We start from the raw sequence: 144,179 nt of genomic DNA, 5'->3' as shown, positions 1-144,179 counted from the left end.
CCCACTCCAGTCAGTGCAACAGTAGGGAAAGCGTTGGATAGCGTAGGGGTAAGAATTACTATTTCCAATCCAATGAGTGCAACAGTAGGGAAAGCGTTGGATAGCGGGAGGGTAAAATTACTATATAACAGATGGAATCTCATCTTAGTGATCTCTTTTAAAAGTTCCCTATTTGTCAGTAAATCCAAATCTTATAAATCTTCCTTAGCAGCAATTTCTTTAGACACGGAAAAAGTGTTTGATAGAGTTAATTGGTCTTTTATTTCTGTCTTTCTCTCCTGGTTTGGGTTTGGTTCTAAATGTATTCATCTTATTTCATTACTCTAGTCTTCTCCCAAATCTTCTAATTTAGTTAACGGTCTGATGTTTCCTTTTGTTCCTCTTCGCAGAGGTGTACAACAAGGTTGTCCTCTTCCTCCCCTATTATTTATTTCCGCCTTAGAACCCTTTTTAATAAAGATTCATTCTAATACACAAATTACTGTTTTTTCTTATGGAAGCTCTCAACTGAAACTTGCAGCTTATGCTGATGATATGCTGTTATTTATTTCACATCCACAGTCATCTTTACCAGCGTTTCTATTAGATGTAGAAAGTTTTCCATCGGTCTCTGGTTAAATGTAGATAAATGTGAAATTCTTCCATTAAATAATTTATGTTTCTATGCTGATTTTAAAGTATTTTCTTTTCATTGGAGTCCAGATAAAATTAAATCTCTTGGTCTATGGTTTTCAGACACTGTTAAGAATTCTATCACTCGGAATTTTAACTCCTTATCTACAATTTTACCAGAACTTACATCTCGCTAGAACCCCTTATTTTTATCCTGGTGGGGTTGTCTTGATATTATCAAGATGATGCTTAATCCTAATATATTATTTTATATATCAATTATACCTGGTAATATTCCCCAAACTTACTACAAAAAGATTTACTCAATGTTATCAACATTTTTATGGAATAGAAACAAATCTAGGGTGTCTCTTTGTAAACTTAAAAGACCTTAACCTTGGGGAGGAGTTAATTTTAGAGACTTCAGTAAATATCATCTAGCATTCTGTCTTAAAAATTCTGCCTTTTTATTACAAGATACTGATGATGTACCTATACCTTCATGGGCAGATGTGGAGAAATCTTGTTTGAGTCCCTTTTCCCTGTTGGAATGTTTGTCTTTCACGTCCTGGCCTAAATTCTTATCTTTTCCAATTTTCAAAAATACGTGCAAGATACTTTCCCCTATTCTTATTTCTTATAAATCACCTAAAGATCAATTTTTAGCTTCTTCTATTTGATATAATGTTTCGATTAAAATTAATAACAGAGGTAATTTTTCGAAAGATTGGTATTCTAAGGGTTTGAAGTGAGTTTCTCATTTATATCATGATGGCTCCTGCCTTCCCTTTTCTGAAGCGCATTCAATTTTTTTCTCTCCATTCTCGTGCAAAGATAAACGTAGATTACTTGTCTCAGCAATACAAGTGGCTCTTCTGAATAGGTATCTTCATTTTCCCATTCTCCTATTTGCAAGCTATTAGATATGTTGCCATCTGCATCTCAAATATATAAACATATAACTCTAATCCCGGTAGACAGAGATAAAACAGAAGTGGAACATCTTTGAGAAATAGGTCTACAAACCACTTTTTCCACATCTCTTTGGAAAAAGATTTGGTACAAAATAAGAAAGGCTTCTAGAGCGGCTAACACAACCCAACTTTTTTTATTTTATTTACTGTACACTAATAATTAGACCTGTTAAGCTCCATAAATTAGATTTCATAAAACCTCACGATTGTTGGTCCTGTTCTGAACCATTGGCAGATCTTAAACATATGTTATTTGAATGCTCTCTTGTATATGACATTTGGTTGACAGTTTGGAAACAGATAAACTCTATTTTTAATTCACATTCCCTTTCAATTTTATTAATCTTTTTCTGGGCCACTTCTCTGATTATTGGTCATCTCAATCCAAGGATGTTTATATAATTTATTTACTTCTTGTGGTAGCTTTTCAACAAATTATCAAATCTTGGAAGGATACTTCTCAAGTGTCTTTTCGAGCATGGTGGTACGGTGTATATTATCACTATAGACTTGATAGGGCATACATATACCCTGTTTCATTAGCTATTTGAAGAGACCTTTTATGGCTCCCTGTCACCTCCTTGTTGGATAAATCTGCACATAACGCATACATTCATAATTCTCGGATTGAAGAAGTGCAACCTCCATGATTTGTTCTGGTTAATTAAATTCATCTATTTTTTATGTTTTAATTTCTGAATGTATGTTGGTAATTCCAGTGTAGATATGTAGCTGTTATCCTTTATTTTTTCCTGCTAGTGTTATGTTATGTTATTTTTTCAAGTTTAAGGATAATTTGCTTTATGATTATGCTGTTTATTTATGTATTATAATTGCAAATTCTTTCAATAAACTTTCACTTTAAACTCAAAATGTTGCATATTTGGTAGCCCATACAGGAATATGAGATATCCTGAATGAGGAGAGTAGCCAAAGATGAATAATGCTACTATTAGTAAGTGAATGTCCTGTGTCCAATAAGTAAACACTCTCAGAACTTATTTTTAGTTTCAAGGATAGGTGAAACCATTCCTGAGAGAGTTTGTAAGGTCTTGCATAGTTCTTGCCTTTTTTTAGGATCTAAATCCTCATTAATATACTGAAGGATGTGGGTATTTCCTTCTTACATTCACCCAATGATACGATACAGGAACTTCCTAGGCAGCCGGCAATGCCCACATGGCTTGCTGCTAGCGTCCACCTCCTATGTGACCCCTACCCATCGCACTCGTGCACGCTCTCGTTGATTGGAGTCTGAATGCCAAAGGTGTTAGCGGTGTCCGGGCAAGGAGGTCAGCATCTCAGCAGATTTTGCCTACTTAAGGGTGCGGCCTGACCCCCTGTTTGTGGACAAACGAAGTGAGGGAGTGAAGGCAAGCAAGCGGCTTGTCCTGTGAAGTTCAGTTCCTGTGCTTGTATGTGTGCCTAATCCAGATGGGCGTAGTAGCGAATTAGCGAAACGGTGGTGAATCAGCTGGCCAAAACCTTTAAAGGCCCTCAGGTAAGAGGGTATTGGCCATGAGGAGTCATGGTGGAGGGCCTATTCCAAGGGGATTAGAGGGGTGCGTGAACTGCACTGTATTGGCTAGCGTATAATATGAGGCAACTACATTCCAACTGACAACTACAAACTATAGCACTCCCATAGCCCAGAAATCAAAACACAGGGAAGCACAGGGCCGCTTGGCCGCTAAAGCACAAAGGAATGCAGGCTAGAAAGATTGCCTGGAGATGTCAGAAAAGATGCAAGAAAGGCACTTGCCTCCTAGTGCATGACTAGTCAGGACCAATTAGACCGGCCAGTGCAATCTGAGTAATGCAACACTAAATTCTTCCCCTGAAACTTCACCTTCTGTAATCCAGCTCAACAGTGAGCAGAGAGATGGCCTGAACAAAGTATGCTTAGAAGCAGCCAGACAAGTATAGATTGGGAGCAAGGCCATGTCACTGTTCACAGTCCAAAGGGCAGAGAATACCCGGCTTTTCATAAATCGGTAAACAGCAGCTGGCACGAGGAAAGAAACTCAATGTGCAGTATAAGAAAGGGGGACAACCCAAAAGGGCAAATGGGACTAGGGGGTCAGCCCCGCAATGGGGGACTCAGCCAACCAAACATTAATTAATCTAAGGACAGATGTAATTTTGCTGATCAAGTGATTTGGGGTGTAGAAAATCCAGCAGATAGCGGAGGTCGTGGAGGCTCTTTGCCTATGGGTACGATTATCTCTACTCAGAGCGCAAATGGCAGAAATGTAGGCAACAACTGGGCTTCTACATAGCAGCCCAAAGTACTAAAAAAGTTGTTTGAGACAAAATTGTTAGAAATAAGTGAACATTAGCAGCAACAGACCCATGCGATTGAAATATTAAATCAAAGGTTGATAAAGATCGAGCAAAGTTTTGGACAAATGCCGCAGAGACTCCAAGAGGCTGAGAGAAGAATTTCAGACCTGGAGGAACAGAGTGGTGTCACTGAATAAAGATATCCTGATTGAGCAAAAAAAATGTCACCACGTTGAGAATAAACTATAGTGAGACTCATGCAAGACGCTCAAAGTTGTGATTTATTGGTATACTGGAGGGCAGTGAGCCCCAGGACCCGCTCCATAGTGTGTCTCAGTTAATGGAATCACTGATTAGAAATAAAGTTCTACCTGAAGCCCCGGCTGATCTTACTATCATGAGGCGCATAGGGTGCCAGCACATCAGCCTGCGGGCATGGAATACTCACGCACAATGTTGGTTGATTACTCAGACTACACACTTAAAGAGCAGATTTCGACCTCAGCAGTTCAAAGAAAGTAATCTGCCTTGGAGGACAACAGTCATATGAGGGTGAACTCAGATTGCTCTGTCACCACTGCTCGATGGCGAAAACCTTTCCAAGGACTGGCATGAGAATTTACACTCCTGGGGTTGCAAGCCTCGTTAGTCCAGCTATCTAAGTTAAAGGTTCCGGCCGATGGCCAAATTCATGTCTTCATGGTGGTTGAGGAGACACAGTCTCTTCGCTCAAGGATTTTGAAATCTTAAAAATTCGAGTAGTTGTATTTAGTATCTAGTATCCAGGAGACACTGGTCAAAGGAATGATAGGGAAGTGAAAATAGAGATGGTAGTTATTATTATCTTGTTTTTTTCATTGGAGGGGGGGCTTTTTTCTCTTTTGAGTTCTCTTTATTTTCACAGGGTCACCTGAGGGATGTCAGGTGTAGCAACTGGGTGCCCAGTGAGGGTGGGGTACTCTTGGAGGAGAGGTGGGTCATTCACGGGTCCAAGGGAGAGGTGGGAGTTGGATGGTAGGTTGGGTTGGGTGTGCTGAGAAAATAAACGGGACACAGGTGTGTGGGTTCTTCTTAAATCCAATTCTGAATAGCGACCAAGAAGCATAGAGAATTCTGTGTCAGTGTATCCGTGAATGTATGTTGGTTTGTGTGTGTTTATTCATTACTGCATGTTTTTTGCTATGCATCTGCACATCAGCATGAGTAAACAGTGTCCATGCATTATTGTATGTGTGTGTCAGTGTGTATGCAGGTCCCTGTGTGTCAGCTTGTTGTCTCTTCATTTGGTAGAGAAGTGTGGCTCAATGGTTAGAGCGGCAGACCCTGATGCAGAGGTCTAGCCCGGGACCAGGGTTCAATTCCCTGCCTCGGCGGGTCTTGGGCTCAAAAATTCCACGGACCTGACAATTCTCACCTCGGTGCCTGTTCCAATCATGGAGTCCCACTCTGCAACTCTGGGCAATAGCTTGCTTAATCTCCACAACGACCCCCACAGCGGCTAAGGATGCCTGGCCTCCACCTTGCGGGTGCCCAGGAGTGGACGCCTCACAGGGAAAACCAGGATGGGTTCCACAGCGGTATTCGTACAAGAGCCTAGAGACCCTTGCGGGTGAATAGTGCGCTATACAAGTATCAATTTACATTTTACATTTGCATGCACATTACAAGGAACAGAACTAATGACTTTCTCAATGCTTGTTTCCAAAGCGTATCATAATACAGTCTTTCCATTTCGCAGAAGAACATACACCTTTTCCTGCAGGAAAGTAACTCATTTTCCTAATCTTTCATAAAACCTCCAAGCATTTAACGAGAACATTCTAAACTGATAGTCTTATTGGAGTAAAATGATTTATAGTTTTTAGGGAAACTACATTTTCAGATTATTCCAGGTCATTGTGGGGTGAGTGGAAAGGAAATAGCTATTATGAAAGTATGATAGCACTTTGTATATAAATTACTAATAAATCCATTTTTGGTAGAAAGATTCACACCCGTGAGCAATCTTGATAGCGTTGATTATTACTGCCCATTGAGAAACGTTGAGCGAAAATGTATTTTTATTAGTAGAAACATCATAGCTTCCTGTACAGTGAGTGAATTCACAGATTGATATATGAATACCATCAGCTGAGAAGTGAATTGAATTGGATTCGAACCATGACATTGTGCCTTTATAAGTTCTAAGGAAACAGCAATGGAAATGAGGGCATCATTAAATGGAGGCATTATTTTCACACAATTCCCGGTTATTATCACAATGAGTAGGAAAATGAAATAATAAGAAGATTTAAAAACTGCACTGTCCTGAATAAATCAAGTACCTGTAAATAGGTCTGTTGCCAGTTGTTAGAAAAAAATGTATTAGCATTTTTCAACACACTATACATAGGAGCATATTTACAAGCCCCTATCGCCGCCACAATTTCACTTTTTCAGAGGTTGTGGTGGCAATAGGGGCTTTGCCTTATTTACAAGGCATTGTTAAGTCTGCTGCCTTGTAAGTAAGGCCCTAAATTGATAATGTTGAAAGATGGCTGACGATCTTCATTTGCTGTGCATAATTGACAAGACTGTCTGTGATATTCAAAAAGTAGCAATTTAAATTGCATAGCAGTTTAGATTGTACAGTGAGTCGTGTGTACATTTGTAAAATTACATATCTTCAGCCATTTTTAGATCATAGATGTAACCTGGTGTATTAAAGGAGGATCGTCAGGGGCAGCATGGCAGGTTCTTCAGATACTCATAGATACTAAAACAGCCCTGTGGAAAAAGAAAAGAGTAGTGCAGGGAGCATATTCTGGGTGACTGAGTCCTCGTAAATATTTAAAGCAGCCTATCAGTGCAAAAGAAGAGTTTTGGGAGCAGTAAAGCGGGGTTAACAGGTGATCATCGATGCTGAGTGGCCAAGCAGAGACAGTGAGGAGCAGAGGTGATGGCATTATGGGCCATCGGGCACACTTTACTGCTAGACAACAACCTATTGAGCTTGTAACTATAGAATACATCATGTTGGTACATAATACATATTCCAAGTGTACATGTCTGCATAGTGTATTTTATTGTAGATGAGAAGATGAACTGACTGTCCTTGGCGTACAATACCATGCTGAGTCTGTGCTGTTGGACAATGGCGGCGAGGGGAGCCATGTGGATGTTGAAGAGTGTTGGGCTGAGCAATGATCCGTGGGACACTTCTCATGTGAATATTTGCGGGTTCAGAGAGGTAGGGTGGAAGTCTATTCGCTTGGCTTCTCCTGGTGATGAATGATGGTAAACAGTCAAGGGTGGTTCCTTGCATTCCTTCGCCATATAGTCTGCCCACTAGTGTGTGTTGGGAGATGGTGTGGAATGCTGCTGACAGGTCTGATAGAATAATGGCTGCATCGTGGCCTTGTCCGAGGCAGGTGTTGATGTCTGTGGCAGCAAGTAGGGCTGTCTCGAGGCTGTGGTTGCTTAGAAATCCAGACAGACATGTCCAAGATGGAGTTGTTTGCGGCTTATCTGGAGGTCTTGTGAATTCATGGTGACGTTGGATATGTCTTCTATTTTGATGGCATACGCAACTATTATGTTGTGGCAGAATCTCCTATCAGTGCTAGCGATGCATTGGTGGTATTTTGACATGATGTCCTTGTATGTCTATGAGTTAACATGTGCCTTGCAGTTTATCATGAATTTCACCAGGGTTCTGCAGGTGTGTCTGGAATACTTGAGTTTGCTGCTGTGCTGTATTTCGGAGTTGTGTGGCATGGTGAGTTTGTCTGCGCATTTGGACAACCATGTGTGTGATTACCTGGAAGCACGTTTGGCATCTGCTGCAGTGTTGGGGGAGTTGCAGTTGAGGGTTGATTACATCTGCTCATCAGTGACTCAGCTCCAGTACCTTTGCATTGAGTGATGTGTGGGTGTGTCCGGCTTGGTTATGTTGCAAAGGAAGTGTATGCAGTGATGGATAGTCCATGTGTGCTGTGGGGTGTGGCTGAAGAGTACGCTTTTTACTTCTGCAAAGAATGTATCGAGGGTGTATCCTGCCTTGTGGGTCGGTGTGGATAAGAGTTGTGTCAGTCACATTTATTTTTGACCTCTTCATCCAGAGGGTAGTGGAGTTGGTGTCTTTGGGGTCGTTGAGGTGGAAGTCCAGGTCTGCGATGAGGTAGTCCATGGAGGTGATGATGTTGGGTGAAAAGAGGTAGTTGATGGTGTTGGCAAAGCAGTCCATGTGTCCGGGGGGTCTTTTGGCAAGTGTGCCACTGAGTGAGCAGACGGGGCTGGGCTGGACCTGGAAATGCATGTCTTCTGTAGCGGAAAATGTGTTGCTGGAGGTGGAGAGGCAGAGGACTTTTACATGCACAATGGTAAGGACTCCTGCCGGGTGTTGGGGGCAGTCCTCCCTCTGGATCTTGTCTCCATCTTAGATTTTGAGGGTAATGTCAATGGCAGAGGAGTTGGTGGTCCAGCTGTCGATAAATAAGGCAATGTTGGGTAATAGTGTGTCCCGGAGGTACGATATGTACACAGAGTGTCTGTGCAGGGAGTGCATTTTGATGAGGATGCATCTCAGTACGTTGGCGTTGTTGACGGCCCTGACGGAGGTGAAAGTATTGAGGCAGCGGAGGCAAGATAACTGGCAGTGGGTGGTTTACATTGTGGCTTGTTGCCAGTTGTACTTCCTTCTGGGGTTGAGCACAACAATGGCAGATGAGTCATAGAAGGTGACGTGATGAGATCTAGAGTCCCTGGCTCCCGTTGTGTCTGGGTCAATGACGGACACAGATGTGCTTCAATTTTGTGTGCCTCCATTGCACCAATGGTGCTAATGTGCAGCTGCTGCAATTACATAGGGTACGGGGTATGGGCGAGCAGCTGGGAGGCAATGTAATTTGCATTGATGCTGGACAATTGTCTGAAACTGAACATGGCGAAGGTATTTTACCTAAATAGCGCAAATCACACGCACAAAAATAGGAACACTGCAAACACAGCATGCACATATACTAATGGACACATCTCCCCATTTCATGTTAAAGGTGATCAAGGATATGCACTATCTCCATGGCTGAGGACATCCCTCAGAGCCACAAATGCCTAGGCACAGAGATATTACAATATCGCTCTTGGACGCACTAGGTCCATTGTGGAGAGAACATTTGGTGTACTCAAGTCACGGTTTAGGTGCCTCAACATCTCTGGCGGCAGACTGCTGTACAGTCCTAAACTCGTCTGCAAGCTTGCGCAAGGGGAGGGGAGAAGCCAGTGGAGGCCAGACTTGGGTGGGAACTACCCCGGGTGAAGCCCGTCAGGGGGAGGAACCCCGAGGCACACAGGAAGTACTGTCGGAGCCGGTGTGGGAAGAACCGTAGGAGCGCTCAAACACAGCGCGATATTTGCTGGCTGGAATTCAGCCAGGAATCAGTGCTGAGGTGGGCAGTCTCCATTTAACTTTTGTGAATAGTAAGGGGGCAAGGTCATTAGGAGAAAACCGTGACTGAGATTTTGGGCCCAGGCTGCGGGTAGTAGCTGCGAACCTTGACAGATTGTAATCCCCTCATAGCTTAATGCCCCGATTTCTATTCTGTATAAATTAGACACTTTCCCCGTTTGTGAAGAGACTTTCTCGGAGGGCGGAGGAGAGATTCTTGTGCTATTAGTCAAGGGGACTCTCGAGAGTGAACAAACAAAAGCACACAGGAGGTCCTGGTACACATTCATATGGAGAAGAGAGAATGTATTGCAGACGCATGTACTTAATTCGAGGTTAATGAAATTCATGTTGGGAACTAGACAGGTCAGGTGACTGCAGCAGGAATTCAAAAGGCTCACTGTGATAAATGTGTAATTTGCCTATTCCATTTCTAGATTTGGTTGCTGAGAGATATTTATGAATACAACCGAATCACCCACGGAGCTATAAGTTGAACCCGGAACTTCATAAGTGAAATAGAAAATGAACCGTGAGGGGTAAAGTACATACTAAATTCCTCATAGGGAAGTGTTGTCTTTATTGCTTACCTCATCTATTTTTGGGAACAAAAAGCTAACAGGTGAAATGACAGGGTGAATACTGAAAGTCTTTCAACTTATGGAAAAAGTAGTAATTTATGTAAAGTAAAGTCTTAAGAATGTCAGAAATTGAATGTGGAGACATTTTACTGTTCTGTATGTAATTCCTGCTAAGAGTCCTGAAAATACCAAATAGAGTTTTATAAAGTAAGCCGTATTTTTTTGAAATCGGTGTGCCGTCCTTATTTCCAGTGGTGGAAACCTGGGTTACTGTGAGTGAGTTTTGTAAGCACAACACATTTGCCTTGGAGATTAGCTGTCCCCGCTCTGTGCCAGGCTACCCTATGTAGACTGGTAACCCCAGGTCTAACATAATTGGTGATCAGTGGTAGGATAGGAGCTTGTGCTTACATCCACTTAGTAGTAACGCAGTGCGTACCACAGGCATACACCTGGAGTTTTCTCCAAGCGGACTTCCTGATTAAAGTTTAGTTTTTCCAAATTCTTTCCTGTTGGTGGGTGGAAGTAATCCTTACTTTACGCCCATCCTTGTCTCCTTCTAAGTGGCTATCCAAGACCCTGGTGGCAAAATGGAATTTGATCTCGAGGAGTTGGAGACCTATACTGCGGCCCAACTCAGGGATTTTTGCCAAAGGAAGGGGCTGTTTTACAAGCGAGGTGCGAAAAAGAATGAACTTCAAACTAGCTTGAGGGCATGGGTGGAAGCTCCTTTAGAGGGGAAAATTGAGGAGAAAGAGGCGGACCGGGACACTGTCATCGGGGTAGATACATTGTACCAACCTGAGGGGGAGAACCTACTGACAGGTCCCAGAACACTCTCAAGGGAGTGTAGCAGTTTCTCTGTGAGGAGCTTAACTGAAGCTGAACTAATGGACCGGAGAGAAGAAAGGCAGTTAAAGTGGGAGTTGGCCAGATTGGAGAAGGAGAGGGAGGAAAGTAGGCTGGCTCACAAATTGAGTCTCAGAGAGTTAGACCTCAAGGCCCTGCAAATAGGGACTCCCAGTACTCCTAATGGTGGCAGCGAATTCAAAGACCTGACCAGGGAACCCAGACCCTATCTACCCAAGGACATAGTCGCCAGCTACAGCACAGGGGATGACATTGCAAAGTGGCTGGCTGCCTATGAGGTCTCCTTAAGAGCCCATGGGATATTGGAAAAACACTGGGGGGGTGGCTTGTATAAATACATGCCTCCTGCAGGAAGGGATACCCTTTTGGCCCCAGAGCAGGAAGAGCAGACCCACTACCCCACCATGAAAGTGGCGCTGATAAAAAAGTTTGGGCTGACTCCAGAAAAGTACCGACAGAAGTTTAGGAGCAGCTGCAAACTAGGCACACAGAATTGGGTGGATTTCCTAGACTATGCAAAGAAGGCCCTAGACGGTTGGGTGCAAGGCAGCGAAGTGGGGGACTACGAGGGTTTGTATAATCTTATCCTCAAGGAGCACCTATTCGAGAAATGTTTTCCCAAGCTGCGACAACACCTGGTGGACAGCAAGCTGACCAGCCCCCGGAAGCTTGCTGAGGAGGCGGACATCTGGGCTAGTACCCGGGCGTCCTCAAAGGGGACTGGAGGGGATTCCCAAAGGACCGGACAAGGCGCCCCCCAGAAGAAAGAGGGGGGAGATAAGAAAGGGGAGTTCTCTAAAGGGCCCCAAAACAGTTTCCAGGGAAAGGGAACAGGACACAGTCCCAAGGGTAACCCGCCAAGGAACCCTCATCCTGGCCAAAGTCAGCAGTCAAGGGTTGTCCACTGCTATGAGTGTGGTGGGGTTGGGCACTATAAGGGGGATGTTAAGTGCCCAAAGAGACCACCCCCTCCCACTGGAGGAAAAGCCCCGGGAGTAGCTAGTGTAGTGCTCGGGGAGGAGAGGCCCTTAAATAAGGGGGGCAGTGGGCGGGTGTCACCTTAGTGTCCCTGGGAGATCGGGAAATGGTTCCTAAGATCCAGGTTCCCCCAAATACTACCAAGTATGGGCAGTGGGTCACCATCAATGGCCAAAGAGGGGAAGCTCTGAGAGACACAGGAGCCAGTATGACTATGGTAAGGAGTCATCTGGTGTCTCCAGAGCAGGTGATTCCACATGTACTCCACCCCGCCGCGATGGCTGACGGCAGAATGGGTCACTACCCGGTGGCTGAGGTTCCGTTTGAGTGGGAAGGGGTTCCAGGTCTACTTCGAGTTGCCGTAAACCCTGCTGTGCCAGTTGATTGTCTGTTGGGGAATGATATGGAGCACAATGCTTGGAAGGAGGTAGAATACCAGACTCATACTGAGATGCAGGGTACACCTGACTGGGCCTGTGCCAGCACAAGGTCCGCGACTACCCAGAGGGGGAGTTCACTTACGCTGGAGCCTGGAACAAAGGCACAGCCAGCTGCCAGAAAGGGAACGAACCGGGGACAGGAGAAGCCTGCCTCGACATCCAAGCCTCGTGAGATGGATAGGCCACCTGCGGTAATGGACCTGGAGTTCACGGAGGGGGATGTTGTCTCACTGGAGAACCTACCAATTACTGCCGAATGGCATGTGGAGGGAGGGCCTACCAGGGAGGAGTTTTGTAAGGGCCAGAAGGAGTGCCTTACCCTTGAGGGACTAAGGCGACAGGCCGAAGCACAGGCAGCAGGTAACGTTACGGGGAACTACTACATTTACTGGGAGGATGGACTCCTCTACAGTGAACCCAAGGCACCAGTGCACGGTTCGTCACGGGCCTTGGTTCTCCCACAACGTTACCGAGCCTTTCTTTTAGGACTGGCTCATGAGATACCCTTGGCAGGACACATGGGCCAGGACAAGACCTTTGCCCGGCTTGTCCCCCACTTTTATTGGCCTCAGATGAAGGTGGCGTCCGACACTTACTGTAGGACATGTGTGTCTTGCCAAGCCAGTGGGAAAACAGGGGTGAAGCTGAAAGCTCCCCTGGAGCCACTTCCTGTCATTAGCACCCCCTTTGAAAGGGTAGGCATCGATATTGTGGGGCCATTGGATCCACCAACTTCAGCTGGTCACAGGTTTATCCTGATTCTGGTGGATCACTCCACATGGTACCCAGAGGCAATTCCTCTGAGAACCATCACTGCACCTGCAATGGCTAGGGCCCTGATGGGGATCTTTACCCGAGAGGGTTTCCCCAAGGAAGTTGTGTCCAACAGGGGGACCAACTTCATGTCAGCGTACATGCGGGCTATGTGGAAGGAGTGTGGGGTTACCTACCGGTTTACCACTCCTTACCACCCACAGACCAGTGGTCTAGTGGAAAGGGTCAACAAAACCTTGAAAGGTATGATAAAAAGTCTGCCTGAGAGACTGCGGAGGAAATGGGACGTCCTCTTACCCTGCCTGTTGTTTTCCTACAGGGAAGTGCCACAGAAGGGAATGGGCTTCAGCCCCTTCAAACTTCTGTATGGGCACCCTGTGCGCGGACCTCTCAGCCTGGTGAAAGACCTATGGGAAAAGACTCCCAGGAAGCTTCCCCAGGATGTGGTGAGCTATAAGCTGGCCTTCCGGAGCCAAATGGCTAAGTTGTGGAAGCAAGCTTCTGACAACTTGCAAGCCAGCCAAGCAGTGATAAAGGAGTGGTATGACCACAATGCTCACCCTGTGGAATTGGAGTCTGATCAGAACGTGTGGGTGATGGAACCTGTAGAGCTCAGTGCCCTTCAGGATCGCTGGACAGGCCCCTTTGAGGTGATTGAGAAGAAGGGTAAGGCCACTTACCTAGTGGATCTTGAATTTGAATTTGAATTTAAAATACTTATAAAGCGCTACATACACCATGCGGTTTCTTGGCGCTGTGGAGGCTAAAAATGCAGGGGAGAGGCAGTAGATGCTGGTAAAAAAGGAAAGTAAAAGGACAAATTACAATGGGAAGGCCTGATTGAATAAAAAAGTTTTAAGGTCTTTACGGAAAAGAGGGTAGTGCTTGGCGAGCCATAGGTGGTCGGGGAGGAAGTTCCAAAAGGAGGGTGCCAGGAATGAAAAGTTGGCGCCTCCCCACTTTTTGCGCTTGTAGCGGGGTACTTGCAGAAGTGATTGAGATGATGAACGGAGCTCTCTAGCGGGGATATACTCCTTTATCATGGAGGCAATGAATGCGGGAGCTGAGCCCTGGCGCGATTGGAAGACCATACAGCCTGTTTTAAAGAGGGATCGCTCCCTGACAGGCAGCCAGTGGAGCGCCTTCAATAAAGGAGTTGAGTGGTGAGAGCGGGAAAGGCCGTACACTAATCGGGCCGCCTGGTTTTGGACCAGTTGGAGCTTCCGTAGGATGTACGCCGGAATGCCGTTGTACAGGGCTTTGGCGTAATCCAGCCGGGAGATCACCATGGTGGACATGATCAGTTTAAGTGCCAGGGGAGAAAAGAAACGAGAATAGTGCGAAGAGTGAGAAAGCAAGAAGAAACAACAGAGCTAATTTTTGAGTGGAGGGTAAGATGATTGTTAATTTTGATGCCTAAGGTCTTGACTGAGGGAGAGGCGGTGGGAGGGGAACCAAAAGAAGAGGGCCAAAATAAAGAGTTCCAGGGGCTGGAAGAACCACCCGTGAGATCCAACTCAGTTTTATCCGGGTTCAAATTCAGATGGTTGTGGTTCATCCAATCCCTAATAAAAATCATAGTAGTCTGAAAGTTGGAAATAGAATGGGAAGAAGAGGATAGGTTGAAGATGAGCTGGAGGTCATCCGCATAGTTATATACGGTGACCTCCAGCTGCTGGAGCGCGAAGATTAGGGGATAGATATAAAGATTGAACAAAAGAGGAGAGAGAGAAGAACCCTGGGGATCTTAAGACCCCCCGCTAGCCCCATCGGGTGCTCCATGCCAATCGCCTCAAACCACACCATGAGAGGCCCGAGCTCATCTTGATGATGGTGACTAATGGAGCAGAGGAAGAGGAAAGCGAGCCTCTCCCAGATCTTTTTTCGTCTCAGGAAAAGGATGGGTCGGTGGAGGGAGTGATTCTCTCACCATCCCTGACTCCAGAACAGCAAAGGGACTGCCGCCAGGTTCTGGAGCAATATTCCACGCTGTTCTTCCTTGTCCCGGGAAGGACCCACCTGTGCACCCACGATGTGGACATAGGAGACAGCCCACCTGTGTAGTCTAAGATCTATCGTCTAGTCAGACAAGGTGAAGGCCAGCATCCAAAGTGAAGTCACTAAGATGCTGGAGCTAGGAGTAGTTAAACCTTCAAGTAGCCCCTGGTCCAGTCCGGTGGTTCTGGTACCAAAAGCTGCCCCGCCGGAAACCACTCCAGAACTAAGGTTCTGTGTGGATTACCGGGGACTGAATTCAGTGACCAAAACTGATGCACATCCAATCCCTAGGGCAGATGAACTCATTGACCGGCTGGGAGCTGCCCAATACTTGAGTACCTTTGATCTCACTTCAGAGTACTGGCAGATCTCTCTTACAAATGGAGCTAAGGAAAGGTCAGCCTTCTCCACACCTGAGGGCCACTACCAGTTCTGTGTAATGCCCTTTGGGCTCAAGGAAGCTCCTGCCACCTTTCAGCGGCTGGTGAACGAGGTCCTCTCCGGGATGGAGGCCTTCTCCGCTGCTTAGCTGGATGACACTGCCATCTTCAGCAGTAGCTGGGAGGACCATTTGTGTCATCTACAAGCTGTTCTCCAGGCCCTGAAACAGGCTGGCTTGACAATCAAGGCCAGCAAATGTCAGATCGGGCATGGGTCGGTGGTGTACCTAGGCCACTTGGTGGGCAGGGGAACGGTGCAACCCCTCCAGGTGAAGATTGAGGCTATCATGGCCTGGGAGCCCCCCAAGACCCAAACAGAGGTCCGAGCTTTTCTGGGCCTCACAGGTTACTACAGTCGCTTTGTGAAGGGGTATGGCACCATTGTGGCACCCCTAACTGAACTTACATCCAAGAAGCAACCCCGACGGGTAGTCTGTGCGGAGGCTTGTCAGCGAGCCTTTGACACCTTGAAACAAGCAATGTGTGCTGCTCCAGTCCTCAGGGCCCCTTATTTCTCCAAGGAATTCATTGTCCAAACAGACGCATCAGAACATGGTATTGGGGCAATGTTATTGCAACTCAATGAAGAGGGTCTGGATCAACCTGTTGTCTTCCTGTCCAGGAGACTGCTTTCCCGGGAACAGAGGTGGAGTGCAGTTGAGCGGGAAGCATTTGCGGTGGTATGGGCTCGGAAGAAGCTGTGGCCATACCTGTTCGGCTCGCACTTCCTGGTGCAGACTGACTACCGACCCCTTCGTTGTCTGATGCAAATGAAGGGAGAAAATCCCAAGCTGTTGAGATGGTCCATCTCCCTACAGGGAGTAGACTTCCGGGTGGAACATCAGCCTGGAGTGAACCACGCCAATGTAGACGGTCTCTCTAGGTATTTCCGCCTTAGTGATGAGAACTCCCAAGGAGTTGGGTAGCTCTCCCCACTTTCAGCTGGGGGAACGCTTGTTAGACCTGTCGGCCCTTTGGGTGGTCCCTCCTTTTATTTATTTATGTTTGTCCCTTTTTGCCTCCTAACACTTTCCATTTTTTCCTTTTTCATGTCCACTGGGATTTTTTAATGTTGTCCCGGGGGCTAGGTGCCGCTGGGTCCCTATGATTTTCTGAGGCCTTGGCGCCCTTATTGGAAGTGCCTTTTTGACTAAATGTGAAAACTCACAAAATGGTGGCTTATAACTGCCATGATTTTTACCTCAGGGTCTAGGGCCATAGGGAGCTAAGGGGAGGTTCTAGAACCTTCTGGCTTGTTCTGGACACAGGGGACTAGGAGTATATAAGGCCAACACCTGGGAGGCCATTTTGTCATTTTGGGGCCAGTTGGAGTTTAGGCTGTGGCAGTAGGGGGTCAGCGCAGAGTGGGAAGCTTGACCGCCTTTTGCGGCTGCTCTTCCTGTTTCCTGACGTTACCCCACATCCACCGATCTAGCCCAATCAGGGTACCAGCCTTTAGCCCTGGTATCACTCAGGGTGTGTGAGCCCCCAGAAGTGATCGCGACATCACTGGACTGAACTTCCTTGACCCCCCCTCTTCCTCCCTCACAACAAGTAAAACGGAACATAGCCGCTGTGTGACTTCGGGGCAAGAACTACTTTGCCTGCGGCCGCATTCTGCCTGAGGTGGCCCTACCAACCCCAAGAACCTACCAGAGTGGTGGGTGGTTCGGCGACTCTTCAGGGCTTTGCTGCAGTGGCGGACCTCCACACGACAGGTGATAGAGGTGAGGTGTGTCGCGCGAATTTGGCGGAGCATCCAAGCAGTGTAACAGTGCCGGTGAGGGGAGGTGGAAGCTGCTGAAGGAGGCCGCCGGGAAGAAAGGTGGGAATGACGTCCCCGCCCCCTAAGCATTCGCGGCAGCGTAAGGGGAGGGGAGAAGCCATTGGAGGCCGGACTTGGGCAGGAACTACCCCGGGTGAAGCCCGTCAGAGGGAGGAACCCCGAGGCACCCAGGAAGTACTGTCAGAGCCGGTGTGGGAAGAACCGTAGGAGCGCTCAAGCACAGCGCGATATTTGCTGACAGGAATTCAGCCAGGAATCAGCGCTGAGGTGGGCCGTCTCCATTTAACTTTTGTGAATAGTAAGGGAGCATGGTCATTAAGAGAAAACTGTGACTGAGATTTTGGGCCCAAGCTGCGGGTAGAAGCTGCGAACAGTGACAGATTGTAATCCCCTCACAGCTTAATGCCCCCATTTGTATTCTGTCTAAGTTAGACACTTTCCCCATTTGTGAAGAGACTTTCTCGGAGGGCAGAGGGGAGATTCTTGTGCTATTAATCAAGGGGACTCTCGAGTGTAGACAAACAAAAGCACACAGGAGGTCCTGGTACACGTTCACATGGATAAGAGAGAATGTATTGCAGACGCATGTACTTAATTGGAGGTTAGAGAAGCTCATATTGGGAACTAGACAGGTCAGGCGACTGCAGCAGGAATTTAAAAGGCTAACCATGATAAATGTGTAATTTGCCTTTTCCATTTTTAGATTTGGTTGCTCAGAGATATTTATATATACAACCGAATCACCTACGGAGCTATAAGTTGAACCATGAACTTCAAAAGTGAAATAGCCAATGAACCGTGAGGGGTAAAGTACATACTAAATTCCTCATAGGGAAGTGTTGTCTTTATTGCTTACCTCATCTATTTTTGGGAACAAAAAGCTAAAAGGTGAAATGACAGGGTGAATACTGAAAGTCTTTCAACTTGTGGAAAAAGTATTTATTTATGTAAAGTAAAGTCTTAAGAATGTCGAAAATTGAATGTGGAGACATTTTACTCTTCTGTATGTAATTCCTGCTAAGAGTCCAGAAAATACCAAACAGAGTTTTATAAAGTAAGCCGTATTTTTCTAAACCGATGTGGCGTTCTTATTTTCAGTGGTGGAACGGTGGGTTACTGTGAGTGAGTTTTGTAAGCACAACACATTTGCCTTAGAGATTAGTTGTCCCGCTCTGTGCCAGGCTAACCTATGTAGACTGGTAACCCCAGGTCTAACAAAGATTATCATGACATGTTGTATTCTGCACAACATATGTGTCCACACAAATGCACCATGGCTAGAAGTACCAGATCAACTGGACAATCCATTTGCCTTGGAGATTAGTTGTCCCCGCTCTGTGCCAGGCTACCCTATGTAGACTGGTAACCCCAGGTCTAACAAAGATCATCATGACATGTTGTATTCTGCACAACATATGTGTCCACACAAATGCACCATGGCTAGAAGTACCAGATCAACTGGACAATCCGGAGGATGACAAAGTAGAAGAGGCTGATGCTACACCCCCCCCCCCCCAGCTATGGCTGCAGGAATAGCACAAAGGGACAGAATCATCCACAATATTTTCACTTGATCACATTAAAGTATGTCAATGCTTTCTTTGTTTAGACTGTACAAAATGCACATGAACATAGTTCTTCAAATAAAACATCACTACACAAAAACCTTGTGTGCATGTCCATACTTTGCATGAGTACATACATCTGACAAGTGAAAGTTTAGCAATGTTTGTTTATTATTATCCCATATTACTCATCACGGGCTCCGACTTGGGAATCTTCAGGCACTCCTGATTTTTTATTTTTTTTATTTTAAAGAGTTTTATGTAGCGCTGGCAAGACCCGAAGGTATCAGATCGCTTTACGTATGGCTCCACATAGTTCCCAAATTACATCAGTTACAAATTACAAAAACATACCATTAAAAACATTTAAAGAACATAGAGGGTAATTAAAATGGAGTGAAGAAGGGAAAGGGGGTAGGGAAAGGGGGTAAGGTGTAGATACGACAGAGAGATGAAGGGAAAGTCTGCCCCAGGTCCGGCTGGTTAGTTGACGGCCACGGGGGAATCCACAGCCCATCTCCTCTTCAGCTATCAGGTAGCTTCACCCGGCATCAGTCAGATAGATAGGTCTCAATGGAAAAACATTTGAAGAGCGAAGACGATGAGAGGAAATGAGCGTAGAGAGGGAATGGGTTAGGGTGAAGGGGTAGGAGGGGGATACGACAGAGAGACAAAGGACGGTCTGTCCAAGGTCCGGCTAGGTAGGTGACGGCCAAGGGGGAATCCATAGACCATCTCCTCTTCAGCTGACAGATAGCTCCACCGGGCGTCAGTCAGATAACAAGGTCTCCACAGTCAAGGGAAAGATCAAAAAGTAAATGCCCTGGAGGGAGAGCAGGATGAGGGGCCGGTGAGGGCTGTAATCAAGATCAGGTAGATGGCGAGATCAATTAGCCATGAGTGGTAGGGCGTCATGTGGAGATCAGGAGAATGCCTGAGAGACCAACTTAGTCAGCCTCTGAGAATGGGGGGCATATATTACTGGGCAGATCTCAAAAAGGAATACAGTTTAGTAAGCTGGGAAGTGCTTAACAACCTTACAAGGGGGAGTTTAACTAGGTTTAAATATTAGCAGCTTTGCTCCTGTTGGGCTACACAAAACTGGCCCCAGGAGGAGGACAACCCAAAACTGGACCAAGTGACAAGAACAGATAACTCAGAGAAAGGAATATCTTTTTGGTATTCGGCCCTTCTGGAAGCAAAGGACAGAACAGAATCTGAAATTACAAACTTATGGGGTAGAGAATACAGGGATGAAGACATCGAGAAACTCTGATTTGACTCCTTCGGTATGTTGCAGATAGTATTAAAACTTGCATCGCTTAAGAGGAATCATTTTACACTGTCTAAAGAGTCTACTGGTCTCCCTAGAAGTTATCAAAGGTTACAAGTAAGACGTACACCTATCCAAGGTGCAAGTATACTACAGCAGATAGCATGCATCTGTTTATGGAGTGCCCAATAAATAAATCTTATGAATGGTTACTGTTGAATGCACCTAGTTCTAAGCTAATATTTTATGTGATAGTATTGGCGAGTCTGGAGGTATGCAGGCTCTGGAAATCAGAAAATCCCCCAACCTTTGGTGAATGTTTAAAGAACATTATTTACACAAGTGAATCAGAAATAGCTTGCGACCCAAGAAGTAGAGATAACATCTGATCTGCACTGGTGGATTGGAGGGAGAAGACAAGCGCAGAGACACCCATCTGGGTATTTGCGCGCTTTAAAAATTGCATTAAAAAAATAAAAAATTAAGTGAGTCCAATGATTAAGCCAAACATGCTGTTGGTCCTTGCCTCTCCAGTATTTATCTGAGGGCCCCCACAAGTGAACAGGAGATGGAAGTGTAAACAGTATTCTTCTTTGTGGGGAATCTTTGCTCTCTCTATCTTCCAGAGGGCCTTCACATTTTGGTATAGAGAGGCAAGAGGAGCACAAACAAGACTGATGGCAGAATGATGACACCAAAAGAAATTACGTTTAGGGTGGCATTGGGGTCAGAGATGAAATTTAGGGTGTGTTTTGGTGTCAGAGATTAAATTTAGGGTGTGTTTTGGGGTCCAAGATGAAATTTAGGGTGTGTTTTGGGGTCAGAGATAACATTAAAGGTGTGTTGTGGGGTCCACGATGAAATGTAGGGTGTGTTTTGTGGTCAGAGCTGAAATGACAGCAAATACAGTTCATCTGAGGTAAAAATTGCCGTTAGCGTCCAGATTTTTGCAGCATTAATGTTAACGCAACAATTTTTCCATTCTAGCAATAGCAAAATATAGCTAAATATATGAAAAAACACAAAATAGTACCATAAAGTTAATTTTGCATGCAGAAAGTAATCGCAAACTCAAAAAACGGGCCGCAAACACACAGGAAGTGATGTCAGCATACATCCTGTTGCCTGGAGGAGTACTGTGCACTTTCACTTTCACTTTTGAGCACACCTCTTGTGATTGTGGAGAGCGTTGGAGGTGTTTGGTGCTCTGTGCTGCTGAATTTGGTTTTGAGAGTGTGTTTGTGTCCTGTGAAGTGTCCCTAGTGTCCCTGTGTAGTTGTCCTTACTTGTGTTTTGTGTCTAGTACAATATTTTGTTGGGTGTTTGTCAAAGGGGTATTTTAAATTAGTAATCCTTGTTGTGATATATATTGGGGTTTTTATTTATTAGGAGTGGGTTTACTTGCTGGGAGAGGGTGGGTGTGGGTAGGGAGGGCAAGATGTTGGAGGGGGCATTGGGGAGCTTCCTCTGGCAGGTGAAGCACTACCTGCCATTGATGATAGAAAGTGGGGGTGGATCCTGCAGGGCTATGCAGTACGTGTGCGGAAGGTGAGGTGGGAGAATGTGAGGATCCAGATGCTGCGGGTCTGCGGTGTGGACCGGACTGTCCGACAGTAGATAAATCGGTGGCAGGACTGTGTCGGCCGTGAGAGTGGCATGTTGGACCACCTTAGAGTCCTCATTGGCCAACAAGATGGTGATACAACATCAAAACAGTTTAATGAACACTTGTGTTACTAATTTGAAGTGCTGTCCGTAACACAATGGGGAATATGTACTTGTATTTTGTGGAGTGAAGCCTTCTACATCATGCCTTCAGGCCTGACTTTCCCAATGCAGAGACGCAACGCTGCACCATGTGCACAAGCATATGGTGCAGGCTTGTGTTCCCTCCAACACTGGTGCAAAAACAGTTGCAGTGTTGTGCCAACCCAGGCACTCTTGCACCATAGTGCAAGTGTGTCTGCGTGCAGGGAAATATTGTTCATGTACATGCAGTGTGATCTTACATGACATAAAGAATCCAATGCATTATGATCATTCCATGTGTGCTGCACAAGGCAGCACACATGTAAAGATTATAAACATTGAGGATTAATGCTTTCCTCTGAATTTTGCTGAGATAGGAACAATATTCACCAACATCCCATGTTGGCGCAGACTACTATGTATGTTGCCCTTGTACCTCTGGGTAGAGTACCATTGTAGGAGATATACAAGTTTTAATATTTAGCATATGCATTCTTAAGATTGACATACTCCATCAATAGTTTTGACACACTCTTGTGCATTCTATATCAATGTTATTGTCAAAAGATCATGTAGGACATAGTTATGTTTGGGCCTTGGGAATGTGTCACACAAGTCTCATGTGCAAAATGTGTGAATGTGCAAGCATAATTGTCTTGTTTGCCCTCACTCTGCATCATCATGTCTTGTTGGAATAACAGGCAAAGTCTACACTACCATGTATGCCACATGAACTGCAAAAGTACAGTTACAAAGCATTAGCCTTGAAGGTGATCAATTGGATGATGACTAGGACACATGTGTGAATTAATTTTTTTGTTACCAACACACATATTTTTTTTATGTCTCACAGCTAGAAGACTACTCATAACACAGGGGGATATCGACGCCTTCATGGTCCAACATGCCACTGGTGAGTACACCCATTAAATGTTGTCAATGTGAGATGTGATGAATGTCAGGATCAAATCATGTCCTCAGTAGCAGTCAGTGTGTATGGGCATCACATGTACCTTGACTCCATTGTAATGGGATTTGGTGGAAGTATGAAGGGTGTACAAATTAGTAACTGAAGTTGGAGGAATGCATATGTCTTCATGATGTATGTTTGCTCATCCCCAGTCATTGATACCCATGCAAGGCATAACAATAGGTTTTGTCTATACAGCACATGCATGCTGATTCCTGAGTATACAGACAGGAGAGGGGACATGTGAGTGGTGTTGGTTATGAGTATGACCAGACATGTAATGCGTGTACATCCTTGGTGGAGATGACTGTGCAAGTGTGCCAGATTATGCACAAGTAGGTAGTGTTTTCCTGGCTGTGCGTTGTCAGATACAGCTTAGCACAGTACAATTGTATGTATGCTGCATAACAGCTTTGAAAGTTTTCCATGGAGTAGATGAAAACCAAGTCTTCCAATGGAACGTTCACCCACCAACTTGCAAAGATGGGCCTATGTGTGTAATTGGCATATTTTGTTACTGCAATGGTGTTGTAAAGCAGTCTTTCTGTACTCATTCCCCTCATTTGACTCATGGTCGAATGTACTAGCCTCTCTTGCAGAACCTGTGATGTTACCCCACATGCATTTTCAAGGCATGCTACAAATCCACATGTTTTAGCACACAATACCTTTTACACCGCCAGGTTTTACAATGCAAATTTTTACAATACATTCACCATCAAATCTCAATGACTTTTCCGACTACAGGGGGGCCTACTTTTGGGAATATCTTATACAAGTTAGCTGTATACAGTCATTTGTTTTGAAATTTCAGCAGGGTCAAAGATGTTGATTAAACCACGTTGGTCCCGATCACTACCACTTTGTCACCAATTGTGAGGCAGTGCTGGCAAGAGGGGTTGCACCTCATGTACAAGTCAGTGTTCATATGCCAAATGTTGTTTTGCTATGTGTGATGCTTGAGGCAGCACCAGTGAAAGTGACAGTGGAACTTCTCCTGGATTAGTCATGTGCATGGAGGGACACCTTCCTACACATGAACAATCATGATATGCACACAGACACCCATGCACTCTGGTGCAAGGATGCCTGCCTTGGTGCATAGTAGTCAAACTTAGCATAATACCAAGATGAAAGGCAAGGTTGCTCCATATTCTTCATATTACGGAGCAGCCATGCGTTTCTAAAGTGGCGGAGAGTGTTGTTGAGCCAAGGAGGCTAACGGCAGTCTACACCACTTCCTAGTACATATCCCCAGTTGTTCATGTACAGGAAGGCACACCTTCATGTACATCTACGAAACTTGGCTTTGTGCATATTGCATGTGTGCTACTTAAGGCAGCACACATTGAAGAATCTACTACGTTGAGAAAGGCATTGGCTATCATCCTTTTGACTAATTTTGACATGGATTGTCAAGGTTTTACACCTGTTGCTGCCTGATATGTAGGCCACCCCTGTACGTAAGGGGCAGCGTCAAATACAATGTGTGTTGCGCTGGAACGATCCAGAAAACACCCACTGGATGTATCTTTCACACTAACGATAGTGTGAAAGGGTGCATGATGTACAAGGAAGCGTTAAGCCACGTTATGTGTCTTAATGCTGCCTTTTATATAATGTGCAGCGCCTTTCTCCACAATGATATCACTGAAAGTGATGTTATGGTGGCGATAGTGGCTTGTACAAATACCCCTGACAGTGTCATGTGGGTGTGATAATACCAGTCACATGTCATGCACTGTCATGTCAGTGTTGCCAGCATGTTGTAACTGTGTTCAATGTAGAGAATTTACCTAGTCTCCTTGACTCACATTTGTTCATTGCTCTTATTTGACAGACAACATGTCGCCAGAGGAGGCCCATGCACTCTGGGTCAGAAAGGACTTGTATGTCCACATCTGCAAGGTGGCAAAGGGATGCCAAAACATGTCAAGGAGATATCAGGAAGACAGAGCAGGTAGGTGGAAATCGGTAACCAATGTAGGCCAAGGACACAGCCAGAGTGTAACACCGGCCAGACCGGGCACTTCTGGTGACAGGCATGGGTCCCAACATGGGCAGGCATCTGCACATCCCCCTGGGAGTACACCGAGCAAAGCTGCAACCTCAATCTCTGCAACCCATTCTGGTGCCCCCTCACAGACCCAAGGACAACCTATACCTGCAGCAGGAGGACATGATCATGTGGTCCCTTTTACTATGCAGGACCCCTGTGCTATAATGGACATCAATGTTGGGTTGGCACGTCTAGAACGTGAGATGGCTGAGCAGACCACTCACAAGCAGGACTTAAAGGCTGCCCTGGGTCGCCCATATTGAACTGAGCAATGGAGACCCAACCCCTTTCCTATGGTTCCCCCATGTAATTTATACTTAGTAGTTATTGATAGAAAGGTATTTTAATTGTTAGGTGGTGTAGTAATACGTAGCGTTAGTTATTACCATATTAGTATATTTGCTATCTTATAGTATTTATGCAAAAAAATACAAAAAATACAAAAAAATATATATTTGTGTATGATATATATGTAGTTTATGTTTAGATTAGGTGCATTTGTCCTGTGTTCTTCTGATGTGGATTAAGGGCGGGAGAAGGGTTGATGTCTCAGATATGTTGTTGCGTATTTATTATTAGTAGAGTTAGATAGTTAAGATTATTATTCACTTTGTCATAGTTAGCTTAGATTAGGTTAGTTGTAGTAGTGCTTAGTGTCAGTTTAGGGTACTTTATTTAGATAAATAATAATACATTCATACTGTTTTGGAATTCTATTATCATTTATGTCTGAAGTGGTTTGGCGGTGTGTTCGTTTTTACCTTGTTTCCCACTTATTCAATCTCAGGGCAATCATTTGAAGGTGTATAAGTGGTCATGACATGGCACTTAGCTGGACGATTAGAGTCACGATCCATTAGATTTGAGCAAAGAGAACTTGCATGCAAGTTGGAGTCATGGTCTAGGCTAGGGACACTTTTTTGTACAGTTGAACATCTCATGTGTGACTCACAGATTTGGGATGCACATTGATGCGCATTTGCAACACAATCTTGGAACATGGACTTTGACAAACATTGACATTGCAACTCTTGTCCATCATGATGATGGATGTCTGCACTGTGTTCCAAAGATTACATCCATACCCTTCTTATCCTAAGAGCCTGGCGCTGAGTCTACTTAACATGCACATACACAGGCACACTTGCTGCGTAGTGCAAGTGTGTCATCATTATAGACGTTAGTTGTTCCCGTGGCTGGTGTCTCACCCTACTGCCCATGCACAATGTTGTAAATTTTCTGGTCAAATGAGGGAAATGTAGCATTGGACCCTGTAGAGCAAGTGTTATACCCACTTTTCCCAGCTGTAACTATTGTCGTTGCCTTATAGTGTTGTCACACTTGAAATGGTGATGCAGCATCTGACTATATGCTAATTGCTGTGCACTACACATCCTGGACACATTGCCCTCTCCTTTCACAGTCAGCACAGCATGAAAAGGTTCCTTGTTTCTAAGGCATTGTTAAGCCACGGTTAGAGTCTGACAGTGGACTTGCACTTAAGGCTAAGTCCCTATTTCAAACGCAGCTTCACTGAAACAGATTTGTGATCCCAATAGCAGGTGGTCGATATGTGCCATAAGGAAACGTCATCTATGTGCATGTGATATGCTCTATCTTGGAATGTGACATGCAATAACCCCCTTACAACAAGCTTTGTCAACCCCGTAGAGTGTGAGTATATCTGCCAAATGAAACTTGTTATCAATGCTAAATGGAGACACTACTTGTGGCATGCAACAGACTTGGACCTATTTCCACACAAATACCTATTGCCATTTTGTACAGAGGGCAATGTTGGGATATTGCTAGTAGGTCATATCCGATCAATGAGGACGCGGCTACATCTCTCATGCCAGTCACCTCTCCACCTATCTGTGACAGTTTAACATGAAGATTGACCATGTGTCACTCAGTGTTCATTGGTATGGATTCACTGCTCAAACATTATTGGCGACTTCTATACCAGAATGGTCATGATGAACACACATCTGTGTAAAAGTAAGGTTTTACTAAGCATTTGCAACAGTACTTGGTCAGACAATCCCCACATTTCATAGAAGCCCACTGGAGGGCCTGACAGAGTCCTTTGCGTGGAACATGTCCAGAGGAAGAGGCAGAGTTCAGTCATCAGGCTGACTGCTGTGTCTTTCGGTACAACACAAATTATGGCAGTCCATATTGAGTTACAAGGTGAGTGTCACAGTGTGTAGCAGAGGACATTGGAAGATGATGTTCCGTGGCATGATGCTAAACACGGAGTCAAGGCGAAACTGACCATTTGCCATTGATGAATACTACCGCATTCTTCTGAGCAATATTGTTGATTCATCAACATCTTCATCCTCTGATGTGTGATGTGCCTCCGGTGTGCGTGGTGGTAGATTGTCAGTGTCAATATGCGGCACTGACACATCTGGGGGGAGAGATGTTAAACAGCATTCATCTGTGCCAAACATGGATGCAGCACTAGTGTGACAAGCAGCTGCAGGGCATGGAAAATTCCAGCAATGTGTCTGTGGTGTTGAACCATGGCTGTCATTAGCGTGGCTTGCACCCACTCCATGTTCTCCATGCTCATTTGCATGTGATTCAACTCCTTGCTAAAATCGCTGGGGCCACTCAGACAGGATAGTTGTTCTTGTCTCTGAGTCAGTACTACAGCAATGTCAGCCATGGAATCCTGGAGAGTGGACTGTGGTTGTCTGTGATGGTCTGCAGGTGGTCCCGAATGTGCCTGAGACACCCACGTAACCCATCTAATTTTGCCGCCAGGCTATCAAACCCCAACCTCACCTGACCAGCCATCTCCTGCTGGACCTTTACCGCACAACATTGAAATGCCAGAAGTGGGTCCTCAAGGTCCTGGGAGACAGCTGTGGTGGTCGGTGCTTGCAGCTGGGTTGTTTGTGCTGGGGCTGGAGTTTCCACAACACTGCTGGATGGCCCTGCTTCCAGATATGGGGTGCCGACTGAGTCGAGCATATGTTGGAGTGTGTCCTGGTTGATTGTTGCTAGGTCTTCCTCTTCATCATTGGAGAGTAGGACAGGAGGTGATGTTTCTCCCACTGCAACATAAAGGGGAGATGCATTTGTATGTGTGTTTATAGTCTGATGATGCATTGTATTGATGTACAAGCAGTTAGCATGAAAATGTACATTCATAGGTGCTTATGTACAAGGCCCTAATGCCACAACAACGTCACCTATGTTGACGGTGTGGTGGCACTTGGGTCTGCGTCTTATGTGCAAGGCAGCGTTAGGCCACTTAACATGTCTTGACTTTGCCTTATACATAAGGCCACCTTCACGTTATGCTTAGCGTGAAAGGGATGGGCAGTGGGTTCTGCGGTCGCCATTCCACTGTAACACCAATTAATTTTTACGCTGGCCCCTATGTACAAGGGTGGAGTGCATGTGAGGTTGGGCAAAAATGAAGACCAGGTATGAGCTGCTCTTAGGATGGCAAACCAAGGAGACATGTGTCATTTTGAATAGATTTAGCATTTTCCCATGGTTGTTGGTCAATACAGGGCACATGTACATACAAATAGCTTGGGGTCTTGCGATTTCTCTTGTGGGCATTGCGTCATGCATGTTTTTCAATGCATGCATTGCTCACTGCCCTCCTCTTGGCTTAACCGATGTGAGACTGGTGCAGCGTGACTTTGTATTGTTGCCAGCTGAACAAACAGTTAGAACACCCATTACCCTCAACGTTGACACCAGATGTAGTGTGTAAAAGGCCCTGGATTTCAGAGCTGTGTATTCAGAAATACTAATTTCTGCTGCTCAGGCACTATAAGCCCGCCACCACATCACATCAATGTGTGATTGGCAGGGTGATGTGTGTTTGTGAATATTGCATGCAGATGCGGATATGGATGATACATGCTGCACTATTTTGGGATTTTTGCTGACAGTGTTTGTGTGCATATGATAACATTCCTGATGGTATATTTGTTCACTGACACTGTTGACTTGCCCAAAGTACTTGTTTACATGCACATCAATGTGTGATGGTTAAGTCACACCAGGACTAATGTATGGTACAGTTTTAGGTATGGCACCAGTGTGCACTTGTGAGTATAGGAGTACTTTTTTAGCTAAGTGGTGATGATTCCATTTATCTATTGAAGATTTTTGATTGCTAATTTGCTATTCTGGCTTGGTGTCATGCTTGACCTATCATTCTTCTTTACAGGGACTCTTTTACTTCTGTGAGTATGTTACTCTGACAAGACACGTGGTACAACACTATGGTGACGCATTCCTGATGTGCCTAGTCCATGCACTGTACTGTTGAAGGCATATCCCCCCTGCTTATGGTAGGACATGACATTTTGACTAAACTTTGCTGAATGTGTGCATTGTGGGATATGCACCTTTTACACAGTAGGCTGCATGATCAATATGTTGTGAACATGCATGTTCATGGTATGCAAGCTCACTCCATGTGTTCTCTCTTGGTGTACACAGGGCTGCATCTAATGAACAGTTAAGTGGACACATTGCCTGGAGATGTGGCAGACTGTCAAAATGTCCCCCTTTGCCTCAACACCACGCACATACAATTGTCTGCACAGTGCTGCATCTCTTCGACGACTACATGCAGATGCACTGTGAATGCGACAGATGATGTGCACAAGTGAGCATGCCCCCACCGATGTCAGGACACATGCACCATTGTGCAAGGGTGTCTGAGTTGATTTTCAGATTGTCAATGTTCAGGAAGGTATCCCTTCATGCACAATGACAAGCTGAAAATCAACTCAGACACCCTTGCACAATGGTGCATGTGTGTTGACATCGATGTGGGCATGCTTACTTGTGCACATCATCTGTCGATTTCACAGTGCATCGGGACATTTTTGACAGCCTGCCACAATTCCGGGCTATGTACCACTTAGCTCTTTCCTGTTGCCTTTTTATTTTGGTCTGATATGGAACTTTGACTATGTTTAGAATTAATTTTCTGTGCATGTACCCAAGTGTATGACCCTACCAATATGTGTCTTGCAATATACTGTTGACTAGGGTGTTATGTGTCTCTACACCCAGGGACAAGAGTATATGTGACACGATCTGCAGTCATTGTGGATGTGCACTGGTAGATATTTAATTGTGCATGAGTGACATTGGGTCCATACAGCCCCGTCCCCCCTGTTCCTAGTTTTTACTCACCATGTTGCTGATGTTGCTGGTTGTGTTCAGCAGTGTCCTGTCCCTGGACTCCGACCACGGACTCCTCACAGATGACTGCAGACACCTGTTCCTCCAAGGCATCCAGCTCCTCCTGTGGTGCTGGACTCCCACCTCCGGTCTGTAGTGCTGTATTGTGATTAGCCCCACTTTCTCCTTGGTCTTGCACCGGGCATCATGCCAGCGCTTCTTGCAGTCATTCACTGGCCTCCTCACCTGTCCGACAGCATTCACCTTGGCTGCGATAGATTGCCATATTGCATTCTTTGTCCCCAATGACACGGTGGAGCTGACGAACAGCTGTTGTTGTTTATCGGTCACCTTCACAATCAAGACCTGTTTTTTCTGCTGGCTGAACCTGGTTTTCCTCTTCCCATTGCCCTTCCCTTGGCTCTCAGACTGGTCCTACTGATTGTTTGGGGGGTTGTTGTCTCTTGCAGTACTGGGCCTGGCATCATCCATGTTCTTGTATTTTTATTTTTCAGTTGGTGTATTTTGCGGGCGTTTTCTGGTCGCTTTTCAAGCCTAAGGTGAGAAAAGTGGCATCACGCTATTTTGTGTGCAGTTTCTGGCTGCTGACTGGCCTGCCGGCTCTTTTTTCACATTAGGGGCAAGATTTTTATCACTGTGACGCTGCTTTTAACATTGACATTTCCTGCTTTGTTCTGAAACTATCGCCACGTAGCGTTGTCTTGTACATACATTGCTAATGTGGCAATAGTTTCCGGGGGTGTGAGGCGGAAAAAATGTTGCCACTACCTAACGTTAGCAATGTTTTACGCCGGTTCTTGTACATATGCCCCTCATTTTTTTAGACCCCTGGCAATAAGGACTCAGTCAATAACCCAACGCGAATCAGAAAAACAGCTGTACTATAAACATTCCACACTCAACTGAGCAATATTTGAGCAAGATGTGTTTCTAGTAACAATATCATATGACAATATAAGGACAATTAGTGGACCTACAAAACCCCCTTAATTAGGAAATAACACACTCAAGAACACGAGAACACGAGGATAAATTAAAAAAAAATTGTTTAATATCAGAATCCTAGTGTGGGGCACACAGTATGAATTGTAATCACAATGAATACAAATTAAATGGCAGCAGCAATGTTTCCCAAAAGCATTATTAATGGATAACACTCCAACATGATTGCTATTATTGATCTTTAGCAATCCAACCTCATTCCGCTACTTTTAAGTGCTGATCTATTTCTAGCATAGCAGAAAATAAAACCTATTTTGAGTTTCAGAGAAGGATCACAGCCACATTCTTATTGGAACCATTGAGTTCTATGTTTGTTAAAATGGCAAGGTCTGATATTCTGCTCACATGAGACCAGCTGCACTGAAAAGACAGTAAGCGAAGTCCAAGGCCTCCCAAGTGACCTTCCATTGGGACCAAAGGTATGAATCTGTAGGACCTGTCCCAGTGTTGCTTGGTGTAAAGATTCCAGTCTCCCTTTCACTCTCTATGCCCGGCTTGTATTTATTATTAGAAACCCTGAGCTATAATAATTAACAGAAAGTGGCCTGATGCCTTTTCATTATTTTCATTCGACAAGAATGAGATTCTTACCAAGTTTCAAGCAGGCTTTAGACGTAAGATAAGTACGATAGATCAGGTTTTTTAGGTTTTGTTGCATTTGTTGGAAATATGTCTCTTTGTTAAAAGGACATATTTATGTAGCGTTTGTTGATCTTAGGGCAGCTTTTGATTTAGTTTTGCGGGATCGTTTATGGGATTGTTTATTTGCAATGGGTTTACCCACATGTATACTCCAGCAGTTAGTAAGATTACATGATAATAATTTGGCTAGAGTGCGCTGGGGCCCAAAAGTGGAATTAACAGAACCCATACCTATTAGACGCGGGGTTCGTCAAGGATGTGTGTTGGCCCCTACACTTTTTTCTTTATTTGTCAACGACATCCCAGAAATCGTAGATAGGTGTGGTAATGACTCACCAAAACTAAACGGTGTGAGTGTCCCATCGCTGTTATTTGCGGATGACACTATCCTGATCTCGCAAACGCCGATGGGTCTTCAAACCCTATTGAATACTTTCAAAACATATTGTGATTCTCAAGGTCTAGAAATAAATGCGAAAAAAACCAAATGTATGTCTATAAATCCACATAAAACCTTTAAGGGACAATTTTACCTAAATAACCAAATGCTTGATCTGGTCACAAATTGTTCATATTTGGGTGTTACCCTAGATTCAAAAACCTCATGGAGTACACAAATTGAAAAGAGCAAAACCATATATAATCAGAGCTCCCTACCAATTCTAAAGCGCCATGAGGCCAGTTTAAGTAAATCCATATCACAAGCACTAGAAGTTTACAAATTTAAGGCACAGTCTTGTGCTTTGTATGGAGCAGAAATCTGGGGCATAAAAGCAGGTAACATCTTTATGAAATGCGAAAACAACTTTTTTAGAAGGTTATTGAAGATGCCCAGACGTACACCCCCTTGTACCCTTGTTTTTGGATTTCAACATGAAAAGAATCTATCATATCGCATTACTTAGGCCACTGTTGTTTTGGGTCAGAATCTGGAGTACACCTGAACTCACAGATTACAGACAAGGTATAATAGAAGTTAGGAGTCTGGATGATTATAATATAATCTCATGGCTTAATCATGTTAATCATTGGTTGCATTGTATAGGCTTTGCTCATTATTGGGATGACCCAGCAAGCTTGACGCAAAGTTGTAAGACTGAGGTTAAGAATCGATTTTGGTTTTATATAATATATCATTACCAAAATAATCATCCTTGTGGGTCTATTACTCGCAGTTTTCTCGATTTTAAGAATGTTCCATTGTTTGAGGAATTTTTAAATGAGATACAACCAGCCCTAGCAAAAAGCTTGTACCTAAAATTTAGATATGGTATATTAAACACAAAAGTAGTACTAGCTAAATGGGATAAGATTCAAGGTCATTCAAAAAGTACAACTTGCACATGTTGTGATTAAATTTAAAAGAAGACGATATCCACATATTGTTCTTTTGTACTGCCTATGAACATGCTAGGAAAAAATGGATCAAACCTCTGTGTAAAGCCCTAGGCATTCGCGCATATCAGGAAGCATATAGGATTGTTAAGACTGACACTAGACGCCTTATAGTGTTTTGTCTTAGCAGATTCCTTTTGAATGTTGGGTATGCACGCAAAATTATGGCATTAAATCTTTAAATAATAAACACGTGCATATCGGATACAGGCTAGGTTGTTTTTAGATGTGTTAGAGATGTGAACTGTTAATATATTTGATTTCACTATTATGCCTTTTTATCGGGGATGTTTCTTAATTTTTATTTGTTTGGAATGTTTAGTTTCTGCTTCCAATTGATTGTGTAATTGCTAAGTACAATGCAAGCTTTATTGTCTGAAATGTACAGTTATTTAGCTTTAAATTGATTCGGTAATTACCATGTATACTGTGTTGTGTTAAAATGTATCTTTTATGGCTAAAAATAGCCGAAATAAAGATTAAATGAAATTATTTTCATTCGATTAGATCGTGTTCCTTTGAGCTTTAACAATAAAGAGGATGTGCAGCTATCATCCTTCTAGAAACTCTTAAAAATACAAAAAAAGTGAATGTAAAATAGAGTATTCCGCGTTTAGATGAAATTGTGAAAATATATTCAGGTAAGCTTGATTACCAAATTGCAAACACATAATACGATAACTTAAATGTGCATCATATTAATCACACACATTCAGCATTCTACTAATCCTATGCTTTCACTTTTGCTTGATTGACGGGCTAATGTAAATCAAGCAGGGGAAAAGGCACAATATGCATTATAAAAAGTAACCACAGCAGGCACAACAGCAAAAACAACTTCTTCCACAACAGATAGACCACAGCAGTAGCATTAACTTCTACTCTAGCGTGGACAACATCTGCTACACTGACAGCAAGGTAGGGGCAATTTCAGTTTGGACTTAACATTGATGTGCAGTTTGGATTATATGGCATAGTAAAGACAGAACAAATGTAGGGTATAGCCTTTATACTTAGAGCATCTCACAGAGAAAAACAAATAAGCCATGGCAAAAGTAATAGTCTGGCTTTAATGTGAAAACCTGCTATATATGCAATTCTAATATCTGTGCCCTGTATTTTCGTGAGTGATGGTGTTTATTCATAATAATTATGTTGTTGCCATTGTTCATTTAATATACTGTGAACATGCGTCTCCTTAAATGAGTATTTCCGACTGGGCTTGAGCGCTGGGAGGCAAAAATAAATGAATGCAATGAAACATTTAAACTTTTTTTGCAACAACATATATCGCAGCGTCTGCATCAGTACGAGAATAAAGTTGTTTTTCATATCTAGGAACTACCGTGAGTTCTTCAATGACAAAGCCTGTTACAGTTAGCAATTTCTTCATCAACTCTTCATCAACGCATAGACTTAGAACTTTGAAACTTCCTATCATGAAAAATGTGCAGTTGAGCCACGCAATCATTAACACATGTCCTCCACTTTTCAACAATGTGGAGAGATTTTCCAATGCATTCAGGTAGGCTTCTTTATCAGGACATACACCTTCTAAACAATGAACCAGGAACAGACAGTTCACAGGAGGCAGGACTTTAGGCGATAACGGGTCCTTTGCAGTGACATCACACTTCACACTTTGAGTAATTTTTCTTCTTAACTCATCTTCCTTTTCAATACCTTGTTCCCTAAAAACATAAAAATACATTCATCGATGAATAATATTATTTAGGAAACTGAATTCATGTAGACGAATTGCATTAGTGGTCAGAAAGGTCTTAATAATATTGTGTAATTAACATATTAAGGCACATTGGGAAAATAAGTTAATCTCCACTTAGCCGTTTTTGTACAATTTCACCAGATTGTGGATGTAGAGGGAGACCTTCCCTGAGTTCTCTATCACTGCATGGAAAAAATTCCCCAGAAAAACTGAGCTGCCACAATGGTAACTATCTGCATAATTATGCACGTAATTCAGAGCAAATAATCTGAGAATATCCATTATAGTAACCATAAACAATAAACAATATTATATCCTTTCAACGCACAAAAATAGATGTTTAACCAAAACAGCAATAACAAAAATAAAACTCATATTCCCTAAGTGTTAACGTAATACCAAAGTTAAATAGAAAAGAAAATTATCAATCAATCCATGTTCCGATTACTAGTGTATTTTATTACTAATTACGATCTTTCGAGTTCATAAAGAAAAAAAATATTCGGAGAGCATCAGGATGCTTTCCGTAATTCGAATCATTAATGAAGTCTTATGTTAATTAGCTCTCATTGTATCATACTATATTTAGTAAGAAGAAAATTCTCCTAGATCAGGGGAAAGAGCATTCGTAGTACCAGACCTTCATTTAGAGAACATAATCAAGTTAACATAAATACCACAAAGGGTAAATTAATAAACTGCATGCACTTTAGTGAGTAGGGCTCTGTAATTACAATTTTCAGTGCAGTGGGGGAAGCAGCAGAAAAACCTCCATAATCCACGCATGATGATGTACTAATTAGGTGTAAACACAATGCACACATTGTTGATAGCATGATGCGTCTGCTATGTCTGTTGCATGTGTGAAAATGCTGTGCATACAAAATACGTGTGTGACAACCACAAAGGAACTCTTTGGGATCAGCAAAAAGTTTGTGAAAGTGAACTCCTTGTTAAGCCTCACCTGGGATCGAGTAGCATTTTTAGGAATTCCCAGGTTTACTTGTGTAAGTATATTTGGGAACGTGCCAAAATACCATCTGTGGGATAACCCATGCTCCACCCATGGAGCGTTTTCCCAAGGCAGAGACTTGTGCTGCATTACGTTACTCCATATTTACTATGCCATACAGAGCTATGCATGGTGGCTCTGCGTGAATGAATGAATGTATGAAAGAATATAAGTCTTATAAAGCGCAAACTAAGCCCAGGGGCATCAAGGCGCTGCTGACAGAGATCAGAGTATCTGATTTCACTATGGTTCAGGGCTAAAAGATTAGGGCAGATGAAAGATTGGGACAGATGAAAAGCCAGGGGCTAGATGTATCAAGCCGACTGCAATTCGCAAAGGCAGGAATTCGCAGAATTCCGGCGTTTGCGAATTGCAAACGGTCTTTTTGCATGTTTTGGCATGTTACAAAAAATCCGCAAAATAAGGAATCGCAAACATTTGCGAGTCCTTATTTTGCTTAAGCATTTAAGGAATCGCAATTTTGCGATTCCTTACATGCTATGTATGTAGCATTTTGGAATTGCGAATTTAGGTTAAGAAATCACAAATTACCACCAACTTGTAGTTAATGGTAATTTGCAAATTCTTTTAAAAATGCACAATTTGGCATTTGTGAAGGTGGCATGTGACGCACATTCATGCCCATAGGGCATGTATGAGCGCCATATGGACAAACATGTACATTTCAGGGGTGCAGCAGGGTGTCCTTAAGAAACCCCTGCACCCTTGAATTTATTCTCATTTTGCAATTCGCAAATTGCGATTTGCAAATTGAGAATTATTTCACAATCATTCCTATGGGCCTCCTGGCCCATAGGAATAAATGGGAAATTATTCCTTAATTGTGAAATCGCAAATTGCGAATTCGCAAATAAGGAGGATTAAGAAATCGCTAAAAAATAGCGATTTTCTACATACATCCCATTTTGCGGCTTCTAAATAGCGATTCCTTAAAAATCGCTATTTAGAAATCGCAAAAGGGTATGTTGATACATCTACCCCTAGGTCTTCAAGGATTCACGAAATGAAGAATGGGTTTCCAGAGTGGAAATTGAGGGAGGAAGCAAATTCCACAAATCAGCCCCTATCAATGAAAATGCCCCCACCTGACTTTCCTAACCCTAGGAACTATTACCCGATTCTTGTCAGAAAGGTATCTTTGGAACATTTTATTGATGCCTTCGGACCCCCTATTGTGGACAGCTTGTGAACCAAGCACAGGGCTTTGAACAAAATTTTCCTCCCCAGGGGGAGCCAATGAAGGGTTCTGATGGTGGCTGAAACTGAATGAAATTTAGGGAGACTCATCACCAGCCTAGCAGCGGCATTCTGCATCCTTTGAATCCTATGTAGGAGTCCCTTGTTGATCCCTAAATAAAGAGTGTTGCAGTATTCCAACCTTGAAACCACAAGGGCCACCACTGCCTGTTTCCGAGCTGGAAGGGAAAGAAAATGTAAGATCTTCCTGAGAGTCCGTATCATCCCAAAACAGGCAGAGACAGTTCTATTATTTGGGAACTCAATGAAAGAGAGGGGTCCACTGTGATACCTAGGTTCTTGGCGCTACGACAGGTGGAAGGGCAAGATCCAAGAGAGACAGGCCTCCAGGCATCTGACCAGATGTCCCTCGGGTCTCCCAAGATTAAACCTCGGTTTTAACCCCCTTGGAGTCTAAGGTAATTCTCAACCATCCATGCAGCCACCGCCGGCATACAGTTTTTGAAAATTACTGCAGAGGCTGAGACACTCTCTTTGATGGATATCGAAATCTGAGTGTCATCAGAGTAGGAAAGGACTTCTAGGCAAAAAGACCTTACCACAGCGGTGAGCAGGGCTACATAGATGTTAAAGAGTGTAGGACTCAATGATGATCCCTGGGGGACTCCACAAAACAGTCGTTTTGGGGCAGAAAGAAATTGCCCCATCTTGACTATTTGTGAACGATCCGTAAGGAAAGATGAAAGCAAATTGAGTGCCGAGTCCTCAATCCCAATTTCCCGCAGCCTGCCAGCCAGTCTACATGGAGAAATCATATTGAAGGCTGCCGTCAGGTCCAGGAGGAGTAAAATTTTGCGTTGCAACGGCATGCAATGTATTAGCATGCAATGTAAAGTCACATATTCCACTTTACTGATCTTCCTGGACCTGACCATGGTTTCAGGAGTGAACACAGTACGAAGACAGCATTAACCGTTGTCTTTAAAAGCATTCAACAATACTCCTGAAACCATGTTGTGAGCCACAATGCAATTGGAAATCCTCCAAGCAGAAACTGAGATGGCGGTTAAGATGTTTTTCCAGGATCTTAGCTGGAACGGGCAACAGGGAAAGGGCCGATAGTTTTTTACCTCTGTTGGGTCAAGAGAAGCCTTCTTTAACAGAGGTTTTAGCACCACAGTTTTCAATGCGGTGGGAAAATGGCCTGAAGAGATGGCGTTATTGAGAGTAGCGGGCAGGGGAGGTGCAATAGCCTCCCTTCCTAGTTTCAAAATCTTAGGACAGGGTTCGAGAGGACAACCAGATCTGATCCAACTTAACAACAGCTCAGTATTCTCTTGAAGGATAGGGGGAAAGAAGCACAAATGGCAGTCCACCAGTGCTGTTACCATAGGATCAGGAGGTGGATTAGTTTTAACTCCCGCCAAGTTTAACTTCTCCAAGGAGGAGTAAATGTTCTTGATTTTGGCCTAGACGAAGCCTGCCATCTTGTCACAATGTTCCTGTGAGACATCAGTATTAGCACTGGTCGAGGGGGCTACGAGGGAATTGAGCATCGTAAAAAGTTCCCTAGAGGATCTAATAGATTCTGTCATAGTTGAATAATAGGAGACCTTTTCCTCGCTAATAGCTTGCTTATATTCCCTCAGCCTGAGTTTATGCGGATCCTTTTCTGGTATAGAGGGTTCCATCCGCCACTTTCTTTCCTGATGTTGACAGAGGTGCCTGAGCTTTCTCAGTCTATCAGAAAACCATGGGGCACAGAGGCGTTTTCTTGCATCATAGTGCTTCTTAAAAGGGGAAAGAAAATCCACGGCTGTTGTTAACCAGTTAGTAAACTCATCATAGACGATATTGATATCGGCGTAGGGGGAGCAGCAGTAATTGCTGAGTTTGTCAAGAAGAGCCTCCTTTATAATCTGTCTGAGGTTTCTCTTCAATTGGCGTGGCATTGTAAATCTCACTTAACGGCTTCCACGAGGTAATGCGATTCAAGCCCTTCGTAAATCTGAGCCCCAATATGAAGAGCTGAGTGCAGATCAAAGTGCATGTCTATTAGAAATAGGGTCTCTATTTTGCAGAGGTGTGCTTCTGTTCAAGTAGGGATCACAATCCTAGTCAGGGAAAGCCAGATACACAACCTTAATTAACCTGTGTTCACCCTTTGGTAGCTTGGCACAGAGCAGTCAGGTTCAACCTAAGAGACAATGTGTAAAGTATTTGTGGAACTCCATTATTACAGTGACACATTGAAAACACCACAAAAAAGACTCAACACTAGTTTAGAAAAAATACAGTATATTTATATGAGTAAAGAAAGACCACAATGACAATACTCCAACAAATTGAACCAGAGATATGAATTTGTACAGATAAACTGCAATATAGTGCTTAGAAGCAAATAGCACCTACTTGCTTTCATTTGGAAAAGTTCAGGCAAATTGCAATGGAGGGCAGGTTGGAAACAAGACCCATTCAGGACCCACTGAAAAAGTACCTTGGATGGAGCAAGCATCCGAGTTGAAGACTTGACATATCGGTTATGATTCACACAGTTGGGCTGATGCATCAATGTTGAGCCTCGCAGTTGGGTCACTCGTCATCGTCCAACCCTTTACATTTCAGGCACTGCATCCTCAGTGAGCCTTGCAGTCGTGTCCTGTGTCGTTGTCAATGCCTTCACTAAGCATGCGCTGCGTCGTCATTGAACTTCGCTGTTGAGTCCCACATCATCATAAAGATGTCCTAAAAGTGTGGCTCTGCTGCGGTAATGAAGGGCAATGCATAAGTTCTGATCAGTGCAAAGTTGTCAATGCATCAAATCGTGTAGCAAAACAATTGCAGAATCCACTTTCAAGGCCCAGTAATGGATTAACACCTCTCGGTAGGGTAGGACTCAGAGTTGGCAGGGTGCATCAACTGAAGCAGGGTGGAAGAAAGTCTATTATGGCACATAGACTTCAAAACAGAAGGCAAGCCTGCAAGACCTTGGAGAACTTGGGTTCAAGGATGTGGAAAACAGGTCCAGTCCTGCTCGCTCTCAGGCAAGAAGAAGCAGGCACCAGGCCAACACAACAAGGAAAGTAGCAAAGTGACAGTCCCTTTTATAACACAGCAATAAGCAGGCAGCAGGCCAACACAGCAACACAGTTAGCAGAATGGCAGTCCCTCCTACAACACAGCAGCTCTTCTTCTTGTCAGCATGTCCTTGTTCCAGTCAGCGTTCTGATTTGGTGGTGTCTGGGGTCCAGTACCTCTACCCAGTTGTGCATTTGAGTGGGGGAGACTTCAAAGAGAACACAAGGGACTTGCCTTTCCTGGCCTGGCTCCAGACTCACTACTATGGGGTATGCAGCTCTTTGTATGGGAATGAGCACAACCCTATTCAGGTGAAAGTGTCAGCTCCCAATATAGCACATGAATTCCCATTAGCCTGGTGATGATCCATCGGGGTGTGAATGTCACAGCCCATCCCCCTTTGTTTGTGACTTTCTAAAGGGAATGCACACACTTTCACCCAACCCAGACATGTATTCAGAGACAGGCAGTGGCACAGAATGGTTAAAGTAGGAAAATACCAACTTTCTAAATGTTTGTAACCCGAAGGAGTTAGGTCCATCAGGGTATGGGTTAGGCTGGACCCTTTTTAAACAAAAAAACACAAAATATGCCTACACCACCCTTACTTCTATACGATGCTACTTATAAAGGCCAAACAATCACTTTTATAGTTTGACCAGGTATTTATTTTATACCATTCATTTTTTCTTTTTCTTTCAAAACTATTTTTTTCTTTACATGACAAAAAAGGAATAACTGTACATTTATAAACTTACACTACTATACATTGCAACCTATGAACATTAATAGAACAATACACATATTGTCTTTCATTTATTGTAATCAAATGTATATGAACTTATTATGTATTGTCTTTCATTGAGAATTTTTCTTTGGGATGTGTGATGTTGTAAATCAATTGTAGTGTATATGTGTAAGTGATTGTTTGGCCTTTATAAGTAGCATCGTATAGAAGTAAGGGTGGTGTAGGCATATTTTGTGGTTTTATATAACTTTCTAAAATTGGCATTTTCAGACTTACAATTTAAAACCTGACTTCACCATAGTTGTGATTTTAAATTGTGAATCCAGAGACACCTAACTCCAAATTTCTATCTTTTCCCAAATGGAAATTACACCTTAAAGTGTAACAAGGTAATCACAATGATAACCTATGGAAGTGATAGGCCTTGTAATATTGAACATTTTAATTGAGTTTTTCAATACCAGGACATGTAAAACGAATAAGTTCTTTTTTTTTTTGTTCTGAGGGGATACATCTTTTTCACGTTGTCATTAAATGCATGGTAAGCTCATAACGTCTAAGTTATAAATGCAGATATAGTAGAACATTGCTTCACCTTTCAGCCATTCAGTTGCATTCACTGCACTTTCAACGTGCAGTGAATGTCATAACTTCGTCGCCTAGCAGCATATCTCTGCGGGACTCAAGCTATTTAGTACTCATTCATACTAGATATAGTCGTCTTCCATTCAATAGATCAGGGAACCGAACATCCAACTCTCCTTCCCCCTAACAGATTTACATCCATCCCTCCGCAACCCTTCCCCCTACCCTCCTCCCTCCCCTCAGACATGCTGCTTCTCCAATGGCATGTGTGCCGCTCATAATGTATTCCGCACACTCCATTGAGACCTGTGTCAGTGGTCTAATCTCCATCCGGGAGAATGCGCCCAATCAGGAGATCCCACCTCCCGCCTACTTAGTCATCACACTGTCCGCAGCTGAGGTCCCGTACAACCTAAAGGGCATGCAAGTTCAGGAGGATCAGTCCTCTTCATCAATCTGGTCCTTAAGTAGATCTGTCGGTGCTACCCAGGCTCTGGCTGTGTCCCATAACTTGTCATTGTCAGTTCTTTGAGCTAGTTGGAGTTGGAGGGTCCCCTCGTAGTCCGCCCACTTAAGAGATTCTCTGAGCCAGCACCCTGCATTAAGGCCTGTGGCCGCTTTCCAATGACTGGTGATTTCGCGCTTGGCTAGAACCAGACCCAAATCCAAAAACCTGCTGGTAGTGTTGTTGCGGACAGTGTGGGGGAACCAGTGTAGCAGACACACAGCTGGAGTACTTTGTAGGTCCCTCTCTGTTACCTCAGTCAATTTGGTCATTATCCCTCCCCAGTACCCCCGGAGTATAGGGCAATCCCAGAACATATGCATGTACCCTGCATCCTCCAGTCTGCATCATGGACAGGCAGCATGGGAGTCGAAGAACTCATTAAGTTTGGAAGGAGTGAGGTACGCCCGATGGAACACATAAAATTGGATGAGTTGAAATCAGGCGTTTCGGGAACATTTCCATGCTTTTTCCATTAGCATTTCCCAAGGTTTAGGCTCGATGGGAGTTCCAAGGTCCACCTCCCATTTGGCGCGCAATGTCTCCACTGGGGTCCTCAAGCCCTGTGTCAAGCTGCGGTAGAGGCACGTGACCGCCTTGACCCTTCCCGCAGAGGTGACCACGTATTGGCAAGGGGGTAAAACCCGTGGCTCCTCTAGTCCTCCCTTCCAATGTTTGCGCATCGCAGCCGTCACGGCCACGTGTAGGAGAAAGTCCTTTGCAGGTAGCTCATGTCTGTCCACTAGTTCTTGAAATGGAGTGCATCATCTTCGTACAGATCCCCAAGGGTGGAGATCCCAAATTCCTCCCACTCATGCAGCCGCTGCCAATTCCCCCCATGCGGAAGTTTCATGCAGAGCCATATCGGAATCTCAGGCGAATACGCCGAGCCACCCTTATGGCGTCGTAGGACCCTATTCCAGCAGAGCCTCAGGACCCAGAGCTCCCTGGGGACCTTCCCTTCCCGCAACGGGAGGCACAGTAGAATCCGCACCAGGTGGTGCATCTCGGCGACCCTGCCTCTCTGAGCCATTTCCAGGCCCAACCTCCCCGCCAATCTTTGCGTAAACCATTGAAATTGGGCTGCATGGTAGTAGGCCTCGAAATCAGGCGCTGCAAGGCCACCCTCCTGTCTTGGGCGCATCAGGGTAGGTAGTGCCACTCTGCGCTTCCCTGAACCCCACAAGAAGCCTGAGATCATGGAGCTGAGTTGGGCGAAGTACCTCCCTGGTATCCAAAGTGGCAGAGTCACAAAGTAATAGAGCAACAGGGGGAGGGTTATCATTTTTAGTAGTGCCACTGGCCCCGCGAGTGACAAGGGTAATGACCCCCAGAAGTCCAGGTTATTCTTGGTGTTTCTCAGGGCCCGGCCTATATTACCTTCAAATAAATTGGCTGCACCATGGTAAATCCGCAGCCCCAAGTGCGGTAAACAGATACCTTTCCATCTCCCATCCAGCCCCTCAGGGGGAGCACCACGGTCACCCCGCATTGGAAACAGACAGGTCTTGGCCCAGTTAACCCTGAGCCCCGCCACCCTTCCCAATCTCTCCAGCAGTTGCTGAGCTCCACGGAGCGCGCCAATGTTATCGGCGAGGAACATCAGTAAGTCGTCGGCGTATAGGGCAATATGGTGCATTCGATCCAGCACCTCTAGGCCCCTGTAGTGTTCCCCCCTAAGTGCACACACCGTTAGGGGCTCCATTGCTACGGCAAACAGGAGGGGAGATAGTGGGCAGCCCTGCCTCGTTTCCCTACCCAACGCACACACTGCCGAAATCACCCCCCGTCCGGACTCTGGCCGTCGAATTGGAGTATAGGATCTGCATCCATGCCAAGAACCCCTCACCCAGGCTGAAGGCACTTAAAACCCGAAACAAGTATGGGCACTCTAGGCTATCAAAGGCCTTTTCAATGTCAATGGATAGCACACATGCCTCTTCACCTCCGGCCTCCGGCACCTGCAGTAGTTGACACAGCCTCCTAATATTCACCGCCGTGTTCCGGGTGGGGATGAAACAGATTGGTCCTCATGTACCAGGGTCATCATGTGCACCATCAGGCAATGTGCCAATATGCCACTCAGTACCTTATAATCAATGTTTAACATCGCGAGGGGGCGATACGCTGTACGATCCCACTCCAGTTTCCCCGGTTTAAGGAGCAGGACAATCACCGCCTCGCTCATCCAGATGGGCAAATAACCAACCTGTTTTGATCAATTGTAGAGAGACACCAGCTGTGGGGCCAATATAAGCGACATAAAACTCCGACGGGAACCCATCAGTGCCTGGGGTTTTGTTCTTAGCCATGCATTTAAGTGCACTCCGGACTTCGCCCACTTCCACCGGGCGGCCCGCTTTAATCTGCGGTAATTCTATATCTAGGAAATCCCTGTCCTCCAGGTCCCTGGGGTCTAGCACGTGGAGTAGTAATCTAGGAATTGCATGTTGATTGCCTGCTGCCCAAAGTGGGATGTCCCCCCTCGTCTCGTAGCTCAAGGATCGGTGTGCCCCTACGGGCCGGATTCGCTAACCAGACCAAGAGCGCTCCTGACTTATCGCGTTCTGCATGCGCTCGCACCATGTAGGCCTTATAATCAAAACATCTCAGCCTCTCCCCTTCTGTGGCCAGCTCCTCCTTTGCCCTTAGTAGTTCCTCCTGGACATCTACCCACCCCGGTCTTTCTCGTTCCGAAGCCATTGTTCCGCCCCTGTACCTCACTCAATAGAGTTCTGCGAACACCCAACGCCTCTCCAATGCACCGCCCGCAGATCACCGCTTTAAATGCATCCCATTCAAGATGCCGACTGGAGGAGGTGCCGCATTGTGCTGGAAGTACTCCCCTATGGATGTGCCTATGGTGGTCCGTAAGACCTGGTCTTCCAGGGCCTCCGGCCTAAGACGCCAATTACGATTCGCCTTTGTAACCCAAACTCAATTCAAGGCCACCAGTAGGGGGTTGTGATCAGAGGTTGTTCTGGCTAGGTATTCACTCGTCGTAACCTGCATATGAACATGCGGGAGCACAAGACCAGGTCCAATCTGACATGCAGCTCATGAACAGCAGAAACGTAAGAGTAGTTAAGTTCCCTGGGATGGTGGGCCCTCAAGGTATCTGTAAGCCCCCAACTCTGCTGCCAATCCCGCCAACCTTCTGCTATTCTACAAGTAGGGGCATCAGGGAGTGGTGGGTGGGAACGGTCCAGGTCCACATCTGTTACACAGTTAAAATCCCCCCCATTAACACAGGACCCGTGAGCACCCCCGCCACCTTCTGTGAAAGTTGTGCAAGAAAGGTGGGTTGTTCTATATTGGAGGCGTATATGCTTCCCAGCCTAATGTCCCATCCATCTAGTCGCCCTGTGACCACTGTAAATCTACCCTCGGAATGAACCACCTGCCTCAAACATTGAAACGGTAATCCTGCTCTTATCCAAACCAGTGTTCCCCTGTCATATGCCGAGTAAAAACCTGACCTCTCCAGTGACGTTGTAGTGCCGTTCCCTCTACCTTCGTCAAGTGTGTTTCCTGAAGGAGAGCGATCTGCACTCCCCTCCGTACCAAGTATGCGTGTATTTTGTGTCGCCTGCACATGGTATGCATTCCTCGTACATTCCAGGTAGTGACTTTAAGGCCTATGGAGGTACCCATGGATCTGTTGTGTGTACGCATTTACTGCACCCCCCGCCAGAAACATGCCCGACCCTCCCCCAGCCCCCCCAACACATAAACTGCCCCCAACTCTCACTCCCCAGGACAGGCACACAAGAACAGGTTCCCATCCAAACCTAACTGCTCAAAAGCATAACTGCAACGTTTAATGCCCCCAGAGCCCCCCCCCGGCCACCCTCCCCTTGGAGAAAAACCTGTATAGCCAGCTAAGACCCAGGCATACTTGAGATCACCATCAGTCGCGCTGCCCCATCTCCAATCGGCCCCCAAGAGCAGGTCGCGTAACAGGCCCTACATCATGTATCACCCATAACTGCTGCAGGCCCATCACCCAAACATTCTGTCCGCTGTCTTTGGGGTGACATTTGGTAATTCCATATCGGAGAGGCCCTGGGAGCTGCCGGAGCCCGGGTTCCCTGTTCCACTCTTCTCTGCTTTAGTGACAACACTCAATGGGCTGGCCGCTCCCTGACTGATGACCACCACAGCCCCGATCGCCTTGTCCCGTTCATGTCTCTGAGCCACCGGGGAAGCAGGTCTTCCCTTTGGCGAGGCAGACTCATGTCGTTCTCGAGGTGAAGTTGGCCGCAAGAAGCCCCCCGTCGCACCACCCTGACCCTCCAACCAGTTCCATGCTGTCTGCGGGGTAAGGAAAAAGTGGGTCTTCGCATCTGCCGTCACCCGCAGACGTGCTGGCAAGAGCATGGCGTATGGGATGCTGAGCTGTCGTAGCCTCTTCTTGACGGCCAAAAAGGAGGACCGTTGCACTTCCCTGGTTTAATCCGGAAATATCATCACCCGGCCATTTCCTATTTGCAGGTTCTGTTGTTCTCGAGCCCTTTGTAGGATGAAGTCCCAGTCGCGATAGTGCAATAGCCTAGCCACTATCGGTCGGGGGCGGGCGGGCCGGGACCCTGTGTGCTCGCTCCAGCGCATAGAATGGGGAAAAAGCATCTGGGGTGACCTCTGCCCGCAGCCAGTTCTCCAGAAGTTGAACCGCATCTGGGCCCTCCTCACGCTCCGGCACACCCATGATGCCGAGGTTATGATGCCGTGAGCGGCCTTCACTGTCCTCCGTTCAGACCTCCAGCGCCTTGACTCTGTGCGTCATTGCACTCAAGGAGCATCATAGGGTGGTCACCTCATCAGGAATACTTTTCATGTTGGTCTCCTGTGTCGCCACTCTCTCCTTGAGCTTACTGTGGTCGTCCTTCAATAGTGTGAGGTCCGTTCCAATGACGTCCATCCTTTTCTCCAATGCTTCGCGCGACGCCATGATGGCCTGCATTATTTTGCCCAGGGTAGGATCTCCAGGCGGTCTCAGCCCCCGTCTCTCCGTATCCCCACCTCCGTCCTCCATGTGGCGTGACGGCTCATCCAGGTGCAGCACCTCAAAGCCCTTTTTTCTGGAGACGCGACCCATTGTTGTGGGGATATGTTTTCAGTAGCAGCAGCTCTGGGGGAGCCCGTGTCTGCACCTCACAGCAGCAAGGCACCACCACTAACCTGTCCTGGGTGCCCTTCTGAGTCTGTTTAGGCTCGATGCCGCACAGGGGCCCTCTCAGCGCCAAGCCGCCTGATCCGTAACAGGCAATGCCAAGGCGGTGCCACCCGCTATCCATCCGACCATTCACACCTCGCCCACACCTGTCACAAGTTTGACACCAGCGTTGGGCCCCTTGGCACCTCACAGTAGGTCAATGTCTCCACAGGACCCAGGGGTGTACAGGCACGTTGTCAAGAGCTTTCAGCCAGGTGAGTCGTCACTGGTCATCCACCAGGGACCCCATGGGGGAACTTCCCCAGCACCTGTGGGCCTTGTCGTCAGTCGCCTCAACGAAAGGCCCGGGGCACAATCCAGACCACTACTTCAGGGGAGCCCTCTGTCCGAACTGGGTCAGGCCTCAGTCTAGCAGCTGTGCGTGGAGCCGGTCGCCAGGTGCACTGTGTGCCCCGATTCCCCCACAGGATTTCAGGCCGCTCTGCAGTTCACCTCGAGTCTCCCTGGGTCTGGGCCGATGCAGGGGCCTCTGCTGCCTTCAGTGGGAAACTTGTAGGGCCCTCAGTAGACGAATTTGCGCCGATCACCAAATGGCGCCCGTCCTATCCCGGGCGCCGCCATCTTAGAGCCAGGCAGCCAGGGCAAAACAGATGCAGTTGTATGGCCCCCGCCCGCCGGTATGCCATGCCTCCTCACTGCAGCCACAAACAGGAGCAGCAGTCTCTCCTCCAGTCTCAGTGGCAGAGACCCAGCTCCTCCGATGCAGCCTCCAGACTTGATAGTCCACCTTACTGCCTGGCGTCAGTCTCGCCGATCACGGACATCATCTTGCCGCCTGAAGTTACAACGAGCAGGGAGGGAGGTATGTGACCCTGTTTTTCGGCCCCTTCTCGCCTCCGCCGCACTCGGCAGTAGCGCTCAAAAGGGGCACCGGACCTTCATGTACGGATTGTGGCGCCCGTCACAGGATTGTTGACCAGGATCGTTATTTGTGGAGGAGAGCCGCGGAGGAGCTCCGGAGCTCGCCTCTATCTACATCAGCGCCTAAGCCACGCCCCCTAAAACAAATAGGTTTATGTCCTATTTGTTAAATACACTGCACCCTTACCTCAAGCCTACCTTAGTGGTGACTTACATGTAAAAAAAAGGGTCTAGCAAATAGGTGAACTTGCCAGGTCGAAATGGAAGTTTAAATCTGCACACACAGTCTCTGCAGTGACCGACCTGAGACTTGTTTAGAGTACATAGCATATACACTTTAGCATTGGCTAGCAGTGGTAGAGTGCCCATAGACCTTAAGCCATCAAAAATGAATTCAGCAACCAGGGGACAAGAAAGGCAAACGTTTGGGGATGACCCTGCAGAAAGAGTCATTTCCAACAGTGTCCAATTAGCTGCTCCAAGCATATAGAAGACAACCTATAACCTTTCACTTTCCCCAGTCATGAGGATTATTCAGAGCCATCCCACTGAATTGCAGAAGATGGAAAGGTCAATAATATTAAGAATGTTGCCAAACAACCATATTGTTAGAGCATGTAAGCCCACATTATCAGACCAATCCGAGTTGAATCTGAAGTACTGCCCCAGATGCCTCCAGAAGACATACTCTGTCAAGAAGGGCACAGTTTCAGTTAATCCCAAACTTCCTTCCTTTATGTAAGCAAACAACATCCTTGTCAGCAGAAACCTATGACCTGCTCACAGCCATATGTCGGGAAGTCAATCAGAACCAAAAAGAGATTCAAGGCAATGGAAGGAGTTACAATGTGCAGTGCAGGAAGCCGTGGCATCAGCGATTCAGGATTACAGCAAACCTCTCATATTGTGGTTCTATGTTCACCACATACAGTGAGACTATCTGTGACACCACTTTAACCCTCTTTATATAAGAATTTATCTCCATTTATGCTTGTGTGGTTAGAGAGGTCGAAGGCGTAGCAGGTTAATTAATCCACTTTGTACAAGGAACATGGTAATGTGGTCTCTTGGACTTATGGAAGGAGGAAGGAGAGAGGTCATGCTGCTAGGGTTTGTAAGAAATTGGGTTTCTGGTTGGCATAGTTCTTCACCCTGTCCCAGCAGGAACCACAATCTCAGTCAGGGTAAATCAGATATACCCCATAAATTAACCTGTTCTCACCTTCTGATAGCTTGGCTCAGAGAAGTCGGGCTTAATTTAAGAGGCATTGTGTAAAGTATTTGTGCAACACTTCAAATGGCGACGCAATGGAAATACCACACCAATGAAGAAAATATCTTATATTTTTATGAACAAAACAAAAACAAAATTATTTAATGGATAATCAATTATGTAAATTGTTCAATTAAGCTATTTTTTAAGTTATATTACATGTGCGGGTTGGTCGGTTTGTAGGTGCAAAGGGTGGGAAGTTTATTAATTAAAATTAATTTTAATAGATGTTTAATTATGGTTAATTACTTAATTGATAAATCGTTTTGTACATTGTGTAGTTAGTATATTGTTTAAGATATATTTGAGGTGGGGTTGTTAGGTTTGTTGGGGTAAAGGGTGGGAGGTCAATTCTATGTAATTAATTAATTATTGGTTATTTATTATGAACTGTTTAATTGAGAACTAATTATGTATATTGTCTAATTATTATAATGTTTAGGATATATATTTAGGTGCGGGTTGTTGGGTTTTTAGGGGGACATGGTGGGAAGGTAATTAAGAAATAATGTATTGATGATTTATTATTAATGCATTATTAATTATGTACATTTTGAAATTATCATATTTGCTAAGTTATGTTTTAGGTGTGTGTTGCTTAGTATGTAGAGGAATAGGGCGGGATGATATTTAAGTATTGATACATTTAAAATTATTTATTACAAATTGTTTTATTTATGACCTAATATGTTAATAGTGTTACACTTTTTTATTTTAATTACATTTTAATTGTCTGCTATGTTTGTGGGAATATAGGGCCTGATTACTATGCCAGTTGGACCGAATCTCCGACCCCCGTCTTCGTCGGCCCTTTTGAAACACTGAAGCATAGAGATGTAAGTATGCACTACTAAAAGTTTTTTTTTAGGGATACACATAGCAGCAGTGCACAGTACGAGCATATATAACATATATACAGTAAATAAATGTAGTTGCAAGCATGTGGCAAGTGCTTGCAAGAGCATGTATTACAGTCAAAATACTAAAAGAGCTGCACATCCCTTTTTTTAGGTAAATAAGTTACAGTGATACAATCATCAATGAAAATATAACCATTAAAAAACGAAAAACGAAAACTGGGCAGAGGTTGGCAGAGTAGTACTTCTCATATATCTTCTAGCAACAGGGACTGATGTGGTTTTAGGGCTATGTTCATCCCAACTCCTTCTCTGATGGATCTTTAGTGTATTTGGTAGGATAGTTCTGAGGCATTGCCCCAATGTATCTCCTGCAGTGTGTAGCTGGGTGGCATCCTAAGCCGTAGGGGTGACCTGCTCACCATCAAAGTGCAACCACAGATCTCCTCCCCAGCAATAACCAACCAGGCTCCCTTGCCGCCCAAAGACCCCAAAAAAGTCCTTTGTCAATTCATATTATCCAGTCTGTTGTGGGATCCGCCACCACCCCTGTCTGTGTACCAGGGGTTCCAGTGTGTAGGAGGGTGTTGGCCCCTTCAGTCGTCTTCCCGAGAGTCAGCAGCTTCTCCAGTAAAAATCCCAATGTCTCGTGTTCGTAGTCGGCATTCTCCTAAATTTGGACATAAAATTGTTTACATTTAGAATTTAATTTTTAAGGGGTATTTAATAAAGTATATGTTATTTGTTTGAATTGAACTAAACTCTCTCTACTGTTGCACAGGTGAGTGAGATTAGTTAATGTCATCCCTTTTGTGTCCAATGCTTTCCCTGTTGATGCACAGACTGAAGTAGGAATAGTACATTTTACCTCTCCTGAGTCCAATGCTTTCCCTACTGTTGCATCATCGGGGATGGGAATACTTAATGTTACACTTCCTGAAATTAACGCTTTTCCTACTGTTGCACAGACTGGATTAGGAATAGTAAATTATACCCCTGCTGAATCCAACGCTTTCCCTACTGTTGCATGGACTGGAGTGGAAATAGTAAATTTGATCGGTCCTGAGTCCAATACTTTTCCTACTGTTGCACAGACTGGCGTGGGAATAGTACGTTTTACTCCTCCTGAATCCAACACTTTCCCTACTGTAACTTGTTCTTGAGTGGGAATCGTAAATTTGACCTCTCCTGAATTTAACACTTTTCCAACTGTTGCGCACACTGGCGTGGGAATAATAAATGTCACCCCTCCAGAGTCCAGCGCCTTCCCTATTGTTGCACAGACTGAAGTGGGAATAGAAAATTTGCCCCCTCCGAAATCCAACACATTCCCTACTGATGCACAGACTGGAGCAGGAATAGTAAATGTTACCTGTCCTGAGTCCAGTGCTTTCCCTACTGTTGCACACACCGGAGTGGGAATAGTACATTTTACTCCTCCTGAGTCCCGCGCTTTCCCTACTGTTGCATAGATTGGAGTGGGAATAGTATTTATAATTCCTAGAGTTTAATGGTTTAATACATGTTATGTATATATTACTATTATGTGCTTGCATATTTAATTTTATAATTTATATATACATATATAAATATATGTAATTTTAAAGATATTTCAGTAAAATATATTTTTGTATATTGTTAACTTTTTATGTATAATGACATTGGGAATGTTTTAGATTTTTTTATTGAGATTAATATTTGCTATCATAGTTTTACATTTTATGTTTATAATTTTTAAATAAGCATACACACATATTTGTGTGTGTGTTTCTTTAAATAAGTAGATATTTATGTGCATTTGTAAATATTATTTAAACATATCTAATTTACATTATTTTCATTTATGTTAAAATATTAAAAATGTATTATTTTTAAATATATGGGTCTATGTGTAAAATCCCTGGAAGGGATTAATGAATTACAGAAATTCATGAATTATAGTAAAATAGATTTGAAATTTACTGATGCCTATTATGTACCAGCAAAGAATTTAAACGTATTTGCTTTCTTTAATGGCATGTTCCAAAATGGCTCCTCCTTTTACTTTATGTGTTATGTTTTGAGTCCATTATCCATGTCCATTTGAATTGCAACGGAAGATTTAGGATTGTAACAGATATAATGATTCTGAACCTACGGCACTATGTACACAGCTGGAAAAAGGCGCAAAGCCGAAACGCGTCCTGTGTTTATGCATGGTGTTGGTAAAATAAAGTAACCGAGTAACAACCTCGATTGAGTGCGGTCCCTTCATTTCTTTGTGGAAGGGGAAGTCTTGAGCTGGATAAGTTACGTTGGGCTACCGCCGCGTCTTCAGGTCGCACCCACTCCGGAGTGCTCCACAGCGACCTGTGTTGGAATTTGAACCTTGAACTTTTGTTGCGTCTGAGCACCGCTGCCCTGCATCAACGCTGATAAATACGTGGGCAACACCAATGGGTGAGTCGCAAGACACACAAATTTGTTGTCTCGTGGTATTTTTTAATATGAACATTGAGATTGTTGAATAACGCCAATAAATTGTAGCGGGAGTGCTTTTGTGGTTGAAGATAATATTAGTTGCACCAAGTGGCGAGTTCATTGACGCAAGATGTTTTCTGATGCATCCCGAAATGAGGCAGCGGCAGATGTGTTTAAATGCACCCCAATGCAGCGTACGGAGCGGGAACGCGATAATGGCGTACAAGGCTCTTTACGTGTACAATTCAACAGACTGGAGTGGCTTTTCGAGCATGAAATCCGCAAGTGGTGGGAAGCCACCTCATTGCAGAATTATATCGAGGTCAAGCGCATACCACGTGGATTGAGAATCTACACGCTTCCATCTTACGAAAACCCGGACCCGGCTCTACTTGAGGAATGGTCAGAGTACACTACAGAAGTCTCGTCGGCATGCTCAAGATATTGATAACATTTGCATGGAGCGACCGAGAAAAGTGCCTCAAGGAGATTGAAGAATTGGAAGCTCTGATTGCACAAAACCAGGATACTAAAACAAAGGATGAATTACGTGAAAGTATGAAGCAACGCCTTATTGGCTACCAGGAGAAAATTAAATTACGAAAACACACAAAATTCAACAGGGATGCTAGAGATTACGAGCAGGGAAGAATCCTAACTTTTGCTCGTAGGTTTGATGGGCCACGAAGGGCACTGAAGAGTGCAGATTCCCAAAATGTGGAACCAAGAGATACGTCAGAGTCTGCCGTAAGTACAGATGCGGAATTATCAGGCGAGGAGGACGCCAGCAATACAGCTGCTTTTTCCGCAAGAAGCCATTTTTTCGAGGTATTCACGACAACGCGGAGGGTCTGGAAAACCGGGACCCAGAGGGACGCTCTCGCTAATTTATTGAACACTGAAGGAGGAAACTGACCCGGGGCTGCCCTCTTCAACTTGCCTTGCGGTTCCTTGCTGCATATACTTATCGCCGCACCCGCTTCGCGGCTCTAGGCGGGGCTGACCTGAGACAACACCTGTGGACCGAGCACGAGTCGGGGAGCCAGAAGCAGCTTCAGGGGTGGTGCGAGACAGGGACTCACTTGCCCAGGAGTCCCTGCATAGCCTTGGTCATCTCGGCCACGCCCTCTGGTAGCCACGCCCCGCTTGCGATGCTCTCCTATATCAACGGCCAGTGTAACGCTCAGCGGGACGCGAGCGGGATGCCAGAAGAAGCCCGGACAAAGGGCAGACAGTCTGATACTGACCGTGACTGGGCTGGGCCAGGAACCTTGTCTGTCGTTGTTGTGGCCCATCTGTGGTACCCTCATAGTAAGACTTACTTATTTTTATGGTACTTTTGTGCTATCGTTCTATTAGCAATCGCTATTCATTGTTTGCCCTAGGGTTACCAGTGCAAGCTTGCTACCATCTCACTGTGTGTAACATGTCCAAGCAAAAGTCTTCTTCTGTTTCTAATACTATGGACAATTACCTAGTGCAGGTAGTGAGTAAAATCAACAGCAGGAGAAGGATATCACTGGGCTTGAGTTCTCCAATTACCCCCACACACAGCTCTCTGCCAGAACCCACCCTGGTAGAAGTCCCGATACAGGTGCATAGCACAGCATATTGTGTTTCCCCCTGATGACAATTCTGACCAAAACATACCCACTGTTGTTAATCTAGACAATGATTCCTTAGACCAGTCAAACATGATAGAAGATAATTCCCCCACCCCTGTATCCGTGCCTGTAACTAGAGCAGTCAGAGCATGTAGAAAGTGCCAGAGCAAACGTGGTGGGTTACGCTCTAGTAGGAAAAGGACTGCCTCTCCAACCAAAAATATGGCTACAAAAGAGGCAATTGAGGAGTATGGTGAGAAGGAGATATTGGAGGATGATCAAATTAAAAAACTAGTGAGTATGATTGATTCCAAGATCAAATGCATTACTAAACCGTTGGTAGCCAAAATCGACCAGCTAACAGCAGAGGTAAATAGGCTAGGGGGACTCATAAACAAGACTGTGGAGGAGGTGGGTAACACACCAATTCTAGTTTCAAACAGAGTTGAACCAACTGTGAATGTCCCTGGATTTGGGCCAGGGGGTAGGGATAAAGTGGTATCAAATCCTCCCCCTATCCAGCACCCAGTACTTAACGATGTGCAGGTAACAGTCAATGAAGACCTCCCATTATAATCCACTGGGACGGGTATAGAGAAAGGCCCAGTCCAACTCATTGTAAAGGCCTCCCCCCTTGTCCTGGTTTTGGCCAATGTGCCTCCCTTAAAGCCGGGTCAAGTGGAATCTACATCTTCCCTGATCAGTAAAGCATTCCACTGGTTATCTAATAACATGATGATATCCCCATGGGGTAAACAGCAGCTAGCTGGGGAAATTACTAAGGCAAGAAGGGTGGACTGGATAGGAAATAGTGTGAAAAAATTTAAAGGAGATTGTGTAGTTCTGCATTTTCTAAGTCCAGAAGTACTCCCTGACGTCTGGAGAAATTTATTTCCCCCACAACGCAGGAGCACTGACATCATCCCGCTAACTCTAAATTTTTTCTATTGTAGAGGTAGTACAGGGAATGCAAGCATATTAAAGACAAAGTGGAACCTGGTGTCAAATAAGTGGGGCAGGGGTCCCCAACCCTGCGAATGGGGAATTAGTCTTGAAAATAGATTTGCGGCACTGTCAGACTTGAATAAATACGCTTGACTTGAGAGGACGGACAGTGTAGTGTTCAATGAACCAGCTGAGCTAAAAAGAACATATATTCTCATAGACGAGGGGATTGGTCTTACAAATGTTATTTCCTTGACCACAGGGAAAAGGGTAGACGATCCAATTATTTTAGTAAATAGAAAGGAGAATAAATTCTCCGAGCTACAGTCTGCCTCCACCATGACAGTACCACATTCTGCTCCTGGTCCAGTAGCACCTTCATCCGAACTATTAGGTTATCATTGTACTAAAATAGAATCAAAACCAGGGTTGGAGGATGAAACCCAAGGTATATTAACAACTCAGGCCCCCTTATGTTTAGCAGCAGATGAAGTAGATGAGGCAGGGTTGTCTTTTCTTTTACTCGAATATTGCTGGAATTACTAATAAGTTGTCATCACCAGAATGGTGTAACTTTATAGATCAATTTGCCAGTCTACTGTTCCAGGAAACATGGTCAGTGACCCCAGTACATCATCTAGGGTTTCTTAACTTTCAAATCCCAGCTACAAAAAATCCAAAGGGTCGCCCATCAGGGGGCCTGATAATTTGGGTCCGCCAAACATTATGCTGTAGAATCCAGCAAAGGAGTTCTCCCCTAGATGACATTTTGTCAGTCAACCTTACATGGGCTAACGGACAGGGGGTGGTTATTTTCAACATCTATGCCAGGGGAGTAGCGGGAGGTCAAACAGCAGAGGTAATCGCCGCCCTTGACCTTGAGCTCGAGGCACTCCCAACACAGCTGTCTTTTATAGTGGGGGGTGATGTTAACACCACATTTGAACCGCTTGGCCAAGAAGACCAAATCCTAGCAGAAGAGGAGGATAGCAAGTGGGGTATCCCCCAGCTAGAATTACCCGTAGTCAGAAGATGGACAGCGGTGGCCATCCAACTGAAGGCCTTATGTCTAGCAAGAGGACTCAGAGCAGCTAATGGACGCAACCCTTCAGATCGCCAGGGGAACAAAACATTTGACAATGGTAGGTTCTCTCGCCGAATAGACTACTTCCTAGTGGATATTAGAGAATGGCACAGGCTGACTGATATGGCTGTAAAAATAGGATGTAGAGTGACCACAACCTTCTCTGTATGGTCTTTAAAGCAAATATGGGGTTAATAGAATCAATCATGGGGGTGGCAAAGTCACCTTAGATATTGTAGCCTCGAATAACCTGCGCCACATAAAATGGGGTAGATTAATTGAGAACACAGAGAGGTTGGAGGAGCTTAAAAAATTGGTGGTCGAAGAAGTGGGTAAGATAAATTCATATGCTACAAATCAAAATTTTCCTGAAATTATGCTTGAGTCTCATACAAACTTTTTTACCAAGCTCCAGGAGTTTTTTAAGAAGCCCACAAAATCAGATACTGTTCATAAAAAATTACCCAGAATGGGATGGTACGATAAGTCCTGTAGAGTAGCCCGCCAGAATCTCAGTACCGAACTTAGAAATAACAACATCCTAGGTGTGAGAAAGGCGAGGAATATATATAGGAAGGCACAAAAAAGGCCAGGAAACAGTGGGATGAGGCCCACTGGCGTGATCTTAAATCTGCCTGTGATGCAAAGGATCACAGCCAATTTTGAGCCTTGGTCAAGTGGGATAGAGGGGGGGTGGCACAACCCCCGCAAAATAATGTTGCCAAAAACCAGTGGGTAGACTTCTTCAAACCACAATACGCTTGTGATCCAGCGGAAGGAGAGAGTATACGACCTCCTACAGTTTTTTATCAATGTCAGTTATTTACTAAAAAAGATGTTAGCATAGCGCTAGACTGCGTGATAGGGGGCCGAGCCCCAGGAATGGATGCCATACCTGCTGATGTGTTCTTAAGCAATCGATTATCTCGGTGTCAGTTCTTTGAGTGGCTAGCTCATTCTGTGGCCAGGGGGGCACCAATACCGACCTCATGGAAGGGTGCAGAAATAATTCCAGTTTTTAAAAAGGGAAACAAATCATTGACTAGTAATTCAGACCTATCAGTCTCAAAGACTCTGCCCAAAAGTTAATAGGTCGACTAGTGCAAAACAAACTGCAAACCTGGATAGAAGAAAAAGATATTTTATCCCCTTATCAAGCTGGTTTCCGTCCCTGTACAAGTTATGTTGATCAGGTCTTTTTTTTCATAGCTCTATACTGGAGGAACGTGTTGCTAACTAATGGTACTCTTTACGCTGTTTTCGTAGATTTAAAATCAGCTTTTGATTTAGTTCCTCGTTCTAAACTTTGGAGGGTGCTTACCGAAGCTGGGTCGGCCCCGGAACTGTTGACGCTTCTTGTCCGCTTACATGAGAACAATTATGCTAGAATCAGGTGGGGGGAACAGGGTGGGGTGACAGACACATTCCCTGTCAAACGTGGGGTCCGGCAGGGGTGTGTCCTGGCACCCACACTGTTTTCTATTTACATCAATGGCATTGTAGACCATCTAAGCCGTTCTCCCACCGATGCTCCTGTTCTAGCAGGGCCAGTCCTCATGTTTGCGGACGACACGCTCATAGTTTCTCGAACACCGAGTGGGCTCCAGAAGGCAGTTAACTCTTTTGGTGAGTTCTGTCAAGAACGTGGACTTGAGATAACACCTCCAAAACTAAGTTCATGTGCTTAAACCAGCGAAACACTTTTAAGGCTTCAATTAATTTTAATGGTATTCCCCTCGAACAGGTTGAGGCTTTCATGTATCTAGGAATATCCCTTCAGTGTAATATGAGTTGGAAAAACCACATCGATATGGCTGTCTTAAAATTCCACCAGCTGGTGGGTGTAGTGGCCCTTAAACATAAAGCCTCATTGACTAAGCCAATCAGCCCTGCTTTAGAAATCTATAACATGAAGGTGATCAGTGCCTCTTTATACGGTTCGGAACTTTGGGGATTCTCCAATTTGACACAACTAAAACTGGTGGAAAACAGGTTTTTACGCCACCTGGTTGGGGTTCTCCAAAGTACTCCAACCATTCCACTGGCATATGACCTTGGCAAGAAAAACATTGAGGACTTGACACGGCTGCGACCCTTACTATACTGGAGACGCATCATGACCACCCCTGAACTTGTGCATTATGCCACTGCCCTAAAGGATATCATCAGGGCAGATCGCTTCCATTCGATCCCGTGGTTAAAGGAAATAAGAGGGTTGCTTATCAAGCTGGAATTAGACCACCTATGGAACTCTCCCATTGTTGAAAGCTTCCCATCAAAGGTAACATTGAAAAAAATGTATTGGGATATGTTATGGTCGTCCGCTAATAGTATTGGATCCAACACAAATTAAACAGGACGTTTTTTGGATATCAAACCCTTACCATCTTGTGAGCCATACTGGGACATTATTGAAAGGCCGTTTGACAGAAAATTGTATTTTCAATTCAGAATCGGGGCCCTTCCTCTAAAGGCGTATACCCGCAAATGGTCAGCTATCCAGGACGACAAATGTCCCCATCGTAAAGACTCGATTGAGAATATTGCTCATATACTATTTGTATGTCCCCTTCATGTAAGCCCATGACGGAAGTGGATAAAACCTGTGTGTTTAAACTTAGGCACACGTAGGTGTATAGAGGCGCTAACAATGCTGGAATCGGATTGCACACCCTGCTTGGCGATTGCCGTTGCAACATTTTTAGGTTGGGCATGGACTATACTCACCCGCACTTTACAACAGTTAGACACTGCTCGATGAATTAACTGACACCGTTTATTGTAGTCCAGCTTTTCAAAATTCATGTTTTATTGAACTATTTTTAATTATCATGTATAAATTGTTTTTATAATGTAACATGACAGCACTGTGGTTTAATGAGTTTTTTAAAAAAATAATGAATTTAATATTGTAGTATTTATTGTGTAGTGTAGGATGTATAATTGCTTTTATGACTTGCTGTTGAATAAAGCTTTGAAATTCGTAACAATATCATATGACATTATAAGGACAATTAGTGAAACTACAAAACCCCCTTAATTAAGAAGTAACACACTCAAGAAGAATAAAACAAGGAGAATACATTAAAAACAGTGTTTAATATCAGAATCCTAGTGTGGGGCACACAGTATGAATTGTAATGACAATGAATACAAATTAAATGGCAGCAGCAATGTTTCCAAAAAGCATTATTAATGGATAACACCCCAACATGATTGCTATTATTGATCTTTAGCAATCCAACCTCATTCCGCTACTTTTAAGTGCTGATCTATTTCTAGCATAGCAGAAAATAAAACCTATTTTGAGTTTCAGAGAAGGATCACAGCCACATTCTTATTGGAACCATTGAGTTCTATGTTTGTTAAAATGGCAAGGTCTGTTATTCTTCTCTCATGAGACCAGCTGCACTGAAAAGACAGTAAGCGAAGTCCAAGGCCTCCCAAGTGACCTTCCATTGGGACCAAAGGTATGAATCTGTAGGACCTGTCCCAGTGTTGCTTGGGGTAAAGATTCCAGTCTCCCTTTCACTCTCTATGCCCGGCTTGAATACCCTAATCTCATTGTTATTAGAAACCCTGAGCTATAATAATTAACAGAGAGTGGCTTGATGCGCTTTTCATTATTTTCATTCTATTAGAAGATGTGCAGCTATCATCCTTCTAGAAACTATTTTTAAAAAAAAGTGAATGTAAAATAGAGTATTCAGCGTTTAGATGAAATTGTGAAAATATATTCAGGTAAGCTTGATTACAACATTGCAAACTCGTAATACGATAACAGAAATGTGCATCATATTAATCACACACATTCAGCATTTTACTAATCCTATGCTTTCACTTTTGATTGATTGACGTGCACATGTAAATCAAGCAGGGGAATACCCAGAACAGAAAAGGCACAATATGCATTACAAAAAGTAACCACAAAAGGCACAACAACAAAAACAACAACTTCCACAACAGGTAGACCACAGCAGTAGCAATTACTTCAACTCTAGCAGGGACAACATCTGCTACAACTGACAGCAAGGTAGGGACAATTTCAGTTTGGACTTAACATTGATGTGCCGTTTGGATTATATGGCATAGTAAAGACAGAACAAATGTATGGTATAGCCTTTATACTTAGAGCATCTCACAGAGAAAAACAAATAAGCAATGGAAAAACATTGGTCTGACTTTAATGTGAAAACCTGCTATATATGCAATTCTAATATCTGTGCCCTGTATTTTTGTGAGTGATGGTGTTTATTCATCATAATTATGTTGCTGCCATTGTTCATTTAATATACTGTGAACACGTGTCTCCTTAAATGAGTATTTGCGACTGGGCTTGAGCGCTGGGAGGCAAAAATAAATGCATGCAATGAAAATCTTAAACTTTTTTTGCAACAACATATATCGCACCTTCTGCATCAGTACGAGAATAAAGGTGCTTTTCATATCTAGGAACTACTGTGAGTTCTTCAATGGCAAAGCCTGTTTCAGTTAGCAATTTCTTCATCAACTCTTCATCAACACATAGACTTGGAACTTTGTAAGATCCTATCATGAAAAATGTGCAGTTGAGCCACGCAATCATTAACAAATTCCCTCCACTTTTCAACAATGTGCAGAGATTTTCCAATGCACTTCGGTAGGCTTCTTTGTCAGGACATACACCTTCTAAACAATGAACCAGGAACAGACAGTCCACAGGAGGCAGGACTTTAGGCGATAACGGGTCCTTTGCAGTGACATCACACTTCACACTTTTAATGATTTTTCTTCTTAATTCATCTTCCTTTTCAATACCTTGTTCCCTAAAAACAAAATAATACATTAATCGATTAATAATATTATTTAAGTAACTGAATTCATGTAGACTAATTGCATTAATGGTCTGAAAAGACTGAATAATATTGTGTAATTAACATATTCAGGCACATTGGGAAAATAAGTTAATCTCCGCTTAGCCGTTTTTGCACAATTTTAGCGGATTGTGGCTGTAGAGGGAGACCTTCCCTGGGTTCTCTATCACTGCATGGAATAAAAATGCCCCAGAAACACTGAGCTGCCACAATGCAGTGGCGTAGCTAGGGCAGTGCGGGGGGCGGTCTGCCCCAGGTAGCTCAATTATGGGGGCGGACGCGCGGCACTGGTGGCCTGTTGCCGCCTTTATTATTTATTTAGGGACACTGTGTCCCCAAATTAATTAAAAATGCCGCGCGCAGCCCAGTTTGAAAGTGTGCGCTGCGCGCACCTGACCTGCTGCTGTTATAACTGCGGCAGTCACAGTGCTTCAAAAATTTCGGCCCGACGTCCCGGTCCTGCTTTTGAATTTGCTGAGAAGCTCAGCACTTGACTGTTGGGCCCGCTGGTCGCCCAAGCCTCCAGGGCCGCCAATCAATCTTGTAGTGCGCGAGCGCTACCAATGACGGCCCTGGGGGCGACATTAAATGATTTATTATTTTCGCCAGCCCTGCCCTTGTGGAGTGGTGAGAACGACGTAGCAGTGACGCATCAAGCGCTTCACCGCTACGCGCTCTCACGCTCATTTTGGCCTGGGGGCAGTCAGTGCTGTGCTGCTCTCTAGGTGATTTACTGGATCTCTGGCTGCTGATTAAATTCAAATCAACCACCCCTGGCCGCCTGGTATAGGGACCTTGGAGCGAGTCACCTGTGAGGTAAGAGGAATGCTTTCAGAGGGCAGAGGGGACATTTAGTGAGTGGCAGCATAGCTGCCAACAGGGCTTTAAGTGGGAAGAAAAAACTAGGGGGGTCTCTCAAAGGGGTGGCCGATTTTATTGAGGGTGTGGTCTTAAAACATTGCATTTAGATATGTGATACATCAAGTATCATTTGGGGTCTGTAAAAGATATTAGCAACGGAAAAGAAAAGGGTGGGATGAAGAAGTGCATCATTGATTGTAGCTTTTTGATGTTTCAGTGGTTGATATTTTAAATTGACTTTTTTATGGAAATAGCCTGAGCGGTTGTTCTTGGGAAATGAGAAGTGACTGTCATTGAAGGATGGAATATATTTTCCTAATCCATGTGATATTTAACCTTATCCACTTTGGTTTGTAAATGGAGGGTCTAAAGTTATCTTGAGAGTTTCAGGATTTCCTTGTAGATCTTTGTTAGCCCATAGAGTGTTTGGTAGTCTAGTCTTTCTCCAACTCATTTTTAAGCAGTCCTCCAGTGTCTCCCGTTGAGTGATATGTTCAAATGTTCTTCAGAGTTTTTGTTATGATAAGCTTCACGAGGCCCTGTCATCTTGAAAGCGATGGTGATAATGTGTTGTCAGGCACTGGTGAAAACCTGAATCTCTTTCTATTCGTGGTTCTAACTGCAGATTCTTCACCCTGTGACTACTCTCCAGCACCAGACTGGATAAAGAGATTTTGTCTCAGCTATTCCTTTGCACATTGATTGGTACCATCGTGCCGCTCTGTATCCGTTCCATCCCATCCTGAAAGTGATGCCGGGACCCTACATAGCCACCACCTCCATGCACTGACATTAGTTCCTTTCTTTCCATGGCACAGATCCCGAGCTCACTCCCTTGATTTTAGTGGCAGACCTTCCAAGAGCCTTTCTTGCCCTTAAATAAAGCACTGATGGGCACACTACGGGCACCTGGGCAAAGCCAGGAACTCGCACCCCAGTTAATAAACACATAGCCAGAAGGCATAAGCCAACCTCATGGGGCCCATTCTTTCTCCTGTAACACCCAACACTAGAAAGTTTAAATGTCAAAGCCTCCACCAGCAGGCTGAGCCATACACCCCACAAGACACGGAGTTGTAACACATGGAAGTGTTAGGCTGATGGATATTGGCAAATGGCCTAGGGGTTATTCTGATATAGATAAAAAGTGTCTTAAGAGTGTGGTAGGTGATTATAAAAGAGAGGTATGTAAAGCCATGTTATGCTAATAATATTCTTGGAGCCAACAATGGGGCAAAAAAGGTTTTTGAAATTCTTCAGGGACTAACAGACTTGGATTGCTCATAGCAAGAAGTTACATCTCCCTAGGAACTCTATGATGATCTGGCTGATTTCTTTGATAACAATATCAGCAAGATTTTGGAGGACATTATTACATCTGTTAAGACAGCATCCTCTGATCTGAGACACTGTTCAGAGCTACTGGTGCCAAGATCTTTACCGAACTATCGGTGCTACGTGCCACTATGACCCTAAAAAACTCTGCTGACAACCTGTGATGCTATCTCGGAGGAGACCTTCTTAGATATCACCTGGTCCACTACTTCGGGATCTCCCTTGGATCCCCTAACCTCCGAGGATATGGAAAGAGCTGGTCAATGCAGGTGTGCAATCTTTGAAGAGAGGTGTGGAACCTCAAGTCTGAAAGAAAGCAATTGTCTGTGTGTTCTCTCTTGTACTGCCAGCCACCGGTGTATTCAACTGTGTAGCCTTGGACAGCGTCATGTATGTGCATGAAACTTGCATGATCGAGGTAACTATTAGCGGCAATACTACGTGTCTCTCGGGCCTCTTTCAAGTGCTCACCGTCCTTTTTCCCCAGCACCCCAACACCCCATCCCCCCCTCCAGGGGCGGCAATCCAAGGAGTAGCCCCGGGCGCCACAAGCTCTAGCTATGCCTCTGCCACAATGGGAACTATCTGCATAATTATGCAAGTAATTCAGAGCAAATAATGTGAGAATATCCTTGTTAGTAACCATAAACATTAAAAAATATTATATTCCTTCATCACACAAAAATAGATGCTTAACCAAAACAGCAAGTATAAAAAGAAAACTAAAATTCCCTAAGTGTTAACGGAATACCAAAGTTAAATAAAAAAGAAAATTATCAATCAAGCCAGGCTCCGATTACTAGTGTAATTTATTACTAATTACTATTTTCCGAGATCATAAAGAAAAGAAATATTCAGAAAGCATCAGAATGCTTCCTTAATTCAAATCATTATGGAAGTCTTATGCTAATTAGCTCGTAATGTATCATGTTATGTTATGTTATGTTATGTTAAATTAACTTTTTGAGCGCAACTAACACCTTTAGGTTCCTTGGCGCTATACAGAGGGAGCAGGAAGGAGAGACAGAAAATAACATAACAGTTGATAATAGCTAATTATAAGCCTCAGTGAAGAATAAATATTAAAAAATTTAATAATAAATATAGTAAGAAGAAAATTCTCCTAGATCACGGGAAAGAGCATTCATAGCACCAGACCTTCATTTAGAGAACGTGATCAAATTAACAGAAATACCACAAAGGGTAAATGAATAAACCGAATGCACTTTGTGGAGTAGCGATATGTAATTACAATTTTCAGTGCAGTGGGGTAAGCAGCAGAAAAATCTCCATAATCCACGCATATTGATAGACTAATTATATGTAAACACAATGCACATATTGTTGATAGCATGACGTGCCTGCTATGTCTGCTGTATGTGTGAAAATGCTGTGCATACAATATACGTGTGTGACAAACAAAGGAACTCTTTAGGATGAGCAAAACGTTTGTGGGACTCAATGTTCGTGAATACTGAGCATCTATTTAAACCATGTTAGTCTATCCATAACAAAAGAAAGCCTACGAGTCCAGCACAAAATATTTTGTCAAATCACTTGCTATTAAATGAAGAACATCGACACTTCTGGGCATAGATTTACGAACAAGTAACACAATGCAGCAAAACACCTTGATGCGCTGCATGAAAGTGAGATACTAAGATCTGGTGCACTCCTGCTCTGTCCCTGTGCTGATGTACACAGTGCAGCCTAGCGCGGACGCAGGCACCCTTGCACCCTGGTGCAAGGGTGCCTGCATTACAGACAGGGTTGTTTCTGTGCAGGAAGGGACACCTTCCTACACATAAACAATGCTCTGAGACTTTCTCCTCTTTTTATGTGTGCTGCATGATACTGTACATGTAGAAAGAGGAATAAATGAAGAGAGATACAAACATTTCTCCTTGTTAAGCCTCAACTGGGATGGAGTGGCATTTTTAGGAATTCCCAGGTTTACTTGCATAAGTATATTTGGGAAAGTGCCAAAATACCATCTGTGGAATAACCCATGCTCCACCCATGGAGCTTTTTCCCAGTACAGAGAATGACAAGTCAGTGACTTGCACTGCATTACATGGCTTCATATTTACTATGCCATGCAGAGCTATGCATGCTGACTCTGAGTAGATTGTAAATCTCACTTAACCCCTTCGATGCTTGTGACAGAACCATTCCGTCATCAGTCACGGTTGGGCTGTGCTGATGACGGAATGGTTCCGTCACAACCACACCCATTTCAATGAGGGGCAGCACAGGAGGGAAATTCCATTAGCAGTGATGGAGTTAATGGCTTCCATGAGATAGTGGCTATACAAGCCCTTTGTAAATCTGAGCCCCAATATGAAGAGCTGAGTGCAGATCAAAGAGCATGTCTGTTAGAAATTGGGTCTCTATTTTGCAGAGGTTTGCTTCTGTCCAAGTAGGGATCACAATCCTAATCAGGGAAGCCAGATACACAACCTTAATTATCCTGTGCTCACCCTCTAGTAGCTTGGCACAGAGCAGCCAGGCTTAACCTAAGAGACAATATGTAAAGTATTTGTGCAACTCTATAATTACGGTGGCACAGTGAAAACACCACAAAAAAGACTCCACAATAGTTTAGAAAAATACAGTATATTTATATGAGTAAAACAAGACCAAAATGGCAATACTCCAACAAGTTGAACCTGAGATATGAATTTGTACTGATAAACTGCAATGTAGTGCTTAGAAGAAAATAGCACCTAGGAGTTTCTTGCGCTCATGTTGGAAAGCTAAGGCAAATTGCAATGGAGGCCAGGCAGGCTACAAGACCTATTCAGGAACCACTTAAAAAGTACCTTGGATGGAGCAAGCATAGGCGTTGAGCAAGCGTCGGCGTTGAAGACTTGACGTGTCGGTTATGATTCACACATTCGGGCTGATTCATCATTGTTTAGCCTCGCAGTTGGGTCACTCGTTATCATCGAACCCTTTACATTTCAGGTGCTGCATCCTCAGTAAACCTCTCAGTCGGGTCCTGTGCCGTCGTCAATGCCGTCACTAAGCATGCTCTTCGTCATACTTGAACTTTGCTGTTGAGTCCCACATCATCATAGAGATGTTCTCAAAGTGGCTCTGCGTCGGTATTGAAGGGCAATGCGTAAGTTCTGATCAGTGCAAAGTTGTCAATGCATCAAATCTTGTAGCAACACAATTGCAGAATCCACTTTCAAGGCCCAGTACTGGATTAACAACAGGACTCAGAGTTGGCAGAGTGCAGCAACTGAAGCAGGGTTGAAGAAAGTATTTTATGGCACTTAGACTTCAAAACAGGAGGCAAGCCAGGAAGACATTGGAGAACTTGGGTTCAAGGATGTGGAGAACAGGTCCAGTCCTGCTCACTCTCAGGCAAGAAGAAACAGGCACCAGGACAACACATCAAGGCAAGTAGCAAAGGGACAGTTTCTCTTATAAAACAGCAAAAAGCAGGCATAAAGCCAGCACAGCAAAGCAGTTAGCAGAGTGGCAGTCCCTCCAATAGCCCCGCAGCTCTTCTTCTTGTCAGCATGTCCTTTTTCCAGTCAGTGTTCTGATGTGGTTGTGTCTGGGGTCCAGTACTTCTACTCAGTTGTACGTTTGAAGTGAGGGACACTTCAAAGAGAACACAAGGTACTTGCCTTTCCTGGCCTGGCTACAGACTCACTACTAGGGGGTATGCAGCTCTTTGTATGGGGAAAGGCACAGCCTTATTCAGGTGCAAGTGTCAGCTCCCAATATAACACATTAATTCCCATCAGCCTGGTGATGAACCATTGGAATGTGAATGTCACAGCCCAACCCCCTTTGTTTGTGACTTTCCAAAGGGATTGCACACAACACAACTTTCACCCAACCCAGACATGTATTCAGAGACAGGCAGAGGCACAGAATGGTTGAAGTAGGAAAATTCCAACTTTCTAAAAGTGGTATTTTTACACTTACAAATTGAAACCTGACTTCACCATAAGTTGTGATTTTAAATTGTGAGTCTAGAGCCACCTAACTCCAAATTTCTATTTTTTTCCAAATGGAAATTACTCTTAAAGTGTAACAAGGTAATCACAATGATAACCAATGGAAGAGATAGGCCTTGCAAAAGTGAACATTTTAATTGAGTTTTTCACTACCAGGACATGTACTACTAATAAGGTCATGTCCTACTTTTTAAATACACTGCAGCCTGCCCTCAGAATTGTCCCAGGCCTACCTTAGTGGCGACTTACATGTAAAAAAATGGGTCTAGCAAATAGGTGAACTTGCCAGGTCGAAATGGAAGTTGCCTACACTGTCTCTGCTGTGGCAGGCCTGGGACATGTTTAGAGTACATAGCATGTGCACTTTAGCATTGGCTAGCAATGGTAGAGTGCCCAGAGTCATTAAGCCATCAAAAATGAATTCAGCAACAAGGGCAGGAGAAAGGCAAACATTTGGGGATGACCGTGCAGAGAGGGACATTTCCAACAAAGTCCATTTACCTGCTCCAAGCATATAGAAGACAACCTATACCCTTTCACTTTCTCCGGTCATCAATATTATTCAGAGCCATCCCAATGGATTCCAGAAGATGGAAAGTTCAATAATATTAAGAATGTTGCTAAACAACAATATTTTTAGAACATGCAACCCCACATTATCAGACCATTAGGAGTTGAATCTGAAGTACTGCCCCAGATGTCTCCAGAAGACATACTCAGGCTATTGCATGTAAAGCAGAGTTGTCAAGTAGGGCACAGTCTTGGTCAATCCCAAACTTTCTTCCTTTCAAACTTTCAAACAACATCCTTGTCAGCAGAAACCTATGACCTGCTCACAGCCAATCAGAACCAACAAGAGATTCAAGGCAATGGGTGGAGTTACACTGTGCAGTGCAGGAAGCAGTGGCAGCTGTGAAACCTTTAAATAGAGAACATCAAGAAATGGAGGAGCATTCACTTAGATCATGGCAAGACCTATTAGGTCCAACTTGTGCGCAGCTGCCAGTTCGCTCATCGAAATTAGAAAACTAGAAGATCATTTGCAGTCCTAATAACACCCTCATAACCCTCATAACACAACAATAGGAGCAAAGCTCTCTACTCATGTCATTTGACATTGGGAGGGACAGCAGCAGAATAAAATACAACAGCGACCTGCATCAGCACTTCAGGATTACAGAAAACCTCTCATATTGTGGTCCTATGTTTAGCACATACAGTGAGACTATCTGTGACACCACAATAACCCTCTGCATATGAGAGGCAAATTATCTCCATTTATGCTTGTGTGTTGGAGAGGTTGAAGGTGTGGCAGGTCCATTTACCCACTTTGTAGAAGGAACATGTTAATGTGGTCTCTTGGAGATATGGAAGGAGGCAGGAGAGATGTTATGCTGCTAGGGTTTGTATGAAATTGAGTTTCTGGTTGGCATAGTTCTTCACCCTGTCCTAGTAGGAACCACAATCTCAGTCAGCGTAAGTCATATATATCTCATAAATTAACCTGTTCTCATTTTCTGGTAGCTTGGCTTAGAGAAGTCAGGCCTTAACGTAAGAGGCAATGTGTAAAGTATGTGTGCAACACTGCAAATGGTGGCAAAATGGAAATAACACACCAATGAAGAAAAATATCTTATATTTGTATGAACGAAACAATAACAAAATTATTTAATGGATAATCAATTATGTAAATTGTTCAATTAAGATGTTTCTACATGTACTGTATCAAGTTATATTTCATGTGTGGATTGTTAGGTTTGTAGGTGCAAAGGGTCTATTAATTAAAATTAATTTTATTTGATTTTTAATGATTGTTAATTATTTAATTGATAATTAGTTTTGTGCATTTTGTAGTTAGTATATTGTTTAAGATATATTTGAGGTGGGGGATGTTGGGTTTGTAGGGGTAAAGGGTGGGAGGCCAATTCTGTGTAAATAATTAATTATTAGTTAATTATTATGAATTGCTTAATTGAGAACTAATTATGTATATTGTATAATTATTAGAATTTTTAGGATATATATTTAGGTGCAGGTTGTTGGGTTTTTAGGGGACATGGTGGGAAGTTAATACGGAAATAATGTATTGATGATTTATTATGAATGTATAATTAAATATTTAATTGATAATTATGTTATATTTTAGGTGTGTGTTGCTTAGTTTGTAGAGGAATAGGGCTGGATGATATTTAAGCATTGATACATTTAAAATGATTTTATTTAATACTTAATATGTTAATTGCGTTACACTTTTTTTATTTCAATTACATTTTAATTGTTGGCTGCTATGTTTGTGGGAATATAGGGCCCGATTACGATGCCAGTTGGACCTACTCTCCGACCGCTGTCTTCACCGGCCCTTTCGAAACACTGAAGCGTAGGGGGGTAAGTATGCACTACTAAAGGCAATTGGTCAAACACCCACGGTCGGGCCATCAGAAACCAACATTGTAATACGGATGGTGGTCGGAGGCCCTGTACTACATGATAGATGCTGTTTTTTTCCAACTGCCATCTCATATGTCTGAGAAAAGCTGTCAGAGTCAACGGTCTTTCAGCGGTAGGTCAGAGTACAGGATGCATTCATCGTAATCCAACACTAGTGTAGTAGCAGGCCTTAGCAAGGCCCACCAGTGCAAGGGGTTCGCCCTTCTCTGCACAAAGTCCCTAGACCAATAGGAAGAAGTTGGCACAGAAACTGGAATAGAAAAAATAACATTTATTACACCTCATGAGGTGGTGCTACGGTTCAGACAGTACACTTCGGTATTGCAAGAAGTAGCACCACAAACTAAAAGAGCATGGTCCTTTTATACCCACACAGGGGCTCAAAAGAAGGCAGTACAAACACAGAAGCAAATTTTATGTACATATAAGGTAATATTGAAAGGCACAATTAATCAGTGGGAGGAGCTAACGGTTTGGGAACTGGTAAACACGTTCCTGTCTGGTACTAATCACTAACAGATGTAGACCCTACTGGTCATGCGTGAAAGTGGGGGATGCTAAATATAACTCGTTGCCGGGCAGATTTCAAGCGCAATTAACAGGAAGATAGGACAAAGCACATGGTCGACACGCGGCAGCATGTAGCAAACAAAATGGCTGCCATGAATACAAAATGGAGTCCACTGAATGTCATGATAATAGCTAAAACTAAGATGTCTTCTGCTAATGCTTAACCTAGTCGCTGTTAAATTACAACACTAGGACCAATCACTTCCCATTAGACCGCAGTGGTCTGACCACCTCCTACAAGACCACAGAAGTCGATCTGACCACCATCGTAATCAGTGTTTTTGTAATTAAATTAATAATATTTCTTTTAATTGATAATAAATATTTAAAAATGTAATAAGTATTTCATTAGTTAAATTGTTGATAAAATGTATATATATATATTTGTTTAACTTGTTTTTATTTTAGGATACACATAGACGCAGTATACAGTACGAGCATGTATATCATATATACAGTAAATATATGTAGTTGCAAGCATGTGGCAAGTGCTTGCAGGAGCATGTATTACAGTCATAATACACATCCCTATTTTTAGATAAATAAGTTACAGCAATACAGTTATCAATGAAAATATAACCATTAAAAAAAGAAAAAAGAAAACTAGGCAGCGGTTGGCAGAGCTGTACTTCTCATATATCTTCTAGCAACAGGGACTGATGTGGTTTTACGGCTTTATTCATCCCAACTCCTTCTCTGATAGTTTAGAGGACTTGCCCTAATGTATCTCCTGCAGTGTGTAGCTGGGTGGCATCCTAAGCCGTAGAGGTGACCTGCTCACCATCAGAGTGAAACCACAGATCTCCTCCCCCCGCAATAATCAATCAGGCTCCCTTGCCACCCAAAAACCCCCAAAAAGCCCTTTGTCAGTTCGTATTATCCAGTCTGTTGTGGGTTCCCCCACCAACCCTGTCCATGTGCCAGGGGTCCGAGTCTGTGTGAGGGTGTTGGCTCCTTTAGTCGTCCGCCCGGGTTTCCGCAGCTTCTACAGTAAAAATTCCCATGTCTCCTGTTCTTGTTTGGCATTCTCATAAATTTGGACATAAAAATGTTAACATTTAAAATTTAATTTTGGGGGGGTTTTAAAATAGAATATGTGATTTGTTTGAAGTGAACTAAACTCTCTCTACAGTTGCACATACGAGTGAGAATAGATGTCTGCCGTCAATATGTCGGAACAGTAGTCCGTTATTTGTGTCCACACTGCTGTTTGTATCTTTATTAACAATCTTCCCACACATTCACACTTATGTGAACAAGGCTTGTCCCAGGCCGAAACATGTTGTAGGTGTGATTAAACACCCTTGGACCTTGTATTCTGGTGTGGTCTGTCAAGTTTCTGAGAGCGTTGCCATTGGGAGCTTTTTGTCGATTGAATTACCGGCGTGCTCGGCCGGAGTGCACGCCACCTCCCACGGGGCCATCCGCAGCTATACGGAGCAAGCTTGGAAAGGATATATATATATATATATATATATCTTCACCAGACTCCCACCAACGCAGGAAATGGAGTCGCACACACACGGCTTGACAAACAGGTACTTTATTTTCTTTTGGGTGCAATACCTGACGCGTTTCGTCCACCATTGGACTTTTTCAAAGGTCACCCCTTACACCATCGCTGTTATCAGTTCCACAAGCATTTGCCAAAATTTCTTTGATTGACCCCCAGTGGTCAAGACCTCCAATGGTCATTCCGTGGTTCAAGGCATGCTGGATTTTGTAGTCCTTTTAACAGCTGTAGTTTCTGCCCTCCATTAGGCGGTGTTTTCAATGTTTATTCCGTTTAAAAGTGTCTGTCTGTTTCGTGTGCTGTGGCAGACCATTTTAAAGTTTACCTTCAGAGTCATACCGGTGCCGGTCACCGGTGGCAACCGCTTTCCCTATGCGTGCGTCACGACCAGAAAAAAGGGTTCAAGTCGGGAAAGCCTCTGGCGCGCTTGCTGACTGTGCGTCCTCCCGCGGCAGAACCACGCCGCCGAATATATATATATATATATTACATATATTACCTACTGGCGGTCGCCAGTAGGTATATATAGTTAGGATTTTTTCTCTATGGAACTTTTGAAAATTCTATGTCTAATAACATTGGTGTTTGTGGACGGAATCGGCTGAAATTTTCAGGAAAATGGCACATTTTGTTTCTGAGCAGCCCCTGAAAATTTGGGGGGGTTTCGTCAAGAGGGGGCCGAGAAAAAAGGGGGGTCCCAAAACGCGTTTTTCCCATTCATTTTTCCATAGGGCGTTTGGCCTCACTTTTAGCTCGAACGGCTGAATGGATTTACACGAAACTTGGCAAAATTGTAGGGACTGTTAGCCCGATGTGCCTTTGCTGGGTCTCAATATATGTGCTCCAGTGGATTTTGAGAAATGAACGTTTAAAAAAACAGATATATCTGTGACAGCGTCCCAGACAGCGCTCCAGATCGCGTACTTTTCGCGTAACGGAGCTTTGCGAAGCGAAGCTGATTGGCTCTCCGGTGTCTGTCAACATTCTAAACAGTCCGGTGCAGCCGCCATCTTGTCTCTCGGTAGGATCGAGAGACAAGAGGAGAAAAACGAAGGGGGAATTTAATGAAAGGGGGCAAGGTAGACTCCTCTTGACCCCCTAGGAATGATGTTGGGGTTATTAAAGGGTCCCGTGGGGCAAATAAAAAAAAATTGATTTTTCGCGGTAGAAGAGCTTCTTGGTTCGCGAACCGGGTCGCAAACTGGTAGCGAAATGAGAATTTTGTCATTTTGTGTTTCGATTTAATTAAATTACAAGATGGAGGAAAAGCAATGTGAGTATTGGGTATAAGGGGGTATGGAAGACGTATCCTGACCCCCTATGTTTTCTGAGGGTGGTTGAGGAGGCTCATATATGTTGATACTTGTCTTCCGGCGGTTGCGCGTGAGCGTTTTTTTTTTTTTTTGCCGCTTGACTTCTGTTAACGTTCGATTCGAAGGAAATCAGGAAGTGTTGACCGCCATTTTGACACTGCGAGTAAATATATTGTTAAAAATAATTGTTATAAATTAATTCCTATTGATAAACATTGTTTGCGCCATCTTGCTTTTCTTCCAATGCCACACTTTTGTCGTGCACGGCAGCCATTTTAGATGCCTTGACCAGACCCACTCTCTGCACGCCGCCGATCCTCAGCATGGCTCCCCACCCTCGCAAGCATCTCCCCCACGCACTGGTCACCCCCGCTCTATGTCTTATGCATGGGCCATAAACCTCCCCCCATCTGCGCTGCTCTTCCCTGTGAATCACACCCTGTGCCCGCCGGACAACTCCCTTTCACCCTATTCACTACCGCACCCTCTGACACTCCTCTTCTTCTGTGTCCGATTGTCCAGGCCGGTCCCAGGCTATCACCTAGCCCTGCGGATGTAGTTTATGGCCCCAACTGTAAAGAATCACCCCTGTTCAAAGGAGTTACAGTAGATCAAGGCCCCCACCTCATGAGATCCGTCACACCACACGCGTTCCTATTATCTGATAACGATCCTGTATTGTGATTGGGGAGGGGATTCTCACTGTAAGGGTGTGTGGGACCGAGCCTGAACCGGAAGATTCCAGGGATGCCTTTTTGTACAACAAAGTCTTCACAATTATGTGTCACATTAAAAATAAATAGCACTCCAACAAAGTAGTAGTATTATAACACTTTAATAACTTATAAATATATTCAACGCTCCAACAAAGTAAACACGTTAAAAAAAAACTTTTTAAAGAACTATTTACATGACATTGCTTTAACCAGGATAGACAAAGAAATGACACAGTGATGTAAAAGTTTCTGAAAGAAATGTCAAGAACGTCCCATGTGAAAGTGAATTTTATCTGGCAATTTTTTTCTTTTCCTTCTCATGAAAAGAAAGTTAATGCCAGGTTCGTTACCTGCCTCATCTGCAAATAAAAAACTCTCGAGAGGGACCGAAAAAAAATATAGCTATGGTAATCATACCATGCATCGGCACATGGAGAGGTGGCACCCTCTTAATTATTCTAAAGCACAACTTCGAGATTTGGTGGATAATCCCCGACCGGCAAAAACATCCACCAATGACTTAGCAATAAGTGAGTCAGAGGCAAGGGAAACGGTCCCAAATCTGAAAAAGAACTTTAGGCAGATGAGATTGACTTGTGTAGCATGTGGAAAATTAATTTCATGCGGAGAGATGAGTATTACTTTAATAAACAGATCATATGAAAATCATCAATGTCCAAAACGTCCTAGAAAGTAATTTTTGTCATTTTTGAGGAAGAGAGATAACCTACAGTGGTACGGGGTTGTTTTCGTTCGTACTAGGGGGGCCAGGTGACATTCGTTCGGGGTGGTTTAGGGGCATTTAAAACAACTTCCCTGATACAGGTAGCATATAAAGTAGAGGCTAAATACCAGGATCTTTATCGATTGATTTATGCTGTACAAAAATGAAAAACACATACAACAAACCTGAACCATTCATATTTTCAATGTTTCTGCGTACTATACTTTTTAACCCTTAACTAATTGAGCTGCTTCATTTCACCTGCTTTATAAAAAAAAAAAAAAAAATCGGAAACAGTGGCCATTTATTCGAAACTTACCAATCTACGCGTTACAACTGCGTTTGCTTTTTCAAAAACCTTTAATAAAAATGTTGGTGCCCAAATACGGGCCTACAACCCAGTGGGCCGGCCACGGAGCAGGCTGGAACTGTAAATGGGGGGGGGGGTATTTATTTGTGGAAAAGATAACAGAGAGTCAGTGGTCGTTGATTTCATAGTAAAAAGTGCGACAAGTGCAACAAAATCATATCGATAATTCATTGTGAGCAAGTACCAAAAGTGTCGACAATTCGAACCTTCAAAAATAAATACAGTAATCAATGATGCATTAGAACTTAATATCAATTCATTGTTCGAACGTGTAATCAGTACCCGTCCCATGTCAATTCATTGTACGAACGTATAATCAATACCCATCCTGGATCAATTCATTGTCCGAACATATAATCAGTCTTATTCCATATCAATTCATGTGCTAAAAACTGCATACATATCTCATGATATCAAGGCTGAGCAATCGGGGCACAACAAGGAGTTAGAGTTTCATTTGTACCGGCGCTATTTTGGGTGAGGTCAGGAAGGTCCAAGTATAGTCAAAATGTCTCCACCAACTCGTGGTTGGACCGGGACCTCTTTCGGCAGTCCAAAAGTTTTCGTTGAAGGGTAGCTGAGGGGACTGCCGAATTGAACCATCAGTCAAAGTGGGGTGGGAGGCAACAATCTCTCCTACCGGGTCATACTGGTGTAACATCGGAACTGATCAAGTTGGTAGTCTTGCAGGATTTTGGTCATTTCAAGACTGAGGCCGGCGCCGGCATGAGCGCGCCGACGTCCCGCGGCTACGTCGTGGTCGTTCCGTGGGTGATCATGGCAGTCATTTCCCATCGGGGGTGTCTGCGGGCGTCGGGGGCCCCCGTGGCTCTTATAGAATCTTCAAAGTTGAGGAGAACGTTTCTGGACGCAGGACTCATTTTATAGTTGAACTCAGAAGCGTTGTTGCACCGGAACAGTGGACGAGACCCCCGCTGGGTAAGCGGAGCATCATTGCCTCACAATAGTGGACGAGACCTTTTGTTGGGTGAGTGGAGCGTTGGGGTTGCAGCTGAGGGGCCCCCACCTGGGGGGGTGGGAGAGGCTCGTTCACGCCGCCTCTCCCTCCCAGCGCACCCCACGCCGACACCTGGCGTTGATATCCGTGATGTCTGGACCAGGCGATAAGAGGGGGGGGGTCAGTGGCATGTGGAAGACATCCCCCCCCAGTGTTGTCGCAGCCATTATTGAAGAAAGAAGAAGATACCGTCGGCCTCGGCTCCTCTCCTGGTGCACCTTACGCGACGACCCTTTTGTTGGGTGAGTGGAGCGTTGGGGGTGCAGCTGAGGGGGAGGCTCGTTCGCGCCGCCTCTCCCTCCCAGCGCACCCCACGCCGACACCTGGCGTTGATATCCGTGATGTCCGGACCAGGCGATAAGAAGGGGGGGGGGTCGGAGGCTGAGGCAAGACATCCCCCCCGTGGCCTGCAAGGCGGCAGAAGAAGGAATCGGGAGACCAGTACATTTCGGGCCATCCACGCCATGGCTGATGGCGGTTAGCTGGGCCCCGCCCTGCACGTGTCGAGGCCTCATCTTCCGGATGGGCGTAACCGTGGCCCTGTGCACTTCGGGAGTTTCCGGAATGGGGGTAGGTATCTGCTGATTTGTATTTATTTCATGTTACCGTTAATGGGCGTGGCGGGCGGTGGGACAGAAATGCTTGGAGCAGTGGGGGGGGGGGGGTGGCGGAGCCTAGCTACCTCGTGGCTGCCGTAACGTCAAGCTTGGCTTTTTTCACTACTTTCATGTTTCTTATTTCTAGCAAAGTCAAAAACTCATCAGTGGCCTACTGATTTTGTTCGATTTCTTTCCCTTCCTTTTCAAGTGTGTTTCATGCTAAAGTTTCTGTTTAATAGGATACAGTGATTACTTTGTATTTTACATATGTCTTCTTTATTAGGGGTACCCTCCGGTTGAGCCAGATGATGTACCTCTAATAAATGGTCCGGGTGGAACTAGTTTATCAATCAGTGGGGAGTAGATGGGCATGACAGATTACAACGGGGGTCAAAGGTCCGCATTACCCACCCTTCACTACTTGCAAAGACTAGACAGAATATTTCTATTCCACGTTATTTGCAAACAGAGAATACCTCGAAAGAACTATTCCTTGAACAATAAATTTCCAGCCAATCAATCAATCAGTGGGGAGAAAAACAGGCATGACGGATTCCAACGGGGGACAAAAGTCCGCATTAACTATCCTTCACTATCTGCAAAGGGAGACAGAATATTCCTATTCTTCTCTGTTTGTAGACAGGGAATATCTCAAAGAGCAATAATCAATAAAAAATTAGTAGGATTATAACACTTTAATACCTTATAAATATATACATCGCAACAAAAACAGTAAACACCTTAAAACATTTTTTATTAAAACAGAAGCAACAATGACAACTAATAGTAGTGATATCCTGGGCGGGTGATGGAACTGGGATTGTTAATGGAAAAACATCTACAGAGAAAGCTATTGGTGAATTATACTTCTCCGGAAATTTAAAACTCACAAATGTTTCATTTGTGTAATCGTTTCATAAACATGTACATTAAAAAACTAAATACGCTCCACTGTTTTAGAAAATCTTTACAGCTTGCAAGATCACCCTTTAAAGTTACAACTACGAAAACCTACTTACTTAAGCTGTTGAATTCGGCTTCAAATGTAAAGCATAAGTTCAAGCTAGCATATCATATGTCTAAAAGGTTTAACATAATTGATATGCAAATTTAAATACTACCCTTTCTTAATGGTGACACCTTATCTCTCCTATATCCCACAATTTCCATGAGCAAAGCAAAAGAAATTCTGAGGCCCTGAAGAAATAAGGCTTACTGTGGGGTTCAACTCAATCTGGTGTTTGGGAGATTCCATGTTTTAGGGTGATATTCTGTGACAGGGTGCAGGCACCAGAAAAATGTTAGCCTAGTTCATCACATTGGAGAATGAGGGTCTGGGTAAATATCTAATCTGGTGAAGAACCATCCCTTCTTTAAACCCCATGGTGACCAACTATAGTTTATTCTCTATTTCGTTCCCTTGCCATAACAAAATAAAAGTCTTGGGTTATTTATGGAAGGGAATACTTTTTGTTTCTTCCAATTTTTAAAAGAAAAGAGGAGGGGGGGGGCAGCGTTCAAAGCACATCAGCGTGCATAAATACGAAAATGTTTTTACCTACCACGTACTTGACATTTTACAGCTTTTCATATTTGCTATTAAAAAACCATTGAAATTCACTGAAAAAACCATAGGTTATAGACCATATATAGTTAGGAATTAGCATTTACAAAACCTTAATTTACTCGCACAAAACCATTGAAATTCGCATATATAGTTAGTTGCGCTAACTATATATCGCGCACCCGCAATCCACTGCTGATGATGTCACATATTACATCATTCATGACATGGTCAGTGACATCACTGATGACATCACTGATGACATTATCAAGTGACTGTATGTTTCTGTAAAGTTAAAATATGTCTTACATATTGAAGAATGAGTGGATGTATAAGAGTCTGGATGAAGGATTTAGTAGGTGCATGACTGACTGTATGAGTGAGTGATTAAATGTGTCTCACTGAGTGCATGGGTTAGTGACTAAACTGTCTTAATTTGTGCATCATTATATCTGTTCTGTAAACTGCTGCATGTGTTGATCAGTAGCTTTATGATTAACTATATGGGTTATTGATTGGTTGCCCAAGTATTTGTATGGGAGACTGAGTGTGTGTGTGGGTGGCTGGGAGGTGTATGACTCTGTGCATAGATGTGTGAGCAGTTGATTCACTAGATGTATGGGTTCAAAAGTGCATGTGGAAACAGCTGCATGGGCGGTTGACTGTCTGCATGAGTGTATTGGTGAGTGAATGGATATCTCAGTGCTACATGTCAAAGTAAGTACATATGTAAAACACAGTACATGTGAGAGTTGACATATATAAATAACTGTGCATTAGAGCCAGTGAATGTGTGAGTGGCTGTATGGATCATTGTGAACTTGTATCAGGGATTGTATAAGAGAGTAAATATGTGTTAGTATATGTTTGAATAAGTAAGGTGTGTATAACTGTATAGTTGAGGAAATGGATGTGTGATTGATTATTTGCATGACTGACTAGGTGTGTGAGTAACTCCATGGATGAGTGACAGTCTGTGAGTGTCTGTTTACACAGAGTGTATCTAAGGTTATATTAGAGTCTGAAGAGGTTCATCGTATAATCACATGAATGATGTCATCAGTGATGTGATCAGTGATGTCAAATGAGATGTCATCAGTGATGTGATCAGTGATGTCATTTGAGATGTCATCAGTGATGTCATCAATGATGTCATTTGAGATGTCATCAGTGATGTCATCAGTGATGTAATTTGAGATGTCATAAGTGATGTCATCAGTGATGTCATTTGAGATGTCATCAGTGATGTCATCAGTGATGTCATTTGAGATGTCATAAGTGATGTCATCAGTGATGTCATTTGAGATGTCATTTGAGATGTCATCAGTGATGTCATCAGTGATGTCACTGACCATGTCATGAATGATGTAATATGTGACATCATCAGCAGTGAATTGCGGGTGCGCGATATATAGTTAGTGCAACTAACTATATATGCGAATTTCAATGGTTTTGTGCGAGTAAATTAAGGTTTTGTAAATGCTAATTCCTAACTATATATGGACTATAACCTATGGTTTTTTCAGTGAATAGATATATATATATATATATATATATATATATATATATATATATATATATATATATATATATATATATATATATATATATATATATATATATATATATATATGTGTGTGTGTGTGTGTGTGTGTGTGTGTATTTAATTTATTTTTATTATTTATATTAATTATTTATTAATTTTAATGTTATTTAAGTATTTTAAGTATATTTAAGTTAGTTATATTTATTATTTCATTAATTTTAAATTACTTTTAACTATTTAAAAAAAATTATATTTTGACTATCTATATTTTTTACAACAATATTTTTGATTCAATATTTTTGTACTTACCTGTTTGGAGATAGGAAGTCGATATTTTGGCATTCTATATTTTTTACTCAATATTTTTGTAGTTCTATATTTTTGCCATCGATATTGTTTCAGTGATCCGGTTTTTCCCCTGCATGTTCAAATTCTGATCAGAGAGTCAAAAGTTTTACCTATTTGTCCTTAACCCTATAAAAATGAAAGTAGTGCAGTTTGACTAGTATCTATGCAGAACATAGTAAGAGAAGACCATTCTGATAAACAATGTATACACGTCCCAGATGGGATAATCGCAGAAATATCTTTAAAGAGCTGGTAAGATTTTAGGATACATACCGGTGCCCTTCAATTTCGCAAAATACTTTTGCAGCTGATGAAATATCAATTGCTCCAGGATCCTTCTCCTGCCATTTTCTAACTTCCTGGAGGCTGATGTCAAAAGCGTCAGCAACAAAGATCTCCTTGAAGACTTTGCAGGTCGGTAGAAGTAAATGTATGAGGTAGGTCATGCCAATTTGCATGATTGTATCCCCCTTTACCTTGCCTGTTTGGAATAATTAAAAATATTTAAATACTTTTTCATGTGAAATATCACATTATTACTCTTACTCATCTGAGTTGAACAAGTCCCCAATATTTAGTTTACTGCTTGTGACTGAAAAAGGTTCATTCATATTTAATATGATAGATAAATGATTAAGCTAATACCGCTCCATATGTCCATTCGTTTTTACTCCAGTTATGTTACGTTTAATACATTGTTTTTTTTTTAACTACGATATCTTGTGTGAGTCTCCTAACCCAAGAACAGATTTGATTAAATGTACAGCCTGAATAAAAAAAGACTTTCCACTTTTATTCTGCGACTTAGGAAAATTGTGAATATACTTGTAATGAGAACATTGGTAAGACAAACATTCTACATCTTTTAAGCAAGAGGGATTTACCCCCAGATGCATCAAGCCCATATTCTGCTAATTCCAAATTGCGAAAAATACTGAATCGCAATTTAGAATTCGCAGAATGGGATGCATCAAGAAAAGCGAGTCAAAAAAGCGAATCGCAATCGGCCGCAATTGCCGATTGCGATTTTCGCAAAATCGCTTGAAATTCGCCGAATTGCCCGTTTTCCATGTAGAAATTGCGAACTCGCAATTACCGAAATCGCAAATTGTGATCTCGCTAATTGCGAGATAGCAAAAACGGGAAGTCGCATTTCGAGCACAATGATGACATCACAACCAGGAAGTAGGCAGTTCCCTCCCTCATTTAGAACACAGAGCCTGAGAGTGGAAGCAGCTCAGCCCAGAGCTCCACAACAGACTACCTGCAGCACCACACCAGGACACAATGAACAACTGAAAATGTCCCAGGACGCAACAGGGAGCAGTGCACCAGGCAGAAAGAGGAAAATAAAATTCTCAGAGCAGGAACTGGAGTACCTTATTGAGGGAGTCTCAGAGGAACATGAACGCCTGTTTGGAAATGAGTCCCGGAGGGTGCCTGAGGTGGACAAGAGGCGCATGTGGCTGGGCATCCGCGCAAAGGTGAACTCAGTCGGAGTGACCCAGCGCTCCATCGACGATCTAAAAAAGAGGTGGTACGACCTCAAAGGGCGTGCCAAAGAACGCATCGCTGAGAGGCTTGGGGAGCGATTTGCCACCGGAGGAGGAGACCCAACTGTTGCACCCAATACTCCACTGGAAGACCTTGTGGAGGACACCCTCAATCCTGCAGCCTGCGTTGGGGTCACCCGGCTGGACTCCTCCCAACCCACCCAACAATCCCAAGGTAAGTGCCATGCGACTGCGACCCCGTCCGCTAACATTGACCATGACTCCAGAGCTAGCTATTTGATAACCCCAGTAATGCAGGCCATGCACACTTGAAATGCCTTATTGCATTGTGGGACTTGCAGTGTGACCACAATTCCCGGATAGCCACACACAGCCAGACCTGTCAAGTTAAAGTTATTCCTAAAGCCAGTCAGGAAATGCTAGCCTGCATGCATGTAGCAACATCCCATGTGCAAGATACATATCATTAATCATGCACCCATTTACATCACAGGTGCGTCTGAACAACCCAGCACCGACAGCGAGGCCCTAAACATAGTGGAGAACCCTGAGGACACCGAGTGAGAGGGCCGTCCTGCACCAAGACCGGACCATCACAGCCAGCAGCAGCAGTACCACCACCTCCCCATGTGGACAGGGACACCCCTGCAGCCACAGGTGCCCAGCAACCACCGCATGTAACACCCATGGCAGTGGTACAGGCCACACCACCAGCACCCAGGAGGCAGACACGGCGCACAGCCACTGTGCGATCCGATTCCAGCAGAATGAGGAGGCAGCAGCGCGACTTATCAACACGTGCTGGCAGGGGGGAACATGCCCGGGATCCTGGGCTGGCCATAGAACGCTGGATGCTTGCAGTACACCAGAAGCAGGCACGGCACTTGGCAGCCATCCACCTGTAGCTGAATAAGACTGCGCGAAATGTGGGCCAGCTCACAGAAAGCATGCATGTCATGACCGCAGCTGTCTGTGAGAACAGCCAGATCCTGGTGTCCCAGCAGGATATCACCCACCACCGCCACCGCCAGCTGCTAACCCGCCTGTCAGCATACACGAGATTTAACCATCTCATAGGAAATGCCACCTCCCAACTTTCGCGTCGCTCTCTTGCCATGAAGATACAGATGGTGCAATGCTGCCAGGACGTTGCCAGGGCCCTTGAGCAAGTCACCACAGCTGTGCAGAGTCTTCAGGCGTCTGGCCATGGCCAAGAAAGTGGGGGGGATCATGCCAGTGAGGGCACTTCCATCACAGCAGCCTGTCCTTGTTGCTTGTAACTGAACGCCGCCGCAGCACCAGGTCCACTGCAGCATCACGGGCCAATAGTGTTGTGGATGACGTTGAAAGGCGACTGGGTGCGTCCAGCGGGAGGCGCCAGTGACTCAATGAACTGTACCAGCAGGGCCATGCTGATTACACAAGCATGCCCTCTTCTCAAACATGGGGCTGTATGAGGGAATACAGTTCTCATGTGACTTGAAAAAATTGAAATACACATTAATGTGAAAATAACAATAAGAATTTATAGCCACAATTTAATCCGACTCGTGTCATTATTTCATTTGTCATGCATGAGTGCAGTGTTGTGTGAGGGGAATGGGTGCACTAGAAATAGTTCATTGTGATATGGTTGCGGCGCCTGTGTCCTCCAGCAGGGTTCTCTCTGCGTGCATGATGCAAATGTGCAGGTGGGCGGTTGTCCCCTTCTGACTCACTGCCAGATATCTCCACAGGTATCGTCCACTTGGTAGCAATATTGTTTAGTATTGCACACATGGCCACGATACGGCAGCAGACCTCAGGCTTGTATTTGAGGGCCCCACCAGTCTTGTGTAGGATGTGGAATCTGCTCTTTAAAAGCCCAAATGTTCGCTCAATGCAATTTCTAGTGTGAACGTGTGCAGCATTGTAACGCCGTTTCTGTGGTGTGGCAGGGTTGAGGTATGGTGTGAGGAGGCACTCACAGAGGCCGTAGCTGCTGTCACCTGAATGAAAGGAGCAGAGGGTGAGTGCTTGTTAAGCGCAGCTACATGGTCTCGATGTACTGTTTGTTGGCATGTGTACTTACCTTGAAGGTGACCTTCGCCAAAGTCTCCCCTGGCCAGGTGTGTGTGCATGCCGCTGTGCCGGAATATGAACGAATCATGCGTGCCACTATGTCGGTGATGATTGTCTTTGCATTGCAGACCATCTGGATGCTCAGTAAGTGGTATGACTTGCGTTTCCAGTACATGTATTCTGTCTCAGCGGGTGGGCAGATGTGGATGTGGGTACAGTCAATGCATCCAATTACATGGGGAAATTGCGCTATGTTGTAAAATTATAGCTTGGCTTGATTCAAGTCCTGTTGGGTAGTTGGGAATGTTATGTAATGGTTTAGCGGGGTCAGCATGGCCTCCAGGAAACTCCTTAGGCAGCGGGACAGTGTGCTCTGGGACATCCCCCTGCAACTGCAACTATCCCCTGGAAGCTTCCGGAGGCCAGGAGGTGCAGGCAGCACAAGACCTGGACATTGGTGGGCACGGCATTGGTCCTCGTTGGATGCTGCATCAGGGAGTCAAGGTTCTGGATGAACTTGGTAATCATTGCCCCATTCAGCCTGTACTTTGAGTAGATTTCCTCCTCAGTCTGGCCCAGGAGTGTGATCCGCTGGTGGAAAATTCGCTCCTGGATCCGGCGTCTGTTCCTTGCTGCAGCCTGGAGCCTTCGCCGCCTTACCACCATGTAGAGTCCTGGCATTGTGAATGTCCTCATGCTCCTACTGTGCCTCTTTAAGTGTGTTTGTTCAGCCCCGCACCTGTAGCTAGTTAGGATTTTTAATTTTTAATTTTCTTTTTTTAACTTAATGGTTACCACCTGGTTTGGGTTCTCCTTAAATTGTGCCTCGCAAATAGCGATTTTCAGCTATTTCGCTAATTGCGATTTTTCATGCATTTCATTTGCGATTATTTTGCGATTTCGCAAATGAAATCGCAGAATCATTGGGAAATCGCAACTAAAGATTCACAAAGGGGGTTACACCTTGATTCTGCAATTTTATTTGCGAAGTCACAAAATATATTTTGCAAATTCGCAATTTGTTTAATTTTATTGTCATGAATTGCGGATCATGGAATTGCGATCGCAATAGCTGTTTCGAAGCTATTGCGATCACAATTTGTGTTGATGAGTCTACCTGTTAGTTGCAAAATTGTACAATTAGCTTGTTAGGCTTTTCAAACATTTTAACTCACTAGCAAGACGGTTGGTGACATTTGAAAGTGGTGGGGCGTAAAACAACTGTCGACCTGCATGAGGCGAATTGCAAAGTCACAAAATATATTTTGCGAATTCGCAATTTGTTTAATTTTATTGTCATGAATTGCGGATCATGGATTTGCGATCGCAATAGCTGTTTCGAAGCTATTGCGATCGCAATTTGTGTTGATGAATCTACCTGTTAGTTGCTAAATTGTACAATTAGCTTGTTAGGCTTTTCAAACATTTTAACTCACTAGCAAGACTGCTGGTGACATTTGAAAGTGGTGGGGCGTAAAACAACTGTCGACCTGCATGAGGCGAGCGAGCACAGTGATCCTGCCGGAACCACCTATGAGGGGCAAATGGTGCATTTTCAAGCAAATTTGAGAGAGCAGAAAAGTTAATAAAGCAATTGTAAATATGTTCTAACAAAGAGAATGACTGCCAAAACTGTCAGTCTAATCCGATGCATGTCCATCCGTGCCACCATGTTCTATTCTTTCACAAGTCTAATGTGACCCCATTACTAATTAACAGGAGAGGATCCTGGCGCTTCCCTCTGACACAAAAGAGTAAACATTATGGCTAAATTGTTTTTTTCTACTGGGGGTAGCCCCAGATGCATGTCTGATGGCTCCCACCGACAAGGCTGACCGTTGGCTGATAGCAATATTGCATGCTGCCAAGCAGGTTTTAAACTCTGCTTCACATATTCTTTCACACTAGCTCTGATAAAGCACAGGGAGTAGGGAGCACACCATCACCACTCTTACGCTGCCTTGTATGGACACACAGCTGCATGCACAGCTATCCAGGGGGGTTAAGCCACAAACTGATCAAAACAGGGAGGAGGAGAGTCCTTGGAAGAGGAGCTATGACGGAGCAGAAGTGCAACTACTAAGGGTGTGTGTGGGTTGTGTGAGACCTCCCTACAATAGCAGCTCTCTACCAAAACTAAGCAACTTTGGGGGGCGTGGCTACGTGGCGTCTGAGATGGCGGCGCTGCAGTGAAGCTCCGTGACTCACCCTCGCCTTTCTTGACCGTTTTCAGCATCTAAACATGAGGTGAGCCCAGCGCCCTCATGCATTTTCTTCAAAGTGGATTATTAATCCCTAATTTCATCGGTATTCGGACCTTCCCGGTCCGACCGCCATTTTGTGCCTCCCAGCGGATCTCTGCGATTTTTAGCAACACTCATGGCTCTTCAAGGAGGGATGCCTCAGGAGAATGAATTCCTGCTTCCCAATGATGAGGTGAGCTGAGCACCCTCTTGTTTTGGTATTTTAGTGGCTTTTTGCTTCATATTTTGCCGCGAATTGGTCCTCCTGCTCCCGGCCGCCATTTTGTGCCTTCTGCCACCTCTCACACATAATTGTCATTCCTCGAAGTGGTTTTCCCAGAAGATTGAATTTCTGCGCTCCCTGAGATGAAATAATTTCAGTGTTCTCTGGTTCTATCCCTTTGGTGGCTATTCTTTCCCTTATTTTTGCTGTAATTTTTATACCTCATGGTTCTAGCCGCCATCTTGAACTCAACTCTATGCAGTCTCTCAGTTTTTGAGGTGCAGGTGCTAGATTTCTTCCTTTTTTCGCTACACATATGGTTTTATCTGCTTCTCCTTCTCTTCTGAAAGCGTCGCATGGTCTTTTCCACCAGCTTCTTTTTTCAAATACCTTCCCCTAACTGAACTGCCACCATTTTGGGTATTTTTCTGTTTACTTTTCCAACTATTGAACATATTCTCGCTCATGGACTGACTCTTGGTGGCTTTCACATTGGTTTATTTATATTTCTTTGCTTTCTTATGGGGAGACTTCGTTCTTTGAAACTCTCAATGCCTACAAAAGTACCTACCTGCTCAGATTCTGACTCGACCTTACACAACATGGAGGATGTTACTAAGTCCAATATTTGGAAAAACAGGGGACCTCTACAATTAATAGGTTTGCTATATGTAGGGTACAAATATCAATGAAAAAATAAGGGACTATAGCAAACATTCAATTTACATATGCCATCTCATTTTAGGTGAAATAATATATACATATATTTGAAACAGTTGCGACCAAGTGCACATGACTAAAGAACCAAAACCATTTTTTTGTATAAAAATATATAAATCTTTTATTTTATTTTAGTTCTTTAACTTGTTTTTCATTCTTTAGTCTTCAGTATATCCAATTATTCAACATTCAAGATCATTATAATTTATCACATAATTTCATATTGATTTACATACACATAAAGAAACACATAAAAAAAACACAACAAAACATTTTTGTAGGAGGTCAATGTACTGTTGAAGTATGCAATTCGGTGGATTGAAGCTACGCGCGTTTCGGCAAACTGCCTTCTTCAGGTACCCGTCATTCGCAACAATACTCAAAAAAACAACATATAAGCTTTTTATAGACGAAAGGTTGTTTATTGTGAACTCATGGGTTATTTCAGGCTGGTCGTGGACTTGTATATATACATAAACAAAATTTCTATAGGGCTTTCAGTTTCTATTTGATATCATGTTTCAGTATCCATCATATTGCTTATGGTACAGCCTTACATAGAGTTATCTCTGAGACAAAAACGCGTTCTACAGGCTTCCAGGTGAGGCTTTGTTTAACCAGAATCTTAAACCGGGAGAAATATTGGGCGCCTTCACTTCACTTCGTGATTCGGCAAGAAAACTTCTATGCGTCCTTTTACTCTGGGGAAACGCCCTTGTATCAAGATTTCTGCCTGCAATCTACGCAGGTAATTCCGGATGCGGATTACTAAATCCAAACCTGAAATGGCGACTGGTAGAATCCCTAAATCACACAATGGTGGTAAACTTCCCACTAACTCAGCGACAACTAAACGCCTGAAGAAAGATCCTCCCTCACCAAGTGGTACCTCCTCCTCCTCGTCAATGGATCTTATTTTGGAGGAGATATGAGCTCTTAAACCATTCATGGATCTCACCACCAAGACCCTCCAAACTATGCAGGACAAATGGTCCTCCCTAGAATCTCGAGTCCTAATCATAGAGCAGTCAACTGAGTCTCTCCAAACTTCCTGTTCCTGTATTCCATCCATGCAAGCTGATATACTTCAACTTAAAAGACAGGCGGAGGAATTGGAAAACAGAAATCTTAGGAACAACCTACACTTGTACAGTCTTCCTGAACTTTCCGAGGGGTCCAATCCCACAGCTTTCTTCCAATATTTTCTCCCCGAAATGTTGGACTCCCCTACTCTTTCTTCCATCAATATTCAAAGAGCTAATCGCCTTGGTCCCAAGACTTCCTCCAAGCCGCGAGGTGTCATAATGCTATTTCTTCAATCTACGGATCTCCTTCAGGTTCTTTCAGGTGCAAAAGCCAAGAAACAAATTTTATGGGAAGGTCACCGTCTCTTTCTATCACAAGATGTAGCTAAAGTAACCGCAGATCGTTGGAAGAAATTTCTGAGAGCTCCTGGTGCCCGATATGGTCTCCCCCACCCATTTCTTTTCAAAGTTACTTCCAAGGAAAAGACTACCACTTTTGACGACCCTGCAATGTTGCAGGAATTTCTTTGCCATCATGGAGCAGACATAATGGACACTTCCAGAAATGTTTAATGGATTGTTCTCCATACCAATGTGACCTTGCTGTCTCTGTTCATTTTTGTTGACTCTTGTTGTCTTGTTCCTAGGCGTTGTTGTTCATCTCTTATGCTTCCACATTCTCCCCTAAATAATATTGTCCTGACCTCATATTTTTCCTTTCATATAACGTTTTCTCCCTCTTTTTATCTTTCAGATACCCTCTCCCCCCTTTTTTCTATTCCGATTATGTCGCACTGTCTTTGTGAATATTTGAAGTTCCTATGGCGGGGGTTGATGTCCGTTCTCACTGTTGTCGTCGCCGTCTCTTAACGCCGTCACTTCCCCGTCGTTCATTTGTTTTTGTAAGTATGCTCTACAGTCGTCTGTATTGGACCTGTACTGTCTTCTTGCTCTTTATCTCTTCTCTTCTTTTCTTCCAATGCTATTGCTTTTCCCTTCCTTGTCTCTTCATTCTCATCATCTTCGTCTTCATTTTCAATTTCGTCCTTTCTTTATTGCTCTTTTTTCTGTCCTCTTTATTTTTTCACTCTCTTTCCTACTATCTCTTCTCTTATTCTTTCTTCTTGTTGTACATTTTTCCTTTTCAATTTTGAACAAGCATATCATTGTTTTATACTTTTTCACTGAATTACCTTCCGGGTTACTACTTGGAATGTTAAGGGTTTAAATAATCTGATTAAAAGGCAACGAGTATTAACCCATCTTGCCAGGCTTAAAACTGATGTCGCCCTTCTTCAAAGCTTAAACGTTGTTGGGTGGGACATGTCTTTCATTCTCCTGCTGTGGGCAAGAAAAATGGTGTCGCGATTTTGTTTCATAAAAAGTAAAATGTTTCCATGGTTTCTTATGATTGTGATGCCAATGGTCGCTGGGTAACTGTTAATCTGCTTGTTGATAAAATTCCTATATTTTTTTCAATGTGTATGCACTTACTGGTATAGATAAATCATTTTGGTCTTCCATCGCTGACAAATTAACCACATTTAATGAAGATTATATTGTATTGGGTGGTGACTGTATTCAAATCTATGACCCTATTCTTTACAGGAATTCCAAAACAAAATTTTCCCCGTCCGTGATGCAATCCCAGTTCACCAACGCCATTCATCATAATGCATTGTTTGATATCTAGAGACTATGTAATCCGGATCTTAGAGAATATAGTTTCTATTCCCCATCCCACCATTCACAATCTTGCATTGACTATATTTTCCTTAGCAAATCTCTCGCTCAGCATGCCATACACTCTGATATTGGCTCAATTTTAATTTCAGATCATGCTCCTGTCCTTGTAGATATTGATCTTATTCCCTTTTCCCCTTACTCTGGCAGATGGAGATTCAATAATTCCTTACTTCTTGATCCCTCTTTATGTACACAATTTACTTCTTTTGCTACTGAAGTCTTTTCTCTAAACCAAACTCCTGATATCCCTTATGTCACGGTATGGGACTCTTTCAAAGCAGCTTCTAGAGGTTATCATAAATTTTGTCTCACAAAAGAAAAAATTAATGGAAGCCAAATCTGCTCAAATTCTGACAAAAATTAAACAATTGGAACTTCTTTACCATTCCTCTAACTCAAAATCCTCCCTCAAAGACCTTATTGATGCTAAAATCTCATTCAATAAATTTACTACTGACGCCGCCTCCAATCTCTTATTAAAATGTAATTCACGTTATTACGGTGGGCAGAACAAAATGAGGAAATTGCTTGCCAACTTCCTGAAAATTTGGAAAGAATCTATCCGCTCTTCCTCCGAGGAATCTCTCTTCAAAGACAAAGACATTCTAAGCAAATTTGTCACATTTTATAAAACCCTTTACACCCCTGAAACCATCCCTACCTCAGAAGATCTTCTTTCCTATTTTCATTCTATTCCTCCTCCTCCTCCTCCTTCTACTCATATTCATTTTGAATCTTTAGAACACAATGTCTCTCTTACAGAAATTTCCCACGCTGTTTCAAAGCTACGTCATGGTAAGGCCCCTGGTCCCGATGGCTTCACCTTTTAATTCTACAATAATTTTGCTTCTCTTCTTCTACCAAAACTTTCACTTCTATTTCAATATTTTGTTGATGTGGGTTTGTCTAGCGGCTCATTTCAACAAGCTTTAATTTGTTGGATCCCTAAAGAAGATAAAGACCACTCTTTATGTAAGAATTATCGGCCCATTTCCTTGGTCAACAACGATTACAACATTTTGGCCACGATTTCGGCTCTCAGAATGGATCCTTTCTTACCCAACTTAATCGGTCCTGAACAGTCCGGTATCGTTAAAGGTCACCTTTCTTAGGATAACTCACGTGTCTTTTTCGACATCCTTAGTAAGGCTTCTTCCCTAGATGTTCCATTAGCTGCTATCTCTTTAGACGCTGAAAAAGCTTTTGACAGGATTAGTTGGGATTTCATGTTCCAAGCTCTTAAATGGGCGGGATTTCCACCCAAATTCATATCTATTATTTCCTTACTTTATTCTGGCCCTCAAGGTTCAATTTTTGTTAATGGTACGATTTCAGATTATTTTGATCTCCAGCGTGGCGTTCGTCAAGGATGTCCATTATCTCCTCTATTGTTTACCAAAATTCGTCAAGACAATTCTATTTCTGGTTTTCTATATGGCTCCCAACAAGTTAAACTTTCGGTTTACGCTGATGATATTCTTTTCTATTGTTTGGATCCTCTTTCTTTGCTTCCTGCTTTTCTTCATCAGGTTTCCTCTTTTCCCGCTGTATATGGTTATCGTCTTAATGCCGACAAGTGTGAAATCTTGCCCCTTAAATCTCTCTGTCAAAAACATCTCTTTGACCAATCTGGTTTTTCGTGGCAACCATCGAAGATTAAGTATCTAGGGGTTTGGCTTGCCCCCCTCCTGTCGGACACTCTTAGAAGAAACTTTGATTGTATTTCAAAGAAATTGGATGCTGCCATCACCCGTTGGAACCCTCTCTTCTTGTCATGGTGGGGGCAACTCAATTCAATAAAAATGATGTTATCACCACTTATACTTTATACCATTTCCTTATGCTAAAATTCTTATGGAACGGCAAGCGTTCTCGTATTGCTCTTGCTTCTTTACGTAAGGATAAATCCCATGCTGGAGTTCGCTTCCCGGATTTCAGGGCCTACCATTGTGCTTTTTCCTTGAAACAAACTTCTTGTTGGCTCTCCATCGATCTCCCTTTTTATCCTCCACTTTAGCTGCAAATTGAATCCTTTTTTACTTCTCCCTTTGATTTCCGCGAAATCCTGTCCTTTACGTGTACTTTGACTTGTTTACGTAATCCCATTCTTTCTCACTCTGGTAAACTCATTTTCCCTTTCCTATTATCTTATTATCCTTCTCTTTCTTCAACCCATCTTCAACCTATTTGGTATAATGAACTTCTTAAACTTCGTAATCGCTCCTTTTTCAGGAAAACTTGGCACTCCTGTGGTATCCGATGGATCTCTCAACTCCTTTCACATAGTCATCCCCTTTACTTTTCAGATTCTCCTTACCATCTAGTTCTCGTACTCAATACAATTTACTATTACCTGTTCTTATTCAATACCTACAATCCTTACCAAATTCTAGTGATATCCCTCTTGCTCATCGTTCTATTTCTTCTGCATTTGATTCTTCTCCTTCTGCTTGTTTCTTTTATAAGTCTTTCTTCCTCACATTAGATAGACCTAAGTCTAAGACTGAGCTAGCTTGGGAACGTAAGTAAGTTTTTTTATTTGCACAGTTAATTAAAACCAATGCAGTACAATACAAAATATGAATTGAAGTAAAACACAATATAAAATTGCATATGTTTTATAACCGTCATAGTGTGGGCATTGCTGTTCTATTCATCCTAATTTTAAAAACATGTTGGCCTTTCATTTATCACACAAGTATTTAGACAGTAGACATAGTTTCTGTTTGAAAAAGGTTAAGATCAAATCAGTTCAAAAATCAAGTCCGGGCATTTTTTCCTCCACTGCCTTAAAAATTTTTACAAGGCTGCAGCTCAGCTGAGGGTCCTGAGATGAAAAACAGGTAAGAACTGCACTCCTTCGTGTGCGTGTCCCGTGTCGGATAAAATGGTGTCTCAAAAGAAGTTTCCGCTCCTCTAGCAATTTCTCACAAGAGCATAGCAAATGAAGCATATCTTCTTGCATGGCACCACATAGCCGACATAGCGTGCCTGCTTTCTTTTTTAGCCAGTGTGGGAGGTGCTGAATGCAAGGAAACAGACCTAGCCTGTACCTTAAAAAGTGCATTTTGGTCTTTTTGGCGTAGCCCAGACCAAAATAGTCTGGGAAGCTTTTGCCGAATATAAGTTCAGAGTCATCCAAGCGTGCATTCTTTTTGAGAAATCTGCTTTATCTTGGACCCACGACAGTTGTTTAATCGTCTTCTTTGCCAATTTATTAAACGTTTTGTGATCTGAGGAGGAAGCCCAGAGCTGTTCAAGCCCGGTGTTTACAAGACTTTTTGCTAAATATTTAGCTGCTGGCGAGGTCGGAAACTGCTCTAACTCTTTCCACAGATATTCGTTCAGTGTTCCTTGTGCAGATTTCCTCACTTTGTCCCATACACAGATATAGGCCCCCTGTCGTGCCAGTAGCTGTTGTTGGATGCCAAACTCCAGCCTAATATGTGGTGGGGAGGTTCGCTTAGGAAGGCTAAAGATGATTCGATATGCGGCGATGATTGTGCTGTCGAGTATTGTTGCCAGCACTGATAACATCACAGTAACGAAAATTCAAAACACAGTACTTGAGAAAAGCCCCCCCTGTGGTAGGCTTAAATTTTCAAAAGAGTAGTCAGCATTTACCTCACTAATTAGTGGTAGTATGAGGAAGCCTAGGTGATTACTGAGTAGAGGTGACTGATGTTGGTCTTGTGATTAAATGAATCTAGTGTCCTGAGTTCTTCCTAAACCCCTTTTCTTTTGTCTTTTCTTATAGAAGGCCCTGAAGAGAATCCCCCCAAACTATTGGGATTCGAAACGCGTAGGCCCCAGCCATCTCACTGTCTGCTCCAGTGATAAGTGTGAATGCTATAACAACTGTCGCTTATCACTGATCCTTGTACATTATCCTTTTTCAGAAAATCATACAATTATTTTCAAACGCTTAGTTATAGGAATGTACGCCATAAGTGATTGATTATTGAAAGAATTTATTTAAGTGTTTTTGCAGACACTTGGCTTCTTATGTCTCATGTATAGTACTGTATTATATTGTAAATAGTGTATGTTTTGATAAATTTTGTGGTCCCTCTATTCAATGTCCCCCTTCTCCCCTTGAATGATTGTTTTTCGTTTGGTTGTGATATGAGTGATATGATGAATGATTACCTTTAGTTTTGAGTTTAGTCATTGAATTGTTTTTCATGTTTGTCTTCAAAAAACAAAAAAGTACTTTTTGATAAAATCACAAATAAGAATAAAAAGCTATTAATTAGCATCCAGTCTTGAATCTTTTCTCAAGTACTGTGTTTTGAATTTTCGTTACTGTGATGTTATCAGTGCTGGCAATTTCTCTTTTGTTATGTTGTATGCAGGCTCAGCCACACTGATTAGAGCCAACCCTTGATAGTTTATTGGTCATTGTAGCGGGCGCAGGCTCGCGAGGTCCTTTTTTCTAGCCCTTTGATTTGGGTATGGAGGTTGACTAAACCTGAACTTCCTCTCCGTTCCCCTAATTTGTTTTTGTGTATTGTGTCACGTTAACCGTTCTGATTATATGTTTTCAACTTTTTTCTTTCTTCCCTCCTAGCACTCAGAGTAATGGCAGAGAAGGATACTTTTGCCTATTCAGAAGACCACATCAGAAACTTCCTCAGTGATCCGCCTATTTTTTCCTCAGTTAATTTAAGCGAAACCGCTACTACATCTAACGAATCCGACAAATTAATTCGCCTTAAAAAGAAGCAGATCAGGACAGATCTTCATGGTCACTTTCTGCTGAAACACCTCCAAGAAGGCACGATTCCGGCTGGGCTACAAATTAAGAACATACCTGTGATTTTCACAGAAGACCCAATTTTTAAAAAAGGCTTCTCTATGATAGAAACCAAATGCAGTAGAGACTTGATGGTATTAACGGTTGAAACAGCAGTTAGAATATCAAAAGAGGAATTAGCTGAGATCGCCAAATTAGAGTCTGAAATTAGTGGTAATCCTACCATAGCGGATGCCAAGGCCCTCTTAGAAAAAGTTGCTAAAGAGGTACAAGAATTTAAAGACTACACGATTACTCAAAAGTCCAATCAATTTGAAAAGGATAAGAAAGGTTTTTCTTTAGACAACACATATCCTTATTTACAAGCTGACTTTTATTCCAAAGCGGAATCAAGACGTTTCCTTCAAGGAAACCAAGGTAGATCCCGAAGACAATTCATTTCTTTTTCTGATACCTCCTCCTCTGGAACAGACAGCGATTCCGCAAACTCATATAACCCCTCAAACTCATACAACCGTCCCAATAGAAATAGAAATTGGAATACTAACCAGCAGCAACAGCAGAACCAGTCGTCGAATTTTTTAGGGAGAGGCCAAACACTCCCGAGAGGTCGAGTGAGAACCAACGTCCAGTGAGAGATGAAAACGCGACGACAACATTACAAAAATTAAACGCGTCGCCCATCTTCAACCTTTCAAAAAAAGTGCTGACCCCGGATGAGGTGAGTGTCTTGGCAAAAGGGTTGTCATTCGTACCATCTAAAAGAACCGACTTCGTTAAAATGAAGTCTGAGTTTATAGAGTTTTGCAGAAAACTACGCTTAACGGTGTTCTTTAGTGAAAATCCAACCATCCAATCCGTAGAGGTGACTGGCCTCAGAAATAAATCTACCTTCTGTCCCCCAGCCAACAAAGTCCCAAAAAACCTTTTAACGTTTGAGAAAAGTGTATTATCCGCAATATCGGCTATGGAACAGGAGAAAAAATATATCAAGTTCAATACCACTAAAAAAGAAATGACGGCCTTAAATAACCTTAAAAACGACAACACGGTTATAATTAAGCAAGCCGATAAGGGCGGTGCCATCGTGGTGTGGGATATCAACGACTACACCACTGAAGTATTAAAACAACTACAAGACACTGTATGTTACCGTAAGATAAATAAAGATCCCACCATGGACCTACAGAATGAGCTCTTTGCTATTGTGCAAGAGGGTTTCGATTTGGGTTTCGTTGGTCCTAAAGAAGCCGAATTCTTGAAAAATAAACATCCTAAAGTCCCTATGTTTTATGTATTGCCAAAAATACACAAAGACCCGGACCATCCTCCGGGCAGACCCATTGTGGCAGGGTGCGGCTCTGTATTAGAACCTGCAGCAAAATATGTGGATTGCTTTTTGAAGGAATTCGTGATTGAGGTTAGATCCTATCTCCAGGATACCACTGATTTCATTAGAAAACTTGAAAATGTACATTTTAATGAAGGCGGTGACAGGCTTGTCACCCTTGATGTTACTGCATTATATACCCAGATCCCTCAAGACGAGGCTATAGCAGTACTTACTTACTTTCTTGACTCTAGGCCTAGACCAATGCGGGTGCCTACCAAGTTCATAGTGGACTTGGCAACTTTCGCCTTAAAAAAGAATTATTTCTGTTTTAATGGTGAATTTTATTACCAAGTCAAAGGGGTAGCCATGGGCTGCCCTTTTGCCCCAGAATTGGCAGTCCTGTTTATGGCCATGTATGAAAATGCATACATTTATACTAACAACCCTTTCTCCCAATACATCGGAACATGGCTCCGTTTTATTGACGATATTTTTCTGACATGGAAAGGCGACAGTGACACTCTAAATCAGTTTTACCAATGGCTGAATGATAGAACGGCTGACATTAAATTCAGCATTTCTGAATCCACCAACAGGATCGCATTCTTAGACGTGGAGGTCTTTCCTTCCGATGGTAAGCTTGCAACTACCTTGTATACAAAACCCACGGACCGTAACAAGTCTCTCATGTTCAACAGCAATCACCCTAGAAATCTAAAAGAAAATCTACCGTACGGGCAGTTCCTGCGAGTTCGCAGAAATTGCACATATAAAAAGGATTTCGAAAGACATTCAGAAAACCTCACATCCAAGTTATGTGAGAGGGGGTACCCAAAGAAACTTGTTAAAAATTGCTTGAAAAGAGCACAATGGACTCCACGCGAAACACTTCTAGAGCGTAAACTAAAACCTGCCTTAGAAAAGCAAGTATGTGTCACGACATACTGCCCCAATGCCAATCGTCTAAAAAAAGTGATTAAACAGAACTGGCACTTGGTCAAAAATCTCGATGTCAGTTTGGTAAATGAACCACTATTTGCCTTCAAGAAGGAAAATAATATTGCAAACCATATTGTTCGGGCTGCTATGCCCATTGCCAAACCACAAACATTACGCCAAATGATGGGGATGCCACCCATCCTTGGACACCACAAATGTGGAAACTGTTTATGCTGTGAATCCACTATGGAAGGTTCCTTGTTTCAGCATAACGGAGTGTCATGGAAACATGACACAATGAGTAACTGTAAGAGCAAATATGTGGTATATGGTATCATGTGCCCATGTCAACTGTTGTATATTGGCAAAACTAATCAAGAGATCCGACAACGGATCACGCAACATAAATCCAGGATCAATAGGAAAGTTGAAAATGCTCCCCTGGTGCTACATTGGACGCGACTTCAGCATACTGTGAGTGACCTCAAGTGGACAGTAATCTCCAAAATAGAGCGAAATCCTAGAGGTGGTGATTTAAATTTGACGCTATCTAAACGTGAAGCATTCCTTATCGTGAAGTTCGACACAGCAGTGTCAGGACTTAACGAATTAAGTGAAATCTTCAAATTGTAAATGGCCTGCTCCATTTTCATTCCCCAGTTGTGTAATGTAACGTTTTAAGGCCAACACTTGTGCAGTTGGTACTGAAACTCCGATCCACTAGCTATCTGGAATCCAGTCCAGTACTTTCATGTAACCTTGAACACTGACTTGGCCGTCCCCCTGCTCACCTGCCACATATATAGGCAGAGCAGTTGCACCACGGCCTGCTACTGCGCAGGAGCCGCCGTGTAGTGCTGTCTTGGACGCCGCCTCGTTTGAAAGCTTGTCTTTAATTAATCTGTAAGTACTTGAAAACTTCAAAATGCGCGCAAGTCACCTTTAGTCTAAAGCACTTAAAAGCAGTTTTTCATTCCGGCTTTTTATTTCATTCTTCCTTAGTTTAAACAATCACCGCTGTTTACGTCGCTGCAAAGAACTGCTGGTAAGCCCGATGTTATATTTATTATTGATTGGACCACACATTGAGCTCCACCTGACGAAAGCGTTACACGCGTTGCACGCGCCTGTCACCCGAGGCTGCTACAAAGTAATCTATTCTTACGCGCTGCATTTTCTTTTCCAGCCTCGAGCTTGTAAACTAGAATCTTCGTGTGCCTTTCCCATTGCGGTCACACGCAGCTAACTTGTAACGCCGGTAAGCTGCTATCTGCATTTTTTTAAAACTCATTACATTAAATCTAATACGTGTTGGCACTTAATGGTGTTCGCTGTTTTTTTAGCGGAACACCGCGTCAAAGGCCCTATTTTTTCAGACGGTTGTCCGCGAACAAGTGCTACTTTGTTGCACTGTAGAAGAATACATATTGGTAAGGTGCCAGATTAATTGCGTCTTTTGCCCGCTTACACGTTTTGAAAGGTCTTACTGAATGTTTCCTTTTTCGATTTCCTTCTAAGATTCGTCCCACGACGGAAACTAGACAGCTTTTACAGACACGGCCTCCCATATATACTAAAACCACTCTTATCAGGTAAGACCCCATTCCAATACCATCAGCTGTTTTATTTTAATGCACTCAGTTTCCAACCTGGAAATATTCTTTTTCTCTGTGCAGGTCATTCATTAATCTACTGTGTCAACTAATCCCCACTTGAGATTACACACTCTTTATAAAACACAGAAGGTGAGCAAAGCCTAGGCGTTTTTGTCTGAAAGCCCCCCCTGTGGTATGCTTAAATTTTCAAAAGAGTAGTCAGCATTTACCTCACTAATTAGTGGTAGTATGAGGAAGCCTAGGTGATTACTGAGTAGAGGTGACTGATGTTGGTCTTGTGATTAAATGAATCTAGTGTCCTGAGTTCTTCCTAAACCCCTTTTCTTTTGTCTTTTCTTATAGAAGGCCCTGAAGAGAATCCCCCCAAACTATTGGGATTCGAAACGCGTAGGCCCCAGCCATCTCACTGTCTGCTCCAGTGATAAGTGTGAATGCTATAACAACTGTCGCTTATCACTGATCCTTGTACATTATCCTTTTTCAGAAAATCATACAATTATTTTCAAACGCTTAGTTATAGGAATGTACGCCATAAGTGATTGATTATTGAAAGAATTTATTTAAGTGTTTTTGCAGACACTTGGCTTCTTATGTCTCATGTATAGTACTGTATTATATTGTAAATAGTGTATGTTTTGATAAATTTTGTAGTCCCTCTATTCAATGTCCCCCTTCTCCCCTTGAATGATTGTTTTTCGTTTGGTTGTGATATGAGTGATATGATGAATGATTACCTTTAGTTTTGAGTTTAGTCATTGAATTGTTTTTCATGTTTGTCTTCAAAAAACAAAAAAGTACTTTTTGATAAAATCACAAATAAGAATAAAAAGCTATTAATTAGCATCCAGTCTTGAATCTTTTCTCAAGTACTGTGTTTTGAATTTTCGTTACTGTGATGTTATCAGTGCTGGCAATTTCTCTTTTGTTATGTTGTATGCAGGCTCAGCCACACTGATTAGAGCCAACCCTTGATAGTTTATTGGTCGAGTATTGTAGCGTCTCTGCCTCGTAGGACCTCACTTCCATAAGTTATTGTAGGCAGCAATTTGGCTCGAATGACTTGTACCAAAAGTGTTAAACATGGTCCAGAAAGCTTGGTATTCATATTTTTAAAGCAATTGCCAGTGCAAGTCCTTTGCCCCTAATGCTAGACCTTTGCGCACTGAATCGACCGCCGTTATCAATCTTCACGTCGAGATATTTATATATCGGCGTTTTTTGAGATGCGAGAGTTATTCCAAAACCACGAGAAAATGTCCCTTTTTCTTTTGCTAATAGCCATAGTTTGGGTTTTCTCGAGGTTTACTAATAAGTCGCTTGCCTTGGAGTAGCTCTGTGTGGTGTTCAAGAGATTTTGAAACCCTACTTTGATGTGGCTTATTAAAACAATATTGTCCGCATATAAAAGGCATGGTAGATTAAGCCCTCCTAGTTTAGGAGCATGTGAATTGCAGTTGTTCAAAATTGGAGCCAGGTCACCCAAATACAGATTAAACAGTGTTGGGGCCAAGACGCAGCCCTGCTTGAGGCCATTGTTGGTCTGTATGCGCCTCGACAGCAGTGAGCCGCCCCCCACCTTTATTTGTATCCAAGTCTCCGTATGCAGGTTAATTAACAGGTCCAACAGTGGTTTTGAGATCCCCCAGCTGATTATTTTGACCATAGAATATTCCGGTTAATGTTATTAAAAGCCGCTTTATAGTCTATGTAGCAGAGATGCAGGGGCAATTTTTCGTCTCTGCCTTGTCTATTAGTATGCCCATAGTTAGTATATTGGTCGTCGTGCCCACTGATTTAACAAAGCCTGTCTGATTAACCGGTATCAGAGATTTCTTTGTGGCCCATGCCTACAATTGCTCCAGCAGTAGACCTGCAAAGTACTTCGCCTCATTGTCAATTAGGGCCACTAGTCGATAGTTTTGAGGGAGAGCCCTACTTTATGTATTGGGGTGATAATAGAGCCCTTCCAGGAACCTGGCAAGATGTTCAAGCTCCTGATTTCCAAAAAAAGGGGTTCAAGAGCTGCTGCCCAGTAACCCACGTCTTGCTTGAAGAGGATTGGTGGGATCCCGTTTGGTCCCGGAGCTCCTTCCCTTCTGCCTTTTTTGATTTGGCTTTTGATGTTGTGTTGCAGTTTTGAGGGATTAATTAATTCATGATTGTCTTTGATGTTTGTGCACAGTTTTATTTGCTGTGCATTATCTGCTTTATGGTCTATTATGATGTTGGAATTGAATAAGTCCCAGTTGTTGGGTAGGTCTTGATTGAAATGCTTACCAAGATAGAGTGCCCATGTTTCCTCTGTGATATTCGATGAAACCCCCAAGTTTTCGGAACATGTTAGGGAGTTAACGGTTTTCCAAAATCTTGCCCCGTCATTCTGTTTAATGTCTGAGTGGAGTCTTGCCCACAGGTTATCCTCCATTGTTTTGGTCGCTTCCCATTTCAGCTTTTTTAGTGAGGATTTCAGTATCCGAAAATGGTTTTGCTTTGCTTTTTCTTTGGGATCCAATTGTATTTCCCTCATTAAACGGTAAATCAAGTTTTTAGTTTCCTTAATTTTTTCTCTGTACTCTCGAGATAGGTTATCCATATTACTGAGTTTTGCATATGCATTGGGCTTTGTTGCATAATTCGACATGGTGGTTATAAATTGTTCCCATTTTGTGGTTTCATTTGATCCAGTGCGCTCCATAAAGTGTTGTTGTGCCCTTCCTATTAAGGTTTCGGCCATCGCTACCGAGTACTTATTTTTTCTAAATTAACAGTATGAATAGTCTGTTTTGGGGCACTTGATCACTTGAGTATAGGTCTCGCAATGTCCAAGGCAATTTCCTGAGGGCAGTGGTCACTGTCAGTTTTTTTTCCTATCCGGAACGAGGTTGTGTAATGAAAGAGAGGTAGTGAGATAAAGGTGTAATCTAATATGCTGTTTGCTCTTGTTGAATGATAAGTTGGGGCTGGCGGGCTATCTCCCACAAACCTGCCTGTTTAGGGCTCTAATATTGAAGTGTTCCAATTCTTCAAGTATCTGCGCTCCCAATTTTTTTTTGTTTGGCTTTTTGTAGCTTCCCTTGCAGTGGTAGGTCCCAAGTTGTATTTTGAGCTAAAATTACCTCTTCTTGTGGTGTACCCATGAGGTTAAGGTTGAAATCCCCTGTAAGTACAATGTTAGTTGTTGATCTTCCCGTGATACACTCCTCCAAGAAGATGTATAATTCCTTTGCTGCTTTTTTTTTCCCTTTAGGATGGATATAAGCGTTGATCAGAATTCAATCGGTGTTAACTTTGCCTGAACCTGGTGGTGCTAGGGCCAGCTTAATTGCAAGAGCAGCTGCCGAAGAAGGCCCCATTTCTTCTATCTTGACAAAACTAGTGTTTGCTACATATGTTACTAGGCCACCCTTTAGGTGCCCGTACTTAGCTGTTCTTTTGGCTCCTGTGAAAAAACGTACATACCCCTGGAGATGTGGAGGTTCGGCGATCCATGTTTCCTGTAAAGCCACTATGTCGAAAGACCTTATATAAGCTACAAATTCTGGGTCCACCATTTTGGTGGCTAAACCATTGATATTCCAGGAGCATATGCACAATTGATTTTGCATATGCTCCCATGGGTTCTGGCCGATTTGTCAGTTGTTGTTTTTTATTGTTCAATCAATCTTTGATCTTTCAGCTCAGTTGGAGCTGCCCTGTCTGCTCCTTTCCAGCAAGTAATTTCAATGTGCTCATTGCTGCCTGTTCCACATGGCCCTACCGCGCCTCTAAGACCGAGTTTCTGAAGCTGCCTGCATTATCCCTGGACTCCAGCTTTGCTCCTGGATATAGTATGTCCGGGTATCCTGGCTTTATGTGTGGTTTTATCGTGATGCCCCAGTTTTTAAATACCTCAGCTTCAGATAGAATTTTCTGCGATATTATTCCCGAGGCCCAAGTCGCCTTCGTCGCTTCCCTTCCTGTACCTTCTGAGTCTATAAATTCAATCGACAACAAGTCTGTGCTTGACACATTTGCCAGTGAAGGGATGGGGGATAGTAGCCATAAGATGTTGCTTCTGTTGAGGGTGTCATATCTACCTTTGGAGATGAAATCTGGATTAAACCATATAGCGTCTGGGGTATTCCCATGATGGTTTATACACCGCCCTCCGTTGTAGATGTTGGTTGATGGTTTCAGGTCCACACATTCTGTTGGTCTTGCTTTTGCCAGATAGGTGTCGATTTTGGACGCTCCGCTTGAGGCTTGGCCATTGGCGCATTGATAAAATGTAAGAGTTTCAGGTTCTTTGTGTCTCGGCCAGTGCACGTTGCCTATCAGATTTACGGGTGCCGGTTCTATTATTATGTGGTCTCCTCGTGTGTGTGATGTCACAGTTGTTTGCCTAATGGCATATAGTTGACTATCCGTCAATCATATGCCTTGACTTTCTGCTCTTTTATCCATTCTACCCAGAATAAGTCCTTGTTTTGTGTTTTGCGTGGGGTTGGGGTGGGTCTTAGTGTTATTTTTTAGCGCATTTAGCAGGCCAGAATCAGTAGGCATTGTACTATTCCCAGATAATTGGGCAGATGCTAATTGGCCATGTTGAGAATGGACTTTTTGCTCATCTGATCTGGTGTTAGCTGGTTTTTCCAAGTGTTAGGTTGTGTGGCTCATTTCATTGGAATTTTGGTTTAGATTTTTTTCTTCCCCAGATTTTAATTTGCTTTACTCTGTAATGATAGATCGGCCAAAAAGTTGCGTAAATCCTTTGCGTTTTAAGCAGAGCTTATGTTTCGTCCCATTACGTTTTTTAGCTCGCCTCTGTTTCGCGTTTAATTTTAGATCGATGTTATATTCATCTATGGTGTCCGTTGATGAAGGGCTTAGTGGTCCCATGTCGTTAACCGCTATGCTTTTGATTAGATCATTCATTTTAGTTTTTACTTGTGTGCCTATGCTCATCAGTTCAATCTTTCTTGCGACTTCCATTTCTTCGCCCGTTGTTCCTTTTCCAATCACCTCTGTTTGTATAGAGAGAGCAATTTTGGTGTCTTTTGTTTTTGGGTGACCCTGTATCTCACTGCCCAGCGTAGGGTTTTGCTGAGCAGGTCTTTTGTGCTGTGTACACAGGTCTGTCAATAGTGTTGGGAGGATAGATAACTTATCAATGATTGGACCACATCCGCACCCACTGCTGGTGCTCCTGTTTGCGTCTTGTAGGTGGTCCAATTTGCTCTGGAGAAGCATGTTTAATGTACCCAGCTTCCCATCTATGGCAACCACAAACACGGCTAACGTGTCTAGTGATGTTAGTTGGGCGTCCATTTTCTACGATTGATAGTGTAGAGCTTCCACCAAGAGTTGCACTGTGTTTAGGAGGCTAGGCCAAGCGCTTTCCTGCCCAGAATGTTTTGGAGTTTTTTCTTGGCTTTCGAGTGGCCCCTTGCAGTTTTCTACTCCTTCTGTTGTGCCTGTTTCCACTTGATTTTCCTGCATGCCTTCAGTTCTTGTGGACCGTATATCCGAAGCTGTCCTGCTTCTGCTATGGTCTTGAGGATATGCAGCAATAAGTTCTTCCCATTCCTCCTTCCCCAGATAAGAAGATATTTCTATCACCTCTGATGCTGGGCTCACTTGCCTTTCTGCTTTATTTTGAGTCCTTGCCGTCTTCTTATCTCATGCCTCTTGTTTTTTATAAGAAGTGTCCAGAACTACCAGGGATAGATCCTTCTCTTCCTCACGATCAATTCTAATTTCTTCCTTGTTTTTGGGTTCCCCGATGCAGCTTTTTCTGTTCCTCATACTGTTGCTCTCGGCGTTATCGCTGATGTTAAATTTGCTATCGTCTGGTGTTCTTGGTGACCTATCCTTTGCATTATTTGGCCAGTGTACTTGGATTAGGTTGGTGTCTAGAGTCAATTTCCTCCCTGTTACGGCTCCCACAGATGCCTGGCAGGTATTAGGATGGGGTGTTGATGTTGTTTGAGGTGAGGTTTGAGGTGCTCTTGTCCTTGTCCTGTATTATTCATTGAATGTTTTTCTTAATAGTGTTTTTGTCTGTAAAGATATGGATGGGTGGTAATAAATACATGGTGCCCTATCCTGCAAAGGAAGCATGTTAGTATGTGTTGGATTCGAGCTTGGAGGAGAAGGGGTCGCGCTGGAAGAGTGGATGGGGTGCGGTTCTGTGTGTACAGACGGGGCCCGCTTTCAGGTGACTAGCGGTGAAGTTCTTGAAGAGCAGGACAATGAGACGGGGTGTGTATTGGCGTGGACTCCAAGTGCTGTAGTTTATTTCCGGCCATATGAGGAGCAGTGACGTAACACTCACACTATTCATAGTGCAGCTAGTGTAGTGGCACCTGGGCCTCAGGGTGTTGGGTGCCCACAAGAATTATGTTATGTCATTTACTTACCAATCAACTGATTAGAGAAATGCATGCATCCCACGCTTCGCCACTGTTGACATGAACAACAAGGAATCCCTCCAAAACCAAGGAGGCACCCAGAAACCCCATTAGCTGACATTTATTCACACGCATCAGCCTAATTTGGGGGAGATGACGGGTGCTGATTCCAAAACAAATAGGCGCGCTTCACCATGCCCCCGTTATGTGTTAAGTGGAAGTTCTTGGAATCAGATGTCTCGTTTAAGAGACTGGAGACTGGCAGGCACAGGAGAAGCCTTTTAAAGTCACCTTTTTTATAGGAAGGGTAGAGAAATGTTATGTTATGTTATGTTAAGCTGTATTTTGTATAGCGTACGGCTACTCAGCGAGTGTCCCGAGGCTTTAATTTGCACACCAATCTGATAACATAACAGGAAAAACAAAAAAACAGAGCAAAAGAACAGAAAAGAGGCCAAAAAATCATGGAAAACTAGGAAGTAAAAAGCCAGGTTTTAAGCCCTTTCCTAAAGGCCAGCAGGTTTGAAGTGCTGCGCAGGGCCACTGGTAGCTTATTCCACAACTGGGGCGCCAACAGTCTAAAGGAGCGGCCTCCAATGCGTGCCCTCTTGACACGGGGCACAACGGCAAGAAACAAGACTTCTGACCTCAGCGACCTGGCTGGGTGGTAAAAGGTCAGTCTGTTTTGGAGGTATTTCGCTCCGGAGGCGTGCAGGGCCTTATGTGCCAGATTCAAGGTCTTAAACACTATCCGCTTCCGGACAGGGAGCCAGTGCAATGCCTCCAAGAGGCACGAGGCTCTAGCACGGCGAGATAATCCAAAAATGGCTTGTGCTGCTGAATTCTGGACCACCTGTAACCGTTGAAGCAGATATTCTGGCAGGCCGAGATACAAAACGTTGGAATAGTCGATTCTCGAGCCAATTATCGCCTGCACTGTGATCTTCCTGTGTTCCTCCGATAACAAAGGGAGAAACTTACGCAGCATCCGGAGCAGACCAAAGCAGGTGCCCGTGAGGCCGACTATCTGTGAGCGCAGTGAGAGGCCGTTGTCGATCTTAATCCCAAGGTTTTTTGCCACCTGGGACGAACTTGCTGGTGGAAACATGTTCTCAGGCCACCACACTTTCCAGTCCGGATCCGAACTGCACCCAAAAAAGAGGACCTCGGATTTGTCAGAGTTACACTTGAGGCTGTTATGTTGGAACCACTGAAATACAGCCTCAAGGCAACCCCGAATCCTACCTCCATCGAAATCCGCACCCCTCTCACAGGTGAAGAGGAGCTGGGTATCGTCAGCGTAGGAAACGATCTGGGCCCCGAAAGACTCCGCCAGAGCCGCCAGAGGGGTCATAAAGATGTTGAATAGAGTTGGGCTCAATACTGAGCCCTGAGGAACTCCGACCCCCAATGGTGACATCTCGGCGGAGCAAGCAGAGGCCCAGACCGTTTGTCGACGGCCTGCCAGGAAAGAACGAAACCACTGGAGCACCGTCCCCCTGAGACCAATCTCTGAGAGTCTTACAAGAAGACCCTCATGGGGGACGGTGTCGAAGGCCGCCGACAGATCTAGCATCACCAGCATCGCTCTGCCTCCCGAATCCAGCACCTCCTTAATCGCCTCCGAGACTTCCAGGAGAGCTGTTTCTGTACTGAGATTGGTGCGAAAACCCGATTGAGTAGGGTGCAGTAGGTCATGGGACTCCAGGTAGTCGGCAAGCACCCTGTGCACATGCTTTTCAATGATCTTGGCGAAAGCAGGCAAGAGCGAAATAGGCCTATAATTCGCCAACACCTCTACATCCAAACCAGGCTTTTTGAGCAGGGGGATAATCATCGCCTGCTTCCAAGACTGGGGAACCACACCCTGTACTAGAGAACAGTTCAGCAGGGGGTTCATGTAAGGGTTGATGATAGCTGCCATTTTTGCCAAAAATTTGGCGGGGCAGGCATCCCGAGGCGAGCCTGATTTAAGACACGCCATCAGATCGAATGAAGCGGTCATAGAGAGAGGCGGGAAGACAGCCAAGACCGCACCCGCACTAGGCAGGGTCGCAGCGGCATTCTCCACCCGACAGGGCGCGTCGGGCTGCTGCACAGGGAAAGAGTCCTGGATCAATTGGATCTTGGAGGTAAAAAAGTCCGCGATCGCCCTGACCCAAGATTCAGGAGGGGGAGTCTGAGTCGACGCAGCACGTGAGGTGGTGAACTCCCGCACAATGGCAAAAAGCTCCTTGCAGGAATTAGAGGCAGCTTCGATTTTTCTCGCGAAATAAGCCTTCTTAGCGGAAAGAATATCACGATGGTAACTCTGAACCATAACTATCCACTAGCGGATTTTGCGGAGACGCGAGCAGTACATGAGAGTTTTAAAGGCTTAGCAGGAGTTGTGGTAAACCTGGAGCTGTGCACAGTCGTGGCCGGCAAGATGGGTGGGTGGGGTCGCCGGGGGAGAAACAGGACAGTTTTAAAATAAAAAAACTTACCGTCCTCCGGATCATTCCGCCGCCTCAGCTACTGCTGCCCCTGCCCATATTTTAGGCAGCCTCCCTCCCCTCCCCTAAGCCAATAACAACGCTGCAAAGGCAGCGTTGTGTTTGGTGCAGTGCAGCAGACAGCGCCTCATGAGTCGTCTGCCCTATTGAGATACCCCAATCTACTGCACAGAAGTGCAAGGAGCTATAAAGCTATTGCAAAAATGATTGGGTACGGCGGCACCCCCGCCTAGTTCCCCGCTGGATCTTGTAGGGACCTGAGATGTGTATCCCTGTACGAGCCTGTGCCGTTGCGGAAGTATGTAGTAGTTTGACCCACCAGATAAATCCTTGATGGATCTCAAATCTTGTGCTGCTAGCATGACTTTCAGCTAAGGGTGATCAAAGCCTGGCGTAGATTGAGGAGAAGAATCCTTCAATGGGGAGACGGACCAGAAGCACCCAGATCTCTGGCCGGGCACAAACTCACATTGATCCACATGAATGAGCTTTGAGAGAAAGGGGGAAATGCGGATTGCCACAAACTTTGTTCAACATTTTATATTCTGTGTCAAGGGCCTATACCCCATGATGTTCTACAGTCCCTGCCCGGTTTTGGCAGTGATGTTACTAGGGCTTCTATTGTGGTTGGGGGTAGTGTGCCCCTCTCTAGTGGGATGCGGGATAGGCTGGGGTATCAAGTTATGTGGCATAGACTGCATAACACTCCACAGAGTGGCTATCTAACCCTGGGAAGGTCCCTAATAGCCTTCCGGATCTCGGCCGATGAGATCGGTGCTCCAAATGGTTTTCCATCCACCACGGATAGCTGGAGCAATTGATTTGCATGAAAAAAATCATTGAGCGCTTGAAGGTACAGCACTCGTGGGGCCATGTATTAATGTTTGTAATATTCCTGCAAGGCTTCATTTATCTCGCATTGAGTGCCTGAGCATAGTGGAGTGCGAATTTCAAGTATGGGCAACAGCAGGGGGTGTCCCTAATCAATCAGACAAGCAGTCCTCCTGCTCTGTCTGCCTCCATATACACCATTTGTGTGTGTGCACAATAGTGGATGCGCGCATCCTGCAGGTTCTTCAAGCCTAAGGGGAAGCCGCAGCATTTCACTCCAGAGTGCTTGAGTGGCGTCTACATTATTCAAATCACAAAGGATAGTATGGTGTGCCCCCACCAGCGAACCAATCACTGTCCTCCTTTGAATATCTCACATTCTATCAGCTGACTAGAGGCTGTGTTAGCATTAATTGAGAAATAGGTTTCAATAGTGATGCTCATATGTGACCGAAAGGCTCCATCTTCCAGTAGAAGGGGATTCAATTTCCATGTCGGGACAGGTGTAGGTACACGGCCCCAGGGCATGGTGAGTTCTAATGAGTTACGGTCTGAGAGCTTTTTCCCTAAATAGGTCAGGTGAGTTATTTGCGGCAATAGTGTTAGGGTGCATAAGATACGGTGTATGCGGGTATGCAATGTGTGTGTTGTTGAGTAGAAAAATATTTACACATTCTGGTATTTTTACTACCTACACCATGCACCACCAGTGACCAACCTTGTACCCACACTAACAGGGTCTTGGCTTGCCGGATCGTAGAATCCCCCAGAAGTGGAAGATGTGAGCAGCTGACCTGCGTTAGAGTCTTCTCCTGGTATCCAGGGATGCTTTTTCTAGTCTACTAGCACTGCACTGCACTGCACTGACATGTGCCAAAAAGTAATCGTTTTCAGTATTTGGGGCATACATTCTGCCCAATACCACATGCCCACCATCTAGCTTGCCCTGAATTAAAGCGTACCTGCCATCAGTGTCCATGCATTGGTCCAGTACCTCAAAGGGACCTCCTGCTCTTATCCACCCCACTGATCCCCTTGCAAATGCCGATTAGGTAGTATAGTATAATGGCCCTCTCCATTCCTTGCTGAATTTATAGCCCTTCGAAGAATTCTGGTGTGTTTCTTGTAAAAATGCTATCTGGAACTTACGCCTAAAAGCTGAGCATAGATGCAGTATCGCATATATACTGAGCCCATCCCCCTCACATTCCAGGTTGTAAAATTATAGTGGTATAACGTAGCCATATGCGTTGGAGTGGATGCAAATAGTGTCCCTCCATGGCAACAGCCCGAGGGGATTGTGATAGTGCAGACTGGGATAACACACTCCTATCTCTTGTTGGCTACCCCATTTTTCACCCACAGGAGTACTGCATCCCCAGATGAGAGGGGCAGATCACACAGACCTCCGCTTCTGCCACAGTGACTCTAGGCGGAAATACCTGTTATGTGGAAGCAGGCTTTGTGCAGCACTGTTTCTCCCTGAGTCTGGGGAATCACACTGTCTCTCCAGTAGGCCAAGCCAAGCACAACAGGTGGTCGCCGGCCTGCACCACCCTGGGTACCCTAACAATACAGGGAGTGGTGCAGCACAGTCTTGTCCACAGCAGGGGGGTCGCAGCGGCTTCAGGGGAAGAAAAAACACCCATGACTCACTGGCCACACCCTCCGATGATCTCCACTCAAGCGATGGGTTCTGGGACATGCAGTCCAGCAAAGGGGGCTGCCCAACAGTGGAAATGCCCAGAGTCTCTCAATAGTGCAGAGCAGAACAGGGGGGAGGGGCGCCTCAATCCATGATCCGGCGTTGTCACATGCACTGGCCACCGTTCCCCTTGTTTTTAGTGCTCAGGGTTGGCCAGGTAGGCAGGGCCTCCACCCTCCCCCTCTTCAATGTGCCAGATACTGCAGGCCTCAGCAGAAAAAGGCAGTGGACCCAGGGGTCCGACTCCCCCAGTCTAAGACCTTAGAGCAGCACTCAGGGTTTCACTGAGGTTGACTGTCCCCAGCAGGTTGTAGGACCCCAGATACTTGAGAAGGGTAGTTGGAGGGCCCTGTGTACGCAAGCAATGCTCAGCAGCAATACAGGACGGCAGAGGCCTATCGGCTCAAGTGGAGCACTCCAGAGAACAGCCATACAGATACTCGGTCCGTACCGTCATCGGCATGCACTGACATCACCCTTTATTAAATACCACATCCCATCTATTGCATCAACTGGAATATAACGGGTATAACTGATCCCCCAGTCCAGGCAGTCCAGTATGAGTGGGGACACCCAAGACTCCAACATGGCCCCTTCAAGCCAACGACTTACGGCACAAAATCCGGCAGCCTGGTGTTCGGCACTGGCTTGTTGCGGAAGTCATAACAATGGTGTTGATTCTGGCCTCCTCCATCTTCAGTCCCCTCCGGAGGGCTGCTGCTACAGGGTGCTGCCTCCTAGTGCTCCTCCCTCTCTTCCAGTCTGCTCGGGGTGGCACTCATGTTCTGGCTACTATCCCCCAGCTCAGGGTCAGCTTCTTCCCCCCTCAGTTCATCTTTGGGTTCCATAGCCATAAGGTGCGGTCTGGGTACCTTCTTAAACCAGGATATGTTGCACACTATCCATTGGTGTCCTTTCTCAGCCACTACATAAGTTCCTTGGACCCTAGGGCTTAGGTTCAAAAGGCGAGCAGAACTTGGACCCCGGATACCTGTCCTTCCCAACTACATAGTGCCCAACCTGGATGTCGGCTGGTCGAGCACCTCTCTTTTTGCCAGCCTGGTCATTGTTGTTCTTGCGGTGGGCCTGGGATTCTTCCACATCTATCACCGCAGTAGTCCATGCATCACTGTTGGGTATTCTGTCCCGCACTGCTCTTTTTAGTACGAGTACATGGGGTGCACACTTGGTTGTGTAGTGCGATGTTTGCCTGTATGACCTCAGGAATTGATGTAGACACATCTCCAAGTGGACTCCTTGGGCCACCCCAATCCAGAAAGGCCTTATTCAATGGCTGTATAAACCTTTTCACATCTCCAGTGGCTTGCAGCCACTGTGGCGTTATTTTCCTGTGCCTGATGTCCAGCTGTTTGAGAAACTCTTGAAATTCCTGACCTTGGAATGGCGGTCCGTTGTCTGTGCGCACTTCCTCCGGCAGCCCCAGCAGTGCAAATGTTTTTTCAAGCGCCAGTTGCAATCATTCAAAAGCTCTCGGGCCACCAATTCTGCAACAGGGAACTTTGCATGGCTGTCAACCATCACGGTCATCGGGGAAACTCCTGAAATCCAGATTCACCCATTCCCATGGTGACAAGCTGGACCTTTTGGTGATAATGGGAGTGTCCGGTGGATCCGCCCCGGTTATAATGCTGGCGTGACACCTCTTGACTTTGTCTTCCACCATCGGATTTAGGCCCGGGAACCACACCTTGGTTTTCAGCCGCGCCTTGGTTTTCTCGATTACCTGGTGCCCTTGGTGTGCCAGCTGGATCTTGCATTCTCGGAGGGCCGCGCACACTACAATCCGGGTGCCTGGGTACCCCATTTCCTGCTGCACTCAGCTCCCCTCGACATCTCCACATACTCTCCCAGTACTCCTCCTCAGTCGTTCTTTGCTCATTCCCACTCAGGAACCACTTCCATTGGTTGTCTTGCAGAGTACGGCTCACCTCCTGTAGGCACTCGTCTTCCACAGACGCTTTCCGGATGTCTTCCAACAGTAGTGCTTGGGGGCAAGCATCGTCCAGTAGTGGCTTCACGCATATCTCAGCACCTTCATCCACCTCAGGCCCTTGTGTCCCCTTAGGACTAGGGGATCTCTTGACAGATAGTAGTCAGCGTTGCTCGCCCTGGCTGGTACACAACCTCAAACTGATACTGCTGGGTATGGATGGCCCACCTTTCAATTCATGGCTGTCCACTTTGCGCTGTCCCCGCGAAGAGGGGCACTAACAACTTGTGGTCAGTTTTTACGGTGAAACGCTGTCCGCACAGGTAGATATGAAAGCGTTGCCATGCCCACTGAATAGCTAGCACCTCCCTCTCAATTTTGGCATATCTGGTCTCCACAGCAGTGAGTGATCGGCTGGCATAGGCGATGGGCACCCATTCCTCCTGGTCCGACGTCTGCAGGAGTATGGCCCCCAGCCCCACAGGACTAGCATCCACAATCAGTTCCTTGGCTGCTCCTGGCTGAAAGTATGCTACTGTTCCGCCAACATCAGCTGATGGTATCCTGAAACCAAGTCTACTTTCGAGAACCACTGCGCCCCATTCAGGTTAGTCACAATTTCATCAATTGTTGGCGTGTTGTGTCTCTCACAGCGAATGATCTTACTCGGGAGCCGCACGTCCACACACAGCCGATGGCCAATGGCAGCTTCGGCTTATGGTCTATCACCAGTGGAGACACCCAAGGGGTAGGGCCTGATACCTTCTCAATGACTCACTCCTGTTCTAAACGGTCCAGCTCAGCTTCCACCAGAGGTCTGAGGTGGAACAGTACCCTCCTATGATGAAGTGCAAAAGGCTGGACTGACTCGTCGATGTGTAGTTGGACCTCCACTCTTTTCAGGCACCCTAATCCTTTGAACAGCTCTGGGAATTCTTCCAATATTTGATCCGCCTGAGAATGATGGATGTGCTTGGCGAAATTCACTAACCCTAGATCTTTGGCTGTATGACAGCTTAATATTAGGGCTGGGCGTAGTTCGCAAAGTAGCGCTTGAGCCTCTTGAACTGCTCAGCTTCCAGTTTGTTGACCGAGGCCCCAGTGTCTATTAGTGCCCATACACACGTGTCTCTGATCCACACTTAGCATGTGGGAGGTGGTATCTTGGTGACGTTTACCCGTCACACATATGATTTCACAAATACTTTCTCGTCTTCGTCTTCTGTCATCGACGACTGCTGCCCCCTGCTGTCCACATCTTCCTCTTCTAGCACTTTCTTGGTGGACTTCGTGGACCCTGATTTCGGAAGCCTGCTGCTGCTCTGTGTTTTTCCACTTTGACACACTTTCGCAAAGTGCCCGTACTTGTTGCATTTCATGCACTGTCTTCCCTTTGCTGGGCACACTCTCAGGGCATGCGATCCCATGCCGCAGTTCTGGCACTTGCGTCTCTGGTGCTTTTTTTTTGGCTTGGCCTAGTGATTTCTTCAACACCTCAAACTGTTCTTCCTTGATCGGAGTGGGAAACACCTCCTGACCCCCGGCATATTTCTGTGCAAGCACCATTTCCATTTTACCTGTGCGTGCGTCCGCCACCACATGTGTCCTCCCTCCAGCGTGATCCCTGGTTGGCGGAGAATTAGCTTACGCAGTTTGAGTGAGTTGCACCCTGCTATCAGTTAGGTTTGGGTCTCGACCACACTGCAAGTGCTGACCAACTTTCTTAATCTGGCATAATACATATCAATCAACTCCTTCCCCCACTGCTTGGCCTGGCGCAATTTGAAATGTTTAAAGTCAGGGTTCACTTGGGGGTCAAAGTATCGGTTTAGGGCCTGCACCACCTTGTCATAGTACCTGCTACCTCCAGGGTCTGGGTCTGGAATAGCTCGTACAGTTTGTCACCACCCATAAGTAGCATGAGCGACCTCTTCACCGTCACATCCATTTCCCGGGTAGCAACAAAGTAATTTTCCACCTGCCCCAGCCATTTCTTCCAGTGTGGGGCTGCTGTCGCAGGGTCTGCCGTCGCGGGGTCTGCCAGCTGGCTAAACTCCGGGAGGGTCTTCCCAGCTAGGCCGCCTTTCTGGACCCTCCGGCCACCGATGTTCTTTCTGGTCATTCTGGCATGGCTGGCTCACTTCACACCTCTTAGCTCTGTCCACGCTCCGGACACGAAGTTACTCGCAGGGTTAGATCCCGCCTCAAGTCCAATGTAGTACCCCGATACTTGAGAGGGGTAGGTGGAGGGCCCTGTGTGCGCATGCAATGCCCAGTGGCAATACAGGATGGCAGAGGCCTATCGGCTCAAGCGGAGCACTCCAGAGAACAGCCACACAGATACTCGGTCCGTGCGGTCAGCCACGTACGCTGACGTCACCCTTTATTAAATACCCCCTGGTCTGAGCCTGACCCAGGGAGGAGCATGCAAACATTATATGGTAGTGGCCGGATGACTCACCACACAGGGGTCACTCCTCCACAGGCACGACCATTCTAGCCGGCCGACCAGCCCCCTCCCCCTGCCGGGTGAATCTCAGTGACAGCACTCCCTCATGAAGGCAGTGAAAGCAAGCCCTGGCAGTCTGCAGTACAACAAATGGCAGACAGCCCACCCTAGACACCGGAGTGTCCCAGAGGGCCCAGCAGATACCCTCACAGGCGCTTCAGCAAGGCATCAGCAGGTCGGCCCCACCTCCCAGCCGAACTGCCGGGCGAACTCAGGCATTGCTGTGCACAGTTGCAGGGGCCCAGAAGGAAGTAAAAGTGATCTCCTGGGTCTGCAGCACAGCCGGTGGCAGGCTACTCAATCCAGGTGCTGGGTAGCCCTGGAGAGCTCAGTAGATCCCTCCACAAATGCTTCAATAAGGTGCAAGCAGTGGCTTCACCCTTGTTGGCCCAGCGTCAGCCAAGACTATTCACGGCAGCGCCTCTGGTCAGGTGCGAGCGGCAGCCAATGGAAGTCTGTGGCTGGTCCACCTGTGCAATCAGAGGTAAAGGGTAGGTTGGATCGCTAGGAATATCGGGGGATTTAGAAAGGGTAAGTGGCCCAGGCAAGGGAGCTACATTACTAGGCGTCCACCATCTTCAGCTGTTGGCCACACCCCTCAGGTAGTATTTGAGTTGTTGTACAGTAGGAAGAATAGCCTGCTGATGGCTGTGGGATCATTGATTTTAAGACAGTGTTTGGGCTCTAGAGAGAGTATAACACGATTTTTAAATATCTTTGATATAGGATGCTGATATAGCACCCATCTCCTCCAAAGGTCTAGCTGTTGTAAAAACCACAATGAAAAAGATCTTCTGAGTGATGACATAGTATCTGGGGGCTAGAAACAAGGCATCTGAAGGACAAACTAGGGGTCAATCCCAAGCTAAGTAGAGATTACGATCCTTAGGCCTCAAGATTTTAAACCTCTAACTAACTAGTTACGGTCTGAGAGCTTTTTCCCTAAATAGGTCAGGTGAGTTATTTGCGGCAATAGTGTGGGGGTGCATAAGATACGGTCTATGCGGGTATGCAATGTATGTGTTGTTGAGTAGAAAGAATATTTACACATTCTGGTATTTTTACTACCTACACCATGCACCACCAGTGACCAACCTTGTACCCACACTAACAGGGTCTTGGCTTGCCATATCGTAGAATCCCCCAGAAGTGGAAGATGTGAGCAGCTGAACTGCGTTAGAGTCTTCTCCTGGTATCCAGGGATACTTTTTCTAGTCTACTAGCACTGCACTGCACTGCACTGACATGTGCCAAAAAGTAATCGTTTTCAGTTTTTGGGGCATACATTCTGCCCAATACCACATGCCCACCATCTAGCTTGCCCTGAATTAAAGCGTACCTGCCATCAGTGTCCATGCATTGGTCCAGTACCTCAAAGGGACCTCCTGCTCTTATCCACCCCACTGATCCCCTTGCAAATGCCGATTAGGTAGTATAGTATAATGGCCCTCTCCATTCCTTGCTGAATTTATAGCCCTTCGAAGAATTCTGGCGTGTTTCTTGTCAAAATGCTATCTGGAACTTACGCCTAAAAGCTGAGCATAGATGCAGTGTTGCATATATACTGAGCCCATCCCCCTCACATTCCAGGTTGTAAAATTATAGTGGTATAACGTAGCCATATGCGTTGGAGTGGATGCAAATAGTGTCCCTCCATGGCAACAGCCCGAGGGGATTGTGATAGTGCAGACTGGGATAACACACTCCTATCTCTTGTTGGCTACCCCATTTTTCACCTACAGGAGTACTGCACCCCCAGATGAGAGGGGCAGATCACACAGACCTCCTCTTCTGCCACAGTGACTCTAGGCGGAAATACCTGTTATGTGGAAGCAGGCTTTGTGCAGCACTGTTTCTCCCTGAGTCTGGGGAATCACACTGTCTCTCCAGTAGGCCAAGCCAAGCACAACAGGTGGTCGCCGGCCTGCACCACCCTGGGTACCCTAACAATACAGGGAGTGGTGCAGCACAGTCTTGTCCACAGCAGGGGGGTCGCAGGGGCTTCAGGGGAAGAAAAAACACCCATGACTCACTGGCCACACCCTCCGATGATCTCCACTCAAGCGATGGGTTCTGGGACATGCAGTCCAGCAAAGGACGCTGCCCAACAGTGGAAATGCCCAGAGTCTCTCAATAGTGCAGAGCAGAACAGGGGGGAGGGGCGCCTCAATCCATGATCCGGCGTTGTCACATGCACTGGCCACCGTTCCCCTTGTTTTTAGTGCTCAGGGTTGGCCAGGTAGGCAGGGCCTCCACCCTCCCCCTCTGCAATGTGCCAGATACTGCAGGCCTCAGCAGAAAAAGGCAGTGGACCCAGGGGTCCGACTCCCCCAGTCTGAGACCATAGAGCAGCACTCAGGGTTTCACTGAGGTTGACTGTCCCCAGCAGGTTGTAGGACCCCAGATACTTGAGAAGGGTAGTTGGAGGGCCCTGTGTACGCAAGCAATGCTCAGCAGCAATACAGGACGGCAGAGGCCTATCGGCTCAAGTGGAGCACTCCAGAGAACAGCCATACAGATACTCGGTCCGTGCCGTCAGCGGCATGCACTGACATCACCCTTTATTAAATACCACATCCCATCTATTGCATCAACTGGAATATAACGGGTATAACTGATTATTCAATAAGCGCCTCCCCCAGTCCAGGCAGTCCAGTATGAGTGGGGACACCCAAGACTCCAACATGGCCCCTTCAAGCCAACGACTTACGGCACAAAATCCGGCAGCCTGGTGTTCGGCACTGGCTTGTTGCGGAAGTCATAACAATGGTGTTGATTCTGGCCTCCTCCATCTTCAGTCCCCTCCGGAGGGCTGCTGCTACAGGGTGCTGCCTCCTAGTGCTCCTCCCTCTCTTCCAGTCTGCTCGGGGTGGCACTCATGTTCTGGCTACTATCCCCCAGCTCAGGGTCAGCTTCTTCCCCCCTCAGTTCATCTTTGGGTTCCATAGCCATAAGGTGCGGTCTGGGTACCTTCTTAAACCAGGATATGTTGCACACTATCCGTTGGTGTCCTTTCTCAGCCACTACATAAGTTCCTTGGACCCTAGGGCATAGGTTCAAAAGGCGTGCAGAACTTGTACCCCGGATACCTGTCCTTCCCAACTACATAGTGCCCAACCTGGATGTCGGCTGGTCGAGCACCTCTCTTTTTGCCAGCCCGGTCATTGTTGTTCTTGCGGTGGGCCTGGGATTCTTCCACATCTATCACCGCAGGAGTCCATGCATCACTGTTGGGTATTCTGTCCCGCACTGCTCTTTTTAGTACGAGTACATGGGGTGCACACTTGGTTGTGTAGTGCGATGTTTGCCTGTATGACCTCAGGAATTGATGTAGACACATCTCCAAGTGGACTCCTTGGGCCACCCCAATCCAGAAAGGCCTTATTCAATGGCTGTATAAACCTTTTCACATCTCCAGTGGCTTGCAGCCACTGTGGCGTTATTTTCCTGCGCCTGATGTCCAGCTGTTTGAGAAACTCTTGAAATTCCTGACCTTGGAATGGCGGTCCGTTGTCTGTGCGCACTTCCTCCGGCAGCCCCAGCAGTGCAAATGTTTTTTCAAGCGCCAGTTGCAATCATTCAAAAGCTCTCGGGCCGCCAATTCTGCAACAGGGAACTTTGCATGGCTGTCAACCATCACGGTCATCGGGGAAACTCCTGAAATCCAGATTCACCCATTCCCATGGACCTTTCGGTGATAATGGGAGTGTCCGGTGGATCCGCCCCGGTTATAATGCTGGCGTGACACCTCTTGACTTTGTCTTCCACCATCGGATTTAGGCCCGGGAACCACACCTTGGTTTTCAGCCGCGCCTTGGTTTTCTCGATTACCTGGTGCCCTTGGTGTGCCAGCTGGATCGTGCATTCTCGGAGGGCCGCGCACACTACAATCCGGGTGCCTCTCAGAATTACCCCATTTCCTGCTGCACTCAGCTCCCCTCGACATCTCCACGTACTCTCCCAGTACTCCTTCTCCTCAGTCGTTCTTTGCTCATTCCCACTCAGGAACCACTTCCATTGGTTGTCTTGCAGAGTACGGCTCACCTCCTGTAGGCACTCGTCTTCCACAGACGCTTTCCGGATGTCTTCCAACAGTAGTGCTTGGGGGCAAGCATCGTCCAGTAGTGGCTTCACGCATATCTCAGCACCTTCATCCACCTCAGGCCCTTGTGTCCCCTTAGGAGCTAGGGGATCTCTTGACAGATAGTAGTCAGCGTTGCTCGCCCTGGCTGGTACACAACCTCAAACTGATACTGCTGGGTATGGATGGCCCACCTTTCAATTCATGGCTGTCCACTTTGCGCTGTCCCCGCGAAGAGGGGCACTAACAACTTGTGGTCAGTTTTTACGGTGAAACGCTGTCCGCACAGGTAGATATGAAAGCGTTGCCATGCCCACTGAATAGCTAACACCTCCCTCTCAATTTTTGCATATCTGGTCTCCACAGCCATGAGTGATCGGCTGGCATAGGCGATGGGCACCCATTCCTCCTGGTCCGACGTCTGCAGGAGTATGGCCCCCAGCCCCACAGGACTAGCATCCACAATCAGTTCCTTGGCTGCTCCTGGCTGAAAGTATGCTACTGTTCCGCCAACATCAGCTGATGGTATCCTGAGACCAAGTCTACTTTCGAGAAACATTGCGCCCCATTCAGGTTAGTCACAATTTCATCAATTGTTGGCGTGTTGTGTCTCTCACAGCGAATGGTCTTACTCGGGAGCCGCACGTCCACACACAGCCGATGGCCAATGGCAGCTTCGGCTTATGGTCTATCACCAGTGGAGACACCCAAGGGGTAGGGCCTGATACCTTCTCAATGACTCACTCCTGTTCTAAACGGTCCAGCTCAGCTTCCACCAGAGGTCTGAGGTGGAACAGTACCCTCCTATGATGAAGTGCAAAAGGCTGGACTGACTCGTCGATGTGTAGTTGGACCTCCACTCTTTTCAGGCACCCTAATCCTTTGAACAGCTCTGGGAATTCTTCCAATATTTGATCCGCCTGAGAATGATGGATGTGCTTGGCGAAAGTCACTAACCCTAGATCTTTGGCTGTATGACAGCTTAATATTAGGGCTGGGCGTAGTTCGCAAAGTAGCGCTTGAGCCTCTTGAACTCCTCAGCTTCCAGTTTGTTGACCGAGGCCCCAGTGTCTATTAGTGCCCATACACACGTGTCTCTGATCCACACTTAGCATGTGGGAGGTGGTCTCTTGGTGACGTTTACCCGTCACACATATGATTTCACAAATACTTTCTCGTCTTCGTCTTCTGTCATCGACGACTGCTGCCCCCTGCTGTCCACATCTTCCTCTTCTAGCACTTTCTTGGTGGACTTCGTGGACCCTGATTTCGGAAGCCTGCTGCTGCTCTGTGTTTTTCCACTTTGAAACACTTTCGCAAAGTGCCCGTACTTGTTGCATTTCATGCACTGTCTTCCCTTTGCTGGGCACACCCTCAGGGCATGCGATCCCATGCCACAGTTCTGGCACTTGCGTCTCTGGTGCTTTTTTTTTGGCTTGGCCTAGTGATTTCTTCAACACCTCAAACTGTTCTTCCTTGATCGGAGTGGGAAACACCTCCTGACCCCCGGCATATTTCTGTGCAAGCACCATTTCCATTTTACCTGTGCGTGCGTCCGCCACCACATGTGTCCTCCCTCCAGCGTGATCCCTGGTTGGCGGAGAATTAGCTTACGCAGTTCGAGTGAGTTGCACCCTGCTATCAGTTAGGTTTGGGTCTCGACCACACTGCAAGTGCTGACCAACTTTCTTAATCTGGCATAATACATATCAATCAACTCCTTCCCCCACTGCTTGGCCTGGCGCAATTTGAAATGTTTAAAGTCAGGGTTCACTTGGGGGTCAAAGTATCGGTTTAGGGCCTGCACCACCTTGTCATAGTACCTGCTACCTCCAGGGTCTGGGTCTGGAATAGCTCGTACAGTTTGTCACCACCCATAAGTAGCATGAGCGACCTCTTCATCGTCACATCCATTTCCCGGCTAGCAACAAAGTAATTTTCCACCTGCCCCAGCCATTTCTTCCAGTGTGGGGCTGCTGTCGCGGGGTCTGCCGTCGCTGGGTCTGCCAGCTGGCTAAACTCCGGGAGGGTCTTCCCGGCTAGGCCGCCTTTCTGGACCCTCCCACCACCGCTGTTCTTTCTGGTCATTCTGGCATGGCTGGCTCACTTCACACCTCTTAGCTCTGTCCACGCTCCGTACACGAAGTTACTCGCAGGGTTAGATCCCGCCTCAAGTCCAATGTAGTACCCCGATACTTGAGAGGGGTAGGTGGAGGGCCCTGTGTGCGCATGCAATGCCCAGTGGCAATACAGGATGGCAGAGGCCTATCGGCTCAAGCGGAGCACTCCAGAGAACAGCCACACAGATACTCGGTCCGTGCGGTCAGCCACGTACGCTGACGTCACCCTTTATTAAATACCCCCTGGTCTGAGCCTGACCCAGGGAGGAGCATGCAAACATTATATGGTAGTGGCCGGATGACTCACCACACAGGGGTCACTCCTCCACAGGCACGACCATTCTAGCCGGCCGACCAGCCCCCTCCCCCTGCCGGGTGAATCTCAGTGACAGCGCTCCCTCATGAAGGCAGTGAAAGCAAGCCCTGGCAGTCTTCAGTACAACAAATGGCAGACAGCCCACCCTAGACACCGGAGTGTCCCAGAGGGCCCAGCAGATACCCTCACAGGTGCTTCAGCAAGGCATCAGCAGGCCGGCCCCACCTCCCAGCCGAACTGCCGGGCGAACTCAGGCATTGCTGTGCACAGTTGCAGGGGCCCAGAAGGAAGTAAAAGTGATCTCCTGGGTCTGCAGCACAGCCGGTGGCAGGCTACTCAATCCAGGTGCTGGGTAGCCCTGGAGAGCTCAGTAGATCCCTCCACAAATGCTTCAATAAGGTGCCAGTAGTGGCTTCACCCTTGTTGGCCCAGCGTCAGCCAAGACTATTCACGGCAGCGCCTCTGGTCAGGTGCGAGCGGCAGCCAATGGAAGTCTGTGGCTGGTCCACCTGTGCAATCAGAGGTAAAGGGTAGGTTGGATCGCTAGGAATATCGGGGGATTTAGAAAGGGTAAGTGGCCCAGGCAAGGGAGCTACATTACTAGGCGTCCACCATCTTCAGCTGTTGGCCACACCCCTCAGGTAGTATTTGAGTTGTTGTACAGTAGGAAGAATAGCCTGCTGATGGCTGTGGGATCATTGATTTTAAGACAGTGTTTGGGCTCTAGAGAGAGTATAACACGATTTTTAAATATCTTTGATATAGGATGCTGATATAGCACCCATCTCCTCCAAAGGTCTAGCTGTTGTAAAAACCACAATGAAAAAGATCTTCTGAGTGATGACATAGTATCTGGGGGCTAGAAAGAAGGCATCTGAAGGACAAACTAGGGGTCAATCCCAAGCTAAGTAGAGATTACGATCCTTAGGCCTCAAGATTTTAAACCTCTAACTAATCATGATATTAGAGGTTCCATAGAAGAAAACTCATTCCAAGATGATCTAAATGCCCTACTACTGACCACTGCAATCTGAGCATAGCAGCTAACAACCCCTTGTAATACTCCTCCTATAAACATTGAGGGATATTAGGAGTGTCCGTAGTGATACGGAAAAAGAATGTATCTCTGCACTATACAGCAAAGGAAGCTCTATGGTTATCAAAACATTATTCGTTAAAAACCTTTTAGAAGCCTCTAGGGAGGTAGAGACAGAGAGGGATATAATATTCTACATTAATTCTTCCCATTCGCACATCAGACCGATAGTCTTAAATCTACTAGGGTGTCTGGAAGTGGGAGAGAATGTCATATGAGAGTGCAGAATCCACTCCTGCTCTACCTGCAGATGTCCTAGGAGGGGAACACATGGTCTCCTTGTCTGAAAAGGAAGAATCAGGAGGACTTCCACTGGCTCCTTCTGCAGTCTCGCCAGGATCCTGGGAATCAGGCAGTGCTTAATTTGAGCCTGTGGTTTCCAGCTTGGCACTGGCACTTAATTAGGTGCAGTAAAACTAACATGATGATGAACGGAATGTTGCACATTGGCAAAAGATTCACCCCCAGTCACAGATCTGGGTTTAATCTATCGTTATTTTGCTCACCACGCCACCACAGTTCAGACATGGCCACATGCAAATCAGTCTTGACGCTGTGCCTCATGGAAACAGTCCAGCCCGAACTGCCAAGCCATGTCTTCCCTAAACCGGAATCAAGCATCCTAGGACTGGTTTCTGGCTATCAGCCATCATCAGCCAGGATATCTTGACTCCAATGGCGTAGTGAGCACAAAACCTACGTCTGGGCATACCCTTCCTACATAGGGCGAGCAGCAAAACACACACAATGATGGACGGAATGATGCACATTGGCAAAACATTAATCTCCAGTCACAGATCTGGGTTTAATCCATCATTATTTTGCTCACCACACCACCCCAGTTCAGACATGGCCATGTGCAAATTAGTCTTGACGCTGTGCCTCATGGGAACAGTCCATCCCGAACTGTCATGCGATGTCTTCCCTAAACCGGAATCAAGCATCCTAGGACTGGTTTCTGGCTACCAGCCATCATCAGCCAGGATAGCTTGTCTCCAGTGGCATAGTGAGCACGGGACACACGTCTGGGCATACCCTTCCCACATAGGGCGAACAGCAAAACACACAAGATAATGGACGGAATGTTGCACATTGGCAAAACGTTCATCCTCAGTCACAGATCTGGGTATAAGCCATCGTTATTTTGCTCACCACGCCACCCCAGTTCAGACATGACCATATGCAAATCAGTCTTGACTCTGTGCCTCAAGGGAATAGTCCAGCCAGGACGGCCAAGCCATGTGTACCCTAGACCGGAATTAAGCATCCTAGGACCAGTTTCTGGCTATCAGCCGTCATCAGCCAGGATAGCTTGACTCCAGTGGCGTAGTGCGCATGGAACCCTCGTCTGGGCATACCCTTCCCACATAGGCCGAACAGCAAAACACACAAGATGATGGACAGAATGTTGCACATTGGCATTACATTCACCTCCAGTCACAGATTTGGGTTAAATCCAATGTAATTTTGCTCACCACTCCACCCCATTTCATACATGGCCATATGAAAATCAGTCTTAACCCTGCGCCTCATGGGAACAGTCCAGCCCGAACTGCCAAGCCATGTCTTCCCTAAACCGGAATCAAGCATCCTAGGACTGGTTTCTGGCTATCAGCCATCATCAGCTAGGATATCTTGACTCCAATGGCGTAGTGAGCACAAAACCCACATCTGGGCATACCCTTCCTACATAGGGCGAACAGCAAAACACACACAATGATGGACGGAATGATGCACATTGGCAAAACATTAATCTCCAGTCACAGATCTGGGTTTAATCCATCATTATTTTGCTCACCACACCACCCCAGTTCAGACATGGCCATGTGCAAATTAGTCTTGACGCTGTGCCTCATGGGAACAGTCCATCCCGAACTGTCATGCGATGTTTTCCCTAAACCGGAATCAAGCATCTAGGACTGGTTTCTGGCTACCAGCCATAATCAGCCAGGATAGCTTGTCTCCAGTGGCATAGTGAGCACGGGTCACACGTCTGGGCATACCCTTCCCACATAGGGCGAACAGCAAAACACACAAGATAATGGACGGAATGTTGCACATTGGCAAAACATTCACCCTCAGTCACAGATCTGGGTATAAGCCATCGTTATTTTGCTCACCACGCCACCCCAGTTCAGACATGGCCATATGCAAATCAGTCTTGACTCTGTGCCTCATGGGAACAGTCCAGCCAGGACGGCCAAGCCATGTGTACCCTAGACCGGAATTAAGCATCCTAGGACCAGTTTCTGGCTATCAGCCATCATCAGCCAGGATAGCTTGACTCCAGTGGCGTAGTGCGCATGGAACCCTCGTCTGGGCATACCCTTCCCACATAGGCCGAACAGCAAAACACACAAGATGATGGACAGAATGTTGCACATTGGCATTACATTCACCTCCAGTCACAGATTTGGGTTAAATACAATGTTATTTTTCTCACCACTCCACCCCATTTCATACATGGCCATATGAAAATCAGTCTTGACCCTGCGCCTCATGGGAACAGTCCAGCCCGAACTGCCAAGCCATGTCTTCCCTGGACCGGAATCAAGCATCCTAGGACCAGTTTCTGGCTATAAGCCATCATCAGCCAGGATAGCTTGACTCCAGTGGCGTAGTGAGCACAAGACCAACGTCTGGGCATACCCTTCAAACATAGAGCAAACAGCAAAACACACAAGATGATGGACGGAATCTGGCACATTGGCAAAGCATTCACCCCCAGTCCCAGATCTGGGTATAATCCATCGTTATTTTGCTCACCACGCCACCACAGCTCAGACATGGCCATACGCAAATCAGTCTTGAAGCTGTGCCTCATGGGAACAGTCCAGCCCGAACTGCCAAGCCATGTCTTCCCTGGACAGGAATCAAGCATCCTAGAACCAGTTTCTAGCTATCAGCCATCATCAGCCAGGATAGCTTGACTCTAGTGGCGTAGTTAGCACGGGACCCACTTCTGGGCATACCCTCCCCACATAGGCCAAAAAGCAAAACACACAAGATGATCGACGGAATGTTGCACATTGGCAAAACATTCAGCCCCAGTCACAGATTATGGTTAAATCCAACTTTATTTTGCTCACCACGCCACCCCAGTTCAGACATAGCCATATGTAAATCAGTCTTGACCCTGTGGATCATAAGGACAGTCCTGCCCGAACTGCCAAGCCATGCCTTCCCTGGACCGGAATCAAGCATCCTAGAACCGGTCTCTAGCTATCAGCCATCATAAGCCAGGATAGCTTGACTCCAGTTGCGTAGTGAGCACGGGACCAACATCTGGGCACAGCTTTCCCACATAGGCCAAAAAGCAAAACACACAAGATGATCGACGGGATGTTGCACATTGGCAAATCATTCAGCCCCAGTCACAGATTTGGGTTAAATCCAACTTTATTTTGCTCACCACGCCACCCCAGTTCAGACATGGCCATATGTAAATCAGTCTTGACCCTGTACCTCATGGGAACAGTCCAGCCCGAACTGCCAAGCCATGTCTTCCCTGGACCAGAATCAAGCATCCTAGGACCAGTTTCTGGGTATCAGCCGTCATCAGCCAGGATAGCTTGACTCCAGTGGCGTAGTTAGCACGGGACCCACATCTGGGCATACCCTCCCCACATAGGCCAAAAAGCAAAACAAACAAGATGATCGACGGAATGTTGCACATTGGCAAAATATTCAGCCCCAGTCACAGATTTGGATTAAATCCAACTTTATTTTGCTCACCACGCCACCCCAGTTCAGACATGACCATATGTAAATCAGTCTTGACCCTGTGGATCATGGGACAGTCCTGCCCGAACTGCCAAGCCATGTCTTTCCTGGACCAGAATCAAGCATCCTAGGACCGGTCTCTAGCTTTCAGCCGTCATAAGCCAGGATAGCTTGACTCCAGTTGCGTAGTGAGCACGGGACCAACGTCTGGGCACAGCCTACCCACATAGGGCGACCAGTAAAACACACAAGATGTTGGACGTAATGTTGCACTTCGGCAAAACATTCACCTCTAGTCAAAGATCTGGGTTTAAGCCATCATTATTTTGCTCACCACGCCACCCCAGTTCAGACATGGCAATATGCAAATCAGTCTTGACCCTGTGCCTCATGGGAACAGTCCAGCCCGAACTGCCAAGCCATGTCTTCCCTAAACGGGAATCAGGCCTCCTAGGACCGGTTTCTGGCAGTCAGCCGTCATCAGCCAGGATAGCTTGACTCCAGTGAAGTAGTGAGCACGGGACCCACGTCTGGGTATACCCTCCCCACATAGGCGGAACAGCAAAACACACAAGATGATGGATGGAATGTTGCACATTGGTAAAAAATTCTCCCTCAGTCACAGATCCGGGTTTAATCCATGGTTATTTTGCTCTCCACGCCACCCCAGTTCAGATATGGCCATATGCAAATCAGTCTTGACCCTGTGCCTCATGGGAGCAGTCCAGCCTGAAATGCCAAGCAATGTCTTTCCTGGATCAGAATCAAGGATCCTAGGACCGGTTTCTGGTTATCAGCTGTCATCAGCCAGGATAGCCTGACTCCAGTGGTGTAGTGAGCAAGGGACCCACGTCTGGGCACACCTGTCCCACATGGGGCAAACAGCAAAACACATATGATGATGGACGGAATGTTGCACATTGGCTAAACATTCACCCCCTGTCACAGATCTGGGTTTAATCCATTGATATTTTGCTCACCACCCCAGTTCAGACATGGCCATATGCAAATCAGTCTTGACGCTGTGCCTCATGAGAACTGTCCAGCCCGAACTGCCAAGCCATGTCTTTTCTGGACTGGAATCAAGCATCCTAAGACCGGTCTCTAGCTATCAGCCGTCATCAGCCACGATATCTTGACTCCAGTGGCATAGTGAGCACGGGACCCACGTCTGGGCATACTCTTCCTACATAGGGCGAACAGCAAAACACACAAGATGATGGACGGAATGTTGCACATTGGCAAAACCCACTCCCAGTCACAGATCTGGGTTAATCCATTGTTATTTTGCTCACCACGCCACCCCAGTTCAGACATGGCCATATGCAAATCAGTCTTGACCCTGTGCCTCATGGGAACAGTCCAGCCCGAACTGTCAAGCCATGTCGTCCCTGGACCAGAATCAAGCATCCTAGGACAGGTTTCTGGCTATCAGCTGTCATCAGCCAGGATAGCTTGACTCCAGTGGCTTAGTTAGTACTGGACCCACGTCTGGGAATACCCTTCCCACATAAGCCGAATAGCAAAACACACAAGGTGATGGACGGAATGTTGAACATTGGCATAACATTCACCTCCAGTGACAGATTTGGGTTAAATCAAATGTTATTTTTGCTCACCACGCCACGGGAGTCAAGCTATCCTGGCTGATGACGGCTGATAGCCAGAAACCAGTCCTAGGATGCTTGATTCCGGTCCAGGAATATATTTCTTTCATTGACTAAACTGATTGAATATATTCACATTCTCAGTAGTCTTTCTCTTGTGGCTGTTGCCTTTCTTTTGTTCCCATACTTGTATCAAGTTTTCCTCTTCCCAATTCATAAGGTAACTGAAAATATGGCCATAAGGCATTTTAGAACCAGGGTTTTATGCTACTGTTGAGCCTGTGACATCCTTATTAAACCATTGGGTTGTTTAGTCTCTTTCATTGTGTTACCTTTGTGCTTACCCCCACCATCTCTTTTCCTGCAAAAAACATTCATTCTGGATCAGATAGGATGTTGTGAGGGCTCTGAATGCCCAGCAATCTCCAAATGTAGGACAGTAGTTTGCCTGTGACTAAGGGCCTGACTATGTGTTTTGCGGTGCGGTGCTGGGTCGACTCCACTGCCGCACTGCCAAATCTGTGGTCAGGCCGACTGCCAGATTAGGAGTTCTCTCCTGTCTGGCGGGCTTTTTGTTGTTGTTACCATAGCGGTGCCACTGAAAATGGGCACCACAATGGGAACGTCTAAAACAATTCTGGCACAACATGGACTGAAAAGTCAATACCATGCAGGAACTGGGGTGCGTGCACACAGGGGGCACATGTTGTGCTCTGCTGCATGCACCCTATGGTGCGGAGGCACAAAGGGGTTCTGTAGGGCGCCCTTTGTTTCCTCTCTGTCAGGGTTTTCATGGAGGATGAACCGCCATGAAAACCATGGTGGAGAGAAAACTCCTAATACCGCAGCAGATCCGCAAGGCATATTGATGCCTCCTGACTGCTGCAACACTGCCAGCTAATGACGGTTCCCTGGCAGCTGCAGCGGGGCAATAGCGGTCCCACCGCCCTAATTATAAGAGGGTGGATGGGAGACTGCCATTGCCCTGACCCTACGAGTCTGGTGGTCCTTGGACCGCCAGACTCGTAATTGAGCCCTACGTGTTAGAATTCAGGATCTGTTTGTAGTTTCCGCCCACCTTTTGCCCATTTGAGACCCCTGGATGCTGGTTTTCTGATTTATAGAGTTGCTTGGGCTCTGCTGGCCAGGCCCAGGGGCTATGCTATGTAGAAAACACCCACTGTTATGTTGAAACACACACATGCATTAGGGTACACTGTGTATTGGGGTACATTTACCATTGGCATGGCCTACCCTATAATTCCCTAGTAGATATTAGGGCAGGGGGATTAAAACTACTTATAACTCCCTAGTATGTAATTGGGCATGGCAGTTTAGAGCCCTTTCTGCACTTGCATGTGTGCACTGCTGAGTGCCTGAGGTAATTTTAAAAGTAGCCCTTTGTTACAGTACTGCTTTTAAATGTTAATTGTGCCTAAACTCAACTTTGGTGAAAGGGGCACTAAAAAAATTCTAAACTACAATATATTTGCATATTAGGTGCCCCGGCTCACCCCTAGGTGTCCCAGGGGTGCAGGGTCATATAAATATAAGCAGGGACCTTATAAAAGATGTTTTATTTGCCCTGGGGATATAGAAATTGCACATTTCACTTTATCTATTAGAGTAAAGTGCCTCTCAAAATCGACGTTGGTGCTAGGAGCACTGTGGGGTGAGGGATCCTGTAACTAAAAGCAGGGGCCTCGTATGTTTTATATGCCTTGAAGATGGAGAAATTGCACATTGCAGTTTCCTTATTGCAGATGCCTAACCCCACAGGATAACATGGCAATAGTTTATGAATGCATAAATATTGCTAGGAATTCAGTATAAATACCGTTCAAGGAGGCAGGAGACTGATATTGATAAATACAACAATATGCCATTGTTGAATTCATCCTAAAGTATGCAGAGTAGAAGTTACAGGACTTTCTTTTCTGTAAACCAAAATTGAGCCTTCCTGCCCTCTTCCCTGATTGGTCAGGATTAGCCAGGCTGCTTTGATGAAGTGATAAGTGGCGCTCCCAGGGAGATGCTAACTAATAGGAAAAACTGTGCTACAGAAATGCGAGGGGGGGTATAAAGTATGAAGCTTCAAAGAGGGATAGGACAGGCAGGGAATGCCAGGCCTATCTACACCCCAGTCGGATGGAATGCTTAAGGCATGAATTTACAGAAGGTAGGGGAGCACAGCTATGGAAATGAGCCATACTGGAGGTTGGTTTAACTAGTTCTTGCTCCTCTGCTGAGATTTCAGTCATACTGAATTTTGGAGCAATAGTGCTTCCTGGAAGAAGATTATGCCACACTTTGAAGGGAGTGGTCATGCTCTGGGGTATTGGCCTGCACCTCACTAGATAGGAGTGCTCTCCTGTCTCACCCCAGAGAACAGTGAATAAATATCTGAAAAGGGCAGAATCTCTCAGATCTGTCGCTTGAAACTAAGATTAGAAGAAACTTAATTTGCACGTTTAGGCCCTGCATTTTGACTGACTGTGCCTGCTGCATTATCTAACAATACAGCCCTTTGGCTGTACCTTGCTTCAAGGTGGAATAATGAGTGGACTTCCTGCAAGCTACTGGTTAACGGATCTCACGTGGACCATAACTACAAGGAATTGTGGTTCCGAATTTCAAGGACCATCTTGGAGATTGAATATCCTTGGATTGGGTTCTGGACAGTTTGAACCCTCAAGACGAACTTCAGGAAGAAAGTCCAGAGGTTTGGAGCAACTTTGAACAAAAGCTCCATAAAGCGAGTGCCAAGCCTGCCACCTTCAACCGCAAGATTGCATGTCCTGACGGTTGTGGTGGTGGTGCCAATGCAGTCCGACTCCCTAAGTTAATACGTGCTTGCTAGCAGCCAAGGTACAAAGAGTGGAGCATGGGAATAATATATTTAGACCTTTACCCAGCCCTTGACTATGTTGGTGGCCTTATTGCCTGTGGTAGAGGCATATTTACCACTACTAAGAACCCACTTTTCAACACTAAGGAGATATATGGATGCTTAGTGAGCAAAATTTGCTTTGGGTTCTATATGCATGCTTACCCAGAGCACATACCTCTGCAAAAACAAACTTTCACACACACAATGGTCACTGACAGAATTTCACACTCAAATGTATGTTTAATGTTGCATATTTTATTGATACACCAAGCAATCTCATCTGCACCCAGATGTTTCTGAATAGCCCCTATACCCCTATTCCCTGACTTCCTTTTCCTGGCTTATTAGTGTACCTTAAATGAGGTTCAGCATTGGACACACACACACATGGCGGGCATACTGGTGAAGGCTTTTGGTATCTTTATGGAACTATTCAGAGGTTTATATCTCCCACAAGTTACGCTTGGGAGAAAAGGTAGGATTACCCCGGGCTGTTTTGTGTTCGACAATGTCGCATTGCATCAGAAAACACATATGAATCCCATCCGTAGCCTAAATCCAAATCTAGCTCCATCGGGGGAAGCTGGGCCCAGGGGTCAGGAGTTACCAGGCAGAAACTGTGTGGCCGCATATTTTTCCCATGGGTCCCCACTGATGAAGGCTTACCTTACTAATTTGGCAGTGTGGATTCAATGATGATGCGTGGCTTTAAATTCCAACACAAGAGTTAGATTCTGAGACACATTTGTTTGTATTTTGTGGTTGGCCTCCTCTGGCAGGAACACCACTACTGATCTGCAGGTCCCCTAAGATATTTTTACTTAACATATATAGAACATCATTTTAACCTTTGTTTTTCCATGACATTCAGTTGTTTTATGTTTATATTCTTAATTTAATTTTTTTTGCACCTCATCTATCTTTACGGCTACCATCTTGGTAGACCATTTGCCCAATCTTCTTCAGGCTCAATCTGAGAACTGCAGGTTAGCCAGACAAATAGTATATTTTATGTATTGGCCCATGGGTTTAAATAGTGACCAATTAAAGTCACTGATACGATAACTGTTCTCAAAAGCAAGGAAGGATAAGCAAGGGTTGCTAAAATTTTGTCTTGTCCCTGTAAGTAACACAGTTATCTCTGTGAAATCTTCTAACATGACGCATGTGTTCCCGATCATTGTTCACCTTTGTTGATGTCAACGGGCATTTTGTATTATCATCATGCCTGGGTCAGGAAAGCATAATAAAATGAGGGGCCCTCTACAGATGTTCAGCAGCTAGACCCCTGGATATCGGATATTGGATTGCAGGGCTAAACGGAATGAGTTTCAAATAAATTAAAGTAACAAAATGTTTTATTTTATGTGCATAGTGTTATTTTTCTATCCACTAAATTCTACTTAACAGTATAATAAACTTATAATGACATAATAATGTTCTCAGTAAACACTTGTTTGATCTGTTTTGAAAATGCAATAATTTAACTCAAGCTAGTTCTTCGATCTAGAATAACATTTAGAGGTTTTTACTGTATAAGCAGTAAAAGATATGAAAACTGCACTTTTTTTCGTATAAGCAACTTTGAAGCTTAGCTATACACCTGCTATATCTTAATGCCCTTTTTCCACATCAACGATGCACTAAAGCTGCATCACGGTATGCAACAAGATAATGACAAAATTACCATCGGATAGGTGGCCATAATCGCATGGAGAAGACACACAAAAACACAAGGTAATAACCTCACCTTGCGATATTTCTCTTTACCTTAATACCGCTATTTCCAGGTGTTTGTATTACAATAAAATTCAAAAGATAGCTTCTAAAGTACTGAATCACAAAATTGGAAGGCTGCTAAAAAGTCTTACATACCTGAACTGAAGGTTTTGATCAGCCATTTTAGTGGAGATCGTACAGTATCTTCCCGAAAACCCGAGTCAGTGCCACAATATTCTTCATACTTTTTTTTAGGGTCAAAATGTTCTCCATATTGAGCTATCACTGAAGAAACTGAGGCCATGTTCGCGTTCTCAATTTTCTGTTTCTTGACTCTATTATCGTGCTTCTCTTTTCTTGTCTGTGCCACTTTTCCCTCTTTGTACTTTATAGGGTAACTGGAGCTGTTAACATATGTTAATTTAGAACATGTGATAAATGCTAATATTGAGCATGAGACATCCTAATCAAACCATCCAGGTGTTTAGTCCCTTCCATTGCATCATCTGTGTGTTTACCTCATACCCTCTCTTTTACTGTTTATGATGTGCCCTAGCACCACAATAAACATTCACTCTGACTTTGTAGGGATGTTCTGAGGAGCTCCAAATGCCTAGCTGTTTTACTTGGCCCTTTCAGTAGGGTCATCTCCAAACTTTTTGCCTTTAACCTCCTGTGTTCTGTAGCCGTTTTTGGTGGCTTTTAGGACTCTGAACACTTTATTACTGCTTACCAGTGCTAAAGCACTTGTGATTGCTCCCTTAAACATGGTGAATTTGGCTCATACCCAATTGGCGCACTTAATTTACTATAAAGTCCTGAGCAAAGTGGTGATACATATACCCAGAGCCGGTAAATTAAATGATACTAGTGGGCTTGCATCAAATAGTATGCCACATACTAAAGTAGCTTCTTTAAACATGCCTCAGTTCTACCATTGCAGCCTCTGTTGGCAGTTTAAACTTTCATGTTGACCTGGCAAAATAAACCTTTTGCCAGGCCTAAACCTTCCTTTTTGATACATATAAATCTATACATCCCGAAGGGCAGGGTGCATCATCTTTAAGAATGTGGGCATGTATGTTTGAGTTTTACATGTCTAGATAGTGGAAAACACTTAAATTAGTTTTTCACTAATGCAAGGCTTAGCTGTCCCGTAGGATAAAATTGGATTGCCTAATGACATTTAATACGTGATAACATTCAATTAGCAGCAAGTGAGAATGTCAATGTTGAGTCTTAAGAATTGTAATTAAAAGAACCCTCTTTAATGGTAAAGTTGGATTTTACGTCCGAAAATTAAAATTCTGAAAATGCCACTTTTAGGCCGCCGACACTAGTGGCCCCCTGATGCCGAAGCTCCATGGATCCGTGGCCTGCTGGACAGACACTGGCGACATCCTGGGTGCACTTGCGCTGAGTTGCGGTGCAACTGCTCTCCACTCCTGTGGGGGGCTTTGCTGCCATGAATGCCCTCATTGAGGCCTGGAGGCCCAAAGGGGAAGGGAGCATGGGAGTGTGCGGGCCAGCTGACGGAGCCGGGTCTGAACATTAGCCTGCTCACTGTCACCGACCTTGAAGACCAGAGCTCTGAGCTCCCCACCACAGCGGCATTGGCTGTACTGGCGAGGCTTCTGTGCCCCCGCCAGGAGGTGCCCCATTGCTCAGCAATGTCACGGGGTGCCTGCTGCCTCTGTGGAGCTCACGGTGGCTGATGAGAGCAGCACAGCATGCAAGGCCTTGGTCCCAGCCCCACCCTATGCTGGATTGAACTGTGCCCAATGCCTCGACAGATGAGAGGGCCCAGGACACCGCACCTTCCATCCGCCGGTCCCAAGGTGGGGTTGAAATACCATAGAGGGCTGGGTTCCAGACTGTTGCGGTCTGTGATGGTCTTCCCTCTTTGTCGAATGGGGCATTTCCACAGCACCACGAAACGTGCCCCGTCATTACCTGCAGTCTGAGGTGGGGAGAGCCAGCCTTGTTGGTCATCCGGGGGCTCATTATTCCTCCCCTGTCCTCTATTACACTCCCTCTCTCTGCTCATTGCCCCCCCACACTTGGGGGAGATACCGTTTACTTCAGCTGCAGCTCTCTCCCTCCTTGGCCCACCTATCCTCTCCGATTGTGTACTGCCTTATCTGCCTGGAGTGGAGACTTTTACCAGGCTGTTAGGGGCCTCATCCTGGTGCCCCACAGAGGAGTATTTGAGCCCTGCTTCAACCCACTCATCAAGCTGCTCTGGAACTGACTGCACCCCGATCATCAATACAGAGGCTGTCTGACACAGGCCTGGGGAATGCTTCTTGTTTCTGCCTCTCCCCCTCCCCCCCCCCCCTTGTGCTGGCTGTGGGGGCATATACCACGTGGCCCTGGGAGACAGATTTGTGCCACTAATGGAAACTGTCAGGGACCTCACCTGGCTGTTGGGAAGTAATTCTGCCTGCGTCTGCCACTACCTGCCTGCACCAGTGCTGTGCTGTGCTCCTGGCCCTTCTCCAAGGGCCCACACCTGCCCTGTGATTGCGCTGTCTCCAACTGGGGTTATCATCTGGTTTTTGGTGTGGTTTCAGGACCTTCTTATGCCAATGCTTGTGTCTCCTGTATTCACTTTATCTACATGACCTCTTGGAAGATGTCATGACAGTTGTTCTTTTCTGAGGAAGTGGCCCTCCACAAGCCTCCTGCCCAGTCCCACCTTGCTGCCCGGTTGACTGGATGCATTGCATCCTCCAGGAAATCAGGGTGGTGGTCCACTAACTGGAATGTATATATGCCAAGATCACGGACTTCACCTCTGACAAAAAGTCAATATGGACAGAGATTGGGTTCTTTCAGGGCTGCCTGGACGGAGTGAAATCCCACCTTTATGAGCTGGTAGCACAAGTAGCCAAATGCACAGGTCAGAATGTGGGGCTTCAATGCCTCTTGCACAAAATTATTGACCTGGAGGACTGAAGCCGGTGGAATAGCATTCGCTTCTTTCGGATTCCCTGAGCAGATAAAGCAGGACGATGCTGGGTGCTTCCTCTGTGGCATTATTCCATGCCTCTTGGGGCTCTCCTTCATTCCTCCCCTGGAGTTCCATTGTGCTGATAGTATCTAGACCCGTCCCCCAAAGCCTACTGACAAGCCTTGCCTGCTCATCGCTTGTTTCCTGTGCCATGTCCAGGTCCAGCAGATCCTAACCTTCGAAAATGCCCATGTTCCCTATGACTTTGAGGGCCACGAGATCCGCAATGCGAGAGACTGCTCAAGAAAAAGAAACCAATAAAAATGCCAGGCCTTCCTGGCCCTCTGCCCAGCCCTGCACAAGTGCAAAAAGAACAATTAATAGACAGAATACTGAACAATGTCAAACATTCCCCGCCTTACAGAGACCTAGGCATAAATCCTTCGTTTTTTCCCCATGTCATTCCAGTTTCAACCCAGCCATATGCAAATCAGTCTTGACCTTGCTACCCTTGGGAACAGTTCTGCTCAAACCCAAGGCCAGATTCATTCACCATTCCAACCATCATTTCTGCCGCAGCACTGCACAAGTGGGACCTCAAGTATGGACTGGTGGAACTGGCGTACACGTGGACCACCTTGGATAGCTTCTCCAATGATTTCTTGGTCCCAGGTCACCTCAAGGCCTTTCTGGACTCCTTGCAGGACTCCAACATGGACACTGCCCCACCCGCCTCTACATCTCACTTTCCAGATTGGGATCTGACTTGTCCAATGCTACTGGGCAAGCAGTGCAGGCTTGGAAGATTGCAGAAGTGGCTTTTCCCCACACCTTCCCACCTCAGGAAGGACTGTGCCATCAGGGCAGTGATGGAAATTACACAGGTATCTGGCAGGTGCAAGTCCCATTCTCCATTGAAGGTCATAAAGGCACCTGACGTGGTGGGTGAAGACAGCAGGGAGACCTCCAGAATTCCTGCAATACCAACTGGCTGAGTTATGTGTTTGTGATTGTTTTCTCTTGTGTCTGCTGTTGGGGTTTCCTCTACAATTGGCTCCATCCTGCCTAATGGCCTGTCTCTCATTTCTTAATGTTGGCCTACCACCACCCGCTGGGCTGGTTTCTGGGGAAGGCCTTGTAGGGGCTCTCTCTTGCTAACTGGGAATAGCACTGATGCTGTTGCAATAATTTCTATTATTTGCTCTGTCATGTTGCTTCCTGGTAGAGGCGATGTTACATGTGTTGCATATTGCATGTTGGAGCCTATTGTTGATTGTTACTGTGCATTGCAGCCTGCCACCTTGCATTGCCTGCTGAACTGCAGGGGTTCCTCTGTGGGATCCCTAGATCTATACCGGGTTGTTTACTTGTACCCTTTTCTCAATCTCCCTCTCTCTCTCTCTCTCTCTCTCTCTCTCTCTCTCTCTGGTGTTTGGGATACCAATGGTGCTGGCCCTGCCCTGCCTGATGGCCTGCTCCCTGGCCTGAGCTGACTCGTTTCCCCATCTCAGTGAGGGGCTCTCCATCTTGTGGGAGGGTTGGGGTGTTCTTTTGGTGGTCTTATTGCTCATCAACTTCCCAGCAGCAACCTGGGGTGCTGGTTCTATCCTGGTTTACTCAGTAACATTCTACTGGCCCAGATTGTATGCAGGGTTTCTATGCTATACCGTTGCTATCCCTTCTTGGGTCCTTTCAGTGTCCCACTTCCATCTGTGCCTCTGGGGCAGACAGCTCCCAGGGGGGCCTACTCCCAACCAGAGGACAGCCCCCTCTTCCTCGCCTACATCTCCCCTCCATTTCTTGTCCTTACTTCTTTATTTGTCTCTCTGGCTTGGCCCATCCTCGAAGTCCCCAGGTAGTGAGAAGTTTTTTTTCACTCTGCCGGTAAAGGTAATTTTCCCCTTTCATGTCCTTCAAGCATAGGGTACACAACCTGACGTCCTTCTTGTTCCTCCCTACCCCAGGTCTTCCCCCTTTTTACTCCCCCCCTCTATGCTTTTCCTCTCCCTCTGCCCCTCACCACTCTTGTCCCCCACCATTTTCTTTCTCTTTTTCATTCCTCCCCCTCCCCTTTCCCCCGACCCCTGTCCTCCCACTTGTTCACTTACCTCCTTCCCCCAGCCTGCCTGCCCCACCCTCTTCTCAGCCGTCTGTCTTCACTCTTTCCCTTTATCTGCGCCCCATCACTCCCGCTGTCCGGTGCATATGGCGTTGATGCCCCTGATGGCCTTCCCTTGGAATGTCCATGCACTTGGGAGTCAGCACAAATTCTTTGTACTGCAATGAATGCCTCTTAGGGTCTGTTCATGTGAAATGCAGTGCTCCATAAAAGGTGCCATGCAGAGCAAAAAGCCTCCCGATATGCGTTCATCAGTGACCTGACCTGGCATTATATGAACCACCCCATGGACCACAGGCACAGGAGTCTGGAGAAGGCACACTTGGATTTCAACGGGCTCCACACCACTCAGGCGGAACATGCCCTCCATAAGCTCTCCTACCATCATTATGAGCAGGGCAGAATGGCCTACCGGTTATTGGTGGCTCAACTCCATCAGCAGGAAGCAGTTTCAGTGGTTTTAGCCATTAGGGACAGCACAGGTTGCCTAGTCACACATCCCAAGGGGATTGTGGATACCTTTGTAGCTTTTTATATCCACCTGTACATCTCAGATAGGACAGCAGACGAGTCACCACTTTCTTGATACAGTCACTCCGCCTAATGATGATGGCAGGGTTTTGCTCTCAGGTCTTGCCATCAAATGATGGAGGGTGCCCCAGCCTGGATTGGGCCATACCCCTACTCCATGCAGGGCAAACCAATCTTTTTTCTTCCCAACCCCTGGGGCAGAGATTGAGTTTACCACAATTTGCTCCATGGGTGGCAGAGGCTCACTCAATGCCAAGAATGTTTTTTAGAAAATATTAAGGGGGAGTCTGGCTCATCCTGACATCAAGATCCAACCGCATCTCTAAAGCCTCAATAGTCTTTCTTCTTTCCTTGGGACTAATGCATTTAGTCCCACTTTTCATGCTGAATGGCTGCACTTTTTAGGCACGGGTCGACCGCTACTAGGGGATACCTACCAAACCCAGATATTTTTGAGAATCAGAAACTGAGGGGAGTCCATAGTGGTGATCGCTGTGTGGATCCAATTACATTTTCGTACCCACAAAGCGCTGCACCCATGAACTTTGCCTAGATTTGAGCATTTTCCCTTGCGTTTCTGTAACGTTAACTTCCAGATTCCACTGTATTCCAAGCGTCCAGTGTTCCCCCTTTTGGCCCAGTTAATATACTATGTAACTTGTATGGGTTGGCCTAGCACCCACAACACAAAAGTCCCTAAAACGCAACTCAGTTATAGGTTTAGCTGTGGTATTTGGTCCCGGGTTCGGTGCCCACCTTGAGAAACCTACCGAACCAAGGTATTTCCGAAAACTAGACTCCCAAAAAGTCCTGGTTGTTGGACCTCATGTGCATCTCACAATATTTTACTACACACACTGCCTGCAAACCTCAAAGTTGCTTAAAAATCTGCATTTTCCTTGCAGTTCTGTGATGTAAACATCTGGAATAAGCAGGGATTCACAAAATTCCTACCACCCAGCATTCACCCACTTGTCCTGATAAAATCAATACCCCAATTGTGTGGCTGGACCCAGTGTCCGCAACAGAAATGGATCAAACCAGAGTCACTAGGAGTCCTAGTGAGGGGACTCCCAATTCATGTTGCGGGCACTAGGCCTAGCCACACAACTTTACATTACAGATATGTGGGGAAATGTGTGTTTAGAGAAAGTCTGAGACTTGCAAATCCTTCTCGGTAAGAAAACTTTGTAGGAGCCATGCACAACACAACCACCCTGGACTCCCCAGGTCTCTAGTTGGTTTTGAGTAAAAAGATATGACCTGTCTTGGTGCCTTTTGTGCCGTTTCCTGTCGCGGGCGCCAAGCCCACCCACACAAGTGAGTTTCCATTGTTATCCAGGGATGTGGAGGAATGCTGGGTGGTAGGATGTTTGTGGTTCTTTGCAGTTTTCAGAACTTTCCCTAACTGAAATTTACAGAAATGACAGCCACACAAGCCATACCACCCAGGGCTCAATAGTTGTCTTTTGGTAGGTTACCTGGTGCCAGTTGAGTGAAAGCAGAAAGGTAACAAGTACACTACTAGCAAAAAAAGGGGACGGTTTTAGTGTAAAGAAATTGACCTGTCCACGTTGCATTTTTGGGCCATTTTCTGTTGTGGACGCTAGGCACACCCACACTAGTGAGGTACCATCTTTATCGAGTCACTTTGGAAAATTCTGGGTTGTAGGAAATTCGTGGCTCCCTACAGATTCCAGAATATTCCATCACAGACATTTGGGAAAATGTGTATTTTTAGCCAAAGTTTGAGGTTTGGAAGAGCTTCTGGGTAGGAAAACCGAGTGTGAGCAACATAAGTCACACTACTTTGGACTTTCTAGTTTTCAGACAGTTGCAGATTTTTTTAGATTTCCCAGCGTGTTGATCCTGATCTAGGGCCCTAAATAAACAGCTATCCAAATTGCAAAAATACAGGGTGGTTGTGAGTAGAAAATTTTAGCCTGTCCATGTTGGGCTTTGGGTTATTTCCTGGTATGGGTTCTAGGCCCACCGACACAACTGAGGTACCATTGTTTTATCAGGAGACATGGAGAAATGCTGGGTGGTAGGATATTTGTGGCTCCTATCAGTTTCCAGAACTTTTCCCATGAGAAATGAGAGGAAGCTCTGTTTTTAGCTAAATTTGAGGTTTGCAAGGGTTTCTGTATAAGACCCATTTGAGAGTCATACATGTCACACCACCTTAGACACCCCCAGATGTATAGTTTTCAGAAATATGCGGGTTTAGTAGGTTTGCATGGGTGTTAGCTGAATTAGGGCTTAAAGCCCACAGGTACTCAGATTGCAAAAAAATGAATCGTTTTGAGAAATTGTATCTGCATTTTGGGCAATTCTGATAGCCCAACCACACAATGGAAGGTCAATTTTTATCATGAGACTTATAAAAATGTTTAGATGTAGAAAATGTGTGCTCCCCATGGGTGTGAGTTTATTCTTCACTGAAATGTGAGGAAATAGTTTTTTTTACCCAACATTTGAGGTTAGCAAGGGTTTCTAGGTAAGAAAACCGCATGATAGCTAAGCAAGAAATGCCACCCTGTACTCCTCCGGGTGTCTAGTTTTCACTAATGTGTATGTTTGGTTGGTGTCCCAAGGGTGCCAGCTGAACTTGATTCCAAAATCCAAAGCTACCAAATTACAAAAAACGGTTGGTTTTCAGTGGAAACATGTCTATGTCTGTCTATGTTGCATTTTGGACAGTTTCCTGTTGCAGAAGCTAGGCCTTCCCAAACAAATGAGGTACCATTTGTATTTGAAGACATGGAGGAACTCTGGCTGGTAGGAAATTTGTGATTACCGGCAATTTCCAGCACTTTCCCTCCTAGAAATGTGAGGAAAATGTGTTTTTAGCCACAGTTTGAGATTTGCAAGGGCTTCCAGGTAAAAAACCTAGTTAGACCAATACAGGTAATACCAACTTGTACACCTCCAGGTGTCTAGTTTTTAGAACTGTCCAAGTATAGTAGATTTATCTAGGTGGTGGTGGAGCTAGTGCCCAAAATCTACAGCTACCCACATTGTAATAAAAGACATGGATTGTCATAGGTGAAAGATGATGGCTCTATGTCATGTTTTAGGGTGTTTTTTGTCATGGGAGTTATGCCCAGCCACACAAGTGGGTTACAGTGTTTATCTGGAAATGTGTGGGAACAGAGAATTGTAGAACACTTGCTATTACCAATTGAATTTCTCTACATTTGTGCCTTGAAAATGTGAGCCAGTGTGAAATTAAGAAGACATTTAGCAAATTGTCCTCTGAATCACATGTTAGTATGGGTAACCACAAATTTAGAGGTGTACAAATAATCACTGTTCCTAAACATGTATCTTGTGTACATTTCAGAAATACATAGGCTACCTTCATACCTGTTTTTCAATATTTTTTTGGTACCATACGTACTGCTGAATAATTATTGTAAGGTTCAGCTCAGTTGTTGGTTTTGGGTATTGAATGTTTTTGTAGAACCTACTAACACTCTATATATATGTATACCAGAAGGGTCTTTTCAGGCATAACAGCGTATTGGGTCATTTGGTAAGAATACTTCAGCTGGACTAACTATCAGAAAAACGCAAAAACTGTGGTCAAATGTTTTTGGATTTAACTGTGCTAGTTCCTGAAAGCCAGAAAGATTGCGATCCAAGCACAGCATATATTTTGTGATGCCATTTTTTTTAAAAAGCACATAGGTTTTTGAGCAGCACTTCTCCCATTTTTGCAAAAACAAACAAAAACATTATACTTTCTTGAGCCCTTCAAGGGGAATCCACAAAGCCTGGGTGATCTAAGAATCTCTACGGTGATGTGAAAAAGGATACACATGTGGCATAGAGTTGAACAGCCATTGTAGAACGTTGTTGTCGCTGGAGAAGCTTTCTGCTGTGAGTCAAAAAAGCCATCCTTAAATGTTTCATTTTTTATGTGACTGCACATCCAATACTGACCCTATAGTTAGGTTTATATTTCTTTTACATTTTGCTATGGGACTGCAGACCCCAAGCTGGCATCGAGGACCCCAAGACCTGCACAGGTTTTGCCGCGCTCAGGCAGGTTGGTCATGAGGTTTATTCAAACCTGGCTCGTATGCCACAAACTGACCCTGACATTCATGTATAATAACAAGCTAGAATGATCATAAACATTTTATAGCATAGTCACAGGGAAAACAAGGAGTCTGCTTAAGTTTGATTTGGCATTCTTAACTAGTATAATAAAGAATAGTTAACTCAAATAAGTAGTTGACTCAAATAAAAGAAGTCTACTTCAAATGTCACATGAAAAGTCAAGTAAAGGAACACTAAAAAACAGCATTAGTATTTGAATGTTCAGAGCAATGCTGTAATAAGTCAGCTGAACCTCGTTAAGCTGTACTAACATAATCTGGAACACCCATACGTATTCATGTGTGTTGCTACAATCATGCTGCAACAAAGAAAACGCATACTTTCCCTTTTTCAAATGGAAAATAGCGGTCTTAAGTTAGATGCTGTTGTTTGCTTGCTAGAATATGGTTCCCAATGCTTACCCTCATGAGCAACCAGAGTACTACAACACCTTTATTTTGTATTATTTTTGTACTTCATGTTGCCAACAACTTGCTTTTTGAATTATTCAGTTAACGTCACAAAGAATACTTTCACAGCCTAAATTTTACACTTAGCCCAAAGGACAGGGAAAACCTGATTCCAGATATCTTCATGACTTCTTGTACTTCAAAAACAGGGATCAGAATTCATAAGAAGAGTGAAATGCTGAAGTAGGTTAAAAATTTCACTTTTTTGTTTTGTACATATCTTACAGTATGAAATTGCCACTGCAACTTAAATCTCACATTTTAAGGAGAGTCACAATGCTGACATACAATGTATATACTATGGGGCGTATGCATGAAACTATTTTGCGATCGCAATCACTGCGAATCGCAAAAAAACAGTGTTTGCGATCGCCAAATAGACAATCGCTATGTATGACACATTTTCGCATTGCAAAATATAAAATCACAATTTTAACAATTTCTTTTTTTGCAATGCCCGAAATCTGCGAATTTTTCTTGCAAATTGGCAACCTGTGATACGCAGCATACGAAAATCGCAATAGGCTAATATTTCATCACACAGCCTAATACACTCCATGAGTGTCGCTATACATAGCACATGTTATGGCCACAGTGCAGGTATGTATGCAAGTCAGGAGGCCAGTTTGAATGGGTTGCTTCTCCCATTTGCTTGACTCAGTGATGGCAGTTCATCTCCTCTTGGAGCGGCCTGCTGCTGCCTGCTCTGGGTGCTGACTGCCCTCTCTTGACTCCTCTGGTGTTGCACACTGTCTTCCTCTGTGCTGTATTATTTCGGGCACTGGTGGGGTTACGCTGCTCCTGCTGGATGACTCCTTGCTCCCCCATGAGCCCAGGAGTGGTGTGCCACCTGTGTTGGCTGACTGTAGTTCTTCCACATCGGTGGTGACCTGCACCATGCCTTTCACCATATCCTGGCTACAGTGGGCCATCTCCACTTGCATGCTCACGGTGCAATGTGACAGCTGGCTCGTGGCAGGCAGTTCACTACCTTGGTGTAGGTGTTCAAAAGGCTGTCCAAACATTGGCTCACCCTGCTCCTGGTTGCATGGTCCTTCTTCAATGTGGTACACAGTTCTGCCATGTCCAATATGCCATCCCCCATGTAACGAAGACTGTTGGTCACTGAGACCATCTGCCAGTTCATGGAATGCATTGATTTTTGTTGCAGGTGCTGTATCTTCAGCATGCTGCCCTCCAGTCCAGCAAACACCATGGCTTCGTCATCTGCGGCAGCACTGGTGCACGCCCTTGGCCTGCGTCTCACGGATCCTTGCTCTCTATGTTGCAGTGTGTGCTGTTCTGGGACCTGTGTAGCATGCTTCCCAGATTCATACTGAGCATCATCTTCCCCCTCTGCACTGTGTTTCTGCGTCAAGAAGTAGCAGTGGGGCCACAATGGTGCGCTTTCTTGCTGGGACAGGTGTGGTCTCTGTGGTATAATCGGGGTCCCTCTGCCCTGCCTGCTCATCCATATGTTCCACCTCGTCAGCTCCTGCACTGTCAGCCTGTGTCCCAGGTTGTGTGAAAAGGCACATTTGGATTTTGTTACATGGTCTGCAGTTCTCACTCAATAAATTTTTCTCAATTTGTATTGGCTAACTCCTATCTATTGCTTTTTGCCTTTACAGGATTTCCCATACTGCTTCAACAATTCTGTGTCTCAATGCTGCACTGTGTGATGCATCTGACTACATATCCCATGATGCATTGCTATGCTTCACTAAGAGATGCAATTTTAAATTCTGAGCTATGGGAGCCCACACTTCAAATCTCCATCTCTCCCCAATTGAAAGGTATACTTGTAAGATGTTACAAGGCAGCTCCAATGATAACCTACGGGAGAGCTAGTCTTTGTTATAGTGAAAACCAAACTTGACAGTTTTTCACTATAGGACATGTCCTACCTTTCACATACACTGCACCCTGCCCATTGGGGTAAATTGGGACTACCTTAATCAAGCCTTACAAGGAGAATAAGGTAAGGTTAGGGCCTAGCAAGTAAGGAAACTTGCCAGGTCGTCAAAGCACTTTAAAACTGCACTCACAGACTGCAATGGCAGGCCTGAGACAAGTTTACAGAGCTACTCATTTAGGTGGCACAACCATGGGAGAGGATGTGGCCTAATGGGTCAAGGTGGTCCTCCTCAAATCTGGGGAATCAGGTTCGAGTCTCGGCAATCACACTCAACATCCTGTGATTCTTGTCAAATCGCATAATCTCCCCATGCCTAACAAAAATGAATGTGTCCCTGTGTAACGTAACTGGTGCTCATGTAAAGCGATCTGTTAGCTGATACCTTTGGATCAAGTTTGCGCTATACAAAACTCTGATGAAAAAAAAGTACCGTAGGCCCACTAGTAGCATTTGATTTACGGGCGCTGGGCACACAGTGTACTTTACAAGGGACTTACCAGTAAATCAAATATGCCAA

General features: G+C 44.9%; 2 protein-coding genes across 2 annotated transcripts; both read right to left on the bottom strand.

Annotated features, from left to right (window-relative positions):
* Positions 1 to 34,055: 34,055 nt before the first annotated feature.
* LOC147716864 (nicotinamide N-methyltransferase-like) lies at positions 34,056 to 44,584 on the bottom strand. The gene is made up of 2 exons (XM_086919815.1): positions 44,418 to 44,584; positions 34,056 to 34,700 (listed from the first exon to the last, which is right to left on the bottom strand). Exons 1-2 carry the CDS (start codon positions 44,582 to 44,584, stop codon positions 34,274 to 34,276), a joined length of 594 nt encoding a protein of 197 aa, XP_086775941.1. The 3' UTR covers positions 34,056 to 34,273.
* A 14,697-nt stretch (positions 44,585 to 59,281) lies between these two features.
* Positions 59,282 to 131,913, bottom strand: LOC147716863 (nicotinamide N-methyltransferase-like). Its single transcript, XM_086923770.1, has 3 exons — positions 131,721 to 131,913; positions 80,230 to 80,437; positions 59,282 to 61,006 (listed from the first exon to the last, which is right to left on the bottom strand). Exons 1-3 carry the CDS (start codon positions 131,866 to 131,868, stop codon positions 60,580 to 60,582), a joined length of 783 nt encoding a protein of 260 aa, XP_086779896.1. The 5' UTR covers positions 131,869 to 131,913; the 3' UTR covers positions 59,282 to 60,579.
* Positions 131,914 to 144,179: the final 12,266 nt, after the last annotated feature.

This window comes from Lissotriton vulgaris, chromosome 5 (genome assembly GCF_964263255.1).
Source record: "Lissotriton vulgaris chromosome 5, aLisVul1.2, whole genome shotgun sequence".
Classification (NCBI taxonomy): Eukaryota; Metazoa; Chordata; class Amphibia; order Caudata; family Salamandridae; genus Lissotriton; species Lissotriton vulgaris.
Note: the sequence above shows the minus strand (reverse complement) of the source record. Positions and strands in the feature narration are given on the sequence as shown.

What these genes read in the sequence shown, in the direction of transcription:
- LOC147716864 (XM_086919815.1), bottom strand. Translation starts at nt 44,584, where the DNA reads ATGGCTTCGGAACGAGAAAGACCGGGGTGGGTAGATGTCCAGGAGGAA. An exon ending in TCAGGAGCGCTCTTGGTCTG is followed by an intron (nt 34,701 to 44,417) that starts GTTAGCGAATCC and finishes TTATGTTTTTAG; the next exon opens with GGAACAAGGTATTGAAAAGG.
- LOC147716863 (XM_086923770.1), bottom strand. Translation starts at nt 131,868, where the DNA reads ATGGCCTCAGTTTCTTCAGTGATAGCTCAATATGGAGAACATTTTGAC. An exon ending in GATCAAAACCTTCAGTTCAG is followed by an intron (nt 80,438 to 131,720) that starts GTATGTAAGACT and finishes TATTCCAAACAG; the next exon opens with GCAAGGTAAAGGGGGATACA. An exon ending in TGCGAAATTGAAGGGCACCG is followed by an intron (nt 61,007 to 80,229) that starts GTATGTATCCTA and finishes TTTTGTTTTTAG; the next exon opens with GGAACAAGGTATTGAAAAGG.